General features: G+C 40.0%; 1 protein-coding gene across 1 annotated transcript; it reads left to right on the forward strand.

Moving 5' to 3' along the window:
• Window positions 1–39,106: 39,106 nt before the first annotated feature.
• LOC148814565 (tumor necrosis factor receptor superfamily member 16-like) lies at window positions 39,107–91,011 on the forward strand. Its single transcript, XM_088906481.1, has 6 exons — window positions 39,107–39,448; window positions 50,276–50,417; window positions 64,225–64,587; window positions 78,530–78,770; window positions 81,769–81,932; window positions 88,946–91,011. Exons 1-6 carry the CDS (start codon window positions 39,413–39,415, stop codon window positions 89,251–89,253), a joined length of 1,254 nt encoding a protein of 417 aa, XP_088762607.1. The 5' UTR covers window positions 39,107–39,412; the 3' UTR covers window positions 89,254–91,011.
• Window positions 91,012–144,179: the final 53,168 nt, after the last annotated feature.

Below are 144,179 nucleotides of genomic sequence, written 5' to 3' on the forward strand. Positions count from 1 at the left end.
GTCACGGAAAAGTATTATCTAGTTCTTGGTTTAAACTAATTTAATACTGTGGCACATCACCAAGCATAAAATGCAGCAGACACCAACACAACACAGTTCATGAGGCATTTCTAGCGAATTGAACCAGAGCCTCTGCAGAGGGCTGACATTTACACCACAGGCACTGAGGAACGGACCAGGAAAGTGTGGACAATCCCACTCCTTATTATTGGTCTAATTGGTAGTGTTTACTGATAATAAAAAGTATAAAGATACTCCGTTATCTACTGAGTGAAGATACAGGTGGGATTTCACATCTCACTTTGCATTCTGCACTCTTTACCTGCTTTTAGTAAATTTTAAATGTTGCTACACAGTAAAAGCAAGAGCATGAAGCTCTTCCTGACGTAATACAAATAGCACTAAGCGTCTAATTGATGAAAGACCGCTAGAGGGGGCTCTTGTGCTATCTGTGGAGAGCTCAGTCTGCACATTTAACCTCTGTGGTAGCTGAGTGGTGGATGAAATTCAAGTCTAAGTGAAGATGTGGAAAGAGCACCTCAGCCATCTTCCACTGATAGCCTGCTGTTCATCATCCATCACAAGACTGACAAGCAACATTTTCAGGAAGGAAAGAGCTACAATTATTGGGCTGTTCTACTGTGATTCCATCCTGTCCCTATACAGGATGTCATTATGAAGCATTAAAGAATGCAGAAGAAAACAAGCTATTTGAATGATGAAATGTAAACAGTGACAGGGCTGCCTTTTTACTTGGAAAATTGCATTGCATCTCAGCTACTGTTTACAAGCAGTTTGGTTCCATACACAGTCTGGGTCTGTTGTTTTGTTTCCTTCATCGAAAAGGATGACAGCTTTTCTGCTAAACATACAAGGTGTCAGCGATCAGTTTCAACTTTGTCCCACATTCTTGAGAAACATCTTGTGAACTCATCTCTGATTATCTCCTACAAATTTACTCGGTACAGCCTGAGCCCAGCTTACCTCTATCACGAAAATCAAAGTCATCTAAACATCCCTGCTGATTCACTTCTGATAAAGGCTTCTTCCTTGTGGCCCATAGAAGCCCACCACCATGAACTGGGTTTATACACTAATCCATGCCTTAGTAAAAGTTCTAGTAAAGACCATTTGAAATAGCATAACTGACCGATTTCCTCTTAGCATCTCAGAGCTTGTGGCCCAAGTTCCAAGATGCAGAAGAGTCTGCGTGCTTTGGTTTGTGCTCGGCTGAACAGAAACCACTCTTTTTTCCTTTTAAATCGGAAATCCACAAAGAAAATAAAGCTGTGCTCAGACCTTGACACCCTCTGCAGCACCTAAGAAATAACCCGACAAAACCGAGGAAATGAGAGCTTCAGTTAAGTGCCTCTGATTTCATGGAATATGGGACCAAGAATATCCCCACCCCCATTTCCAGTCCTGAAGCATTGCTGTGTGAATCCAGTGAAAAGGGATATTGTATGTTTTCAAAGGAGGAGGCAGTCTCTTTTGGAGTGCCGAGCTCTCTTGGAGGCTGGGCTCAGGGTACAGAGAGCAGCCTTGTGTGTGGAGAAGTGAAGTTGATGCTTTGTCTTTTCACACTTTTCACCCGGTCCTGTATCTTCTCCCGTCTCCATCTGTTTCTCCCTCTTTCTGTCTCAGTGTCCTGCTCTCTCCACACCCCCTGGCCTGCTTATCTTACTACAAGGCCCCATGAGACCAGAGCATGAATTTCATCCTCCTCCTGGGAAAGAAACCCCACACACACTTTGACAAGGGACAAGTGTACTTCCTATCTGGTGGGCTCTTCGGACAGAGATGAAGAACTATGCACGTGGCTGTGTAGAGAGTTATTTCTTACCCCCAGCTTGTCTGGGGAATTCTGCACTGTTTTGGTGCTATGAGCCAATCTGACTGCTGAATCTCTTTATCTGATTTTGGAACATTCTGGCTCAGCTGTGGTGTGACTTTCAAATTATCCAGTGCAAACATAATTGTCCTGTGGACAGTTGTCTTCATGCTGTATCGTAGAGCATCATGCAACACAAGGACAGTGTAAATCTATAGTATCTATCCAGCAACAAAACCTGCTGTGGCTAACTGCCACAAGTAGTTTCTCTAATGAGATTTGTAAGACTGAAAGGTGTGGTGATTCCTGCTGAAAATTAACTACTAGACCAGAATTCTGCTGAAAATTCTACTAAAATTCCCTACATTCCCACAACATAAACTTCTCCCACTCAAGAGACTGGGCAACATACTGTAGATCCGGCAAATTACAGCAAATAAATGCCAGATCTATGTTCAAATGAATGTTTTATAAGTTATTTTCTTTCTGGCGAACAACCCAGTCCATTTGTTAATGACTAGTCACAGGAGAAAATAGGCCCTTTAAGTGTAAAAGCTGTATACAGAATTTCGGTCATTGATTATTTTGATGAAAATTATTTTTGCTTTTATAGAATATTATCAGTTTCTCCAACCACTAACCTGAAAACATCTGTGCTAGAAAACATTTAGGAATCTGCATTTTAAAGCTTCAATTATCCTTGACCTGCAGAAAACTCACATTCCTTAAATGGTGGAATACTTGAGTCCCTGCAGAGATGTTATCACTTGAATGTGCTGGACAGTCAGTGCCTGTTAATAGCAGCAATCAGATAGTTTATCCATCAACTGCACTTAAGAATCTCAAACTAATTATTTGCGACTTATGTATTTGAAACTACCATGGGAAATCTTGGAATCAAACTTCCCTCCTCCGGAAGAAGAGGGAGACAATTCATAACATGAGAGGACCAGATATTTGGGAATGTCTGGGAGCCAAAAGAGGACTCTGTGTGCTCAGGGCTCCCTGGCGCAGAAAGAGGAGAGGGGGCTGCTATGGAAATCTTGGACAGATCAGAACTACCTTCCTCGGATGATTGTAGGGAACAACCTTCGGCACTCTGTCACCTGACCAGTCTGTGACAATTCAATAACAAAGTGTGGAGTCCATGTCTGCAGTCTTATTGAAGAGAACTGGGAACAACTGAATGACCAACTGAGCTTTGGGGAAGTGTGAGTGAACTTAGTTTTGTTTATGCTGGTAAACAGAGTAGCTCTCCATCTTTTTAGCTACTTTCCCTTGGAAATGTACTCCAGCCAGAAAATCTGGACAATTCCTGTTCTAATACTGTATATACAATAGCTACATCTGGAATAAACAACTGTTCTTGGGAATCAAGTGAATGGCCTGATTTTGGGATGGATGTGTGTATTAGGTCAAGTTGAATAGTAATTGGTTTTATTCAGTTGGAGGAGAAGGGAAATAAAAAGCTACGTTGAATCCATTTTAATTGGTTGCTCATTGGCACTATCCGAGGAAGCTACTGAGCCGTATTAGCCACCAGAATTCATTGATCAGTGACAATCAGGCTTAGTAAAACCAGCCAAGCTCTTTCAACCCCTTGCTGTTTAGTGCAAAGCTCCCTGGGTCAGGTTCAATGTGGTCAGCCTCTCGGAGACTGCAGACAAAGCGTATTCCTCACAGCACACAAGACTGGCCTTGCAGGAGTGACACTTGTTCAGATGAAGCCCATTGTGCCCCCTGATCTCAGAATGAAGCAAGCCAAGGAATGCTCCCCTGTTTACCCCTCCCCCCTGCCCCTTGAACTCTTGCTCTGCCAGTGCAGGTTTATCATGCCTGAGTCAGCAGGGCTGCCAAGGGGCCTGTGAAGTGAGCCTTTATATCCAGGACCCCTGCCCCTCACCGCAGTGTGCTTGTTTGGGACTGGCAGCCTTGCCAACACTGCCTGAGGGATGACATCTACGCTCTTGTCCTTTGTGAATCTGAGTTCATTACCCAGGGAATTTTTTTTCTTGCCTTTTGTGGTTGTCTGGCATCTGGCCCACACTGTACTGAGAAACTCACTGAAATTAAAGAAAGACAAAAACGGACATTCAGCTGATGCTGGGAGCTGAGTCTTCGGATCGACTCTCCTTGCATTCTGCATGTGATGTGGAAGCTGTGCTTCACGAGTAGGTGTTTGTGAAGAAGAGCCTTTTGTTGAGACAGCATATTCTTTGTTGTATGTGTAAAGTCAGTAGATATGAAGTTACGGCCAGCTGACACAGAAGTGCAATTACACATCCTCATAGGGTTTTGATTGTCATGCAGGATGTTGATTTTGGGGTTTGATGTAGTGGTAATTCCACATAGTAGCTCTTCCACAGTGGCTTAAACAGACTCAACTGTACTGTATGAACAGTACCAGTAACAGTAACACCTCTGGCCTCTTTGTTTATGTGTGATATGGTTTAGAGCTGGATAGACCACATAAGAGTCTCTGGAATCTGCACCTTAAAGCTGCAGGACACAATGGTTCTTCTTAAAGTCTTCCATTGGTTGTGAGATTTTCATTCTTTAAAAATTTCTTTATATTCAAGATGGAACAAGATGACAAGATGACAACAACCATAGTCTCCCTCCCCTCTGCTACTCTAGCTTTGTGGAGAAACTCAAAAAGCCGTAGTTATCCCCTCTTTCTATTTCTGCACACAGCCTCACCAAGCTTCATTTCTCGTTACTCCTTCTCTCTTCCCAACTCTCATTCTCATTTTTGTCTTTCCAGGGGGTGTCAAAGCCCTGTTAACTTTAATTCCTTTGGATGCAGAATCTTCTTGTTGTTTCCTCCATGTATACAGCTGTAGTGCTGCCCCACATGCTCCTGCTACATGCTCTCTGCTCCCAGTTTCTCCAAGTCAGCAAGCTCAACCTAAGCGACTATTCCCTGTGTTGCACAACCATTAATCACACCTTTTAATTAATCACAGAGGCAAAGTGAAATGACTAGCCCAGAAAGCTGACAAGGCTAATGGTTTTAAATTAATGCCCTCTGCCCCAGGCGCAACGATTTTATCTTATCACCTTCTTCTGCATTTGCAAATTGTACCACATTATCATTGTTGCTTTTTAGGGACTCCACTAAAAACAGAGAAACACTATCAATCGGGACACTCCAAATACTCACACTTTATGAACCCTTCGAGACAGCTCACCTGTGTCAGCAACTAATTTGCACTGAGCATATTTCTGGTTACTCACTCATATTTTCACTTTGCCAAATTTGAAAATATAAAGCCCCAAAGTTCTTCAAGAAAGGTGGTCACGTTTTTTATTGTATTGGAATGGTACATTGGTGGTCTGGGGTCCTGTTTGGGTCTTACTGGGGGTCCTGATTTCCTTCTCTTACAGCCAGGTGGTTAGCCCCAAGCTAAGGCTTTTTATTTCTAATTCCTCAACAAACATTCCTAAATATATTTTCTTATTGGGAGATGTTATTCCTAATGGACTGTCCACTGGATTGTGGAATTTGGACCAATGTGTCCTTAACTGCCCGTTAGAAGCCTACTGTAAGTATATGGACAAGTTTACATCAACAAACAAAAATTTATTGGCTCTCTTTGTCTATTCAATTCCATGCATATTTTTTCTGTTTTTGAACTTGTATCTACACATACAGGACAAACCTCATATTTTCTCTGTGCCTGGTGCAATTAGTCCCTTGTTAAATGCCGATGTGTCAACAGTCAATGGAGAGGATTGTTCACATTTTACGCCAATTAGTTCCTGAGACTGCAGTCATCCACAATGTGACAAGCAGTTTATTGTTCGGAAGCCAAAATCATAAAAATGACATTTCTATTGTAGTAAAATGACAGTATGTTTCTATTATTGATGACTGAACTTGGTCTTAAATCATATACTTCACGTCATTTTGCATTCCCCAGCGTTTTTATCATCTACGTTGGCGTGTTCCCGTTGCTAATTTAAAGGAACTGTGTTTGTAGGGTATACTCTAGGCATAAACAATTGGCAATTAATCATTCACATGTTGATGACGTTTTCTAGGATTTTCAGCTACAGTCATTCCATTTCATCTGCAATATAAACTACAGAAGCCAAATGGATCTGTGATGAAAGTTCAGTACTCCTTCAAATATTTCTTATGCACAAGTTGGAGCTGCTGAACAATAACATTTTGAAACTGCAGCTGTAAAAATAACAGGAAAAAGATCTAGGCTTGCAAGAACATTTCAAAGGGTTGTATACTAAAGAAATGCAGATTTCTTTCACTATAGCTTTGTAAATCTTTTCTGGATTTTATACAGTCCAATAGCCCTTGGCTGCCTCCCAAGCAAAGCTCATCTGATGTTCATATGCTTTTCCCAATTTCTCCTAAAAAGAGCTAACAAAGTTCAAGACCTGATCTGCTTTATCTCCTGTCCTGCACAGAGAAGTAAACAACAAACTGTACAGTGGGATGCACACTGAATGACACTTTTCATTTGAACCTTACCCTGGATCTACAAATCATGCTGTGGAACTAATGCAGTATCAGTCTTATCCTGAAACACAGTATAAAGCTCAGTCCAGCATTGTTTAGGTAATGTCAGAATCTAATCACCAATCACCAGTCACCATCTAGGTGACAGTCAGGGATTGCTAGTTTTTAGGTCATATTTATAACTCATAAACATGGAGCAAATTCTGTAGTGAATGCATTCAGTATTGTCTATTTGACGCACCACTGATAACTACAGCCTCACAGTGTATATGTTTTATTCACTGTACATATATGCATGACACATTTTATATCACATGACCTCCAGCAGCACCAGCCAACCACATGTTTTCAATGTTTCTGCCATATGAACTTGTATCGATGTGTTCCATATGTTAGCTATGTACAATACGTTAAATGTTAGGACTTATTTAAAAATACTTCACATTTTCATATTAGGTTGCAGCTGGGAAGTGTTTAGAAAAACTTGTGGGGTCAGTATTCCACAGTGTATTTTCTCAGTAATATGAAATCTTCTATAAGAAGGATCAAATTTCACAAAACTGCCCTTCAAAATTACTAATGATTCTCTTCATGTCACAGCCACCAAAGAACTTTCAAAGCAGCGGTTTCTAATTTGTGTGTTTCAAGAAGACTGGACGCTTAGGATTAATAAACAAAGCAAAACCCTGATTTACATTCTGAAGCTCTGATCTGAATCAGTCACATGTGGAGAAATTGCTTTTCTCGTGAGTCTTTAGAATAAAACGGTTTCCATGTGGGATTCTTAAATATGTGATGTTGCACAAGTGAATATGTTTGGTACTTCTATAAATCCAGCTTCTGAGGAACAATATCTGCAGTGATGGCATCATGGTCTGACTGTCAGTTAGATAAAGATCTTGTGGTTATCTATCTCCCATAATTGTATTAGAAAATTCAGAAACACTGAGAATTATACATTTTAGCATGGTAAAGTCGATCATTTAGATGTGGACAGCATACCATACCACCCAGAGACTGCCTACTGTACATACTGAGCAGATGAACAGGGAGGAAACTGGATAGGGATGCCACCATTAAGGCCAGTGGTGTCTTTGGAAGAGTTACAGATCTTAGTTGCTGAGGTGGGAGAACATGTTCATGACTAAACAAACAATATTCATTGTACTCTGCAGTCATTCTGCCAAGGCAGTCAGAGTGTTGCAGGGAATTTGCAACAAAATATTTAAGTGATGCTGAAACATTTAAGTGAAACATTTAAAACATGTTGCAAAAGGTTTTGTGGTTAGACAAAACTGGAACATTTTGGTTGAGCTGTGAAGTGTTACAGCAGGTGTAAACTCAACACAGTGTAACAACCAATCAATACCGTTCGTGTTGTGAAGCACGGTGGTGGCAGCATTATGTTATGGGACTGTTTCTCATTATCAGGGACAGGGAAGAATGGCAAGGCTAAGGGGAAAAAGAACAAAGTACTGGCAAATGTTGTCACCTAGAACAATCCACTCTTCCCTGGGAGAGAACCATAACCTCGGGTTTGAGGGTGCAGAACCTCATCCCGACCGCATCACACTCATCTCCGAATCTCTCCAGTGTGAGACTGAACTACTGAACAGATGATTAGACTTGTGCACCATGGGTGGTGGACAGATATGCTCTTTAAGTGGGACTCCCTTTTGTCCTTTACAGCAGCATGTTATTCCAGTACTCATTTCGATTTTCATTGTTTTGCACAATGCATGAATGAGCTCCATCTGGTCAGGGTAGGGTGACCCATCCTGAGGAGGAAAACAACCGGCATCTGGTGTTTAGGAGTCCAGAGCTGTGGGTCCCTGGTTTCTAAACATCCCTCCATTGTACTGAAAGGCATGGGCCTGCCAGGATCTTCAATGCGAATAAAAATGAGTTTCCATTTCAATGACAAAACAGTACCGTGGGCTTAATTGTATTAGGAAAAGGAGGCAGATCTCATGTGCTGGAAAGAGCTCATTCTGTGGCCTGCGTGTGGGATGAAGTGACTAACCTTTTAACAGGAGAGTGGGGGAGGAGGGTGATTCATGCTTTGCAGTGGTGATCTGTTTACTGTATTTACAAGAGAGGGAGACCCACATGGGTCAGGTTCACACCTTGGAGCAAAAGATGAACTCTGTACCATTAAACAAGGTGGCTCTAGGGATCTGAACACATGCGATTAAAATAAAAAACAGTTGGCAATTCTTGGTTCAAATGGTGGTGGGAGTATGGGGCTACACAGCCAAGTTGCTGAGGCTAATTCACTAGCTTCTTTCAAGAAGCAGATGAGATCCTCAGTCAATCAACTATCTAAAGGTCTAGGTGGGCCAAACTGACTCCTCTTATTTGTAACCTTTCTTGTGTTCTTAAAAAACCCACGTTAGCAACACTGGGCAGTACACGAGCTTTGTGTCACAATGATGCATTCATTCCATATAGCAGACTTTGTACCAACAGCAATTCCCTTAGCAACAACACAAGTACCTTAGAACTGTAAAAGCCCTTTATATATTCAGACAATTTACTGATTAACCCCAGGTAAGAATGTGGAACTAGCTAATAATTACATTATAGGTGATGAATAATTACCACCTGGTGTGTCTATTTATGAATAACAGGGGCCTTTAAACTGCTCCACAACAACTACAAAAAAAATGCACACATCTGGCTACAGCTCCACAGGTAACAGGTTTTATTTTCTTTTCTTTAATTTTTCAGAGTGGAATTAACCTTTGCTTGATCCTTTGCAACCTGAGTGCTGACATCGCTCCTCACTCCAACTGTCAAGAATATCAATACTTACATCATTTTGCATCACTTTGCTGTTATTTCCCTTGCTGATTTTTTGTAAAGCATTGAAAATGAGTTCTGATCAAGAACTGAAAATGGATATTGCCCTGCGCCTGATGCTTATCAGACTATTCTTCAGTTCTTCAGTTGCCCTGTGACACAGTTACAGTTTTCAGCAACAGCTACTGTTGACACGACTGTGGGCCTCACAGTGTGAAAAGAGGACTGACATGTACATTGAAGGGCATATCTCTCCATTGCTGGCACTAGCTTTATATTAGTATGTTTACATTTTGTTATTATTTGTTGCTTTTGAAAAGTAAAAGAAAAACTTAAATGATTAAGAGGTTTTTCACAGGATTAACAGATCAATATTTAAGCAACATTTAATATCTACAGGCATTACATATTTCAAACTAAGGAAGCATTGCTCCTAAATGGCACCAGCACCAGCTCCATGTTGCTAAGATCCATGAAATGAGAAGGATAGCACATTAATCATCCAAAGAACTAATTACAGCAATGACAGTGTCTAGCATTAATCCAGGATGGGATGCCAATCCATGGAAAGGGAAATACTCTCATGTCTTCACTCACACATGAAAACGGTGCACAGTTTTTAGATGTCAATTAACATGGACAGCATAAGTTGAACTGCAAGAGCAAACAGGAAAAACCAGAGAAACCCACGCAGAGACAGAGGATCATGCAAATGCCGAATGGTCGATCACATACACAAGAGCTGTAGGACAGTCACGCCACCACACTGCTCTTACATTGTCTACACATGCTAGCATCTAGGGCTGGAAGCAATTTAGTTATAAGGATAGGCTTGTATTGCTTGTCTCAGTTTCCAGTTTTAGCAACACTGGAATTCTGTTGTCACCATGAACATCTAAGCAGAGGAGAACTGAGACACTCTGTGCAGCAACAGTTTGACAATGGATGTCCAGCTACAAAATAAACAGTTATATCCTGATGTTTTTACAGTGTAAAATGTTCCACTAATATCACTGATGTATGTCTTTTACTCAAAGATGAACAGTAAGCAGAGAATAAGCAGTAAACTATGATTATTTTATCATTAGAAAAGATCTGCTCAAGATGCCCATCAGAAGATTTTGTGAAGCATTTTGCTACAGAACAAAAATCATCCCCATTAAAAGAAAGAATTGAAAGAAGCAAATTTCCTCTACCAAAATGCAGCAAAGGCATGGAAAAGTAACATTGAAACATTATTTACTTAGATACACTTTTGGGAAATTGTTTGGAATCAATCAGGAATTTAAAAAGGTCAACAAGTGTCATTCCAAAGTCAAATGCTTTTGAAAGTCCTTCTATAAATCACATATGAGGAGAGGCAGGTCATGCTCCAGCTGCAGAGATTAAGGTGTAAACTGTGCACAACTCAATTTGGAAATTGTGGAGTGTATAGACGGGTGTGTGCCAAATTGTCCTCTTCTGTGAGTGATTTATTGCTGCTTTTATTTAATCTGGAGAAATATGATGAGTTCTGAAAGCTCCTGGTAGAAGCTTCAGCCCAGGGTTACAGGGCTGTCCTTGGTGTGGGCCCTCCAGCCTGTCAGAAATGCTGGTTCCATCTGTCAGTGAAAGATGAGGAGAGCCTGTCTGTAATGTCCCAAATTGATTTGTTATCTAGGTTAATGGTTCCCAGGTGAAGCTGAATGCAGTCCCCTCTGCTCTCCTGTACGTTAATGGCTGTTCACACAAGCTGTGAATTCTCCAGAATGTTAGGAAAAGCATTTGGTAGGATGACCAAGATTCATCCATCCATTTTCTAATTCACTTAGCCAGATAAGCAAATCCCACCCTCATGTGCTTATCATACCATTACAGCCAGAGCCTAACCTGACCAGTAACAGGAGCAAGGATACACCCAGGACTGGACACCAGCCCACCAGTCCATCACAGGGCACACAGACACAGACAGAGACACACTTACTGTACACCAGGACTAATTTTAAAAACTGCATCTCTTTGGTCTGTAGGAGGAAACTGGAGCACGTGGAGAAACTCACACAAAGACAGGGATAAATACAAACTCCACACTCGTACTCTACCACCCCAGGAAATAAACCCAGAGTCCCAGAGCTGCAAGGCAGCAATGCACTGTACAACCACATCACATCAGTCCAAATTCAACAAGTTTGAATTTCTACATCTAACATGAGGTTAGATACATCTAAAATACTGTAGGTTTGGAATTCTGCTGTACTGTTTTTCTCAATTGATACTACTGCTTTATTGCAGAGGGCAAAATAAATATAAGTCCTACTTGAAATACAAACACAAAGCTCATTCTGCTTTATATTATAATATAAATGTACAGTACTTACTTTCAATTTAAAAGGAATTTGCTGTCAACCTCTCTTAATTCATATATCACCCTAGCTTGCACAGACATTTTCCTTGAAGTAATATTGTTATTAGTGTTACTATACCATCTGTGGAAGTTAGGTTTTTCTCCAGGGACTCTAATCCAAACCTTCTGAAAAATTATTTAAAGCTGCATTTAGACATATTATATATAGTCTATATTCTTCTATATTGTTTATTTTAATTTTTTCCTTGTTCTGATTTGAAGAGTTTTACCTTTTAACTGCTAAAACTAATTGATTATGTTGAAACTTGAATTTTAATTTAATTCGTTTCTGACACAGTGACAAATGTGCACAGTCATCACAGTAGTGACAGTAGTGAAAAACAGTAGTGACAGTGACACAGGACTTAGCCACATTGGTTGGTAAAATGAGAACAAACAGGATTGGATGAAAGATGAGCATCTGTCTCTCTGATTGTCTGCAACTAATGATGCATCACACACAAGACAAGACATGGGCTGAGTTGGCATCTGCTGTTTTTATTTTGGTGTTGTGTTGTAGTTGTATTACCACTGTGTGAAGTCTGCTTGTTTAAACACAGCTAAAATTTACACCCACAGATCTTCACGTGATTCCCTATTTTTTGACTTTGACGTCAATCCAGTTCCTTGAAACTGCACGGATTTGAAACTCAGCTGAAAGTGAAAGGGAAATAATGTCCTCTATTGGTGCCTTTTAGAACCAATTAAAGTTCTACATCTGTCTCCATTATTGGACACAGATTGGCCTTTGATTACCCTTGCATTAGCTGATCTGATTTCTCCCAGATTATTTTTGCAGGTGGCTGTCGGATGGAAAGCAGTCGATTTGAAATGAGATCAGACTCATGCTTCCTGCCTGATGAGTGTGGATTTCACAGGTGGGGTTGGGGTTATGACTCAGGGACATGGGGTTCACTCATCAAGCCAGGATTAGTACCAGTGTGAAAAATCGGTTTATATTAACATGGTGTGCGAGTCTCTGCCGCCAAACAGATCGTATGTCTTATCACATCATTACAGACACAGTGAACTTGAACATTAAATTACAGAAAATCCCAGAGCTTTTTCAAAACATTTTGCTTCACACAGTATCTATCAATAATAGACAGAATTGTATGGACAAGATAAATCCAATTACATCTGTGTTTTGTTCATTTCGATCAAGCCTTGCCAGTACTGGCCCATTGAGATGTGTTCCTTATTCCAGATTTAAAATATTTAAGATGAACTAATTCAAAAGTACACAAAACAACTTGTTTAATTGCATATTCAACACCAAGCTGAATCTGTTATCTGTTTGAAATTGCTTGAAGTAAGTTGAAACTGTAATAGGATGATGACTCTGCAAGACCAAAATCAGTCACTGGATTTGGAAACAAAGCACCAATTTTGCATTGCACAAAATATTTAAAGTGTCAATCAATTATTTTGGAAAAAAATGGTGTCCCTGTGCATCTGTGTGGTGTAATTAAATATATAAATATTTTACAACACAACATGGTGTGACATCAGTGATATCTTCTTATTTAAAAATGTAAATGCAGGATCAGAAATATTGAATGACTGCTTGTTCCAGAACTGAGTGTAACAAGTTTCATAAGCTTCAAATGTAATGGCTTCATAACAGTTTATTTTAATGTAATCATTAATTTCAATGTCAGGATCTTGCTTTCTGCACTTTGCTTTCTGCACTTCTTAATTTCCTGATGCCATCAAGCTACACTTTTTTTCTTCAGAAAGCTGTGTCAGGATGGTTGGCAATTGAAAATTAAAATCGATAGAATTGCAGATTGCATCTTAAAAGGAAGAGAGTGACTGGCCTACTAGCTGGTGGTGAAGTTCTGGGAAGGCATTTTAAGAAGGACCACTGGTGTCAGGTTGTATAATAGATCAACCGGAAACAGGGGGTGAGAGTACAATAAAAGGAGGTTGAATTTCTATTACTTCTGCTCCCGTTAGAAATTCTCAGGATAGAAAGTGAACATTTTATACAGAACAAGATGTTCTGCCAAACAGGCAATTATGATGGAATACAGTATGTGAACAGGGGAAATTCCATCTGCAGCACAGACTCAAGGCTCTGATAAATTGATCTAATTTCGTGAAGAGATGAGTTATGGAATGCAGGCTTCCAGCAAATGTCTCTATAGCAAGGGTTTTATTGGGGGACCAGTATTTGATAATAGAGAAGTGGATATTGTGATATGTTTCTTTTCATATGTACTATTTAGAGGAATGTACTATATTTCCTGTGATGGTTGTGTCATCCAATTCTAGATTTACACTTACGATAAATATCATAGCTGTATATTGAAACAGATGAGGATGCAATATCTCTTCTCTGCTATTATGTGCTGGTCCTTTTTTGGTGCAGTTGCAGAAGCTGATTTCAATCACGATACTGGATTCCATTCCAGAGAGTGCACTCACTGTCCACTGCCAAGACCTCCTAATAATTTGGATCAATTAGAGGTTGTGAGACCATATTTATTCGATCAGGGCTTCTGGACAAACTGTCTTGGAAAATCATAATTAATAATGAATTACTGCATTTGAATAATGCAGTTTACATCCCCCTTTATGGCGGTTTACAGCAGTGCTCTTGAACATCGAGGCTAATGTGCATACTGATACTAATCGTCATTAATGAGCTTGGACCAGGCTAAAAATGCTTGTCATTCTTGAGATTTTAAACTTCCTTCCATTAAAGGAAGCTCTTTAAACGTGTAACTGTAGCTCAACTGCTAAAGGTGCCTATCTGATTAATAGGTTGAGATCTGTGATCAGAAGTCAGAAGCTGGGTCATATCATTAGCTGACTGCCCCAGAGTGGCCAGAGCAGCAGTGCTGAAATGGGTAAGTAGTGTTCAGAGTAGGAGGGTTAGTTGGCCTGAGCTCTCTTGGTGTTCAGCAAACCTTGAGACCTCCTAGGTGTTTGCATCTGACCATGACGTTTTTCCACTTCTCAATAGACCATTGTCTGTGTTCTTTGCACCACGTTACTCACAAAAGTGCATTTCTAGGTGTAATAAGGGTGTTTATGCACTGCAGCACCACCATAATATCCCTGACTGTGAAGTTCATGATCGACTGTGAGGGAATTATTCTTTATTCAGGTATAAGTCTTTTATGTTTTAAACACTTGTATCTTGTAGCTTTACACTCCAATGGTTGTGAAAGTACTGTATGTAGTTCTGCTTTTGTCTATATATGCTGAATTCTCAACGTATGTTATGTTGCAAGGCATAACTGCCATACGTTCCTGGCAGAGTTACAAAAACAATGAGGAACTTGCTTGACTGCTCTTCACGTGCACGGCCAATGTCAAATCCCTTTTATGGACAAGTTTTACAGACCTTACTGTATAAAAAGACCACTCTTTGTAATACTTCTTTGATTCTGGCCTGCAAGAGCTAGACTCCCATATGCATATGTAATAAAGAAGACATCTGCAACACGGACACCCGCATTGCTGTCATTTGTTTGACACAACAACTTTGATTGATGAAACAGCCTGCTCATGCCTTAGATTGACATTTGCAGCCAAGTGATTCAAGAGTTGCCCGTCTGTTTTGCCGTGCATTTCTAACCAGTTTTCAAGGAGTATATGCTTTCAACCACAGTGGGCACTTCTTTATGCCTGGAGTCACAGTTTTCTTCAATACAATACAATGCCCAACCACATCGTTGAAGTTGATTTTTTTTAATCTTTCATGCCTGGGTGGTATTCTTAGATCAACATTCTTTCACAAGAATAACTAGCCTGATAGGCAAAGTGATCTCCTGCATTTTCAATTGTCAGAATATTTCCAGATTTCATGTGATATTATTAATACGTTGCTCTCTTGCAAATCAGTATTAATAGTATCATCAGATATTAAGAAGAGGTAGTTCATGTGTAATTTATATGTATTTATTAATGACACATCTTCAGCATTGATCTTCCTCTGTATGACATCAGGGGTGCAAGACTGTGATGAATCATATTCTGGAATGTGTGCTGCCAGATTGGAAATTTGTGTTGACTTTGCAAAATAGAACTGAGGGATCAGAGCTTTTGAAGTCTTCAGTTTCCCTTTGGAAAATAATTTATTTAAATATTTATATTTCCGTTGTCCTGGTTTAGGTTAGACATATAAGAAAAAAAGTTGTTAAACACAAAGTATTTGGGAATGTGATGCATCTTACATCTGGATAGCGCCTGTGCTCAAAAAACAGAATTGACACATCATAACCCAGATTTTCTCTGCGTTGATTTGTGTGTTTGGTAGGAGGGATGGAATCATTTACTGGGTTGGATTTGTTCAAAGCTGAGAAAAATGAAACCAAATGAGGAACCTGAGATGTAAGCATTGATATTACTATGATAAATTCATAATGATAAGCTTATGTAAGATTCAAGACTGAGGAGTTCTGTAATAGTTCTATAATAGAAGAAGCTGAAGAGGGAATGAACAATTCACTAAAAAGCTAGATCTAAAAAACTGACATGAGAAAACAGGTGGACAAGAGACATTTCAATTTACATCTTATTCTAATGCTTTAGTAGGCAGAATAGTGGGATTCAATCCTCTAGCAAAAGTGTCATGTTCATCTCTGGTGCTCTGGAGCTGGTGCTCTGCGGGACAGATAGTATTTAAATGGCAGCCAGGAATTCTTACACTCACTAATATAACAGGAGTCTTGTACCACCTGGAAGCAACTTACTATTGCGCCTGCCTCAGGTGGTTCAGGTTACTTAAACTGTAATCTGTTAGTGCTCAGGAACGGTAATTGAGTTTGCTATGTTTTTTGCTTTGCTCTGAGTTACTAGTTCTCGCTGTTTGTTTCCTGGATTTCTGACCCTCACTACATGCTGGCTACGTGTTTTGGATTCTTCTCTTGTGCTTTGTGTTGTGTCTCTTAATTTTATGGCCTCTGCCTGTTTCCCTCGGCTGTATCGCCTGCTCTTCCCTGCTTGCTGCACACACCTTGCTACCAGCTTACTCTATCTTGTTTGCTCTCGCAGAGTACTCTTCTGCCAACTCTTGGGTTTATCTTACGAAAACATACCACTGCTTATACTGCCTTAAGTATCAGACCATTACAAGCAGTAGAACATTTATCTACTATAGAACAGTAGAGTATGTAGAACATTGCAGATCAGATTATTGAAAGATTGACTGTAGCTCCTGTAAAGTAGATCCTTTAATCTTCACTTGAGAACATATTTCTTGTAGGATGGCTACTGCTTGGCTCCAAATGTTGAACAATTTGAGTGTCTTGTGTCTGTGGATTGAAGGAAATCATTTCCAAAACTCAATTCAACTACTTCCCCCAAAATAAAATTCCACACTGGGGATTTTGTCTTGTATTGTTTTCATTATGATGTTGATCTGATGATACGATGAAATCATTTTCATCTGCTTGATTGAGATAATGACTAAAAACAATAAAATTGCAGATTTAGTGAGCACAACCCTCACCACGGCCGCTGAACTCATTCAGCAAGTGAGTGACATCTGAACAAATCACAAGATATTAGCAAGGGCCTGCCATGGCACAGCTGCAGAACTGTGCAGGGACTAATGTTCCAGCTGGAGGTCAAGGTGCTGATGCTCCCCATTGTACAAAGTGCAAGGAACAAGACAGGCTATTAAATAGTGTCCTGGAATAAAACTGCTCTGCTTTCCTGTTTTCCTGTTTCATCCTATTCTGCCCCCTTTCATAATATGAAAGGTTTGAACCACTCATGTAGCAACACTAAAGAATAATATAAAGATTCCTATAAAGGTAAAGATTCAAGTATAATATGAAGATTAGATTCATATAAAAAATAAATAAGAGCAGCATAATTTAAAACAAGTGGTAACTAGAATGGTAACTAGAATATTTTTTAATGGCCTATTCTAGTGTTTGGATTTCTTGGATTTGTTTATACAAAAGTCAGACATTTTTTCCATAATCAATGCCCTTACAGTGATTATAATATTGTATAAAGCAGACTCGTGCATTTTATTTTATATTACCAAAGTCTTCCAAGCCATACTTAAAAAAAACAACTGTGCCTGTTAAAATAGATGTGGCTATTTCCTTCAAAAATATTTTCCCTTCACATTTGATGATCTGTCACTGGTGACATTGAAACCCATTTTTGTCACAGAAACAATGAATCAGCGAAGCACATCAGTCTGCATTTAAATGCTCTCCATCTTTTTCTGTAATTCTAATTCTAATTCTATTTAGAGGCTCTGGATAAGTTGTGCATTGCAAAAGCTCAGCAAACTGAGTTCACTTGTGAATGAACAGTAGATATGACCATTCAAAAGGGCTTCAGGTGCTGAACACTGAGGAAGGCCATTAAGCTTGCCTAGTGATAAGCACATTACCTGGTAATAAACCTTATCCAGTGTTTATGGGTTTATGGGCGCTCATCTGGTGATCAGCCCCTAAGTGATCAGCCCCTAAGCACAGCTAGTATTTGTTTGCTCCCGTCCCACTTTGCTAAGAGCCAGCCAGAGCCTGACCTGATGTGTTTGGTAAAGAATGAGATACACATACAAACTCAGAGAGCTGTGTACTGCATCAGTCCCAGCACTGCAGGCCGGTTGTCATAGCAGCTGTGAAAAAAAGAAAAGAGGCAATGATGCTCTCTCACTCTGTTCCAAATTAAATTAATTAGGAACCTTAGATAAACAGGAATTGAGACCTAGCCTGCAAAACACGTCTTTTCTTTATTGTTCCCAATGACGCCAGAAAATGATCGCCAGCTATACCAACACATTTTCATTATGTGGCAAAGCTCACCTCGAAGGCAACAGCAACATAATTGGACCCCTAATTTGGTTAGTCATCTCGGAGTAGGAAGACTCCGTATGGAGGAGGAAGTGGGGTCAGGACGCTCTCCTTTTTGAGCCTCACTGGGCTGCGAAAGAGATATACTATTATCCTGAAAAGTACGGTCAACTGTGCGGCTCTGACAGGTTTCTAAATCATCAAAAGGCAGACGATCAATCTGCTGCCTTTTCCTGCTGCTTTACTGCTTTCTATCATATCCTGCATTGTCTCACTTCCTGATTTGAAAGGTGTTTTTTTCAGTTTGTGCTCACTGTATCCTGTGATGCTTTTACTGCTACAGTTGAAACTATTACATGTAATAGAAATCAGGCTGACTGATATTTTGTAGTATATTAAAAAGAATAAATAGCTAATTCAATATTTTATACTGTACTACAGTTTTTTTTGTGAAAATCTAAAAGGTGTGAATAACACCATAGTAAAGCATACCAATTTCACTGCATACTGTATCATCCATTAGTATCCTTTTATGTTGCATTCTATACTATCCTATAGTGTTGCAGAGTGTAGAACTCTATACAACAACGCAATATGATGGACAGTAGGTAGCATACTGTACTTTTGTGTGAAAAGTTTTAGATTTCACAAAAACAATACTGTAGCAAGTCCTCTATAGACATACTGTACTATGGCAAATCCTCTTATGATTATTATATTACAATACATATTGACCTGGTTGATCTGTAATTTTCTGGTTCACAGTGTTGTCCCCTATCCTGAGGACAGGTATCATAATGTATTTTTGATGTCTGGCATGTTTCTGCCATCACTATTTTCAGAATTTTACCTTTGTCTCAGAGACATCAGTCTGATTTCTATCATTTCTGTAAATAAAATTGGAGGATCAGAAATATTCTTCACTGTTCTAAACTTTGATGTTTATTGCAGGTCACTCTAGGGTAATAAGCTTTGACATGAGATGATTTGCGTCTTCTTGAGTGAAAAATAATCAAGTGCATTTTATGGTGTCTTTCTCATTTCCTATAAATTAATTCTTTAATGTTTAGACATCTTGCATAATCATTTTACTACTTTGTCACTTAAAAAGTAATAAGAACATTAGCTGTAGACCATTTGGTTGCTAGTAGCTAAGTGATCTGAGAATTCCGGACTTTACAACATGATTTCTAAATTATTTAATTAATCAAATTAACTATTTGCATGCTAAAATGCTCACAGATTTTTGCAGGAAATTTACATACCTATGGGAGCTGCTGTATAATATTTCTGCCAGAAAATAAAGTGCGAATTTTTTTCAAGACCAGGATCACTTTCACAACGTGATGTGTTGGAGCACACTGCAAAGTTGTAGAAGTTCAGTACAGTATATAGCAACAGACAACGTGGGTATGGGACAGAGAATTAACATACTGTGTGTACTGTTTGCATATTAATGTCATTCTGGAAAAAAATAACCTGGAGTTTAGCTGGAATGCATAATGGAGTCATATGGAACTATTGTAGAAGGAAAATTTCTGTGCATTGAAAGCAATAAGCAGGTACACTATTCTCATTCTGAAAGACATTTTACAAGGATTTTTTATTTGGAGCTTGCTTTCTTTCAGGAAGCTTGCATACACATCAGGATCTGGACATGGTTCTGGGGTTATTTGAAGTGCCTCCTGGGAGCAGATGGCTGTTCAGTTGATTTACTTGCAGCACGAGGGACAGGCAGCAGGATTTACAGTGTGAGTGACCTGCGGAGACCCGGACCGCTTTGAAATCAAGAGCTCAGTGAGGCACTGTGATCAGCACACCCAGGTCACTTCAAGTACAGCTCCTGTATGCCTGGGACCAAAGGATGTCCGGAGAGGGACGATGGACACAGTCCAGCACAGGGAAAGGGTCTACGTTTTCCATCTGGGTTTCTAGGTCAGCATCTCTAAATTCCAGGCCTAAAAGGACCCCTGTCACCTAAAATCACCGAATCCTACCAGCTCACTATCCTTTATGAGGGTAAATCAAAATGTAGGGTAAAGTGTACCGCTACTAACTGTGCTTATGTGTAATCCAATTGTAGTATTTCTCATACTGAGGTGTGAGTTGACATTTGTGTCCGTTTGTGTCCTCCCGACATGGTGTTAATGTGTTGCAGAGATGACTGCCCTACTCCAAGAGTGCTGTTACTGAGACGTCTGTTCTCCTGCAAACTGTGTGCAAGGCAGCTGCCAATAAAAGGCTCACTGACAAACACAAAAAGGCAAGTTTGTGAATCTTTTCATCGTAGGTCAAGAGCATTAGAGAGCATTCTCCACACCACTGAAGACAGCGATATGCACAGCGAGCTGTGCACACACGCCTCTTGTGACATTCTGCATTACCTTGCAGTGTTTTGCCTTTTGTGTAATTGATTGCATTATACTGATAAATAAACCTTTTTACTCATGGTATTTTATACCATGCCACTTCTGCACTGTTGAGTTTTCACAGTTCAGTCATTGCTTTATCAGAGGACAGTGTATGTACATGCATTGATCTCCCTGATCTGAGTTGCATGATCAATGACCGATGATTCCAAAGGTTTGAAAGGTAAAAAACATCAGGACAATGAAAAGCTAAAAGTACAATAGCAGCAAAGATATGTAAAGAGGTGCAGTAACACATGGAAACTCATATTGATTCATGTGTTTCCTTAAAATATAATATGCTAATATATTTAAACATAAAAAGCTCACTTGCCTTAGCATCTGAAATACACGAGGGCATGTGTTTGTTTCTCATGAAGAGCAAAATTAATTATTATGTGCTTCATAAATTGGTCCAAAATCCAAAACTGGTTGGGTGCATTACTGTCCTACAACCTGAGGGGTGAATTTGCTAATCAAAAACAGGATAAGACCACACGTCCACCAGCTGACAAGATTGCTATCTGCTGGCATGGATTCAACCAGAGATACTAGATTATTTTAACAACCTCTCATCAGAGCCCATCTTGTAAGTGTATAATTACTTTCTAATTTAAAAAAAAGCATATTTTAACTGGTTTAAAAATATCTGAAATTAAAATGTAAATGCAATAGCCTTTGGTGCTGGAATGTTGAGTAAATTTCCAGAGGCTTGGAGAAGTGTAAGGAAACTGGGAAGGACTGGGTATTCTAGACATGGGCCTGTTTTGCCAGCTGCCACAGGAACCATAACAGATGGCATTGAGCTCCCTGCTACTCCACATATGCTCCATTGTGACCCACAAAGCCACTGCTTTTAACATCTCTGATCGAAGTAGAACTGTTAACTTTGCAAATCAGGGTCAAGGTTAAAGTACAAATACTGCATAAAATGCACCCAGCAGTCCCACAGTCACCAACGTTCAATAAATAATCAGACAGCAGTTCTAAAATGGAAACAGGCTCAATGCAAATTGAGATTTAAATTTGCACTTGACCACTTCTACAGTTCCAGAAGTAAGATGCATGAATAAATTAGATGTACTGTAAGATGAATATGTGTTTATTACAGATTTGTTAAATCACAAAACAGCAAAAATTTGAGTGATCTTTCAAAGCCTTTTTGCTCCAGCTTAAAGTCTACCCCCCATTTTGAAAGATAGTAAGAAAGAAGTATTCACTTCAAGAGTACCATTTCTTCCTTATCATGATGTGAAAAACCGAAGATTTCTTTATTATATGTTCTATTGTATGTTAATAGCTTCACGTCAGATGTCTTATGTTATCATATGACTAGTAACATAAATTCTGTCCCTCCTTTGTCTGAAAGCTGCCTATTCCTGGATGGACCGCAGAAACCCGGTAGGCAGAACAGGGCAATATTATACCCTGCATGGGATGCCTGTGCTTTGCATGACGCTCACAGACATAGTGACTAGTTAGACACACCAAGCGAACATTTTCTGACCACTTCATTCAACTCAGGGTCACCAAGGAGCCAGAGCCTATCTTGACAAGCAACAAGTGCAAGGTGGGATACACTCTGGAAGGGACGCCAGTGTGTCTCAGGGCACACACAGGCACAAACATACACACACCAAGCCCAATTTTCCCAGGAGCCAATTAACCTATCAGTATGTTCTTTTTTTACTGTGGGAGGACACTGGAGCACCTGGAGGAAACCCAGGGTCATAGTACTGCGAGACAGCAATGCTAACCACTGTACCACTGTGCCACCTCCAGTTAATGGAGCAAAAAACTAGAGCACCCATTAAAAACCCAGGCAGTCGCAGGAAGGGTTTGCAATATGTGTCCCAGGCTAGAAGCCAGTCCAGGACCCAAGAGACCTGTGCTAACTCCTGTGCTACTTAAAAATATTGCAAATAAACAACACGACAGCATGATCTGAAACGAATGGCCATTGCAAGTGAAATATAGGGTTATTCATTTCCATACTGTATTTAGCTGCATTTGTTATTTTATTGCTTTCACAATTACCAGTCCTTTCAGAAAAAGGAGAATAAATGTAACGCATGCTCTAATGGATCTGCATCTGAAAATTGAGCTGAATGATATAAATGACATGGAAGAAATTAAGGTCGGTATTGAAAAAGGGGAAGAAGGTTACATCTGGAATACATCTAGGATGGTGAATAGGTAACACTTCTTCACACTAAGAGTCGTGGGGCTCTGAAATACTGTAGCTATCTCAACAGAGTTTCTTTGCAGAGACGGCTGGACAGCTGGACAAGGTTTCAGATTGTTCAGCTGCTAAATGAGTAGATGAGCAAGACGGGCCAATAAGACTCCTCACATTTCTAACCTCATCTGAAATTCAGAGTTCTGGCAACTGCGTCAGCTCAGGGACCCCGATGCCAGAACCAGGGCCGATGCATCCACAACACTCCCTGCTGAGAGAGTCGTCTGGTGTGAAATACTTTCTGTGGCTTTGAGAGGGGATTTCCAGGGCATTGACTGCCAACCATGTGTGTCAAGTGGAGCACTGTCTCAACCTTCCTCTGCTCACCAGACGGAGAGGCCTTGATCCCTGTCAGTGAGCCATCAGCCCCTGACAGGCAGGGCAGCAGACAGGCTGTCATCCGTCCACAGGGCTCCTGAGTGCTAGAACACCCCTCGCCAGACAAACACAGACCCAGTGCAGTCATTCAGCCCAGCTCCTGGCTAGAGCTCTTTTTTCACAAAGCACGGTAGAGTAATATAAGGAATACAGGAGTACACTGACAATTGATAATGATGACACTGGTGGCTGTAATTGCATTGGTGAGTATTGTTTAAAAACAGAAGTTGTTTTATTGAAGAAAAAGTTAAGTCATTGTTTTCCTCTCCTCATCTGAAACAATACAGTATTTCATGTTTATCCCAATTCTTATTGGCAGAGTTGCATTTTTTATTAAGTACAAGATTCTCAGACTATACCAACAAATTCAACGTATGTATTAAGAGACTTCTATGTACTATTAGACTGCTAAATAAACTTAATACTTATTATCAGAAAATATATTACAGAATTCGCGGAAGTGTTTCTTATCTTCTGTTCTCTTTCGTCTATCATTTTCACTGTAGTAGTTTAAGGTTATTTCCTATTTGTCTAAGAAGTGATAGGTCATTCATGGCCTAAACTAAATTATCTCTCGGAAAAGCAGTAGTCTTCTGAAAGGGGATGAAATGACCATGATATCACAATTTTCTGAGCACTTCAATTCCTTCTGCAGTGACTTTTATTTGATTACTTTTCTCCAGCAAAATATAACCCCAATAAACCAAAGGATCTGCTATCTTTCTTCTTATTCCTAACAGTAGCACATTTGTTCAGAACAGCCTTTTATAAATTAATGGGCTCAATCTATTTGGAAAGAGCAGGAAAGGGCAGTGTGGTCTAGAGAAGAGAAACTGTGATGTGGTGTGGGCTACTGTAATAGATTAAAGAATGGAAGGGGAGCGGTCTGAGATCAGGAAACAGGAGGCAGAGGGTAATGATTACCGCTGTACTAGATTAATTAAGATCTGTCAGTCTGTGAAAAATTAGATGAAGGAAGCCAGTAAGAAACACTGTGATTGTGTTTTGGGGATTATTCTGTATTATGCAGAGTCTTGCCGTTTAAAAAAAGGCCTTGAACATTGGTGACACTGACATGGAGCAGACTCCAATCTAGATCTATATCTACTGTATATCTACAGTATATCACATTAATATGAAACTAGGACTTAGAAACTGAAAGGCAAGGCTACTTCTGCTGAGTGACCAAGAAATCAAATGAAGACTGAGTGCTAATCAATGCCATCACATGTGCTTTCACCGTCTTTGCCTTTAAGTTTCTCAATACCTATCAATACACATCATACTGCCTGCCTTCCTCTCCTTTGAGGCTAATTGCTACAGTCACGGCCCCTGTGACTGAAGAAGAAATTACAAGTCTGATGCCTTCTGTCACATGCAGTCTCACTTGCACATAGACCTGGAAGACACTGAGCAGTGCAGTTTAGTATTCAGCGCAATGATTATATGCTTGCCGAGTATTAGCAGAGATAACGACTTAGATTCTTGATTCAATTTCAGTGCAATTATAGACAAATTAGGGCTGAAACTCTTTAGCTGGAGAGCAGCCTGGTCTTGAGAAGACGTAAGTGGGATCCCCCTCTGAGCCCTTCCCCTGTGGAGATGGAGATGAGCAATGTGAGATCCCACATGTGTTACTGAGTCAGAGCAGAATGACTGATGAGTGATGGGTTTCCCCTTTTGCCTGAGATTTCTTTTTTCACAATAAAACTTTTTGTTAAACTGCTTAACATTCCAAACTTTCTAATTCTACACACTTCTTTCTTATGGTGGAGCGGCAGGGTGGGGCAGTGGTTGGCATTGCAGCCTTGTTGTGCAGGGGCCCTGCGCTCAATTCCAGACCTGGGCTGCTGTCTCTGTGGGGCTTGTATGATCTTGCCATGTTCGCATGGGTTTCTGATGGGTGCTCTGGGTTCCTCCTACACTCCAAAAGCATACTTTTAATTGGTTAATTGGCTTCTGGGAAAACTGGCCCTGGTGTGAGTGTCTATATATCCATTTTTTAACCACTTCTTCTAATTCAGGGTGGCAGTGAGCTGGAGCCTATCCTGTGAGCGACAGGTAAGACAATGCCAGCCCATCGCAGGGCACTCACAAACATGCACATACCCACACCAGGGCCAGTTTTCCCAGAATCCTGTGGACTGTGGGAGAAAACTGGAGCACCCGAAGGAAACCCACATAAACATGGGGTGAACATAAACACTCCACACAGACAGCGCCCCCAGATCTGGACTGGAACTCAATGCTGACCACTGCACCACTCTACCTCCTAGCACCACTCGTAAGACATAATAATAAAAATGATAACTGAGCAAATTATTAGTTTCCCGATCGTGAAGAGCCACAGTCTACTAGCTTCTCTGGGTCTACTACCTTCTCAATCAAAGCTTATTTATCAAATGCACAACAATACAACCTGCAGCAGTAGTTGCTGGCAATGAAATGCCTTTTCTGTGAGCTCACTGGTGGGGGGGGGGGGGGGAAATCACAAAATTTAAGTTACAAAATAAGGTTACATCACAATACACAATAGTGCAATAGAAATTGAATAAAATAAACTCAGACAGAGCTCAATATAAATAGAGCTGCGATGTGTCCAGGGTGTGTGCAGTACATGATGTCCAAGTAGCACAGTATGCCGAATACAATGAAAACTGTGTGTCCATGTAGCCATTATGGGTGATTTGCTGAAGGAACTGCAGCTTGGCTATTTAGCAGTCTTATTGCCTGGAGGTAGAAGCTGTTCCATAATCTGTTAGTCTTTGACTGAATGCTTCAATAACGTTTACTGGACCGGTCATCATAATCCTCAATGAGTAAAGACCCAGAAACAGTAATAAATTAGTAATTTGTTCATTTGGTGGCCTTCCAACATCAGTAATGAATATCACTGAATTCATATCAGGAAAATAAAAAAAAATGCACAGACAAGAAGGACACCTGTCCTACCCAATCTGGGTAGCTTTCAGTCATAGTATCTTGGCTATGTGGGACCCAAGATGGAGCTGGTTAGATTTCAGGCTCTGTGGGGTGATGTTTTTCCATCAGGGGTGCCAGTCCATATGGTTTTTTCAAGGGCATGCTGTGAGGCATAGTGGTAAACAGATACTGTATTTAGAAGTTTCTGTACATAAATTCTGATAACTGAGTCCCAATATTCTAGAAGGCTTTGCTCCCTGCTTATAACTTTTTTTGCAGGTAAATTCACTACTTTCCTAATTTATGGATAGCTATTTGAAAAAAGTATGAAATTGTGGTGGCACTGAAATTTGTGATGCAAGTAATTCTGAATTTGAAGCTTGGTCTCTTCAATTTTATAGCTACAAATACCAAATATTGTGTCCTCTTGTACGTCTTTGAGTAAACCAGACATGTCCTTTAATTACAGGCTTCACGATTTTTGAAATCCTGCCTGGGCAGGGGCTTTATATCTAATTGTGTGGGTCTACAAAACCAAAAAGTGTGTCCAGTTGTAACAGAGACAGTTCTGTGTTCAAGGGCTGTTTCCATCTTCAAAGCTTTTCCAAGAGCATGAAATCCATCAGATAGAGAGAATTATGGCCCTGTTTGTTTGGCTGAATCCCTTGCTGTCATTAGTGATGCCTCACAAACTCCAGACCCCTGCAGTCTACCACACACTTGTTTGTGTTCGTGTACTTTGCCCTCATTGGGGTTCAGGTAGCATGGACAAGGTTCAGGGGGTTAATACGAGTCTTTTCAGCAAGAAGGGAATCCCAGGGTGGGATGGATACATTGCCTGCTCTCACCCCCTGCTGACAAGGGCCTATAAAACTGCTCGTCATTTATAAGTTTTGTTTTGTCTCTCTCTGAGCAGCCTGGCCAACAACTACACTCACTAACCCTTTCCTCGTTTCACAACTGATCCTGGTTTGCTGAGCTGCTCAATGGACACAAAGTCTGCATTTGAAAAAAACAAACTTTAGGCCACTTGTAGCATTTCTGTGCTGCTCTTCCCATGATGCAATGCTGTTCTGAGGTGTTTGCAAAGGTGGACACTCTGAGCTACCAACAGGGAGAACCTTCTGAAATACCATCCTTAAAGCACAGAACATGGTGTGGCAGAAGCGTACCACTGACCTGGACAGATGGGGGCAGAACCCCTCTCTGACAGCTTTCATTTCCTCGTCTAGCATTTTCAACTTTTAAAATACCTCTGTAGTTATACTAAAGTACTGTAGTGGATCAGAATGGAGGGACAATATGTAAATCTTACAGGAATACATTGTATCCCTGTATATATATATTGACAAGATAAATACTACATTTTAAATATTGGTGACTGTGAAAATCAGAGTGAATGATAAGCACAATACAGTTTTTAGGGTTCTACAGTAGTTTGAAATAATATCATGGAAACCTTGGCATCTGTCAGCATATTATTCATTTATCCAATAACATTTATGTGAACTGTGAATCAACATTAAAATGCATTTTGTGTGTTACTTTTCGATTACTCTTTCTTATTATATTCACACAATATGATACTATGCTGTGAAACATCAGTCAGGTTTGTTTTTTGGGAGGAAGAAAGAAGAAAAGTAGAAACCACTGCCATTAAATTGTTAACGATGATCTAGCCACAATCAGCTGAACGCCGGAGAAGAAGAATTCACCTGGGCAGGCCTGTTGGAGTCGTGCTCCACCTCCAATTGCAGAGATTGGAGCAATCCTTGTGATGTGCCTAGTGGCTCACATTCCTTGCATTGTGTAGAGGACACAGCTGGGAAAGCATGTCAGCACTTGATAAAAAAGTATGTGAGGACCCTGCGCAAGCTCACATCATGCCCGATTGTTATCTGATCTCAGTGTCCTTCTCTCTGTTGCGCTCTGAAATGTGGCGCCTGACCCCCCAGGACTGCACTCGTCAGTGAGCTGCACAGTCAGCTTGCTCTACCTCTGCCTTCCCCTCTCCAGGACTGAGGATTCATTCATTTAGTCCAGGAGTGCCCAACTCTGGACCCTACACCTGAAGAAGGCTCCATGGCCAAAACGTTGTTTTTTTTCTTCTTTTTTCAGCATGGAATAAACCTATTACATGTTCCTAAACCAGATAGTTACTGGCTTAACCAGAGCACGAACAGCTTCTCCCAGCTGGACAGCTGCTGCTGCTTTAAAGAGACTTAGAAAACCTGCAGTTACAGCGCCCCCTCCAGGACCAGGATTGGACACCCCAGACTTTACATTTCAGGCTTTCCTGATCAGCTCTAGTTCAGTGTTCAGTCTAGCCATTTCAGTGATGTCTCTCCCCTGTTCGATTACCCAGGTGAAAAGCTGTAACAGTTACATTTACTTAAAAACGCAATTATCCCCCCCCCCCCCCCCCCCCCACTTCACGGTGGATTGGTGCTGTCAATTTGTAACTAAACATTGTTCTAAAGATGTTTTGTCATTGTTCTCCAGTGTTGTTTGGTATTGCATAAATATTTCCTGAACTGATTAACATACCTTGGATCTTTTAATGAAGACATTTTCATTCCTTAGTAATTGTTTAACCATGGATTTCTATTTATGGTAAAAGGCAGAACTTTTTGTAGAAAAAACTCCACCCTCACATTTTCAGTGATGACAGATCTGATCCTCTTCAAGCTGAATTCTCTTACCACCATCTTAAGTAACACCATTCGTCTTTTCATCTTAGAGAAACACTCATATATTGTTTCCTTATGAGCTGTGTTCCGAGGCCCTGGCTGAAGGTGGAACTTGTGTGACTGTGAAAGTCTCAAGCCAGGGATTTCAGAAGGAGCTGGACGTTGGTAAAGCACACGCTGAGATAATTGCCCATTCTTGTCTCGATTCATGTCTTCCAGATCAGGCCACTTTTCTGTGACGGCAAGACCTGCTGCCACAGCAGTGAACCTTCAGCTGTGCATTGCACTCTCAATGGAGGGTGAGAGAACTGGCTGGAGTGAATGTTGCTCTAATCCTACACGGATTATAGAGGAGAAAGGATGCTTCCGCAGTGATTGTAAGGGATCACTGAGTAGGGAATTCTGTTAAGGCAAATTTAGCTAAGCCCTTGTGAAAACAAGAAAGTCACAGAACTATGAGAGGAGTGAGCTGAAATGAAGTCAGGCAAGTCTGTTGTCAAGAAGGCCAAGAGCAATATTACAGGCTGTCTCTCACAGAGCCTGGCTTCTCTGGGCTAGCTGGAGGGAAAGCAAATGCTCTTGCAAGTGGAATAGGTTTGCGGTGCCTCTCTCCAATGACCACTTCTGATTGTACAGTTTTACAAAGAGATTTTCCTAAAGCAGCTGTGTAAGAGTAGTTTCTCTCATCAGGTGGTTAAATGTAAAAGAAAAACAGATGTCTTGAACTCAAAACCAAAACCTGAAGAAAGTTTGTGTTGTTTTGTTTCATGCTTTAAATGGTTGTTATTGTTGAAATAAGTCTGCCTACTGCTGCCTTATAAAACATGTCGGGTATGTGGATAAGCTTTTATGGATCAGCAGCTCTCCGGTAGCGTGGGCTGTTTGCTAATTACAGTCAGATGGGTCGCACAGCCCTGCACCAGCCTTGGCAATGCAATAAGCAACAGGTCACTGTGAACAAAAATCTCCTTTTACGCCATGAAGAAAAACACAATCATCCCCCCTTCTTCACTGTGCATAGTAGGTGCTGTCAATTAGTCAACTAATGATTTTTTAAAACAATAAATGAGTCATTAATTGATAACTTGAAGAAATGAAATTTTGGATCCCAAAGTGAAACTAGAATTTTCAGTACAAAAAAACCCTCAAAAATATAGTGTCACACGTTTTCAAAACCAGTCCAAGAGGTGCTCAAGGAATGCAGAAGATGGGAAAGATTAACTCAGAATTTTTTTAAGAGATATCTTTAAACAAAATTCCTGTCACTGCAGTGCAGCCTCCCTGTTGTATCATGCTGCATAAGCTTAACCATAGCAAACAATAATGTTAAGGGTATTAGAAAAATGTCAGCTGAGCTAGTTTTCTCTACTTCATGCGCTGGGATGCTGATGCCAACTTTATGCCCTCCCATGCCATCGGAAAAAGGCTGTCACCATGGCAAGCATGGCACATCTTCCTGCCCTAATGCTGAGAAAGGGGTAAAGCCTTCAGCAGCATCACAGTGGCGTTGCCCCACGTGAGCTTAGAGCTTAAAGAAGGGCACTTCTTCATACTTCCTGGACAGCTAACTCTTGGGGGAGATGTGCCCATATGTGCATGATAAATAATGGAATGGAAAGCCGTGCGCAAAGCAAGCAAAGCACAGTCTGCTAAAGCATAGAAAAGCCTTTTAACAGCTTTTTAATCAATTTATAGTAGTAATTCATGTTTCATGTTTTTGTTTCTGTGTTGCCACATACCTAGATGTTTTCAGAACTATTCCCAGTTCAAGTTTTTGCCATTATATCAGTTTACTCTTTTTTATACTTGTAAAGTACATCTACATTATTTCATTTTTACACATGTACTGTACAATGTTTCTTAGTATTTTATTTTGTCTTTACTGCGCTTTTACCTCACATCCCTTCATGATTAAATGAATCCTAACCTTACACACGACTCCCTTGGCAATTGCACACCGTGTTACTGTAGGGTACAGAGACAACATAGCAGATCTACAGGAGAGCAGGCAGGACAATGCAAAGGTGCAGAAGTACCATGCATATTTATCAGGATGCACTTTCATAATGGAGCTTATACTGGTATTTAAAAAGCTAAGCAAGAGTCACTTCTACAAAAGACTCCTTGTAGCTGAATAATGGCTGATAAAGACACAGTGACAGAGATCTGGGGATTCATTGGCTTAAGAGTTAGTGTTTTACAACAGAGCTTGAGATACCTTCAGGGTTAAATTATAAGTGCTCTGGCTGGAACCGGCCTGTGATTCAAGCCTGCCGTGTCTGACGTGTTCATTTTACAGGTCAAAAGCCAGGCCAGACGCCCTTGTTTTGGGGAAAGTATTTGCATTTGGCTGATTTTAGCAGAAACCAAGTCAAGTTCTAACTCATTAATTCAACCTGCCAAACTACAATCAACTGGTGTTTCAATAGTTTTTTTTAAAAAAAGGTAAAATAAGGCACACAACAACTATATAAAAGGCAGTTCTAGCAACTCCTCTCCATTTAAAAACTTAATACACATAAATCAGCAAATACTTTTGAAGTAGTAAGAGGTAATTTACCAGAGCAAATGTATTACATAGAATAATAAAAATATCATGTTAAGAGAAATTCTTATAATGAGCCATTAAGAGGCTGGAATTAAATACTTTAGAGCCTCTGTCTGGAAGGCTCTGTGGCCTAGCCTTGTTTTTGCCAGCTGCTTTGGATATAAGCACATGCTTAAATGACTAATTGTATTATAAGATGTTTGAGATCATTTTGCTTTTAGGATATTCACCACAACTGGCCTCTTAAGAGTCCCTAAAAGACCAACCATCATCAGCTACAGTGGAAAATGTGCGGTGAGAGGGAGCTGCATAAAAATCAACATCAACTCACAGCTACTCAAACTCAGAGTCTGTGTTTGCCAATCTTCATCCATGTTGCACACTCCTACTTTTAGAGACCATTGCAAAATTAAAATGATCTCAAACACCGCTGACTTGTTTAGCTTTACCCACGAAATGTCTGTCTGCCTGGGGCAAAAATATCCACTGTTCTTTTACATCTGACCCTACAGGATACAATGGAAGAAAACAGGAGATATTGCCGTGCATGCTCCATTTTGTGCCTGGTTACATAAAATCTGTGCTGAGCTGTCACAGCTAAGACCTGTCTGTCTGATGCACTTTACCGTTGGCTGAAATCATCTGCTGGACAGGATTTTGAAGTAGGTGATCCAGAACTGTCTCCATGCACCAACTGTCCAGGAAAGGTTGCAAAGCTTTTGCCAGTCTAGTGTGGTACAAGGCCAGCCATCTTTAAAACGAGATCTGCAGTTGTGTTCTCTAACAGGCTCATAATGAAGCAGATTATGGTATTACTGTGCCATAAGGATTCAAACCTGCCAGGGTAGTTTTAGACAGTGAGAAGTGTTTTATTTAGCTTATTGAAACAGCCTTAAAATAATAGAAATAACCATCATAAGAACCACCAAGAAAAATATTGTGGTAGAAAGTCTTTTGAACTACTCAGTGATGAGTTGTTGAACAGAGTTCAGAAAGTGTGTCTGTTTTATTTGGCATTTTACCATTACTCTCATTTGTGTACTGATTCCTCTTTCTTTCATTGTTCTGTTAAACAGCAGGAGAGAACAGTATTATTGTTTATCAAGGCTTTCACTGTGCTTCAATATGCCAGACCATGATAATATCACATTTTCTATTCCAATATATTTGATATTGTTTTTCTCGCTAACCCCATGGATGTGTAGTATGTTAAATCACATTATTTTCATTTTCTATTGGAGTAAAACCAGAATACAGCATAGTGATACATTAATAAACCGTTTGGGAAACACAAAAGGGGCAAAAATGCTGAAATTGTCTATTGTGATTCTCTGAACATATTCCATTCCTATTGAGAACTCAGACACTAGAGATGTCTAGTATAATATATAACACATACCTGGGTGCAGCTTTTCAAGTGCAAAAAGTGCTCAACACATTGATTTCATTAATACCCCTAAACCAGACATCCCTGCAATTGTAGGCTTCTCATCTTCAAAAAAGTCAAAACAATCTCAGACTTCACTCTTAGAAACGTAATGAAAGGAAATAGTATGTAAGCCAGCGTTCATAATGTTTAGGGTTTCGGAAAAGACTTTTAGAAAGATTCTTTAAAACGTCGCGGGCAAAGGCCTTTACCATCACATTTGCAGACAGTCACCAGGCCTCTAATGCCAGGACATGAAAATTACAGCAAGAGACAAAACAGTTTAAAGACAGATCTGCTGAGGAGATTTCGAAAATCTGAAGCCAAAATGTAGAGTGCACCTCCTGAACTTAATCCCTCTAAAGTGAAACAGAAAGCCCGAAGCCTGTTCTCCACACTACAGAAAATGAATCAAAGCTCAGGCACACTATACCTTGACAAATAGGAGAAATAATCTGATTTGCTTTCTGTCGGCCTCAGTGAGGTTTTGCACAGCAAGGTTATGGTGTCAATTTAAGGGTAACACGGTTAATGCTGGCCTGGAACGTGAGCCATGAGTATCGACTTGACTAGACCATTTAGGAAAGAGGTTTCTCTGAGTCTTTTGAAGCAGTGTGCGAATGGTGTGGCCCCACGGTTACACCGTGATGTAGGTTTCACAAAGTGAAGCAGCTCCCTTAGACACACACACTCTCCCACTCACTCGGTGAGCCAAACATTGCTTTTCCTAACACAAAACACATTTTAATAAACCTCTTCTCAAATTTCTGGAGTAACTGTAAAGAGTGCAAAAGAGACCATTGCTGCAGGCCAATAAAGTATTAATGCATTCACTTTTCACCTGACCTCCCATGCAGACGGCTCCTAGTTTTCTTACAAATTTCTCCAGATGAAAGGGGGGTGCAGCTTAACAGTTTATTGAACCCCTACTGTGGCCTATCAGAAGAGTGGTTCATAACTTGATGGTTACAGATTGCAGAATTTTAGCAGCCTCGGTGTAACCCTCATTAAAATTGTGTCAGTAAAATGCCCAGCTGTACAACTAGGTAGGGGCGTCATTGTCACGATTGTCATCCCTCCTCTAGGGGGCGCTCCGACCTTTTTGTATTTTAGTTGTATTATGTACACCTGTCCCTGGTTTTACCCTGTATTATTTAAACCCTGTGCCTCCGGAGCTCTGTGCACAGCACTGGGAGATGGATGGCCGGAAACCCGCCTGCCAGCGGGTCCAGGAGAGCTCCGACGGCATAGACTTCACCCCGGTGTCCTGACCGTCTGAGTACGGGGCTCAGAGGGCCTGGCTCCGTAATGAGTTTAACTTCTGTGTTCCTGGTTCCTAGTTCCCTGTTCCTCGTCTTTGTCTCGGATGGACCTCCCGGCTATTGGATTTTGGACTCTGCCCTGATTTCCCCTTTGGACACGTACGCCTTCGCCACGCTCCCCCGAGCACCAGATCTCTGCCGTCACTGCCCTCCTGCCTGTCATCCCATCCTATTCCAGCTGTGTTTTCCCTGTTGTCCTTCTCCTGTCACTTCCGGAATATACCGTCTGCACAGGGTCCGAAACAACGCTCTTTACGGGAGTCAGGACTGGCTCCCATGACAGTAATGGCTTAGCTTCCACTCTGGGCTTCCACACTCTGATCTCCCCAATGTTCCCCTTAATTCAACCGGTGTAAGAACACTGCTGCCCCTGACCTGCTGTGGGCTGCTGGTGCAGAATGGCTGGCACTAATCTCTCAGATGGGGGCTGCACTTCAGTGGGGAATGAAGTGGATCCCCTCCTATATGCAAAGCGCTGTGTGGGATCCCTAGGGATGAAAATACTAAGTTAATCAATTATCCACAGCAATGTCAGCACAAAGCAGAGCACTTGAGAGCAAGAAAGGAATCAGATTGCAATGCATTTCCATTTCTCAAGACATTTAAAAGGGTATTGGATAATTGGGTACTGGATAATTCTAACCATCTTTGGGGTAGATTTGCATCATTATTAAAGAAATTATTATTTTTATTATGAAAGACAATTTGTCCAATTTATCCCATACCTGGTAAAACCTTAAACTGATCCAACTGTTTTGCAGTAGGGATCTTCCCAGTTTTCCTGTGATAGGTCATAGTGAATTCATGTGATTAGGTTCAATGTAACTTCTGAAAATGCCAGTTTGTCTAATGCAGCAGGAGAGGCAGTCAATCAATATGACAGGTACAGTATGTGCTCAGCTACAGTTAGGAATGTGCAAGCCTGGGATTTTTGTCATCAGAGGCTCATCATCTCAGAGAGTTAGATTCCATTAACATTGATCTCTTTGAGGTAAAGTATAAATTTGTGCAGTAGGTGGGAAACCATACTGTACTTGCTGGCATTTGGACACCAGTCATTTCTCATTATTACTAAATCCTTAATATACTGAGCACAGCAGTGCCTCTGTGTCGTCAGGGCTAGACCATTACAGATTGCTTCATCATTGATCTGACAGCACATCGGCATGGAATTGAAAATTATATGTGGAAAACACTGGAGCTGAGCATTGGTTAATTAAAAGCAAATAATTACTCAGATCAAACTAATGATCATCATTAGTCATGTTGTATTATTGCTGTTTGAATTCAAACATCTAATTTAGTTACCCCATGCAAAAACCTGAGCAATCCAAGCCAGTACACTGTAAATGCTAAGCAAACTGCTTTTGTTCTTTGCACTCAGAACAGAAAACTTTCACTGTTCTAAGGTGGAAGATACAGGCAACAAGAGGGACATTTTCTGTGCAAAAGAAAATATTTAAGTTTTTTTTACTACTGTCGCAAAGGGATACTATGGTATCTCATGCTGAAACAACACTTTGAAATAATGAGACAAGTACGGCCAATTTGCAAAACAGGTGTCTTTTTTAGTATTTTTTATGGGAACCCCATCAAATATGTTAATAATTACTACGGGTTTCTTTATTGATTCATACCCTGTGTTGCATTTGCAAACTATTGCGTTCTGGAGGTGAAGGGTTAAAATGAATTATGAATTTTACTTCTTTTTTAGGTGTTGTACTGGCATGCTGGCTTGTACTTCTGCCTCACAACTCTTAAGATACAGACTGGGTTCTGGAATGGACTCCTTCTATCTGGAGTCCGAATGGGTTTTCATCAAGAGCTCCAATTTAGCCTGCCTTCCAAAGACATGCAGGCTGAGTGAATCACTTTCTCTGTATGGTCTGTGTCTGTCCTGTGATGGACTGGTGTTCCTGTTCTTACAGGATAGGCTCAGAGATTCTGTGTTCTTTACCTGGCAACATCAGTTTTCAATCATGGCTGGCTCTCATTTAGACACTCAAATTCTCACCTGCTGCTCTCAGTACTGAATGCAGCTCTTGAGCATGACACCACTTTTTAAATGACTCAGAACTGTGCTCTGGGATACAGTATTGTATAAACGTAAAAGGCAACAAGCCAAAAAAGAAACAAAAGCTCACCACTGCCATCTGTAATCTGATGCCCAGTTTACACCACAACCTGAGTTACAGTAACTTATAGTGACCCATGTAAGGAGGTCTTAGTCCTAGAGCGCTAACCCAATGTCTGTCGAAGTTTATGTGTAGAGAGTATTCACCGTTGTGACCTTTGGAGACATGCATGTTGCAAGTTTCATTCTTGTGTCTGAGAAGAGAGGCATTCTTTTGTGGGATAATGTGTCGCTGTGCTTAATTGTGTACATGCAGATTACATACATTTCTGTGTGAATGTAGACACAGCCTAACATACAAAATTTCATGTGTGCATGTGCACATGTAAAGGTAAAAACATTCCTGATATTCAGACTCATGCAAACAGCTGAAATGAATAGGTGACCTCTAATGACCTCTAATAGACCCTCATCAATTAAGGCCTTTAGCAGCTGTAGGATGTGGGCTCATCGACCCAGGCAGGAATCAATGGAATAACATTTTAGAAAACACGGTCGCCGGCCCCTGTAATCAGAGCTCTTGTGAAAAAGATCTCAGGTTGACTTCCTCAAAGCTAAAGGAGCTTTGTCATGTCTTTTCAAGTGAGGGGGTGTACCTGTATCTCTGCAGTGTGGCTGGAGAACAGTAGGGGGTGTGTGCTTCTGCTCTTTGTTTCTGATTGGTTGCAGCTAAAATCTTTTGCATACTTATTTTGATGTCACCCATTGTCCTTTATTGAGCTCTGCAGATGCATAGGACTATTCATCTATGAATCTTTTCCATGTATTTTATATGAAGGTAATTAGATACTAGAATGGTACTAATAACAAAGTCTGACATTCCTTGGAAGCATCTATAATACAGATTTTAGTCAAATCTAACCATCACAGGATTCCTGATCTTCCCATCAGTAAGTGCTTCCATTTCCAGTCCTGTACATTTTCACTTGGGACCCTTTATCCTTTTTCAGCTGTTAACTGCTGAAATTGAACATGAGCTGCATTCCTCAAGCCAGGGGTCTGCAGGTTATTCATTTCTCTTTAAAGCACCAGAATCCTGAAGAGATGGGACAAGCTGTTAAACTGGTCATATTAATCCAATAAAGAGCTGATTCTGTCTGCGGACATCCCAGCTGGACTGAAAGACAGTAGAAACAGCAGTCCTCTGGGACAAGGTTTGGGGAACCTTGATTCCCTGTCATTGCAAGGCTTTGCCCTTGCTAATCTTAAACAATCAAATTGACCTGCTCTGATCTGGGTTATTGAAGGATAAATTCAGTGTTTAAATTACTGGAGGGTACAAAGCAACGTAATGTCATCTCTCACAGCTTGTGCTCTTAACCTGAGTGATACAGCATGGCGAGTGGCTAGAGGGAATTGAATCCAGGTGCCCAGATTAAATACTGCTGCTCTCCTGCATTTTCCTCTCAACTGTCTCCTGCTTGCAGTGAGGCCAAAGTCACGCAAGTGTTTTCTAGGCAACAAAAACTGAAACTAGTAGCTCTGCGTTGAGCAATTTGATTGACAAGTTGCATCAACCTGTGTTTGTAAGTAGTGGTGACAGGCAGAGTTTCAATAGAAGTGCTGAACAAGGCGTTTTTATTTTTTATTTAGGAGCTCAACAAGTGGTAGAGGTGTGGTTAGGGATCTGGGCTTGTAACGAGAAGGTTGTGCGCTCACATCCCAGGTGGGACACTGCAATTGTCCCTTGAGCAAGGTGCTCAACCTGAAGTACAGGGTCCTGTATTGTGACACAGCTACACACACACACACGGACGCCAGTTAACCTGCCAGTATGTCTTTGGACTGTGGGAGGAAACTGGAGCAGCCGTAGGAAACACAGGGCTAACTGCACACAGACAGCACCCCTCAGATTGAACCTACAGTCCCAGTGCAGTGGGGCAGTAGTGCTGACCACTCCAAGCTGGAAAAATCGGTACAAAAGTAATATACTGTGGATAAAGTCGATAAATATATAAATTTATAACAAAATGGGAAGGGAGTGAATATATATAAATATACAGTACTGTATAAATTATATAAAATCCACGGGAGTACCAGGGAGGAATTATAGACAGTTTCGGGACATAATCAAAAGTGGAAATGAGAAGGGGGCTTGTTTAGAATAACAAACACTTCTTTGCTGCACTGTTTTTATCATCGTTCTTTCTGATCTTGCCGGCTTTTACGTAAATTGCGTTGAAACAACTGGACTGCAATGACAGCAAAGATCCACCTCTGAAACGCACGAGTGTTTTGCGTGTTTTGTCGCCCCCTTGTGATCCGTTTTATGGTGACACAACGTGCTCTCTCGCTCTAATGTAAATACCTCTTCGTGGTAAGGTGCGCTTCTGAATGTACCAGAGCATTACATTGTAGTCGTTACTTACGTGCATTTTGTAAACCAATGACTTCAAACTGATTCTCGGTGTGCTTCATAATTATATGTGTGTTGGAACAGTTTATATCTGAGTGATATTTTAAATTAGACTTAGCTGACATAGCTCAGATGAGACAGACCGTCAAAAATGCAATTTAAGAAAAACGACAAGGTCCAGACTAAGCAAAAACTAACAGAAAAGACAATTACTTTTGTACGGAGAAAGTGTCGTACTCCAGCATATTCTTGATAGTATTATTAACCAATCCATTACCGGGCTCTTTCCTGCGGCTGTGTAGGATGCTCGCTCTCGGAACAGAACGAAACAGAAGAGGAGACACTTGATTGTGTACTGGCAGAGCAAGCGAAAGGGGGAGTGACTCGCATTGGTCCCAACCACAACCCGTGAGAGGCGGCTCACCGCTATGAAAGCAAGAGCTCGGCCACGTCTCAGCCCAAACGCGCAGAGTCTCCTCTCCTACCTGCCAGCCTGTCGCTAGATTCCCAAAGGTCCGGCACTTGAGATGTGAAGGGAATCACCGAGGACTGCTAACGACCGACAAGCCGGGGAGAGGAGGACGCATAAACGGACAGCACGATAAAGAACACATTCCAGCGAATATATTCATAATAAACTTTTTTTTATCGTAAAAGGATACTGATATTTTATTGCTAATAAGATCCAAGTCCGCCGTTGAAGCCGTGCCGGGGAAGATCATGGGTAGCGCGATGTTGGTAGTTCTTCTGGGAGCGGTGAGTGCGCGTTTGCTTCTTCCTTGCAGTTTCTGAGCGGTTGTTGGCTCGCCAGGGAAGTGGCAAAGCCTCTTTAATGAGCGAAGGTACTGGGCCAGTGTGCTGTGCGCCGCGGCAGGAGGTGCCTGTCTGCCCAGTGACAGAGGCTGTTTTTGATACGGGCTCCAGTGCACTGACAGCGCAATGTCAAGAGGCAGGCACTAAGACTCGCTCTTTCTCGCACCAGGCACCCTGCGGGCTGACAGACCGCCCGGGGTGATGTTTCGCAATTATGCCCAGAATAATTTGACAGGCAGGTGTCTCAATGTTTTGAGTCAGCTCTCCCACACAACAGGTGAGAAAATGTTTAAATGGGCGTGCGAGTTTGTTATTTCCGTTTTTCGCTGTGTCCAGGCATGCTTTTATAAACGGGATGAATCGGTAAAACCTCAGCGCCCCGCGGCAGAATGAGGGACAGCTGTGTGAAGTGGGGAACATCTGTTAGGATGTTTTAGATGGGTACATCTCCAGTACGAGGATAACAATGCTAAAAATAATAACGAAGATTGTTTTGCGGTATCGTCTGAAGCAATATACTGTACAGCTGTGCAGCGCTGTTTCTGAGCGGAGCTGCTTCATGCACGTCTCTGAATTATTGAAATCGCATTAAACTGTAAGCAAAGTAACCAGCGTCTTTTAGGGCAGCTCTTTACAGCGCAGCGCTAATGTGTGGGGCTAACCTTAAGTGAAGCCTCCACTTAGAAACGAAATCATTTGGTTGGCTGCCTGCTACCAAAGACAATTAGTCTCCCTGAATAGACCACTAATGCAAACGCGCGGCGCTGCCTGCCTCCCTGGCCACGCTGCTTCGTGCTGAGCGCGTCGCTCGGAACCCGCGGTGGGGCTCAGCTTCAGCTCCGCCAGCCCTCGCACGGAGACCCTCTTTATGGCCTCAGTGAGCCCACTCGGCCTTTTCAGACAACTTGCAGCTTTTCTCCACGGTCAGAGCATCATTTAAGAGGCATCATTTATGAGCGGTGGTCAGAAAATGATGTGGCCTCATTAAAAGTGTGCTGAAAAACCGGATAGCTGGAAACCAAGCTTGTATTATAGTGAACTCTTAAAAACTATAAGACATTTGTCTCGTTTTGTAATCAATATTATAGCCCCAATGGCTTTGTACAATCCAGGACGCTCTGAGACGTGATGAGGTTTTAAGTTTTCTCTGAGATTAAAATAAACTGATAACGCATACTATCCATTGACTGTACCCACATGAATAAAGGTGTATATTTATTACAGGGCTGCAGAACTGATCGTAAACGTAAACCACAATATATTATCCTGCAGTAGTCGATTGTTTGTTCTGACACGACTTGTCAGAGGTCAACTAGAAAACGAGTTTGAGTCTTCCATCAGACAGGTAACTCATTTTAAAGTGAGGAAACATATTATTATCCAGTTCCAGGGCTTTAAAGGGCTGTAAGCAATCAAAACCAGTTCGGCCTGCAGAGACATACCGTATCATTTTCACAGAGTAAGTGCTAGGGACCAGATAATCTCTTTTTACTGCTGGATTTGAAAGAGCCGCCGTTAAGAACGGTCTCCTGTCGGAGGCAATATCGTTTTTGTTAATTGAAGCCAGCCGGTCACGTGTTCCGAGTGTGCGACAGTGCTCACTTACCTGCAGGAGAAACGCTGTACCTAGCTTCGTTAAATTTATTATTCAAGATGTAAATTTATGGGGAAAATGAACATTTTGTTTGTGTATGTGCTGAATAAATTTCTAACGCATATTGGTTAAATTTATATAGAATTAAACCATCAATTGAGAAGGTTATACTTTTGAAATCATGCTCCTGCTCTGTTACAGTATATACAGTATACAGGTATATCGATTTCAGTATCTTTCTGTATTTCGACGTCGCACTGTACATTTCTCGTAGAGGAAACGCTCATATGATCTCCTGCCCACACTGGATCAGATATGTCAAACCGTTGCTCAATATTTTTGGTAAATCTGTCACGAAAACACAGTTTCCACTGTGGCCTTTAGCGCAACACACTTGGCTGAGGGTGGCGTTGTTTAAAAAGGTCGCCGGTAGAGAGAAATTAATATTGCATTCTTCAGATTTGACTTCACGGAAGCCTGTTAATATTGGCGTCCTGGCTAAATCTAACAAACACAGTTTTCCAATCAGATGCAGTATATTACGGTAGGTCTAATTAGGTCGATAACGTCATTTATATTCATTCTTCTACCCCACCTCCACACACACACCCATGAAACGCTTAGGTTGCCCCACAGCAAAGGTAAGGTGTCTTCACCGCATAAAAGAAGGGGGAACGCGACTGCTTCGCACTTCTGAAAGAAGATGACAGCCAGGGGGATACAGGAGAGATTTCTGTAGATTACCAACAAGTACAGTAGCTCCCTTTTGTAAGGATTAAAGGATCAGTGTCATCGCTGGTGTGGTGTGTGCCAACTGCAGGCGTGATTGTGCCATTCCTTAAGTCTTCAGTTTGAACATTAGACATTTCCGACGTGTTGCGTATTATTTGCGAAACAAACAACCAATAAAGCAAATGTAATGATCTGATGGTGTCGGGAGAGAAAGTACCCTCCGGCTAACGAGGTCCGTTTGCAGTCTTAGAATATCATTCGAGACGAGATAAATCCGCAATTCGCAATTTCAATTAACCAAAATTAAATGGTCAAATGTGTCTTTTGTTAAATAAATGCAAAATGTATTCGGTTTCTACGAAGCTGCTTACATGCTCATGCTACATTTTCTTTCCTGATTTTGATTTTAACACATGCGAGACAACTCATTATATTTCAATTTATATATCGCAGTGCTTTATCAGCAGTATAGTAGAGGCTATCCTCATAACTACAAGAAATATATACCCAAATATTGAAACACAAGCAATAGCTTTTCAAGTTAATGATAAATTGAATAGGGTTGGGACATTTTAATTTAATTTAATGTAACTGAAATATAATACTATAAAAATACATGTGATGAGCTTGTGATTCAATTAGTTTGGTTGTATAGTAGGTAGCAGTTTGATTCCATCTTATCCAGTTGATTCTTGAAAGAAGCCAAGACATTTGCTTCAATAATGACTGGGTAGCTTGTTCCAGACTCCCATAGCCCTTTGGTAAAAATATCTCCTTTCCTAAGTTTTAAATACACTTCTCCAAAGCTTCCATGAGAGTCAGTTCACATCTGTTTCACTGCTGATTCAGCAGAAGACCATTAGGTGACTTGCCAAAGCCTTTAGAGGATTTTGAATACTTGGGTCTGGTCTGTCATAGTCTCTACAAGAGACCAGGGGTCTTTGATGTCACTGTGAGCTAAACGGCATAATTATGAAGCAGGGAACTGGAGGAGTTACCTGAGGAATCAAATTCAAGAACTAGATATGCTGTGTCCAGTGCCACAGTCACAATTGTACCTGCAGTACTGAGGGGTCCCGTAGGTGCATAACAGAAGAAAACAAATAATTCATAAAGACAACATTGGAGTAACTGAATTCAGAAGTGCAGGAGAACCTGTCTTGCAAACCCACACAAACGTGTAACTCTGGTATGGCCACGACACTCTGAATCTGCAGCTGAGTGTTGTAACCTGTCAATGAAGGTATTAAAGATAGGTGTGGATTGACAACACGCTATAGGACTGTATTTCAAGTCATGGACAGGTTCCAAGGATGAATTATGAAGCTGTGAGAGTCTGAGTAAGTTGCCGATAGAGACCAACCTTTTTTGTTTCGAGCTCTATGTAATCAACACTGTGCAGTTTTTTTTATATATATAAGCAATTAATGAGTCATGTCACTCTGTTGTTAGATGCTAAGGGCAGTAATAATTATTTTCTGTTGTTGAAAAGGTGATGATAATGGTAAGAGAAGGGCCAGATCAGATCATTAAAGAATTAGAAATCCACAAATTTGTCCACGTCAGTGCTTCAGTGAAATCTGTCTCTTTACATGGAGCCTTTGGTGATGTGTCATCTTTCACTATTCCATCTTCAGCCACTCTATTGAATTTATGCATACGAATACTGGATAAGTGCATGGTGTTAAGTTTCTGGTTTCTCTACTTGGTTAATCTTCGATCAATCTGTTTAATTGACAAGTCAAGTGGTGTCAGTTTCGTTTTAAGTGAGGCTATCCAATCAATTTGTCTTGAATCATGTGGCAGCACAAAAAAGGACATAAAACATTTTTAGATTTTTTCCTGTGTGTTGATTTGAAAAGAAGACGAAATGTGCAACTAACTTTTATTAGTAATAGACAAGACTAGATGCAGGTGTTTGTTTCCAATACATTTAAAGTTTCCTGTTGTGTTAGATACTACTGTACTTCTCTTCCATGGGTAGTGGGTTTACTGTGAAAGGAATCTGGACATACTCTGTCATTCACTGTGCTAACTGTGTACAAGTGTGTCACCCACAATGCTACTGATAGGGTAAAAAAAATGTTTCATCCATCTGATTCCTTCTACACAGCTTAGGAGGCTTTTTAGGAGACATTTCAGGAAAATCTAGAACAAAGTATTTGCAATTCATGCAGTAGTACTTGTAAAATGTGTCTGTGCTCATACATGCTTTTCTAAATAGATCCTGTTGTGTAAACTAAACTTTGGTCCTTGGGTTAGACTTTGATATTTCTTTAATGTACTGCAAAAATCCATTAAAATGTTTACTGGGACTGACAAAGATACACTAACACTGTAAACATTTGCAGATGGTATGTATGGTGCACATGGAGCTTTGTTTAAAACAAAGCAGATCTTTTTTTTTTTTCTCCCAACTGTTTCCCTTTCGGTTAACATGTGAGACCAGAGACAACTCATTTGGATTGGTGCAAAATTCAGTGCCAGGTGCTTTTCATTTTACTGGATCAAAGCTTTTCCCCTTTCCTTGCAAATCTGAAATTTGGATAATGAATTCAGTTTACTTAGGGCTATCGAATATGAACCAGAGAAGATCGATTGGTGAGCCCACAAAAGGGATCACTTGCTCACTGCTGAAATATAAGGAAAGTACTGTTTGTGTTCTTTAATCAATATAAAGCATAAGTCTATGCGGAATCTGTACTAGTTCACTGCAGAAATCATGGTTGTCTGTGTGAACAGCTCACCAAATGACATTTCAGTTCTCTTCTTCCTGATATTACAACATTAAAGTGATCAGCGAACCAAAATGAAGTGCTAGCCACAATGACACACACTGGGTTACAAACAAGCTGGGGGAAAACCCAGGATATCAAAGTCAGGCTACAGATTTAGCCTGAGACTACCATGGCTTTGGAATATAAAATCATTAGAATCTTAAAGACCCCTATTCACCCTTTAGCCTGAAGCAAGATCTAAAGCTCAATTTGTGAAGCACTTACAAGCACTCCACAGAGAGAGATGCTGCTGGGGGAGAGGGGTTGAGCGAGTGGGTGTGTTGTGCAGATGTGTCCATTATGTGATCTTCCGAAAGGTAAAAAAGGCCCATTAAGTGCTGATGATTTTCAGAGAGCCAAGCCATGGCTGACAGCTAGGGTCAGGAAGTTAAACATATTCGTTCCTTGAGAACACAGGGAAGACTTCAGAGATTGCAGACCCCAACAGAAATGGGTGGAGAAGCACATGCCTCTGGGTCCTGCTCAGATTGAAGATGTCCTCGGGGTTTGTGGGATCTTGACTCTTCTCTGCTATGGATCCGTAAATAAAATAGGAATCCATTTTAAGGTTCCCCCTCCCTGTCCCTTTAGACTTGGATGAACCCCATCAGCTCAGGCACGATGCATTCCCATCTCTGACCTTCTTCTCCCTGGTGATTTGGTTTGCTTAGTATTTCCTTAGCTGTGTTTGAGATGCTGGAGGTGAATGGTGGTGAATGTGGAGCAGCACCTCCTCCAAAAAGGGAACAGCAATTCATGAATGAAGCAGAATGAGGGGAAGGTGGTGAGTATGTGGGTGTGGGAGTGATCCTGAAGGAAAGCTCAGCCTTCAGAAGCAGACGGAGTTCGGTGTCGAGACAAGGCTAACAGCTGACAAGGCCAGAATTCCTCCTGTGGAAAAGGTAGCTCGGCTGACAGTGGGAGGGAAGGGGTTGAGCGTCTTGAGGTGGGTGAGGTGTGTGAGGCATAGCCAGCATCTGTGTTTTAATGGGCTTTACTGGCTATCCTACAACTCACACTGCTGCACAGGTACCGATACCGAATACTGCGCAGCCAAAGGTCGAGGTCCACAGCTCTCTGCACACCATCAGGCAACACTTTCATTTTCAAAGATCGTACCCTTTTACAGTATATGACAGCCTCATCCTAAACACACCTCAAATTAGTGTCTTTATATTTTGAAAAGAGCAGTAGAGCCTATTGTTTGCATTTTTTTCTATTACATTTTCTATTCTTAGTTTCTGCTTTCCAATAAGTTTTAATTGGACAGTGCAAGGTGAGTTTAGGTACAGTGATGTTTGCGTGATGGATACCAGTCCTTCTGCAATCTGATTAACAGCGGTGGAGCTTTCTTTAGTCACTGAACACTCACTTGGGCTAACGCAATCTGGACTCTGTAAGGCACGGAGCATTACATACAGTAGCAGTACCTTCGGAGGGCTCAAGAAAAGAAGGACAAAGGACACCATGTCCATTTTGATCATGCTGATCATTTTCTTTAACTTTGAAACCAAAAGGCAGAATTTAGAAACACACTGGATCATAGTCACAAAAGTTTGACACCAAATCCATACCTGATATTTCCCCTAATGAGAACAAGACACAAAAATTTGGCAAGTGTCACAAGTCTTTCAGATTGTTGAATTAATAAAGAATGTTGAATACTACGTGTGTGAATACAATTCTGTTTAGAAGTTTACTTTTTCCTTTTCAAGAATGGATGGAGAATGTTTGATGAATGTTTTTCTGACAGCTTAATGGTGTTCCAATATGTCTGAAAGAATACCAATATAAATAGTGAGATAGGTCTTCAATTCATGTGGTACAGTGTAATAAGAAAATAAATTAATTTATAAATTAATAATTTAGTACTTTTTGGCCTTCTGGACATATTTTAACTCAGCGTTCCCTAGTACTGCTGGCCATAGTGAAAAACCCATTTGAACTGTGTTGTTCTGAAATAACACAGATAAAAATATCTAACATTATGAATTAACTTTAACAGGAACCTTTAACCTGAGGCCAACCAGCATTGATAAAATAACATAAGGGAGAATAAGCAAAACCCAGAATAAAAGACTTGCTCTGAAATGGCGCCAAAGTGCTCTTTGCTTTATAGATAATATCTATATGATATATATAATATATATTATACTGTATATATATACAGATATATCTACATGCAGTGTGTGCTGATGTCTGAGCCATTTCAGGTGGTTTTTGGTGCCTTTTTCTAAATAAAAAGACCAAGCAGAAAGATGGCTGTAGTTTGTTGACGGAGAGAGAGCAGGGATGCAGATTTAATTTGGAAACGAACAGAAACACTGTAGTGTAGGCAGTGTGATAGAGCCTGATCTACACCATTAGCGGCTCCATTAGGGATGTGGAGCAGGGAGAATGGAGAGCGAGGGGGCTGTGGGTTTTCTCGGTGTGAGAAGCACAATAGTCTTTCTGCCTCCTCAGACCGCACTCCAGGCAGATTGCTAGATGAGAGGATTGAGTTACGCAGAGCCTGGAGGATTCTGCTGAAGGGCATGAGTCAGTCAACTCTGTTCTTTAGAACAGGGCTTAAAGGAAGCAGGACTGGCACATTCCAGAACTGGGCACCAGATTGGATTGCTGACCTTCTGCAAGCTCTAAGGCTGGTTCAAAGGACCAGAGATTTTCTTGTGTTCTGAAAAATCATGCAATGCAACTACAATACCTCCTGCACAGCATTTCTTGTACCCAGAATGCAGAAATCTGGCTAAAGTTTAGTTTCTTGGATGCAATAGCACTGTTTGCATTGGGAACTTAAATCCCAATACTGCTGTACAGTACATGTAATGGGTCTTGAATCTTTCCAATTGCTCCATGCTGCCCCCTAGCATTGAATAAGTTACATTTGTCACCAGTTTGAATTCTTTGGTGTCCTTAGAACTGCAGGTTATTGTCTCAGATAAAAGATATTCACCTGACATGCCAGTAGTTACATTACCACAATGTCCATTTGTTCTTGCTGTACAAAAATATATAACACTAACATAATTAAATACATTCTAAAAGGATTATAGGGCAATAATATATTTTACAAGTTAAAAAGGAACGAAAGTTTATTGCGTCAGTGCAAAATTAAGGTGAAGCAGTTTTTATACATTTCAAAGTTTGACAGCAGACGTGAAATAGAAGTATTGCTTCAAGGAGGAGTGCTTGAGGCTGTGCATGTGCTGAGCAGAGTTTCTCATAGGACTGAACAGATTCTGCAACTGAGCATTGGGAAATGTGCTTAAAGTAAATACTTTCACAATGTACCAACTGGGGACAAGAGTGACTCGATTTAGGTTTTTTTCCTATGGGGTCAGTCGAAGTGTCACCCAATCCTGATGGTGCCCAGAGAGTTTTGTGCCAAGAGGCACAGCCTAAAATCGAACCAGGGATCCAAATTCTTTTCCTGGTCCTGGGTTTGATTCCAGCCTTAAGGTACCTTCTGTGTGTATATTTTCCCCAAATCCATGTGATTATTTTCTGGGAGCTCCAGTTGCTTCCCATGCTGGCTGGCTGCTGGGGAATTTGTGTCTGTAAATTGTCCTTGTGTAACCTGTGGTTGATTGCCATTTGTTTGGGGCTGCAGTACCACGTATCCCTTCAGGGACAGGGTCTAGGTGGACCCTCACTAGGAATAAGCACCTTTCTTATAATGGATGAGTGAAGCTTTAAACCAAAGTCACACAGCAGGATCATCCAAAGATAGAGCAGAAGCAGACTCAGTTACTCAATCCAGGTAACACAGTGAATCTGACACACAGTTGCAACTTAAACCTGGAACATCCTGCTAGCACAACCCTTTATCTTAATCACCGAACAGCCTACATTTCTGAGAGAAGCCACTATGAGAAATCTATTGAGTCAAGAGAGTCTCCTGTAGCTCATTATTTCAGTCTGCACATGTCCTGATTCGTTGTCCTTTGACCTAGACTCTTTTCAAGCTGGAATCCAGATGCACATTCGAAATGATCAATACCTCGATCAATACATTTACAAACTCCAGGTGTATTTGTAGAATCTGTACGTCTAGAGTTTTACTCAAGCTACCCGGACCTTTGAAAAAAAAGCAGCAATGAGATTCCAGCTGTTACTCAGTTTTTATGGATCACATATGAACTGTATTCTTTTTACTGCAGATTGAACTTTGCAGTGCATGTAGGGACTCGGGGGTACCGGCTTCCTCAGATTTCTGTTTGTGAACTTCGCCAGCATTTTGGATTTTGACTTTGAATGACACATGCAGAATGTAGTGCACTCCAAATGAGTCTTGTAACTTGCTTTTAAACCAAAAGGGTTTTTCTATTATTAAAGTTTACTTTGGTACACTATAGTAAAAACAATGTAAAATAGCGTGCTCATGATAATAGTACAATAAAGTCTAGAGATTTGTAGTCTGGTGTTAAGCTTGATGGGAAAGGTATGAAAACACTACAGATTAACTGTGATAAGATGACATTAGGGAATACACATCACTTTCTATTTACAATACACTATTTTCATTATCATAACTTAGGCGGCAATAGTGACACCTGCCATCACCTACAGTTGCCGGCTTCTTTACAGGCTCTGTCCCTTAAAATCACATACAAACTTTTTTCACAGTTCACTGTATTAATGAGCTCTGCGCCATTGCAGCATTGTTTATAACAATAGCGACATCGTTACTGTAACAGCTCATTGACAATAGGATTTCTTTTTAGCTCGTTGTACATGTTGGTTCAATACCTCACCTCTCACGATCCTTACAGATTGAAAATCATGTGATCCAACCACCCAGCACCACCCCTCAGTTCTGCTGTTCTTGAGATGAAAGTGCTTTCTGGGGTCTCCTTTTAAGAAGGCTTAAGACAGAGATCAGAGACAATTCAAAAGTGAAGGTGTCAGATAGGAATGCATGTTATTTTAGTTCAGGGGCAGACTAACAAAGCAAGGATGCATTGTTATCCATGGTCTCTATGTTGACTGAATCCCCTTGGGGCAGGGGTGTCACAATGACTAGTGGAATTCCCTTCAGGGGTGTATTCGTGAGCATATGACAGGAGACTATTCCAGGCCATTTGGTAATGAAGACAAGAGAGGCAGAATCAGAGTGTAAATGTCTCTGACAGAGGCTGGTCAGCCATCAGGGCTGCCCTAAGGAGGCAGGGTGAACTAGTTGATAGCAGAAAGTCTGAGAAAGATATCTGAGGTGACAGTGCCTTTATTAAAATGTATTACTGTATGTGTTACGGTTAATTTATTTTTAAATTTAAATTTAAAAAATATTTATACCGTGGTTTGGCCACAGTGTTGCTGTGGTTCCCCTTTGTTTGACAATGAGTTGCTGTGTTAATCCATGGGAACACAATGACACACCACATGACAAGTAACGTGTATAGTATAGGTCACCAGTGTGCTCCAATACCCTGGCATTGTTAAGCTTTTTGCAAACACAAGAAATGTGCTTCAAACCTGTGAATGAAGATACCCTGCCCTGCTGAAAATCACAGAAGCATCCTTTTGGATTTAAAGATCACGATCACGATCACGATCACAGGACTTGAAGTGAAACCAGTAAGGAACAGTCTTCACAGGAGCGGTGCACTGTATGTCGTGCAACTGGACTTGCCGTTTTCCACTAAACGACCGCGTGTCTCTTTGCAGGTGGGCGCCCTGGCAGCCACAGAGCCGTGCCAGTCCGGGAAGTACACGGCCAGTGGGGAGTGCTGTGAAGAGTGCCAGCCGGGAGAGGGCGTGGTGCAGCCGTGTGGGGTCACCCAGACTGTGTGTGCCCCCTGTATAGACAGTGAGTGCCTCCGCCTGATTGTCTTCTCCTCAAGACAACCCTGCTCTCAGCTGTCAGTCTTACAGAAAAGCTGTAACATGTTTTGACCTGTCTTCCTTACTGATATGACAACCATGCAAGACAATAGGTTTGTCAGCCAGACAGCTGTACCATTTAAGCCACACATTCCTCGGTCCCCAGCCTGAAAGGTCACAGTGCTGCAAGCTTTAAGATAATTTAAAAACATCACTGTTGTTCTGTTTGAGTATTTTATTGTATTGCTCCTTTCCCAACTCCTCAGGTGGAGGGGCCAGCATTGAGGATCCCTTTTAACCTCTGAGAGTTACAGCTTTCACAGCCTAGTAGCTGATTTGGCATCCACCAGTAGTGCCAGAGCTATACTCCTTATAAAATCCTTGGATAATCAGCAGAGAATAGACCTGACCATGTAGGCAATGATAGAGCCACTGTTGTGTTTCGACTTGTGGTATCAGTACTATATTCAGCACAACAAATTATGGAAAATACAGTAATAACTTAAAAAGGTGTTTTTTCTATCTTTAGATAACAAGTGATGTGGGAGCTCTGTTAGTGAGTGTAATAAAATAGCTGTCTCTACCCGGGCACCATGCCTGACCCTTTGAGCTCTTTTTATGGCTAATAAGAGATACAAATAAATGCACTTTATATATTGAATATAATCCCAATTACTGTAATTGCAGCCCTGCAACGAATGCTTTAAAATATAATTGGGTTCATCTTGTGTTGTGCACAGATGCCTAATACTTCATGCTTTTGGCTCAGGTTTGTATTAGGGCTGTATGGTTAACTATCACTCTGCCTGGTCCTGTGCATTTGCAATTATTAGAACCTGCACATGCAGTGGAAAATTCCACAGTGAGCTTTTCTGAAAATAGTGGCTATCCTGAAGTCATTTAAGTGTTTGTATTAAAATGTATTTACAGCAGGTCACCATGGCTACAGGTGAACACACTGGAGAAATCTAATGACATCCCTTTATGAAAGGACATTGAACAAGAGTGTCTTCAAACAGCGCTATATCAGTAGAAAGAAAAAACAAATTCAGGGAAATAAAGACATACTGTATGTGGTTTAGTGCACTGAGAAGGACTGTGAGAAAAACAGTGAATTCTCGGGAGATCAGAACAGAAACATTAGTTCTTAAAAGCTGGCTAAGGTGTTGAAGTGTTTTTTTAAAGATTTACAGCCCTTTAAAGCCATGATGGGTTTAGCTAAGCTAGAATTTTAGTGCTGATGGGCAACATCTCCATCATAAATCAAGCTCAATCTTCTTCTAGACCAGTAGATAAGAAGTATTGGCTGAAAACTGCTGTCGCTTAAGAATTAACTGTGCAGCCATTACCCTCTATATTCAGGATAAGGCAAGAGTAGCATTTTGACACAGGTTTCCAAAAGCTTCAACTCATTTTTTTGCTATAAGGTTAAAGAATCATTATCCAGTGTGGCAAAGCTCAGTGTTAGTGTTGTGTAAGTGTCAAATCCTGATAAAAATACAATTTGCTTTGGAAATTTACACTCTTAGAAAGCTCATGCCCCTGCTCAGTTGACCACTAATTGAAGATTGAGTTGGCATTGGACTTGTGTTTAATTTGGTATTGGCTGTTGAGCTGGAGGTAAGTCTGAGTCACAAGGAGCAGTCATCTGTATTGCACTGATTGAAGTTGATTGTTGCTGCAAAGGTGATGGAACTCCTTTAATGTGCTTTAAATTAACCTTTCACCTTTAACCTCACCTGGTGGGGGACGTGCACTGCTGATGTCCTATTAAGAGGCTCCCCTTGAAAAAAGTTTATTGCCATCCCTGTAAATGGTACATTTGTGAAGAAAAAGGTTTGCAGCTTTGCAGTGCATTTGCTATGCTGTGTCATACTGTACCATAAGAAGCATTTATAACGGAAAAAGTGTTGTTGTCAGTTTCTAAAAATTATGAGATTTACACTGTAAGAAATTAGCTGTATGATTGGATAGTTTTACCGGGGAAACTCGTCAGAGGCTGACCCATGTTCATTGAGGTGAAACTGAGTACACTGTCCATTCCTGGGTGATAAACAGTTTGGATTGTTTTGCCAGGTGCACAGCAGGCTGCCGTACTTTCCATCTAAGATCTACTGGGGCTTTTAAGTAGCTTAACCAAAGGAAACATTACCTTCTGCACACAGTATCTGTTAAGCTGTAACATATAGGGTAGTACCAAGCTATAAGGCTTTTCACTTATAATGACAACCCAGTCTCTCAATGTCTCATTTAGCTTGTCATTTAAACATCCTAATTTATTGATTTGTGAAAGTAAGCTGTATTTTCACAGCTATGGTTTGTGCTATATACACAAGTATAGCTAGTATACCACAATATTTAATGAGTGATTGCAGATCAGAAAGGGTCAATGCCAAAAATCATGGAATTAAAAAGATACATGTTTTGATTTGATTATGTTTTCATTAATTTATGTGTTAGCTCCACACATTTCAGTTCCATGTCAAGAATGGTAGCTTAGAAGCCATTAGCGTACAGAAACAAAGCAATATCAGTTGATCAATTAATGGACCCATGTCTAGCGCTCTGAAATCAGGCCATACTAAAAATAGGCCATTGATACTGTCACTGTAGTTCTCTGTAACCTTGAAGGGAATGGACACACAGAGACACATATACTAAGAGCTGCACACCCTTTCCAGGTCAGTAAGTTGCTAATTGTACATGAACTTCAGTCTGTGTGGTACAAGGCCTTAAATATTAAACTGGACTACTTATACATATAAAGAACGACATCTTGTTTCATGCATATATCCATTGTCATGAGGGAGAGTAGCTCTGGATTTTGAATATACTTGTTTAAGTAACATTTATGTCGTTTGCATTTATCTGGAATTAAGACTAGCCTACATCTTTGGGGGCCTTTCATTAACATGTGGCAAAGAGATTGACACTTGATGCTTATTCCGGCCATGATGGCACTGAGATTCTCCTGCAATATGGAGTCACCATGCACATGTTGTAAAGGCTAATGATCAAGGCAGCTTGATTTAACTGTAGATTTTTTAATATTATTAGTGTTAGAGTATAAGAAATTGGAAAATATACAAATTAAACCCTCTATGTTACTAGTAGCTACCTAATGCATGGATTGAGTTATTGTTATTATCAGAGTATTTATTGGCATAGCACACAGTGCCTCCAGGGGTCCTTGAAATAAAACTGCACCTGGATCAGTGCAGTCCCAGACATTGTAGGCAATGAGGACAGTGATTCCTGGGGTCACAGTGGTCCTTGTGTACTGAGTTGTGCTCCTGTCTGTGCAGGGTGGTGTGCTTTCTTAAGGGCTCCTGAATAGGTCTCATGCCAAGAAAACAATTTGCTAACAGTGCTTGAGGGCAAGTGGAATGGCTTTCCCTGGCTCCTGTCCAGACTACATTAGACTAGGTTTCCCACACAGCGGCAAAACCTGTTTAGCAGAGCGTGGCTTAACCCTCACTGCCACAGTGGGCTGCAGTTTCCTTCATCAAATTTCTCTCGTAAATATGCATGAAAATGTCTCCTACAGTTATCTACAGTTATCATTATCTCCACCATATTTTTACTGTATTTTTATTGTTTTATTACACTCAACGATGATAATCATACATGATTTATGTTTTTTTTGTGCTAAATTAAAGTTCAGTAGAGTTCGGTTGAAAGCAAGGTGAATTGGTATAAAAGGTAGATATATACCATAGTGAAAAGACAAATATGCCCCTCCTATTTACCATGGAACCCTCCATCAGAGTGGAGCATGAGGCATTTCAAAGCCAGATATACCAAGGATTTGCAAAGGAATCACAAAACAGTCAGAAGTGTCATGTGACGTACTGAATAGAACAAAGTGATATTTGTGAGACTTCGAGGAATTATTTTCAGGAGGTGATTTGTCTCTTTGATTAAGGTCTTGGTGAATTCCAGGAGTTCCCATGAGAACTTCTGAGAATGGGATGGGGATTATGCAAAGATAAGGTAGGCCAAATGTTAAAATGGTAAGTACGAAAGCTGCCTGCGAGTGTGACACTTAAAACTGCACCCTGTTTGTTTGGAACTTCGGAAAGCTTGTCTTAAATTGTCGCAATCAGCGAAGCTTTAAAGGACAGCATGGGGAATACTGCCCCCAATGCCTGGCAGCTGTAATTGCAGGAAGAAGGGAGACAGTATTCAGACGCAACAAGTGAAAAAGGGATGAGACATGAAAAGGCCTTTTTTTCTTGTTTCGTTCCCCAATTAGGTGAAGATCAAACCAGAAGTGCTGGGTGAATCTAACCAGTCTTATGGTGAAACCAGAATTCTCTCCAATTGTTCCTGCCTCCAGCCTTTTCAAGTGACACTGTGGCAGCAGCGTTGTGTCATCTGTTATCACTTGTGCTTCATGAAGCTTCATTAAGACAAACTCATACATCCCAGCTTTCTCCTAAAATTAGGTTTGTCCTGCAAACCTTGCAAATTCTGTAAATCCCATGTGCGTTTCTGGTTTCTCCAAAACATAGGGAACATTAGACTGTACATTAAAACTGCAACTCATTCCAAGCATACAGTATATATGCAGTAGATATAGGATATGCACCTTGTTATTCTATTGAACATGCAGGTCGTATGTGACTCAAGTATTGTGATTCCAATCATCCTAATTAGAGGGTGTATAACAGGCTCTCCTCAAGTCACCTGCCATTATTTTTTTAGAAAAGTGTTACTGTACTTAGTGCATGTAATTCTTTGCTCATTAATATCTTTTGCAACATTTTCTAAGGAGCATTTTGCATTTCTTCTAAGTAATAGAATTTCTCACAGGATACAGTATGCAAGATTTACTCTGCAGATAATTAAAGTTAGACTAGAGTTGTGTTGCGATTACCTGGCTTAGCTTTATTAATAATAAAAATAATAATAATTGCTTACACTTATATAGCGCTTTTCTGGACACTACACTCAAAGCGCTTTACAGGTAATGGGAACTCCCCTCCACCAATGTGCAGCCCCACCTGGATGATGCGACGCCAGCCATAGTGCGCTACAACGCTCACCGCACATCAGCTATCAGTGGGGAGGAGAGCAGAGTAATGAAGCCAGTTCATAGATGAGGATTATTAGGAGGCCATGATTGGTAAGGGCCAATGGGAAATTTGGCCAGGACACCAGGGTTACACCCCTACTCTTTTCGAGAAACGCCTGGGATTTTTAATGACCATTGTTCAAGTCTATGAATGGAGTGTCTGGAATGGATTGGCTCTGTGCTATGAATAAGGGCAGAGAACGGAGTATATCGGTGTTATGAGTAAGGACTGAGTGTCTCAATGGTTTTAGTAAGGGCTGAGTGTCTTAGTGGTAGGAGGAAGGCTAGAGATCGGAGTATATGTATTATGAGTAAGGACTGAGTATCTAAGCACGGGGAATGGAGTGTCTCAGTTTTTGTAGTAAAATGGAAAATGTTGTTTTGATCAAGACTCCAAGGTGTTGCTATTTAATCTCATAATTAAGACCAGAGAAAACAGTATATTAGAGTCAATATTAAAGCAGACGTCACCTTCTAGCTTGATCTTTTATATTTTCTTTTATATGTCCTACATTTTTTTAAATACAAACCTTAACTTAGCCTTAGGAATCAGTCCAGCCAATGAAGTGCTATTTCAGAGCATTATAAATGATAAAATGAAGTTGCTGGAATGGTTCCATAGGTTTATGTTATTCTATAGCTCCAGACTGTGGGAAAACCAAACATTTGGAACAGATCAGAGATCTCTTCCCAGGATAACTATATGACCTCCTGTAGTCTACTATCACAGGGTTGTGGAAAAGTTAGTTTCTTCCTGCTTAACTGCAGTATCAGTCTTGGTGTAGTTGGTGATCTTGAGGAAAGGCAAGTCCTTTTAAAGTTTTTATTGAAAGAAGATCCTCATAGCATCAAAAATATCTTGTAGTAATGGGTCTAGTCTTCAGTAAAAGATGTGGGAAATTGTGTCGCTAATTCAGAAAATGCATCCTCTTCAAAAGGTACTCGGTTCTCAAAAACTAATTTAGACTTAAAGCCTAACTATCTTTCTTCAAGCCTCCATCACTCTCCAAGTCCCACAGGTCTATAAGCCAACAGACACTGACTGCCTTTTCCTCCTGGCTGCTTTTACACGTCTTCCCACTGACACAGGACAGTGGCCATTTCCACCTAGAGCCTGTCCAATGTGCTCTTCTCCCTCATGGAAAAAAATCTAACTCCCTCTGGGTGCCAGTTATTTAGTTAGCCCAGGTGTGTCTCATTTTGGCCTTTCTCCTTAATAGGCATCTTTTCCCCAGAGCCACCTCTTCCTTCCTCCCAAGCCAGTTCTTAAAAGGAGTCAAGGTATGAGCTTCAACACCTTGGCGATTTAACTTATTCCAGACTCCCACAGCCCTTTGTGCAAAACAAGTGCCTCCTGTTCTTAGTTTTAAATTAATTTCCTTTCAGTCCACAGGGTTGCTTATGTCAGTACATTTGAGGATTTTGAATCTTTTCATCTGGTCCCCTCGTAGTCTTCTGTGTTCAAGAGAAGGTAGAAAAGGTTCAGTCCTATTAGCCTGTCAGTGTGGGGTATCTAGACACTCTTCTCTGGACCTACAACAAAGTAGCCATATCTTTTTATTAATGTGATGATCCACATGGGGCACAACATTCTAAGTGAGGTCTTACTAATGATTTGTATAATTTTAGCACAAGAGCCCTTGATATTTACTGTACACTTAATTCATAACATAAACATGAGAAGAAAAACAAAAGAGCAAGGCCATTTGAACCACGTACATCGTTAGGTTGGCATTACTTAAGCAATCTGAGGATGTCTTCCAGCCATTTCATGAAAGAAGCAATGATTCTTGCTTCTAAAACAGGGCTGGGCAGCTGTGGACTCATCACAAACCTTCGCATAAGGTGAATTGGACTTGCTTCATCGCGACATTGGCCCCTCCTAGTTATTCTTTTGTACAGCAAATCTGTGGAAAAAGCCAAGTCTCAGTAGTCAAACCTACTGTACTAAATCTACAAAACAGGACGTCAATGACCATCACATACTGGTATCTGTGCCTGCTGTCACTTTTCACTGACTGGTGTGGTAGTAAAGCAGTTGCTTTAAGCTGCACTCCAGTTTGACTATTATTAACAATAATCACCTGAGACATAATGGAGCATTCTGTACTGTGTAATGCATTTCTTGTGGTGCACTAGTTTAAGCATGGACTAGGCTAGACATTCTCATTGAACACTTTATGTCAGATTTTATTACATATGTACATTTCATGGATTTGTTGGCATCAGTTCATGCATATTAGCACAAAAAAAACCCTACTTAGCAGCCTTTTGTATCCCTTTCCAGAAATACACTAATTCTTTGGCCAATGCAGTTAGTCTGAAGTGCCTCTTTTCAGCATTCTTGGAAACATTTAAAGAAATCAATCAACAAGGTGTGTCATGTTTAGATTGTATCCATTACTTAATACTATTGGCAGAACCTCTCCTTCAATGCAAGTGAATCAGCCTGAATGCAAGAGTGAAGCCTGACCTGAAAGTGACCCAACCATAAAGGTTTAAAATCCAGCATGATGTGAACTTTTATTGCTGTCACAAAAATACAATTACCCAAACCTGGGTTGTGAAACACAGACAAGGGGTCACAAGAGGAAACTTCATCTAGGACAGAAAACAGGAAGCACAGGAAACACTTTACACAAAGAGTTGTGGGTATCTGGATCAAGTTTTCCACTCTGGTGGCTGAGATCCAATCTCTGGTCTCCTTCAGGAAATGGTTTAAGTTTTTTATTCAGCTAACTGTTGAATTTTTTTAACATCACTTTATTGGCCATCTTTTCGCATACCCCAACTTGCTCTCCATGAGTCACACGGACAGGGAGAGAAGCTTGAGAATTTCTAAATGGATAGAATTAGCTTAAAGACCACCTCTTCTTTGTTTCCATTTCAAGTACTTATGTTCTTAATATGATCAATTCTGAGATATTTCTAGAAAGACAGTAACATTTAGTACAGAAGTTACTGCACAAGATACATCGATAGATCCATGTAATGTTCTATCGGCTCAATGTTCTCAAGTACATGAAAAGGTCAATCAACATTTAATTTTTGTAAGCCTGGATTTGCAGGAGATAACTTGTTTTGCTTATAAAGGGGGTTGATTATGAGGCTAAAAGAGGATCTTAGTGCTGAAATTGTTGCAGAACCAGTGCAGCACTGAAACACACCCAGGAAACAAACATGCCCTGATGGACTGAATGACCTTTGACAACTTTTCCTATGACCTTTAATGAATGTTACTGAAACATACCATTTCTTCCATTTCAAATCCCTGACCTTTAGCTCTGCGGACCACTTGGAAAAGTTCAATTACAGCCTTCTTCTAAAAGGAGCAATGAAGGCATTGTAGCTCACTCAGCAAACTTTTCCTGCTGAACACAGGATTGACAATGTCTGTTGTCAATTAACATTGCAGATTGTTTTTGAGTGACTGAGGTATGAACTCCTTCCAGGTCCCAGAGCTGCTGCTGCACAATGGAATAATCACTCGATTTCAACAGTAACATGTCTTGGCATGATTCCATTCCCATGTATACTAAGTTGTAATGCAAGCTGGTGACAAGCCAGCTCATGTCCAGTAGTTTCCCACACTATGGCCTGAGCCCAGACCACATTGCTGTCATTTTGGATTCTGTGGCTTTTTAGCATGAAAAGCGTAACTTGTTCCTTACTTTAACACTGAAAATAACCAAAGTAGCAACTGTTCTCATAAATGTCTGATTACCAGCCACCCATTTTTTATCATTACTTAACTCTCAGCTTCCTTGTTTGTCATCATGTTGGCATAAGGTTTTCCTTTGCAAAACAGTAGTATGTCACTGCTCCTAGTTCACAATTCCATTAAATATTTTAGTATTCTGCTCATTTTGTATTTTATCAGTTTTGGGGCAGTGGAGCTGCAGATAATTATGTGTCCCACCACATAATAACAGAGCAGCCTGGACAAAATTAAAGTGATTTAAACCACATTTGAATCGATAGATTGCAATTTGCATCATTTCCCTAAACGCTGCATTTCACCATACAGTTTAAAAAAAAGCAGCAACAGAAATCTGGAAATCTGTTGAACGGGAGTTTTCAGAGGGGAGAACTCACACAAATTCAATACTGAGATGTAACAGGCAGAGTTTCCTGGGAGTTAATTACCTCACACAAAGATTTTGTCAGTTTGCAAAAAAAATCTCCCAAGAAACTTATTAACGAGTAATCAAAAAGAAATGGTTATAAAGACATCAGACTTGAGATGATGTTAATCTTCCAAAAAATATCAGTTTAAATGAAATTGAACAGACCTTATTCAGCAGAGACAGACCTTTTATTCCTCTATAAACTGCAGAATATTGTATATAGCCTATAAAGAAATGTATATGCAAAGCTTTAAAGCACTTGCCATAATGTGCTGATCATAAGAGACAGTGCTCTGCCAGGAGTGTTCTTTATTAATGTATTGACTTGCATTATTGATGGGTGCATTATGGTAATGGCTGTAGGATGTGCTGCATATGAGAAAAGCTGAATGGGCACATTTAAACTGCACTGAACAGACTGGACCCATAGTTACCCCCCAGCAGAGGAAGCATGCTGCTAAAGTAAGGAGATGAATGGTGGCAGAGATAGCCTTAACGTTGTCCCCAGGGGCTGGCCTATCAGTTAGAGTCAGCTGGTTAGGACTGCACTGAGGTGGAGCGAAGGAGAATGTCCTCTGAATTTGGTCAATATTAATCACTGGGAAACAGGAAGACATGAGTAATGTAATGAAAACATGCTAAAAGATACGTTTGCTATATTATCCATCCATCCAATCATTTTCTAACTGCTTTGTTCAATACAGGGTCACGGGGAAGCCAAATTATATCCCAGCAAACAATGGCTGCAAGGCAGGGTACACCCTGGATGGGACACCAGTCCATCACAGGGCACAGACAAACATAAACATGAGCACGCTCACATGAGGGTCAATTAATCTATTGTACCATTACTGTATATCTCTGGACTATGGGAGGAAACTGGAGCACCATGAAGAAAACCCATGTGAACACAGGCTGAACAAGGAAACTCCATGTAGAGAGCACACTACTGTAGGAACTGAGCCCAGGGCCCCAGCGCTGCAAGGCAGCAATGCTGACCACTGCACCATCGTTCTGCCCAAGTTTGCTTTATTATTTACAGTACTTGATAATGTTTGTATGATTTTCCACAAGATCAGTGCAATGCAAACATTTTGAAATAATGCAATTTTTACTTTAATATAATCGGCCAATTTCCTCGATAAGTCAGGTATATATATAAATGCACCCAAAGCAGAAGACACAAATGCGTTTGGTAGCTTAGGCTCTACCATCACACAGACCCAGACGGTGACAGCTATGAAGAAAGGTGACATTCATACGTGGACTCTAGACTGTTGCAGATAGGCAACAACATCACTTTGTTTGGGTGTGCTCATTTTAATTTGAGGCCCTGAAGTTTTCACATATAGTTATGACTCACTTTCCTGTGTAATTTAAAAAGTATTTTAGGAATGTACAGAAAAGATGTGCACCTTTATTTTTCAAACACCCTGAGGGTGACAGTAATATGAAGGAATGAGGTTGTCCACTAACAGTTGTTTTCTTTTATTTGTCATTACAACTCTTTCACAGCTTTTCCAGCATCGGGACATGAACCCAAAAGGGCACAAATGAGCTTCTCTGGTAAATTGTAAGCAAGAATACAGACCTTGTGAGAGAAAGTACAACAGGGGTATGAGCAAGTACGGTACACCAATCTCCTCCGACTGGGGGATTGAAACTGCTGATCAATACAATCCCCAGCCCCAGTCATTGTGAGGAACCACCAGCCTTCTACTACATGCTTTGGTAGAGGTCATTTGACGTGGTGTCTGAGCAACTGCACATTTTATTTCCTTAAAAATGTGAGCAGTGCAGCTCAACACCATAGTTAAACAGAGTGAAGTTTACAGGCGAATCACTGGATGTGCAATGGAAAAGACAGAGGGCTGTAAATAGACTAAGCATCAGAAAACCACTGTTTTAGACGTTTAGACGTATTGTAAACTTTTAAACCAACAGGCACTGAAGATTAAGGAATTTCTGTAATATCATGAAAATTTGTTGAAGGCCCTGAAGCCTTTGGAGATAAGTTGGATACGAATCCGGTAGACAATGCTGGCCATTGGAATAACACAGAATGCACTCAGGCTGGTATTGAACACAAGACCCATGCAGCACCAATGTTAACTGCCAAGCCATACCTATAATAACATACTGTTTCTATTTTCTAAAGAGCTCTTAATGATGAGACACCACAAGGTGCTTCCTGATTTAAATAATTAAACAATATTAAACTTAACACACTTCCATTTTAAGCCTAGTTCTAAACTCATTCTCTGTCTCAGTCAATAATCTGCAATGTATAACCTGCTCAGCCTGATTTTGAAAGATGTCTTGATGTACAGCTTGTGTTAATACACTCCAGGGAAGCTGAGGCAGAGAATCAGCCTGATGCTCCACAGCAGGGCCAAAACCATTTGCAAAGATCATGCAGTCCATTACTCCCTGCAGTCAGGCAAGCTCGTAAAAACAAATGAGCAAACATAAAACATGTCACAACACAGCGGGAGCTTGATCGTCTTTTAAATTTGAAGTTAAAACCAAAGGGTTTTCAAATCAAGAGCCACAGGGACTGTGCCTTGTTCATGGCATCACAGTCTTCTACAGCTACTGCACATCTTCATTCTCTTTTCTTTCACATTTTCCACTGTAGAGCTCGTATGTTAAAGTGAACAGCTGCCACGAAGAGACAGTGCCACTGCATCAGAACACTAAGCACAAAATGGAGCAAACAACACCGCTTAGTTGGTTTGGCCTTGTGAATCTCAGAGTGCATCCTACTATCTGAATGGGGAGATTGGAAGTGCCCATCGCAGTGGTTAGCATTGCTATGTCGCAGCACAGGGGCTCTGGATTAATTTAAGATCTGGGTGCTGTCTGTGTGGTGCTTGTACTGTATGATCTTCTCGTGTTCACATGGGTTTTCTCCAGGTGCTCAGTTTTCCTCCCTCAGTCCAAAGAGTTAATTGGCTTCTGGGAAAATTGGCCATAGTATGTTTCTGTGTGCCCTGTCGTGGACTGACCTCACAGTCCAGGCTGTCCCCTGCCTTGTGCCTGTTGATTCCCAGGATAGGCTCCAGGTCCCCCACAAACCTGAACTGAATGAAATGGTTAAAAATGGTCTGTGTCCATTTTTTAAAGTTGGGTGGATGAAAATGTCAATTAAATGTTCATGAGAAGACAATAGCCATGGCCCTGTGTACATTATCCAGTCCATTTCAGCTGGTAAGGGACTTCATTATCTAGATGCGGAGACAAAACAGAGTATTTTGGAATACATGCTGTTAGGCTGTAAGAATGGATGAAGCATTATGTGAATACGTACATAAAAATGGGTTGTAAATTTACGGCTATGATAGTCTGTTTTTCTTGCTTATAATACACACTACAGAGCTGTGAAGAAGAGACACATCAATCCTCACAGTATTGCTCTGATGAGAATAAGCACATCCAGGATAAAAGTGATGTTTGAGGTGTAGGTAAAATAGCACTGTTATACTGTTTATCTGCAACACGATGACTCGGACTTCCCCAAGCACAAAACTTCCGGTCCATCTCTCAGTCACTGCTCACTCAAAATAACACAGGTACAGCTTTAACGAGGGTTGATATTCTGGAATCATATTCCTGCCAACTCTGCTATCTGAAACATTCCTCCCCAAGCTGCTTGCTGAAATGTGCCTGCTGCATAATTTAGCGTTTCCTATTATATCCGAACATAATTCCATAAGAACATGCAATATTGATGGCTGGATTTGTACAGCTTGGATCTCCATCCCAGAGAAACTGTAGCATGTATTATTCACAGCCTGGCCTCCCAAAAATCTTTTATGCCCTTTGTTCAGTAAAGGAAAAAACAACATTCATCTGGTTCTCAGAAAAAAAGCAGGAAATACATTTTTAAGTCTCCTTTTGCATAGCTGTTTGATACTTTTCACCTTGCAGGTTCTTGGGAAAACAATGCTGATCAAAAATGAGACCAAATATTAATTCAAATCCATTTCTCAATCTCTGAAAAATAAGATAAGATAATATGCTTGTCTTAAACACAAGACTCAGCATCTCATTCAAATGACTAATTGCATTGCTGTACAGTACAGGTTATATTTCAATTCCCCAAAGAGCAAGCAATTAAAATAACAGACTATTAAAAATTTAAATGAGTAAAATAAACACGATTTGCTAACAGACTGCAGATTAAGTCTGATATGTGCTGCAGCTAGTAGAATTTCTAAAGTGTACAATAAATATGCAGATCCTTTAATATAGTTTTATTCAAATGCATAACTTCTAATTCAGTTCGCTGATTAAGCAACTTTCCATATATTACACATTTATTAGTGAAAAGGTAGAAAGTATCTATTAAAGCCTTGTACTGTAGTACCATGGTTTAAGCTCTCTTTTGGCACAAATAACTAATGTTTTCTCATACAGAAATCAAGTCAGATGGCCAGGGAAAAGGCTGGAAACCATTAAAAATGACTAAATCTTTGCGCTTGGCAAATACATTGACTTTTTTCCTGGCAGACAAAGGCTCTTTGCTAATTACCTGCTCATGCCCAATATAAAGTGCTAATGGCTTTTCTTTTCATGTCTGCCCCCAGGCGAGACGTATTCGGAGACGTACAGCCTGACGGAGGCCTGCCTGCCCTGCACGCAGTGCACAGGCCTGCTTCGCATGCAGGCGCCCTGCACTGACACCAACGACGCCGTGTGCGTGTGCGGCTACGACTACTACCGGAACGAGCTGACGGGGCAGTGCCAGCGCTGCACTGTCTGCCCGCAGGGCCAGGGCGTGCTAGAGAAGTGCTCTTACCAGTCAGACACCTTGTGCGAAGAGTGCCCGGAGGACACCTTCTCCGACCAGGAGAGCAGCCTCGACCCCTGCATGCCCTGCACTATCTGCGAGGAGGACGTGGAGATCGAGCAGGAGGCCTGCACGTCCACCTCGGACACCGTCTGTCGTGGTAAGACCCTGCTCCAGCTCCCCAGCTACCCAGAGTCCTGCTGTGTGCATGCCAGCACAAGCTAGAACGGACACAAACACATCCTCATCTGCTAGCCTGTTCCTCTGCAACATTCACCCGTACAGACAGCAGACCTTTTCAGTTTCCCCGCAGTGGTGAGAATGTGGTGAGGCAGTCATGCAGTCAGCCTCCTGCGGGATTGCCTGTTCACATCAGAGCGGGCGTGAGGCTCTGCTGCCGGGCACAACTGTGTTGGTGTCTGCTCTGTTTTGTGCTTTGTGCTGCGGTGCAGAGGTTTTATTTCTGTGTCAGATCTTCCCATTTCCTGCTAAGGCAATGCTGTGAAAGGGGATGGATACAGTATGTCTGATCACATGGCATGCAATTAGGATGTGGCTGGAAAAGATTAACATGTTTGAGATGTGGCTGGAAAACATCGGAGAGACATATATTGAACCAAATTTTGCTTAAATTAATTTTTGGTTTACCGGAAATGTCCACATCCAAACTATGTACAATATATATGTTCATTTTTCACACACCATGGTAAAATTATGGTAATGCAATCTAGTGAAGCGTAGTTAAATCATAGTAAATCAGGAAGAGATGTAATAAAGCCTTGGAATAATAATATGAAAGCTCAATGGTAAGTGAAAACATGGGAAATCCCTGTGCAGATTCATGCTATTTACTGGTATTTCCAGCAGAGATCTGTAGTGTTTAGAGTTTTAGTGTTATTAACATGAAACTCCTGTTGAAAAAACTAATATATTATGCATCTGTAATGCTGTCTGTTCATATCTACTGTATATGACATTTACTTTATTCTAAAAGGTTGGAAAAACTTCGAGGCATATTTCCAAGCTCGGCTGTAGGCAGGAAAAGTTCAGAGAGCTTCATTATCATCATCCAGAGAACAGAGTTACAAACCAGAGCCAGCCATTCAGCCCATCTGACCATGCAGGAGGCTCATGGAGCTCATGGCCTGCACTGCTGTTCTCATCTGGAGAGTTAATCAGAATCTTTAGGGTCAAAACAAAAGATAACATTCCAACATATTTAGTCTCAGGAGAATTTTCACTTGTACTGTGCAGGCAGGCAATATTAATTAATGTTGTAAAAAATATTAATAGGTAGCGAGAGATTTGTTTGTAAAGTTTTGAGAGGGTAATGAAAAGTGCAAATCAGAATTTTAAAACTTAAAAATACTTAATACTGATGTGACCTTCTCTGAAGATGGCCACCTGATTCGATTTCAGAGGAAGCTCCCGATGACTGTGTGGGGTCGAAAGATCTTTGCAGACTGTCTTTTACTGAAATAGCCACTTGGCAGAGCAACAAGTGCAACAGAGTTTGTGCTCCTGATGGAAAGGCTTGGCATTGGAAGCATGCTTACAGCTCAAGAATGCCTCCCAAGAGGAGAGTGACCTCCATTTCCATGCCTGCCAAGGGAAGCCTAGCAGTTGAAAAACTGGGATTCGTTTAAATGCTGCTGCAATTTCACAGTAACCCAGATGCCATTGTTAGTGTGTGGGTGGTGCTGTCATTACACAGGCCATAAATGTAATTTCTTCAACAGGCCCAACAATGGCCTCAGAGCCTTCAGAGACAGAGAGAGATAGTAGCTAGTATAAAGCAAGCAGACATCTGATCAGAGGTGACAAAGGTCACATGTGTGTCAGGAAACGGCCTGTCATTGATCATTATTATGCCTGGGGGGAAGAGTTTTGTCTCACTAAAGAACAAGTGCCTGGTCTATGGCGACTGAATGAATAACACAAGAAAAATATTCTGTGCATCGATGAATCAGAGTATTCAGCTTAATGACATTGCATGGTGAAAGACAAGCGAGTTTTACAGAACAAGAATGTCACGTTGATCTGACAAGCAGTATCCATTTACATAGATATATGTATAAAGACAATTACTGCATAATAGATAGAAAAAACCCTTATCACACACGAACTAAAAATTTATGTATATACTGTATATATTACCAATTCCATAGGCATAGATTTTGGGCATCAATCTATGGTTAAGATTTCATTATAAATATAAAAATCTAGCTAAATTTAGAAAAGGCATTGAAATTTTATTTAAACAACTTTTATTCCATCTTGGATAATTTCCTGGAACTCATGCATAGTACCATAAAATTACTTACATTTAATACCTTAGCATGTGAACTTTGAAAATTGCTCTGTGAGAGATTATGTTTCAGCAGGGAGAGAGCAAACAAGAGCTCATCACCTCAGAACTGTGCAAGACCATCCCACAATCTGAAAAATCTGATTACTTACACTATATTATAAAAAACAGCATGTGTTCACAAGAATTGAAAAATTAAAAAAAAACAAATAACAGTTGCTATGATAAAGATCCTTCAGATGAAACATTAAACCTACTGTAGGTCCTGATTTAGTTGTCAAAGATCTTCATGGCACTGTTTGTAAGAGGGATTTGTCCTGGCTAAATTCTTCTATTGGTTTGTACAGTGTTAAAGTTTATTCTTTACTCAATTGGTGAAGGAATTTCTCCACCTGATCTGGTGTATATATAATCTACGAGAGCAGAATAGCTGCAGTGCATCACCCTGATAGGGGCTAAACTTCAGTGATGGAAGTCCTCTGGGATTCTCTGGGATGAAAACATCTGATGATTTGCTTTGGCAGTTTTCAGTCTTAACATGCTTAACCACTACATACTGTATGAAAAGTTCAGCTGACTGTCATCTGACAATACACTGAGTCATATCAAGGGCTGGGGTCAAAGGTGCTGGAGTTAAGATCAACTCTAACCAATTCTGGATGGTTTTGCTCATTGGATTCAGAGCTGAAGCTTGAGGAGTAACAAGAATAATTCTATATGTTGGCAGGCTCAAGCTATGTGCCTATTGTCAATATTTCACACTGCACTTAGAAGAACCACCAATATGCATGATCTGTCTTTTTAAAAGAGCAAATACAAATATTTTTTTTTCTGAGTTGCTTTATTTAGAATATTGTCCTTTGATGCCCCCTAAAAATTACTTACTTGAATTAATTAATTCTCAGGGTAGTTTTAGCGAAAGAGTTTATTACAGGAAAGTGTATTGGTCAGAATGCAAGTGGTCTCCCATTTCTGCATGACCATCATCTTGCTGGTTTTGATGTCAACAGTCCAGGCTATCAATCATGGTCATAGAATACTTTAGGGTAGCAAATTTCTATTAAATACCTGTTCTACCTCTGACTCACTGAACAAGATACTGAAATACTCATAGAGTTCCACCTTGCAATCACATGAGATGTTGTTTTCCTCAAAGCATCTAAACAACCAGAGCCGCAGCACATATTTTCAGAACACATGAATAAACCCTGAATGAGACTGGTTGTTCATGCATTCTCAGTTCTAAACACACTTCATCATGTTCATCACGAAACACACAGGGGCCATGTTTTCACAGGAGATCCAAACACCAGCTTGTAAAAAAGCAAAGGAGACCAGAACATGGAATCACCTTTTAGACAGAAGCAGATGTGGTATCGAGTATCTGAATCTTTTCATTACAGGATGTTGTGAGGTTAGCTGTGCTTCCAGCTGCGCCTGGTGTTTCTCAGGCTTGAGGTATTTCAGGTGCTCAAGAATATTAACTGAAAGCAGCCGCTCCCATCTCTGCACAGATGGAAGAAAGGTGTAGGGTAGACAGCAAGGCTAAATGAGCACAAACACGTACACAAACATGCGCACAGAAAAAGACAAACATGCATTCAGAAAACGGTGTACTCAAAGGGAAAGACTGAACACTGATCAGAAACATATACCACTCATTACCTCAACATGCAAGTCCTTAACGGCTTTTTATTATTTATGTTAAGAAGTGCACACTATACTATTTTTCATGCAGGTGTCTAAATATGTTATTTAAATGCTTTACCATGTCAAATCATGATTGAACTAATTGACCATGCCTTCTCAGCTGAGTTGAGTTTATATACCTTGGAGGCCAGACACTTGAATGAGAGAGCTTTTACGATGAGAGGAATCAATTGCCCACGGAAGATTACAACAAAAATGCAATTTACAGCCGTTTCAACAAAAGACTTTAAGTCTAATTTTGGACTGTTGTTCTTTTCAATGCCAGATAAAGGAAAAAAGCTGTGAACAGAAAGGAAGCAGAGACTATGTCAGTGTTTGGGTGTCTGTTGTTAGCGTATCAGAATTTTCAAGCTACCACATTCTGGCTATAAATCATAGAGGGGTCATTTGTTATGTGCCTTGACAATTCCCAAAGTTCCTACTTTTCTTAACCCAACTGACTGTACAGTATTTCCTTAGGATCATGCAGGATTTCAGAAAAGTTAACAGTGATGACAAGTGAGCTGGAGTATAAATTATTAACACGTTCCACACATCCATCAAAGCATCCATCCTTTGCCTCCAGCCTGTTTCACAGTTCCCAAATGTGTCCTTTGACTCCATGTGCTGCACTAAGTGTGAAGAACTGACCCGGGCAAGAACTGCCCAAAGGTCTTCAGACTCTTATTAGCGCTTCAACTTCAGAAGGATTGGTTTGCCTGAGCCGTGGGTACAAGGCATTGAATCTGAGGTTCAGCTCCAGGCCAGACTTAAACAGTGTCGACAGGAGCCCCGTGGGGGAGCAGAAGTGGGAGCAAAGAGTACAATACACACTCCCCCACAGTGCTGTGCCCCTCAGACCCTACTGCTGTGAACCCAGTCAGGCCAAGTTCAAAACTTTGCTCAGCTCCCTTATTGGGTGCACAAAAACATATATAAAATCCCAAAGCAAAAGTTAATATTAGACTAATTAAAAACTAAAATTGTATGTCAAGCCTGTTCAGAAATGTATATGGGACCAGTATCTTCTAAGCAGATGAGATTCTGTCTGTTAAGCGTTTTCCAATGTAATTGCACCGTGGTCTAAAACAGTGCTTCCTTTTTCATGATCCCTTCAATAAACGCCCCAGTGCTTACGGATATCTGCTTTTCCAGGATTTTGAATTAGGGGTTTGATTTCATGTTTATAAGGAATCAAAACTACAGAATAAATCGTGTGTTTCATTAACTTATACACTAATGTATTATATATACACACTGCATATTTCTGTTAACCTAATTTGTATTAACATATCCGTGTCAGTCATGACCTTCAGCTTTGTGACATGATTAGCTGTTCTCCTCTGAATGCTGCATTTTTGCAGTACAATGTCTGTTTTGTAGTCCCTTGCAGTGCAACATGCAAGCGAATGTTTGAAGTGATGGTTGCCATTTTTAATTGGTGCTGCTCACATATTCCTCAGCTGTCAATGAATGGTGTCCTCTGTGCCATGGGTTAGCACATCAGAGAATATAATCGTCTGGAATTCAGCAAGCAGCTGCACAGAATTCCTCCAGCATTGCTTCCTTACTGTATTGGACCAGGCAGGGCACAGGGACGGTAATACTTGTGCTTAGTCGACACTTCATCCATTCAAACCAATTTTCCGGTTGTAAAATTCTCCAGATTTTCTGTGGAAGGCGGTCACCATTACTCACTGGCCTGTTGCCTGATGCCCAGGGTATGGACAGGGTGCAGTCGATAGAATGAAAAGGCCAGGGTTCATTAGCAGTGCTTTGAAAACCCTCAACAAATATAAAACAGTGAACTTGATGTTCCAGCCCTGAGCATGCATTTCTCTGCGCAAATGGAGAGCTTCTTTACTCGTGGCTTCTGTGTTTACCATTTGCATCAAGTCAATGCCGCTATATTCACAGGTAGCTGTGTGATCTTAGTGTATCATATTATATACAATGTGCTCTTGGTTGCCTCGTAAGACGGTAGTAGACTGTCTGTCCATTCTGGCTGCTTCCAATGAGCCATTTCTTGTAGCAGGAATACGTTTAGATACTATATATGGTTTTTAATCTGTGTCAGGTCATCAAAGACATACTGTACAGGAGATACATATCGGTGAGCTCCAGCAGTGCTCCAAGTCAGATCTGCACAGTAATTGTAGCCAGGAGCATCAACGTCAGGCAGTCAGCCAACAGCCATCTATGAAGTCAGCATTAGTACCAGCCTAGAAATATGCATTAAGACTTTATAAGTATCCTAATAGGTTTACAATATTCTTCTTGTTTTTATTCTTGTTTTATCTACATCAATGTAGAAACCTACAGGGATGTCTACATTATCTGTATTTACTGTATAAATACAGATAATGTATTATACACATATACAGATTTACTGTATAAAACTATTAATAGGAATCAACATTGCATGTCTCTTGCAATGCAATTTTCTGAAGGTATCCATGCCTCCAGGAAGAGAGTTAATAACCTTACAGTTTTAGGCTAACATGGCAAAAGTGTGTAATTCATTAATTCATTAGGTTAAATGAAATACTTTGGTAAGCATTGTACAAACTGTGAGAAACTATGTAAAGGCAATGTACCAAAATATCCATAACAAAATAAAACTTACTTTAATAAGGGTGACACTATACAATACTGTATATTATCCTGTAATGTTTATCCATATAGTTGGATTTTATGGGTGTTAGCCCATTAGTGTTACCGCTTGTGAAATAAAGGGTATCTATGACATCAAAGCATCACTCGCAAATTGGAATAAATACTCGACACTCTAGGAACAACGAAGCCTTTCTAATGTATTAACAGTTAGCATGGAGGGATGCTTCAGCACTATAAGCCAGTACAGAAGAAAGAGGAAGATGTTATTGCGCAGCTCAGACCTGGGCTCTGATCAATAAATGCCATGGTTCTTATCCGCCCGATCGGGTTTCTCCTATTGACCTCCACAAAACAGATCATATTCTGCTGCAGGGTGCAATTCCATTGCTGAGCCCCCTCTGTCAACCCCTAAATACCGCCCCCCCCCCCCCCACTGCCCCTGCCCTCCCCGCCTCTCCTAGCGCAATGTGTGTGCTGCTAGACTTGCTTACGGTGTGGGGTTTTTATCTTAGCTGATCCTACTGATCAATCAGAGGTCTGTGCTGATTGTCCCTGCCAGCCTGAAATTACATATCATTACTTGATTCATAGTTCCCTCAATAGTTTTCTTTTTGTGCTCATTTCAAACAATACTGGGGGCCGACTTTTGAAGGTTTCCAAAATAAAGGTTAAGACATCCAAAGAAATGAGTGGGAAGATTTTTAGAGACAATACCCGGAAGTTGCTCTGGTGTTGCTTACCTAGAATAGGTTAATCACTCATGTGCAGCTATAAAGCTTTTATTTTTACTGTAATACAAAATTAACGCTGATTACAATAGTATTTTAATTTTTTTGGTGATCTCATTAAGATCAGACTGGCATCGGCATGAGACAACTGGACTACACAAGGGTTGTGACTTCTGTTCTCAACACACTTTTCTGCCTCAATACATTCTTCAGGCTGGATTAGTCTGTCAGTGCTGTGTGAGGACTGGCGACTTCAGACTTTGGGATAATAGGTTGTGGTGGCAGAAACATGCAATTGCAGAACAGAAGCAAGGCCAGGCAGGGATGCCCTCTTCATCTTCTTAATAATGAGCATTGTGAAAAAGCAAAAGATCTGCATGATCTCAGTGACATATGAATGAATCAGGAAAGTATAAAAAAGATAATTTGTTTATATATAAACATGAAGCAAAATCCTCCTCTGTACACTTAAGAAGTCAAATGTCTTTGTTGAGCTTCCCTTGTGTTTCTCTGTGATGTGGAAGAATAGTGATGATCCAACAGGCACACAGACACTTTGCTGCACAGTCTCATACAGTCCTAATGGCCCATTGATCTCTTTCAATGACACTAGCAAAAACAGTGGATCCATGTGTCTGCAATGAAAATAGACCTCACCTTGTTCTTGCTAGGTGTTCTGGGTTTCCTCAGCTGTCAGCTCAGTTATGAGCCTCATTCATGCCCTTACTGGGGTGTCTTTCTGTTAATCAGCACACTGCATTTGACCTGGAAATAATTTTACTGCTGTAGTGCTCTAGTGTTTGTCAGTTTAGTGAAGCAGAATGATTATGCCTTAAATCAAGAATCATTGAAAGACAGTGACAAGGGACAAGTGCTAGCTGAGGCCTAATAAACATAGTACTTGTTCTGGTGCTACAAACAAAGGTCAAAACAGCCAAAAACAGGAGACGGCCACTCATCCCACTTGATTGCTGAAAGAACGTTGTCCAGCCACTTCTTAAAGGATCATGACAATCACTTTGAAAAACACATTTTTTTGTTCCAGACATTTTTGTCTGAAAATATGTACAAATATCAATGTACTATTGTTTCGTTGTTGAGGTTATATTCGGACTGCAGCGTTAGTCTTTCAGAGTTTTGAATATTTAAAAAGAATGATGTTATAACCCCTGTATCACCCTCCCGAGTGAGTGATAGTTGTACAAGTGAGAGGTAGCGAGTGACCTTTTCTGTTCTGCAGTCTAGTACACAAGCTACGAATTACCTATTAACTGATGATGGATCTTAGATTGTAGTATGTTCAACTTATTTCACTGTGATCTGAAATACTGTAGATGTGAACTCAGGATTCCAGGGAGAGGAGGTGTTAATTTTTGGTGTTACCTCTTTTTGGATGACATATCTTTTCATAAGGGGGAGTCTAATTTTTTTCAGCTGCTATGATCTCAGGGAGTCAAAACCCCATGATTTAAAGAGGTATCTTATCAGTCAAAGAATAAAAAAAACTAAATGAAATCTATTTCAAAGGAAGTAAGTATTCTCAAGATCCTACAATTTACATGTGATTTCTGTTCTGATTCTCTGTGCAAGTCCATATCATGCTTTTAAATTATCAATGGGCAGCCTACTGTATAGCAAATTAATTAGATGGGCACTTTGCCCACAGTTTGTCTGCAGAGAAATTTAGGCTTTGTTTTGCATATTTGATATTTTTGTCCTAAATGAAAATAGAGTAGCCTGGGCAGTTCCCCCCTGTCCCCTGGGTTCACTCTGCCTTGCCCAATGCACAATGGAAGGGCTCCTTTTCTGCCCTCTGTGTGTCCTGTCAGTGGACACTGGCAGCACATACCATACCAACCCCTGCAAGGCATTGCATTCAGTAAGTGCACACAGATCATTATGGATCAATTAGTAGACTCTGATGAAAAAACATTGATCACACCTGACTTCTGTGCCAGTTTTATTTTTGTACACAGGAAAACTGCTAATCAGGTAATCATTACATAAAGACATAATTTTATCATGCTCACTTGAGACGCGAGGGGCATAATTAAAAGAAAAACATCACTGGGCTAAGCATGATCGTTTTCTCTTTTTTTAACAAGAAGCTCAGCCAACTCTAAAAACTTTCTTTGATTTTCTCTGGTTAGATGATCAATCATAAAGGGCTGTTTTCTTTCCAGTTCTTACAGCCCAACAGGCTGATTGACTTTCTGATGAAACACTGGCCTAAGTTGAGATTAGAAATGAAATCACACTTGCACGGTGCAGACTGGCACATGGGTTCTCTGAAATTAACTAAAATAATACTAATTAACACATCTACAGTATAGGAGAAACAATTTCCAGATTTTCTTACATGAAGCTGAGATTATTTAGATCATTATAAATATAATGTCAGTTCCTTTCACCAGCAAACAAGCTGGTACATTGAATGTATATTATTCATTCATTATTCAGTCTTTATTCATCCCCCCAATTCTTTCTCCAAAGGAAGTGAACAGCGGCTCATTGTGAATGGGCTCTTACTAATATGTAATTACTGCTTCCAAATCAGGCAATGTTTGAGTTTCTTCCATTCACTATATCTCTGGAGGAAAATGCCACCAGGCCTTACTTCAAAAGCCGCTTGGTCATGAGAGAGGGGGAGAGAGCATGTGAAAGCGTGGAAGAGGAGAGATAACAGCTGAAAGAGAGATGGAACGTTGCAGAGGGGAGGTAACAAAAGAGAAACCGAGATAGATATCGAGATAAAGAAAGAGAGCTTCAACAAAGAGTGACTGTGTTCGCCCAGCCTGCCTGCCTTAGTGTGGTTATTTGGGAGTTTCTTTGAAAGTAGGAGAAGTCATTGACCCCTGCTCCCAGCACACCACACTGTACATTGTAGAGGAAACGACGGTTGTGGATGAGTTTAGTTTCCGGGGGGCTAGAGACTGGGACTGTGGTTAACCAGGCGGGAGACAGCAGTCAGGCCAAGGATCAAAGCATAGCAGTGAAAGTCAATTGCTCACCGCGGGAGCTCAGTTAAAAAGCAGAGTGAAGGCCAATTTGCCACAATACTCAACTAAAGCATGGCAACAAAAACAAAATCATACGCCTGACAATCAATGAAAAGGACTATAAAGGCAGTCTGGGCTGTGCTGTTTATGCAGAGAACTGTTTTTTCACTGAAAGGCGAAAGAGTACAGGTGCTTTGCATTTTATATGCAAAGTGGAGGCGAGCCAAAGCCCATTTCGTTTTATTCCCCATTATTGTCCATTTTACTAGCATCAGGCCCCATTTATGATTCAAGTTCAAAAGCAACTGTTTCTAAAGGAATGTGGCCCCTCGGTGAGTTAAAAGCCACTGTGCAGATGCGAGGCAATGCTAATGCATGCACACATCAGTAGCATCAGTGTGTAAGGATTGTTTTCTGCAAGAGGAGAGGAAACAAAGGTAGCAGAAAGGTTTGGCCAACAACACCGAGATTCTGTGCCCTGTGTTGTGTGTAAAAGAAGGCTGTAGGGAAAAGAAGTTCAAGGTTATGCCCTTCAGGCCTCCAGTTAAGCTTTGAGGTTCAGATAAACAATAAAAGCTCCACCAATTAGTTCTCCATCTGCGTCATGAACCAAGCCAAGCCCTGCTTTAAACAGGCTGGCCTTAAGCAGTGGCACATCGAGCCTTACTTCTAAAGTATGTGAAAATTGAACGCAGCAGTAAATTCAGGCTCGAAAAGCTTCTAATTGAACTGAAGGGGCTCATAAAACTTTATTTTCAACAGCAATACCTGCCTGTACATCTGTTTGGTTGTTCCACCCCCCCCTTCCCAGAGATCTTAAAGAGCGGGACTCTGCCTCCCGGCCTAACAGTGCCTTTCACAGAGCCATTCTGGCTCTCTAATCATCAGCGGCGGCTGTCAGAACAAGTGCAGAGCGGTGATGTCAGCTGGGTTTCAGGAAGCGATGGGGTCAGTCAGCCACAGTGAATCACTGTAATGGGGCCTCAGGGCAGGAGCGCAGGCGGCTCTTGTAGAGCACTTTGTGAAAGATGAAGAACGCCAAGCGTGGAAAAGTCCAGGAGAGGAAGACAAAAGATCACCACAGAAAGAGAAGAAGTTAAAGCAGGCCGAATTGTTTGCATCTGAGGGCGTAAAATGTGAAGGGTTACATCAAGAAAAGTGAAATGAGTACTGGAAGGGCCAAGATAAACTTTGGGTGGCAGAGTGGAAGGCAGAGGGTTTGAATAGATCATCTGTACCAAAGTGGGGTTTTCTGACTGAATAGGAGATGTCAAGGGCACTTGACTCGTCTCTGGCTCATTTTAAACACAGCTGGAACAGAACAGCGGTCGACTTGTCTCTGCCAAGGCAGCTGTGCCAGCTCCTCCGCTCAGCCCAGGGCAGAGCGATCGCCGAGTCTCTTACAGCCCAGCCAGCTCCCGCCTTTGCCTCTGCTTTGCAAACAGCTCAGAAATGGGCTTAATAAGCCCCTGAGCGGTGGAACCTTATGAAAATATTAAAACCAAGAGTTTAATAATACATTAAAAGGTCGTTTGCAGACATTTCAAGCTGGTTGTTGGCAAGACTAAGCACAACGGCTTAAATGTGTGCTGTGAGAACAGGAGAACAAGCATGGGCTGAAGATCCTCCTCCACCCAGCCCTTATTTATTACACTCAACTGAACATGCTGCTTTGTGCTTAAAAGAATTTGGTTTGCTACTAATTCTATTTAATTTATATGCACATTTGAAATATAACATAACAAACATGAAGCATTACTGACAGAGGTACAGCACAGCTCACGCACAGGAAAGACCTTTGAACCACAGTGTCTAACTTTTGATGAATAAGAACTTCAATCCAGCCTCACAGTTTTATTATAGTTCATCCTGATAATATGCCACAGCTGGTTTTCACAGTCAGCACTGCAAAACTGGAGAACAGTAGTATGCACACTACTAATGCAATAGTGGTCATATAATGTTATCAAGTTATAAAACAGAAATCAGTTAATGTGAGTAAATGTTACAATGTTTTGTTTGTTCTCTGCTCTGATTCAGAGGAAACCACTTCCAGTAATAGACTCTGCCTTAATAGAAAATATTAAAAAATAAATTGAAAAACACTTGAACAAGGTGCAAAAAGAGAGTGCAGTGAATCATAGCCTATTGGTCTCTTGTCTTGATCCAGATGAGTGTATTTCCTTTCTTCAGGCCTGTTTCCATAGGCACCACTTTAGACAGAGGGACAGCCTCAGTGACAGTGATGCTTAATGTTTTATTCTTAAGCAATTTTTGGCAGTCGGAGATCTTTTGAAATCAGTGGAGCGGGAAATGTCCGTAGCCTTAGGGCAGCCTCTGCAAAACGGATTTGCTTTCCACTATTTAGTCTGTAGTCTCTCCAAGGGCAGTAAAAATGTATGTGGAAAGACAGAAAATTCTGTTGTTTCTTACACCAGGCTTATTCAATACAATGCAACCAAAGTCATCATAGACCATCCTTGAAATTCTTACCCTACCTTCACATGTGGGGATGAATAACTCTGGTTTCTAGAAGGCTGCTGGGTAATCTTTAAAAAAAGATACTAGTTAAGCACTGAAACATAACAAGTGGTCACAAAACAGCTGCAAGGTCTTTATTTATGGAACTGTGAAGTAACGCAGATTTCACAACACTAGAAAGCAGAACTGTCTAGACTTCTAATTCTGCTTCTTCGATAGCAAGCATCTACAAACCACTATTTCTCCCCTTTTAGGGCCCAGAAGTGATATACTGTATGTACTGTCTGACAAGGAAAACTCTCCAGGGTTATAGTGATGTTTTGGCAACTATATATACAATAATATCATGAATTTACAAAATAATGTTTACACATTTTTTACACTTATTATTTTAGGTATTTAGATCCATGGACTCAATCACCTTTGATTGAGAAGCAATTACAGTCACAAATCTTTTTGGCTTTGAATGTGTAGAGTAGGTTGTGTTTGTAAGAAATATTAATTTTTACTTTAAATTGTCATGACTGTAAGCTTAAAAGCAACAAAAGTTTTAAGCCGTACAAGGATCTGATTACTTTTGTAAGGTACTTACAAATGTATACAGATGTGTGTGTTATGGGCAGATGCTAAATTTGGGTACTTCATGAAATTCTCAGGCAACTATGGTCAGAAACTGAATTATCCTTGAATGTTACAGTACATCACCTCAGTTTCTGCCTGGGTACTTCAAAAAGTACCCACAAATCGGAAAAGAAACAAGTAGTGTTCTATCTGCACCAGCACATTTTGCTGGTCTGGAAGCAGTAAATAAAAACACACACTGTTTTTGAGAGAGACATATACTGTACTACTGGGACTGGCCTTAGTGCCCTCCCTTACTCTTTACATGTTGTGAATGAAGATCCTGACAACATTACACAGAAAGAGAAATGTATTTGGCAATAACAGTGCTATCAGAGCTTTTAAGAGGGCATGCGGTTCACATATTTTAAATTCCAATGGTATATTTCTTCACACTTGACAGTGAAACTTGTCCCAGTGGAACCATGAGGAAAAACGCAAAAGTAGTTCATTTAGAACAGGAGACATGTCTTTACTCAGATACAAGAGTCTGAAAGAAGCTACGTGTTAATGTTATTGAAAGTAATTCCTTCAATATCCAAAATAACTTTTCCTTTGTAACCAAACTCACGAAACTAGACTGAATGTACCTGTGGTCTTTGTAACGTTCTTTGACACCGTGGTTCTGTCTGCTGCAGTGACTGTGTTTCTTTCCCACAGAATTGAACCCTCGCTTCTCCAGCACCTTGTCCTCGTCCTCCCTGGGACCAACCCCCTACTCTGTGGAGGACATCACCTCCTCCATCGATGACGACCAGACCACCCCAGCCATGGATATTGTCACCACTGCCACCTCACCGCAGTTCATTGGCAAGGGACTGAACGAGAATCTCATCCCCATCTACTGTTCCATCCTGGCAGCCGTGGTTGTGGGGCTGGTGGCCTACATTGTCTTCAAGAGGTGAGACCCCCCTCTGGAGATTGCTGGGCAGGGCAGGACTACAATCTCTATCACAAAGATGGACACCAATTAATTGTAATTATTTTTTTAATTACAACACCTCTCTACATGAGTATATGCATCAGACTCTATAGGATGACCAGTCCAAACTATCACATGCTACAGGGGAGGAACAGATAAAGGTTTATTCCATGCTGAAAGGGAAAGAAAAGACAATGTTTTGTCTGTGGAGCCCTCTTCAGGTATGACACCTTTACCTGTTCCTTTGCAGCCTACATATAGTACACTGAGGCAGCTATCCACTTGAACATACTGCAGTGTTTGTACAGTATATTCTCTGTTTTGAGCTTGGTGTTGTGCTCAGTGTCACGGTGCTACCTCAGTTTCTTATTGCAGTACAAAGAGAAGTTCATTGTGGGAGCATTTTGGTTGAACCTTTTGGATGAAAGGTGGCTGGTCAGCTGGCTTGCTCTCTAGTCCTTCCAACACACTAGGCTGATTTTACCAACCTCGAAGTCTCAATTACTAAACTGATCCACTTTCTTGATCATTTGAAAAAATATACCTCTGTCCATCCATTTTTGACCACTTTATCTAATTCAGGGTCATGGGGAGTCAGAGCGTATCCCGGCAAGCAATGTGCGCAAGACAAGATACTGTACATCTCGAACTGGATGCTAATCTAGTACATGGCACACACTGACACACACACTCACACCAGGGCCAGTTTTCCCAGCAGCTTCCTACCAGTTTATGTTTGCGCTGTGGGATGAAACCCATGTAAATACAGAGAGAACATACAAACTCCATGCTGTTGGTACCCCAGGAACAGAACCCAGGGCCCCAGCACTGCGAGGCAGCAATGCTAAACACTGCCCCATCTTGTTTACTTATTGAATATACATTTGATTCACTATGCAGACATTCTAAGATTTGGAGAAAGGTTCCCCTTAATTACAGCTGTCATATAGAAAAACTAACACTTCAGCCCACCAATGACTAACAGGCTGTTTTAAAAAGTCCATCTACAAATCAGTGCTGTTAATACAGCTTCAAAATCCCTTGCCAGCATAACTGTAATATCGAACTAGCTTGTTTCAATTTATGGTTTGAGCACTCTGCATGACTTCAGCTTTTCATTAGCAGATAGCTAGATCTTTAACTATGAAATAGATGGCTTCATGACCTTCTATTAAAGCTTTAAAAGCATACAAAGGAGAAAGAGATGTACTGTACATGGAAAGCCATGATGTCTGTTAATGGTGATCAGTATTAAATACATCCCTGACTTCCTGATGACAGGGATGCACTTCCAGCGATTGCACTTCCAAGACTCTGAAAGTCAAGCAGCAGGTACAGCCAAACACAGAGCACAGGGATGATAAAACCCTGTGTTTGGGGGTCCTTTTTGGTCGATATTTGACATTTTGTTGATATTTTGAAATTTATTTTAATATTATTTGGATGGCATCTTCATTCACATTGACCTGTGAGGGTTAAATAATGAAACATGGTAGCTTTAAGAATGAAGTTGTCTGTATAGCGGCCCATGCACTGAGGGAGTCTGCCCTTAATCCTGAGCTCTGTCTAGGAGCCACATTATAAAATATTCAGGCACAATGATGCAGGGTGTGATACTGGCCCACTTAAGGCACAAGAACTAAAGTACAGGCGAAAGAAAGGCAATGAAAAGCCCCATGTAAGGCTCTAAACAGATTTTGTCATGTATAATATAAATAAATATAAATATATTTTTTTGTCAAGTGTGTGGTTTGTGCACAGGACCAAATGGTAATTTACACTTTAAAGAAATGGTTGAATCCATTGTAGTTGAGGAAGCTTCACTGCATTGCTTAACAGCGGAGTTCATCATGGAGCAATAGAAATTGCAATATAAAATTAAACTAGTAATATACAAAAATAATTAGGGATAACATAGTACCGCAAATGTAAATCAGAAAAGGTATTTCACATCTGTAGCTGTAATTTAAAATAGTACTGTATATACAGTATTTCTTTTTCATTTGCAAACTGTTTCTGGATAGATTCTGGTTTGGTTTTCCTCTTTCTATATACAGTATATAGTATACTATAATGCAATCCTGTAGCCTGAAGTCAGAAACCTGTTTTTCAAGCAGTAGAAAAGCAAAGAAAGAAACATTTCTGAAATACATATTCATTCATACAGTAATAATAGGAATTAACTTCAGTTCTCGAGACATTTTGTAATTGAGTATACAGTAGTTTAAGATATGGATGGACAGCAAGAAACAGATATGGGCATTACTGCTTTAAGATTATACTTGAATCAGGCACAGAAGAATGGGCAGGCACAGTATGATCTGAGCTAGGACTTCATTTACGTCAGTGGGTCCCTGGAGGTCCTGGAGGAACACTGTCTGCTGTTATTTTAATTCTAGCCGAGCTCTAAACCTCCAGTGCTAATTTATGATTTAAATGATCTGATGTTTGTTTAGACATTTATTTAATGTCAGTCAGTAGAGAGTGTGAAAAATACCCCAGGGGTACTGTTTGCAACATCTTCAGCATACACACAACTGTATGCAGCCTGTGTTTGCTTGGTTTTATTTCTGACTAAACCACTCTTACTAGTTCGACTGATGTTGAAGAGATGTTTGGGAATGACTCACCTGAATGAGGGTGCTCTTGAAACTTACTCTAACACTCTGAAACCCATTTGACCTTTAAGAGCTGAAAGCAAAATTGCAAATGTGCCTCTAACAAAAACCTGAAATCAATTAGTCTGTGATTAAGAACTAATTTATCATGAGTATTTAATGTGATTAAGAAAAAGCAGCTGACACAGTGTTCTTCCAGGACCAGGACTGGAAACCACTGTTCCACTGATTAGGCTGAACTGCTTCATTCATTGTTCCCTTTGGCGCTTCTGCATAGTGGATCAGCTCAGAGTGAGCTGGGTTAAAACATGCTGAGGAACTCAAGCCCCATCCTTCCCTGCCCCCCCCACCCCGTACAGGTGGAACAGCTGCAAGCAGAACAAGCAGGGAAACAACAACCGCACGGTCAACCAGACGCCCTCCCCCGAGGGAGAGAAGCTGCACAGCGACAGTGGGATCTCAGTGGACAGCCAGAGTCTGCAAGAGCAGCAGCAACAGCAGCAGAGCCAGTCCCAGACACAAGGTGGGCATCACCGATCACGCATGGCCACGGATAGGTGCCATTTGGGAAAGCGTCTGTACGAAAACTAAAGCTCTGCAGAAAGAACAGTAATGAGGAAGTGTAGTCCAACACTATTTTAAGATAAGATCACTTTATTGGCCATATACAACTTCTTGCATTAGGAGTTTGTCTCTTCACATACCCCAGCTTGCTCTCCATGAGACACACAGACAGGGAGAGATGCTTGGGGTCAGAGTGCAGGATCAGACATTCTCAGGGGCTCAACAGAATAGGATTCCTCTGCCAGCCATGGGATTTGAACCAGCAACCTTCCAGTTACAGGTGCAGATCCTTAGCCACAGAGCTATGGCTCCATCATGAGTTTTTTTTTGCCATGTAGAAGGGAACAAAATAAAGCAAGAAACAGCATGCATATATAAACAGAGAAAAACTGAAATTTAATACATAAGAAAGGTTTGCAAGTCTTTCTGAAAATGGTGCTCACAAGCTTAGCTGCAATAAATCTTAATATGAGAGGCGTAACAGTAAGAAACCTGTGCTAAATGTAAATTGCATTGATGGAGACAGAACAGAATATGTGATTGTATTAAAATGCATCTTTAATTAGCATTAAAAGTGGCATGTGGAACTGTGCCCCATGTCAGGTGCTCTTTATGCATCGATGTGTAGTGTTCCCAGCATAAATGTTATGGTCTTCCCAATATGAATGCTGTCACTCAAAGAAGAGTGCTTTAATACGACCGAAAAGCTGAACCAGTGTTGTGTAAGGGCATAGCAGTCAGCTGTAATTGTACAGGAAAAAATCCCTGAGGCATAAAAAATGTGAAATATGAAAGGCGAAATATGAAAAAATGTGAAATGTGGAATAAAATGGGGGTCTAGTCCTGGATGTTGTGATCTGGTGTATAAACCTCCCACAGGGCTTGTTAAAGAGTCCCTGCACAACCCGGACAGCTGAAAGAGATCAGATTCACATAATCACAGGGGGTCCCACTCCCAGCGCCAGGCAGGCTGATCTCCACAACCTGAGCTGTTTTACTGCAGTACAGCTTGACCCAGTGTCTACCGGGGACAGAAATGATTTTGAGTTTGCTTATGGATGAATGGCTCATGATTGCTCATATTTCCAATATTTCCTTCCCTTCCTTATTTAGCAGCAGCAGGGAAGCAAATATAACAATTTTATGGCTATTTTGGGAAATAGGTAAGACACCCAATTCCTTGCAATTTGATCCACTTCAGTTTTCATTCTGAAAAGAAAAGTGCAGGATGTCTTCAGTCCGAGAAGAATCTCAATAGTTGTTCTTTTTTTCCCTATAGTTGTATTATTTTTCCTACTCCCATTCACAAGCCTATGATACTATCTGTGTTCCCAGGTGTGAATGTCAAATAAATTGGATGTACTGTAGGGTTACAGAGACATGACAAAACTCCATATCTGTCCTTTATTATGGAACAGACATTGGACTATTCTGCTGTCCTCAAGTCTTAGAGCAACTACTTCTTGTTGACTAATTTTGCATCCTGGTTCTGTGGTCCAAGTTATAGGAGAGATAATCAAGATCCGCAAGTCTCTTTCCCTTCAGCAAAGCCAGAGCAACAAGCGCAAGAGAGGATACACTCTGAACAGAATGCCAGCCCATCACAAGGCAGACGCACAGACACAAATACAGACAAGCAAACACCAGTTCCAATCTTCCCAGAAGTCAGTTTACCTACTGTAACAATATGTTTTTGGGAGGGAACAGGAGCACCCAGAATGTCCAAACACTTTCAGAGCCACAGCTTAATTCTGGAAAGTGAAAAGTTGCTGAGATACTGTAGCTTAGCAGTCACCATTGCCTGCAGACGTGCAACTTTGGCATTCTAGCAGTTACAGAGCACTGTTACCAAATTTCACGTGAAACACACTATTAAAGCAAAGAGGAAATGCATCACCATCAAGCGTGAAGAAACCTTGCTGTATTAAAAAATATATTGCAGTCAGCCTGCGATTCAGTAATGCTGCCCATTCAGAAGCCCTGGATTCTTATTCATGGGTACTTAAAGTCTATGCACCAAGGCAGCCACAGCTCCAGCTGCTAATCCTGGCCATGAAGCAGTGGTGAGCTGTGGAGATCCTGTGTGTGAGAGCCGCTCACAGGCCTGCTCATTACCAGGTGTGTTCTGACACTGCACAGGCCTGTCTGCTCCCAGCAGTTCGGCAGTCCTGCCTTGTTATTCAGAACAGGCCAGGACTTGGGGTGTCTGGGTGTTTAATAGGTGCTAATAAGTGGTTGTGGTGCCTCCACAGCCACAGCTCTCCACAGAGTAAAGTGTTAAAAATCCCTGGATTTCCTCTTAAAGCCTACAGCTGCTTAATGCAGCCCAACAACATTAATAGAAAATCATGTCAATAATAACTGATAAAGATTAGATCCCGCTTAGTGATATCAAACCATCATCCTTCATCTGGATTTGCACGTCCACCCCATACATCCATTTTCTAACTGCTTTATCCAGTACTGGGCCCCAGGGGAGCCGGAGCCTGTCCGGGCATTCAAGATGGGATGCACACTGGATGGGACTCCAGTTGCAAACAGACACACACAACAAAAGTGTCACTTTTTCCAAGTCATTTAACCCTAAGGAAACCCATGCAAACACAGAGAGATCATACAAATTCTCCATAGGTAGCACCCCAGGAATTGAACCCAGGATGCAAGCTCTGTGAGGCAGTAGTGCTCACCGCTGTAACACCACACCGCCTATTTGCAAGTATCTTTTTTTAAAAAAAAACAAAACTTATATCATCTTATACATTATTTCTACATATTTCTGTGTTCAGCAATTTTCAATCAATCCAGACTTCTTCTACAAACAGCCTTTGTATTGGTGCAAGTAATTTCATCATCATGCTTGAACGAAAGATGGCTCATGTGTGGAGCTATAGAGCACTTCATATGGGTGTCAGGATTAATGGAGGAATGATGGCCCTTTTTCTGGTATCGCAAGCTCCCAGGGACCCAGGATGTATCAGGGCTCTTCTGAAATCCCTTTCCACCCATTCAGCCCAGTGCCGCACAGCTGGTTCTGCACCACAGCTTTTGGAATCCTGTTTTACTAATGACATGAGCCCAAACATGAAAACAGCAATAACTGAAATACAGTTAACTCAAATAACTCAATTTACAATGTACATGTGGTCTTTCTTGGAAGTATCCATTTTAAAGCCATTTGAAAGCTGTGCTAATGATCAGACTGCTCCGAATTATTCATTCTAAAGCATTAAAATTTGACCACAAATACTAATTTCCTGTGGTGCCCAAGATAGGTTTGAAATCTCAGTCATTCTGCATGCTGAGAAAGAAGTTTTGCACAATCCTTTAAATAGCAACAAAAGTCTTTTATCTACCTGCCAATTCTATACTTCTGGAAAGGTGCCAATTTGTATCTCTGACGTTTAACCATAGGGGTGCAGCCAACTCAGGCTCATATCCAGGAGTCACTCAGCCTTTCAGGTACAGCTCCCTTCTCAACACAGAGCCATTCCCCTCCCTGTCAATCTGCTGTGCCCTCCTCTGTTTGCTGTGCTGATATTACAACCCCGAATTATCAGGGTTACAGGATATGCCTTTTGACTCAAAGGAGCTCCAGTCCTGATCTTACAAACTGATCCCTTTGAACAAACAGAGGCTTTGGTATATGATCCCTGTCAGTGAAAAGTAGTCCAGAAAACTCAAGGAGGGGTGTGTAATGTTTTTGCAAACAGCTCCAGGGCTCTTTCAGAAAGGCATGCAATCCCTCTGATGTCAGCCTAATGATTCTGCATGCTGGACGTGTTCCACGGTGTTCAAAATTGCACAAAAAATAAAAAGACAACATTCACTACACGCTACCATGGATGAACTATTTTGAAACAATTTTGAGCATGCCTTGAAGAACCTGTTTTACACTGTCAAAATGAAATGCTTTGCTAGGTCTTAAATTCTATGTAAAATTTACTCTCAGTTCAGCTGGGTACAATTTATGGAAGCCCATCTGTGGCTCAAAACCTCATTAATTTATTACGCAGTTCAATAGTTGATTAATTTGCCAATTTGTGATTAAATTCTTAAATCAATGCTAATTGCTGTACTGGTCCATCCAGCAATTCGTTAATTTATTAATCGGTTCAGCAATTCCTCTCTTTATTTCTTCTAAATCACTTACTGTATGCATTTTTTCACCAGCTAACATTTTCTTCATGTATAACTTGATTAGTTCAATGATTCATGCAACTGTTTATAAATTTGCTTTTACTTTGGGTTCCAAGGTGAACCCCTGGCTCTGCGATTGACAGATTAACACAGGGACATCAGTCAATGCCACGCCATAATGAAAGCGCACCAGAACTAGTCTTGAAAAGAAATGCTCCAGCCCTGTACAGAAGATTTTCTGTAAATGCTTAATTTCCCGTGCAGTGAGCAATGACCGGACGGACCTTTGTGCAGTGACAGAGGCGGTAAAGTGGGCTCGGCAGCTGGAAGTCCCAGACCTTTACAGGTCTCTGCCAGTGTTGGAAAAATAAAGTAATGGTACCTACCTTCCCCCAGCCTAAAAAAGACTTAATGTTAGTGAATATTTGATAGATACCAGTCTGTTTATTGTGCAGCACAGTGTTAGCATCACTGCTTTGTAGTGCTGGAGCCCTGGGTTCAACTACTAGTGCAGTATCTACATCATGTTTTCTCCACATGTTTGTGTGGGTTTCCTCCAGGTGCTCTGGTTTCCTCCCACAGTCCAAAGGTGTGCTGGTGGAAGACTGGTTCAGGTGTGAGCGTGTGCTTGTGTCTGCGTGTGCCCTGTGATGGACTGTCGTCCCGTACAGGGTGTACCCTGCCTTGCCCCCCCTTGCTTGCCCTGTTAGGCTCCGACTCCCCTGTGACCCTAAATTAGATACATGGAGTAGAAAATGGATGGATGTCTGTCTAATAATATTAAAATAATATGTCTGCGAATCCCCATCTATGGCGACAGACAGAGTATGGTAATTGTTTTTTTCCCCACTTCATAAAGATAAATCCAGAAGAATCGAGGCAAATTTCTGTCTTTGTAGTCAAAGAAGAGCTCGAAATTTGTCTCAGGAAAGTCAAAATGATTGAATGGAAAACAAGCTAAAGAATTCTTTATTACCTTAACTCAAGGTATTAACTAACACCTTAAAAAGCATGCCCAATTATAGTCTTCATTATTACAGATTATAATCATAATCTAACGATTAAAAATGCAAACAGTAGAGTTATTAATTATGGAAACAAAAAGTGTGTAATTTCAGTAATACTATTGGACATCTCAGCTAGAAATGTAAACGTCCTTTATTTCCGTTTTGAGAACTGCAGCTTGGGTCAAAAACCAACAGCCTGACACTATGTCTCAGACCTGACTAAAGCTTGTCTAGTGTTAAGAGTAGGTGAATCCTCTGTGAATCCTACCGGTACATAGAGGGATGATGATTAATTGGCTTAAAGTTAAAAAGATTACTAAAATATTTTTCCTAAAAGGGAAAATCTTTCAATGGACTCTCACTGCAGTTAAATTTATCTCTTTAGAAGGATGAGTGAGAGAGGAGAACTCTCAGGGGAGGTCTTTTCTAAACTGAATTCCTATATTTCAGCTGTATATTCACCTTATAAATAATCCAACCTCAGTCCTAGTTACATTTTAATTGCCCTGCTCAAGTACAATTTCTCTTCATCCCGCTATCAGACTTGTAACTGTACTCTTGACTACTCTCACTATGAACCTACTATAGAAAATCATCTCTAGATTTTTTTTCAACCTTAGTTTCAGATCTGTCCATCTCCTTTAAATATTTTTAAAAACAGTGATCAGATACCTGGATCAATAGAGCCCCCAGTGGTACATTTCATCATTACAGTTCCCAGTTCATCATTACAGGGAAATAAATTCATGTGGGCTATTCTGTTGTTGTTGATTAAGTGGCATACCAAATTTTAATATCCTAACCTCAAAATTCTCATTTCCCCTGTCTTTTACATTCTTCTTAAATTCCAATAAATTCCTGTGGCTTTTTAAAAATTAATGCCATGGAGGGATTTTATCAAAACCAGAAAAGGCTAAAGAAGAAAGTCTAGCAGAGTCTTTCAAACCTGCAGAAATTCAACCTACTCATTTCAATGCCCACAATATAAAGGTTAGCTTTCATTGGATCAAGCTAAAAAATGCCAGGGCACCAGACACTGCTTTGTTTATGCAGCAAAAATACAGTTTTGCTTTATTTTTCCATGTCAGAGCTGGCCAACATATTTTTGAATGTGTGGGGTCTATGTCAAGCAGACCTTTATATAATTAGGTTTTCAAACTAACTGTAGTTTTATAATTATAATAATAATAATAATAATAATTTATTAATGTTGTTCATTTGTATCATAGTGTCATTTTTCCAGAAAAGTAAGTGTGATCAGTGTGTCCCAGATTCAGTGAACTGTGGCAGATGCTATCAGATGTGTTGGATCTCAGTCCCAAGCCAGCTTGCATTTTAATATCTGTTAAATCATGAACATGAATCGCCAGATCTGTAGAATTCGATAGGATTCTGCTGCAATATGATCAGATTTCTGATGTGAAAGCTTTTCTTTGAAGTTATGGGCATCGGGAAAATGTCTGACTGTACATTCAGAATAAGGAAGCACAATTTTTATTTTTGTTTAACAGGGATGTAAAATGGATGTTTTGTACATTGGGAACTTTTGATCCTGCTCCATCTCAATAGCTCCTCAGTGACAGTTCTTTTGCACAGGTGCTTCTGTAGAACAGGTTACAGGCTGTAAGGATGGGGCACTTTGCTCCTAGGAGCTTGATCTAAGGATCTAAGGATCTCATTCAGCTGCTTCTTGAAGACCCAAGGGAACAGGCCTGGGAAGACATGTGCGGGAAGCTTGTTTTAGGAACCCACGATCCCTTGATAGTGGGTTCCTAAACCCACTACAGCTTGATCTCAGGGGGCTAATTTTCTCACCCTCTCTCCCTAGTAGTGAAGACTGATGGAGGGTCCTACCCCAGCCTGCCACCCCACAAGCAGGAGGAAGTGGAGAAGTTGCTGAACGTGGGCGCCCAGGAGGAGACGGACTGGTGCAGCCTGGCGGGGCTGCTGGGATACGAGGAGGAGCACATCAACACCTTCCGGCAGGAGGAGCATCCCGTGCGGGCTCTGCTGTCTGACTGGGCCAGCAAGGACTGTGCCACCTTGGATGCCCTCTGCACTGCCTTGCGCAAGATGAAGAGGGAGGACATCGCCGAGAGCCTGCGGCCTGAGCCCACGGCCACCTCGATGGTCTGAGCGCGGAGCAGCGTGTTATCCAGCAGGGCCCAGGAAGGAGGGATTGTGGGAAGGAAGGGGGTGGGCAACTAATTCCCTTCGATGGTTGATTTGGGAGGGTGGTGGTGTTTTCATGAAGGATCTAGTAGATGGCCTTGCCCTCACAGTCCACACCTCCCTCTCATTCCTCAGTCTGGAATCCCCTCTTTTAACCCATCCCACGCAACCCTCCTATCCTATACCCTGCCACTGCTTTATAAAGACTTGAGTGCACTGAGGCATCCATTTTCAGTATTGTCCTGCTTTCCTTGTCCCTTAGACATGACTCCCCTGGCCCTACAGGAAACATCCAGATATCCAGAGCTCACCACACTGTGACTTATCGCATCCTACAGTCATCATGTTCATGTTTATAGCCATAGCTAACCATAACCATCATAAGCATAGTCTTAGGCCTCTTTTATGAGTCTTTTTAGGACTCGATCATCTACACTACCGCCCCTGAAACATTTCCCTCCCGTTGTGTTTTCCATGACACAGGAAGAATTAGGGGGTCTGTTCTACCCCTCTACCCCTGTATTTCGTTAGTCTTGTGAATAACAACCTACCACCATATCTGTATAACCTAACCTGTGGTTGCAACCAGGCTGTTTCTGAGCCCCTTCCTCCATGTGCTCTTTCCCCTTCACTGTCATTTTCAGGGAGGTTGGGGTCTCCCCCATCCACTCAATCTAACAGATTCTGGTTCTTGGCTTTTTTTAACCCCATTCGGAAATGTGGAATCAAAGCCTGCAAGTGAGTGTGAAACAATCAAAGCCATTCCCTCCCCCACTCTGCCATCTTTGTTATTTTTTTAGAAGTATACTTTAGTGCTCACTTTAGACATATACTAATCCCATTAACTTGTATATTTTGTAAAATAAACTATGCCATTTTATGAGACTAGACACAAGTGGCCAATGTCCAGCATTTGATAGTGGGAAAGGAGCTCCCCCTCCAGGACTAGATGTCTGTCATATTGGCACTCATATTGAATACATGCCATGGCTGAATCTCCAGTGTGCTAGACGATGGACATATAACTGGCAGTGTGGCAGGACTGTAAGCATCGTGACAATGCAAGGATGATTGAGAAGAGAATGCCAGCTAGCCCATGCCAGATTGTGCAGGATCTAGCTCAGATTCTACTGCCTTGACTTGAGAATCCCGAGGACCATACACAGTTGTTCCACGTTTCTTTCTGTTTTTTTTTTTATTTTATTTTTTTGATTTACAAGTTATTGGGGGCTCTGTAGCTTGAATATGCAACTGGTAGAATATCGCAGTTAATCTGAATCAGAGTTTCTCCCCTGCCTCTCCAAGGCAGCAAGTTATGGGACTAATTCTCAAGCAGCCCACAGTGGCAGGTGCTTGAGTGCAATACAAACCCAGACAATCTGTTTTCTTACGTTTTGCTATTAAAACGGCAACACAGAGGTTCAGACAGAAAACACAGATTGTGTGCCTGTGTCATGCAGAAATCGGTGGTGCAGTTGAGACTGCTGATGAAAGATGAGCAAGGGGAACCCTCTTGCCCCCCCTGGCAATTCTTAGTTTTATTTGTTGATCCTAATGGAATATAATAACAGGCACCTGACTGCATAATTAGTAGAACCTGACAATTAAGACAGGGGAAAATCAATGAGCTGTCTCCCCAGCCTGCCATTTTCATAGACTCCATTAAAAAGATCAAACGCCTATTTAATGCAGCTCTGGTATGAGCACTAAAAAAAAAAAAATTAAAAAGGAATTAATGCTAGTTCATAAATAATCTGCATGTGGGTGGGAAATGTCAAAATGAAACCATGCCATACAGGTTATGAATACATTTCAGAATGCTCCACAGTAAGAGACTCCTAATATTTGCCATATGGTCTGTGTTGAAAAGTACGGAATAGATTATAGAAGCAGTTTTAACAAGCATGTGTGTAGTGTGGCGGTTTTGTCCTGCTCAGGCAAAAAGCTGTAAAGGCAACATACACGTGTAGCAAAACTGTAGGTGGGGTGTGGTTACAGTGTATAGGAGGCACCTGAATTCTGAAGTGTGTCCTGCAGACTTTAGGCTTTCTGCCTAAAGTTGGAAATGTTGTGTTACACATTGATTAAGACTGGCTTCTCTCTGATCCTGTGTGCTGCCTGCAGTCAGTATGACACCAGGCAAACTGTAAATGTACAATATAATATACACACATTGCCTCAATAACAGCTTGAAAGTTAAATTCAGGGGTGTGTACTTCTCAGGGTTCAATTTCTTTGTGCAAAGACCTCATTCATAACTAGGTTTCCAAAAGCAATTGCTGGGAAATGGAAAACAAAATAGAAAATAAAGAAAAAAACAGTTATCTGTGGTCAAAAATATATCCACAGATATAAAATAAAATAGCAACAGATAAGGTTTTATACCTTGTTACTCATGTTTCCCAATTTGAGGTCTGCAGTTCACTAGGCCAAAAGTGCTAAAGGTTTCAGTAAGGTTAAATAAGGATCAGTTTAGCCCTTTAACATAGGAAGCCTTAAAAGATTTAGTTTAACAACACCCAGAAAACCTGCTGGATTGTGGCCTTTAATTTTCTTAAAAACCATAGCAAAGCTTTCCTAGCAAAAGATGATTCATTTAAATGTGCACAGCTTTGTGTGATGTTTACTTGACAGGTTTTTCATACTGGCCTTGCTGTAAGAGATCACACAGCATCTTACACATGAAAGTTGTTTGCTTTCTGTTAACAAATAGTATTCAAGGCAGAACAATCCAGCAAAGAACCAAAGAACAGTACAGAACTCTCCCAAAAAAACATACCCTTGTATTTGACTTTTAATACTAATCTGCTTTTCTTCTACAAGATCAGGGAACATTAACTTAACCTAACACACTGTGGCCTGGCCTGTAAGGATAGAAGTGCTCAGTTCAGAAGCAGAAGGCCTTGTGTCTCAGCTACAGGAAATGTCAAGTTTCATCTGAGGCTCAGTTAATTGGAATGAATCACTAAAGTGCATTTTTGCTTTGGTGAGAAAAGCTTTTGTTAAGTAAAAAATAATAAGCCATTAATGATAACACAGTACAAGCAGGAATAGTTCAACTAACGTATGGGGACCCTGCCTTATTAAAATGAACAGATGATCTGTAGTGACACAACGCCAAGCTCAAAGATGAGCAGACATAAACACGGAGGTATCGGGTAACTTGTCGGTGTTGTGGGTTTCTCAGGACCAATGCACACATTCATCCAGGAGGTTAATGCAATTTCTAATTTAATAATCATTTGGATACCTTGAAAAGAAAAGCACTGACCAAAGGTTGGCCAGATCCTGTATGTAGATCCAATGTGCTCTTCAATGCCTGTTTCAGTAAAAGCCACTCTCCACAATGCTGGCTGAGTATCCCATGGCCTGGGGTTTAATGACCAGACCCAGGCTGCTTCACTCAGCTGCTGCTTCTCTTGTCCATTCTCTTAGCTCTGTAACCACAGGCTCTGTATGCATAACTGGAAGGTGCATAGGAGCTACGATTCTTTCTTGATTTGTCACAAACTCTGCATTTCCTATTGCTAACATAAAACTGTATCTGAATAACAGATTGACTTGTTGACTTGGTCCTAATTGGGTTACAGACAAGGGAAAGTAAATGCCTGTCCTTTATGCTACCAGTTTGGTTTTCAGTTTTCTCTAGATTGCCTGAGCAAGAGTTTATAGGTTCCAGCCTGGCCCAATAATTCCAAAGACTGTTTTCAGAACATTGCTTTTGACTTTTTTAAAATCAGGATTAATTCTCCATCAGGCTATACTGTTAAACTGGAACGTGTTTTGTCTTTATTATGCCATGTCAGCAATAGATAGCACACACTACAGTTGACTCTCTACATCCTTTAAGTAAATGGGAAAGGGAATAAATAAAAACCTATTAAAAAGGGCAGACACCAGTATTATTCACATTTATTATCTGATTATGCAAGACTATAGTCTTCTTTGGTGATAAATTTTACTTTAAAAAATCAATAAGTTCTTAAATCTGACATTAGTGATTGGGTCATAACTGTGACAATCATTATACAGTAGGTTTGAGGTGACTTAACAAACATGACCCACATTATTCCTCACCACAAGTGACAGGGCCATACTAGAACCCAAACTGTCACCCATGTAAAGCAATAGAAAACTTTCTGTGGGGTTGTCCATTGCTGTTGGTAGTCTCAGTGGACATCTCTTTAGGCATTCCAATACAAAGGGGAGTGCCAAGAGATTGAGAACTCTCATTCTGTGAACCGGAACTACAGATGACAAACAGGTCAAGAGAGAGGTGTCTACAGAGCTGTTACCACTTCCAGGGGACATTCAGGGATTGAACATATACTGAGACCTGACCAGCTGATTTGAACATGCAACATATTTAAAAAAAATAGGCGCCAAGAGTCAAGGCATACTGTGATAGAAGCTTTTGTTTCTTATTCTTATCAAGCCTGATCTCATTATACCGTTGTTGAGATCAAGAGAGCAGGCCTCACTGTGTGAATATCCCCCTCTGTGTTCCAGCTACAGCTGCAAAAACATCTGGATATCATAGGGTGTCCCAGTGGAAGACACGGGTGTAAGTTTAGGTTCACTTGAGGCTTCCTTGTGCACTGCCATTTATGCTTGAAACAGACCGATAGTGTAAGAAGTCAAGCCAAGACACTTTTTATTCCTTGCTTCCCAATATTATCACAAATTAACCTATTATGCAGAATACCTAGGATATTATTAATAGAGTCTGCAAATAATTGATGCAGTCCTATAAAAAGTACTGGCTCAATTTAAATTGTATGCTACTTATGTGGTCCTTCATCTGTTCCTGAAGAGTCTTTAACCTTTCAATGCATTGCTTAATTAATATCCATTTTTTTGGATTATTAAACACAATAAGATCCTTCTGCATGAATTACAGTACAAGTACATAATTAAGAACAGCATGTAATTCTCTCTGGAGGTCTTTGAGTAAATCTCCTCCTAATTTAACAGCTACTGCACCTGGAGAGGGAATTTAATTTAATAATACTTTAATAGCTGATATTTGTATTTTAAATCTTATACTTTCCACAGCCATGAAAATGACCTGTGTTACTTCACCCGGATTTGACAAGATTCTAAAACATATCACAGATAAGGAAGAGCGCATTCACATTTACAAGCAAGAAGTGGCAGTTCAATTCATCTTACAGTTTTATAGTACGTGCTGGTAACTTAATGACCTCAGGATTTCATACAGCCATTTCTTGAAAGGTCCCAAGGAACCTGTGTCAAAAGCCTAAAGTAGAGATGTTCTTCCGAATCTCAGTCTTGAATGAGCTTCCTCCTCTTGTCCGAGAGTGTCCTTGGGTCCTTGTTTCACTTTTGATCCTTTGGATTAACTTTAATTTAAATTTAATCTACCTTCATCATGGTCCTAATCTTCCTGTAGAACTCTGAAGACTTGTATTAAAATCCTCCTGTGATCACCTGTATTTGAAACTGAAGAGATTGCCATCAGCTTAGTCACATTTAAAGCTTAAGCTTGATAACCACTACCCGCATTACAGACTGATCTCAGGTTGAAATTCAGATGCAAAATGTCTGTCAAATGCTTATTTTTCTGTAGGGTTTACTGAAATGTGATTCAGAGATGGGATTTAGGGTCTGATTGATAATTGTTTGCAGTATTTCTCTTTTTCCGGTCTCTTTTTTAAATAGTGCAACTTCCCATTACGTTTCCTTAAATCCTTAAGAAAAAGCCTGTAACAGCTCTGTAGATGCATTCCATAAATCCGGTCCCCATGTTTACAGCTGTATGTGTGAGACAGCATCCACAGACCAAACTAATCCAGTTTGCAACACTGGAACACAGAATGGACTGGATTTAGAATGATTATGCATAAGTATTTTAGTAAAACAAGAACAAAAATCCATTGCTAATTTACTATGTCTGTTCTTGTCAGTGTTACTGTGGGTATTATAAATAATAGTTACAGCTCAGTTTACAGATGTATTTACTGCCATAACTGATAGTGCTGTGTACAACATTATTATAGTTCTTGTGTGAAGGTAGATAATCTGGTCTTGGAAAGGCATTTGACTGTGAAGCTTATTTAAACTGTTCTACAAGTTTAGGAATCTGCTAATGACAAGTCCATTAAACCATTGACAAAAAAAGATCAACTGGGAATAAAACTTTCCCAGATTACACTCCATCACTCCAGACAAGATACTCAAACACGTACCTGACAATCTGTTGTTTTATTTGACTATTTGAAGGTTTTCTCAATGTTTTATTCTTATATATGAGTTGTCAGTTCCTGGAAACGTTAAAATAATTTTGATATATACGGTGTGTATATATCATGTAAATAATATGAATGAAGGCAATTTTTTTCCCAACTGTAAAAAAAATATTTTGTATGTTTTTTTTATAAAACAAGGATTATTTTGTCCTTATTTGATTTTGTAATTCTACAATACTGGTTTTGTAGCACTTATAGTGTAAATATGTATTACAAAACTTATTGTATCACAAGTGCCTGGGTTTTTTGTCAGGTCTGTGTTCTGTTTATTGATTGAATGTGATTTTTTTTAGTCGATGCCACAGATTGTAACCTTTGTAAAAGCCTGAGATGTGGCCTTGGCGATTTGCAGTGGCCTCTCTGGATTAACCCCCCTCTGTTCTTGAAAAGAGACACTCAACGCCCCAGCACCCGACAGAGGTTCTGTCTCTCATGGGTCAACTGATCTCTTCCTGATTTGATTCAGCTCTACCATTGACAAACCAGGGCCACATCACTGACATTGCTGGGCCTCCTTTATTCTACAGCCTGTAAACCTGTTAAAGAACCTGTTATATCTGTTAATATACAGCTCACTCTCTGGTCTGTTCTTTTTTACCTTTGGATTAGACCATCTACCCAAAGACTATCTTAGTGAGTGTAACTTAATAAAATGGGAGCACATTTTTCCCAGGAGCAAAAGTTTTTAGTTTGCTTCTGTGAAGTTTTAATTTGACTTACTGTATATTTTAATGGTCTGTTAAAGATTTTCGTGGTAAATTGCATTTAACAATGGCAAACTGTATTTTCAGTTTCAAGTGGCACACAAAGCTATCTAAAGAGTCAAATATACTGCTGGTTAAATTCTGAATGGGTTGTTGCAAATAGATACACTGTATAGGTGTCTGCTGTGGGCTAGATGGGAAACTGAAAGTATTGTTAGTTTCTAGTTTGCCTTGATTTCTCACCACTATACTTAGAATTTTCTTTTGCTCCCAGAAACAATTTAGTAATCTGTGGCTTTCTTCCAAAATTTGTAATTTTACAGCTTCATTTTTTGCTTAATTCCCATATTCAGGGAAGGGAAATGTGTTGAGTGATCATGTTTTCCCAGGACAGATGCTTGCAATCTCCCAGCCAAAATATTTTGGAAGTAGTGATGTGGTGAAAAATCTGGATAAACTCAGTTTTGTAAAACTGTATCAGTGGTTCTCAGTCCTGGTCCTGGAGGATTACTGTTTTCGTTCCAGCAAATCACTTCATCTTTAGTGGTAATTGATGTGCTTTCTGTTATTTAACTTGTTTCTTCAGGCAGTTCTAAGTGTAAAAAATACCCAACTTCAAGGATAATGCTTCCAATGTCTTCAGCATGCAGAACTTTACAGAGCCTGTTCGCAACTTGCTTCCTAGTATTTCTGACTGAACAGCTCCTAAGATTTGATCAATTGATCTTGAACAGACCCAAGTGGGAATGACTCTGTATCAGACACTCCCCTTTTCCTTCTGCAGATGCCTAATTGCTTGCATTTCTGGCAGTCCTGTTGATGCCAATTACAAATAGTGTTTCACCTTTTAAGAGCTGATTTACAAATTTGTGGTTAAGAACCAGAAAACAGTGTTCCTTCAGAACCAGGGGTGGCAACCACTGAACTATATTGTAATGCAAACGGTAAGGATGCCATTTAGTTTACAACAACCTACACCAACAAACACCACTGAATATTTAAAGCACTACAGATATTTATCACAAAGATCTCCTTTAAGGACACATACAGTATAGCATGGGATGATTTCTACCTATGCCGCAGAGTAATTGGGACCTGCAATATCTGTTGTCATGAGTGAGTAGCTGTCCATCCTCAAGGTCTGATGAAGGCCAAAATGAAATGGATATGCTGGGGTAATAGAGCCTGAGATCTGTATACTGTGTGTCGAAGCAGTTGAACCGGCTGGCTTGTAGTCAGTTGCAGAGGAAGAGTGATGATTCTCAATTTAAAACTCGATATACATCAGTATAATGCGGTAGCCTTACTCTTTTTACCACTTTGAATGCTGAGACCTTTGAGTTTCTGAAAATCAGTTTACCTGAATGAACAAATATATTTTATCCTGACCGGATTCCTTTCAGTTACATTTGGATCTGTCTGCATTTTCTGCAGATTAGTATGCCCACCATTAAACTTCTGCCTTTTTCCTACAGTATAATGACAGGGGCAACCTTGTCATAATTTGGCACGCAAAGTCCAAATAAACATATGAGCATTGTTCTTCTATGTAGAAAAGGCAGAAGGGAGCGAATGGTATTGAAATGTATTGTGTTGCAGAAAGTCGGTAATCATGAGTGCCTGTGAGACTTTCTGACACTACACACACACCGACAGCCATGCAGCTCACCCTAGATTATAATCACCATGCCGCAGTCCACGAACAGGCAGTGAAGGTGATAGAAGTCACTGAAATACTCAGATTGCTTTGGAAGGATTAAATTGGGTACATCAGTATTTTAAGGAGGACTGTGAATTGAAGACTTCAAATAACCTTCAATATTTCTTTTAGACACTCTAAAAGTACAGTATGTGTCTGGTGTGGCGCTTTACACATGCAATATGCTCTCTAGTTCACAAAGTGTTGATGTGCCTGGATATTTATGCTAAGTGCCATCTTCTTGTTAACACTGGGGTGAGTCACCTACCAGTGCTCACAGAGAGGCAAACAGACTGGTAGGGCTCCCCGAGGTGCTGGGGTCCGAAACAGAGTCTGAATCTGAAAGTTCCTGGAAGAAACTTGGAGCTGAATGTTCTCTGTACTTACTAATAATGTACACTGTATAATGTAAATGTGAATTTATTAGACTTCAATAAATAAACATTAAGAACAAACAAAACTATCTGGAGTCAATAGTCTACTTCACAATATTATATTGCCTGATCATTGGTAAGAAAACTTCAAAAGCATTTTTGCCCTAACACAATTTGTTGTGCTTTCTGTAAGGCAAAAATCTTGCTAGGATTAAATTTGAAAATATTTGTCTAATTTATATACTCCACTGCTCCTGTCTCAGCATGAGTAAAACATACAGATTGTTACAGACAGGACAAAATTAGATTTGATGATTTTAGTATGTCCATGAGTTGATATATTGATATATTACATTGACAAAATCACAGTCAGAATTCCTAAATATTCATGTATTCATGGGTTTGAAGCCTGTGAGTACAGAGGAGGACGTAATGTATGCTTTTCCTTTAAACGAGAGGCTTACACCATGTACTTTAAGTGCTTAGGAAATGTTGCTTTAGTGCTTAATTCGATCCAAACATGAACTGCTTAAACCCTTGTGGCATTTTAATTATATTTTATTTACTTATTTTGTAGCATGCAGTGATCAATCATTTTTTTATAAAGCCCACTCCAGCCCACATTTCAAAGCAGAGCTGCAAAAAAAGCTGCAGAATGAAGGAATGTATTGAATGACAAGGTAATTATCTGCAATTAGACAATGACATAGCCGAGGTCTGCTCGGCTACTCAAACTTCACAGGAGAAATCTTATTCTTCTCCCAAAGAGCGTGCAAAAGGATTCATAGGAAACTGTTGCTCGATGAAAGATGTTTTATTGATTTAGCTACTGAATGAGTACGTTCTTCAGGAGAGCAGTTTGTTTCTACTGTCACAGGCTTTCGACATCTTATGTAACCTAACTCACAAAGTGTCCTGTCCTGCAAAAGATGAAAATAAAAAGAAATATGAAAGAATAACTCGTACAAAAAATATCAAAGGTAGAAACCATCAGATTGCTCAAGAGAAACATACTGCTTTGCTTTTAAAAAAGTACAAATCAAATACTTGCCCCCCCCCCCCCCATACGTATGGCATTTTACCCCAGCTTTCAGAAAATGATACTGTATGTGAATGTTGCTTTTGACTGTCAGAGTAGGTGGAGGAAAAGAAGCAGAAATCATTGGTAAAAAATGTGCGATACAGGTTCCTTAAGAGAATACCCTGCAAATCTGGGTCACCATTCTTAAAAATTGGAAAGATGAGATTTAGACAACGAGCGTTTTGCTGAGGGAATGACCAGCAATGTAACTGCAAATCAGAAAAATTGTTTGGAAAGAGAGGACACAGGAATAAAATATATCCATCACTATCTCAGATTGCCCTGACAAGGGCAGACACACATGTAATGTAGCAGCTGGAGCAGCTGAGAATGGAGGGGGCCTAAAGCAATATTCTCAATTAAGCAGCTGCTGACTCATTTCAGTACAATAGATGGCCAAATCTGCAGCAGCACCCCCCTTTCTAAAATAACTGAGTTTCACATTGGGCCCTTGGAGAAACAAACAATCAGCTTGATAAGCTAACTATCAAAATAAGGGGTTTGTTTTTTGTTCTGTTGTTTTTACACAACTTTATCCCCAGAGCCTGTGCAGGATTCAGATGAACAAGTTGTAAGCTTTTCTGACTGAAACCTCGATACTAAACGAGACACTGGGGAACGATTTTAGCAAAAGACAATCTGTAAAATTCTGAGCTGTTTCAGTGCTGCAGAGAATCAGTGGAGACATCACTGCTCGTTCTACCATTCCTCTCTCAAGTGCTCTGCAGAGACAGCCCTGGCCGCAGAGTGCTCAGATTGCTCTGAGATTTTGCAGAAGTGGAGAGCAGAATTTATCGTGAGATTTTTCCCAGAATTCTCTCCTCCCTATATTCACAAGTCAAATCCCAAGAGCCATATGAAGTGCATTCATTTATTCCCAGCTTGGACACAAAAAATATGGACTTCACACAGAAATGCCTCCATTGGCAACTGCATTTAAATCATTAAAAACATCTCCAATATGAGCACTCAGAAAGATATAATATTGAAGGGTCATTGGAGACACACAGGTTAAAGAAAAACTGTTGTAATTCACTGATTAGGTTAAATCACTAATCAGTGCAGTTGAAACATACAACTTTATATTGTGGTTAATTGTTCAGTCATTGGCCAGTTTTCCTAAAGTACTTTCAGCTTTTGTAAGACTGTCCACATCAGACCCTGCAAACAACACAAGCCCAAACTAAACAAATACTCCTCTGTTTGGGTCGTATCCACTTTATACTTGAAATTTTGTCAATGCATTCCATAAGTATATAGTCTATTCACCATTCTATGGTGTTTTGTGCATTTCATATTTCCATGTAAGCAAAACTGCCTCTTTATTACAGGCTTGTTTCACTAATTATTTATTAAGAAAATGAAGTTGATCACAATGTGGCACTTCAACAAAAATGCATGTGTAGCCTTGTTCCACCTTCTTTTCGGAGAGATTACACCCATAAATACAGATTTGTATCGTCTACCCCAAAAACATGATGCTCATGGAAGGACACTGCAGGGCAGCCAGATGAAAGTACTGTATACAGAGTCACCATGAAAAATATTCTGAAATAGCAAGACTAGTTTAATTCTCTCCCCAAGCTGCAAAAAACAGATTTAAAAGAGATTAAAATTTTTCATGTATAAATCCATTACTGCAGTTCAGATAAAAGATGAAGAATTAAACTTTTCCATTGGTACCCCTCAGCAACAAACTAACTCCCCAAAAAACAGCCATGTGGAAAGTATTTCTACAACATAAAGAGGGTGAACAGAGTGAACCTGAGCAGAGGTCTCTTACAGATGCATTAACATTGTGTATGCTGTCCCCATAATGAGAGGCTTACGTTAAGTCCTCATCTGTTCTCACAGGCTACATCATCAATCAAAAGGCACTTGCTCAGAGATGAACAAGCCTGCTCCCATGACCTCCTCTTGTTTGTATTCAAATCAGATTAAAAATATTTAGAAGAGGCCTTGATCTGGCCATTTGCTCCTTTCTGCATAGATGAACAATGCTCATACAGTATGTTCATTTGGACTTTACATGCAAAATGATGACTAGGTTGGCCCAGTCATTATAATGCAGGAAAAAGGCTTCTACATTATGACACTCCGTCTTAAGAAAAGTTTTCAGAGCGTGTCCCCTTTAAGACAAGCACAGGACCGCTTTGGCTTGGTGAGACCAGGAGAGCAGGTCGATCCAGAAGGGCTGCCGATTTGAGATCACAAGAGACAGCAATCTCCTGCCCACACTTGCTGCACAGAGCTCTATGCTCATTCTACTAATAGGTTAGGATTCTACACTTTAATTAGCCTCAGGCTTTCTTCAAGGCAAAATGCGTGCAGGTCACAATGTGAAAGAGGGAATGATAATTATACTTGCTAAAAGTAATGGATACATTAGGTCTGCTACCAGCAAGCTATTAGCAACAGGTTTTCTTCATAGGCTGGGCACCATCGTGTACCATACTAGAAATTAAAAAAGGGTTGCCCCAAAAGTAGCAATGTACCTTATAAATTAAATTCATCAATCATTTCTCAGTGCATTTTAAAGAATGCCATTATGACAAGCCTCTACACACACCACCCTAAGTCTATCACTGTCCATGTTATCTTTTTATTTATTTTTTTAAAACGGTCTTCTTCCAAATCTGCTCCATAATCCCAGTTGCCCCACAAGTGAAACCCTCTCAGGGAAATAAAAAGAAAAAAGTTCTCAGTTCTGTATCTTGGGCACAAGAACATTCAACCCAGCTGATGGTCACTAAATTCTTAATGTTCACTCATCACATTAGCACAACCAGGCATTAAAATATTCATTTAGACCCTCTTCGTGTCAACCAATCACATTCACTAAATTCCCTTAAATACAAATCTTCACTCTTCTTCATCAAGCACCAGATCGTTACCAATAACGTTCCAGGCTGATGCTGTTTGGTCAGTGTTAATGCTGTGCTCAATATTTGTACAGTACTCCTGATACAGTAGATGCTTGTTCATTTTTAGTTTCACATCTGTGTGGATCTTAAGGCCCACTCCCAAGGTACTTGGAGTAATTGGCACAAACTACAGTATATTCCTCTCCTGTAGCTGTGGGGAGAAGGTAGACTGCTACCTTGTCAGCAAATAACACCTGGAAGACTATTGCAATATTCCCAGTCAGTATTGGCTCAACTGACCAACCTCATTGAACCTTAAACTAACACACAGCCTACATCTCCAGTAACTGTGATAACAGCTTAAGTTTAATTTTTGCAAGCATCACTAGCTCACTAAATCCCACAGGCCCGTAAGCACCCAATCCAATACTAATAAGACCTGTTCTTTCCTTCCCTCTAAAGCTTTCACCCTCCCTTCCAGGCTGGAGCCTAGACACAAAATCAAGCCACCTGCTTTAAGAAACCTCTTAAGTAGCCCAGAGGAGTGACTAATTCCACGCAGAGCCTATCACAAAAGCTCATTTCCCTCATGTGGAATTCCAATCTCTCTGAGTGCTGATTATTCAATCAAAACAGCTGGGTTGCAAGTTTTCCATTTTTTTCCCAACAAAAAAATGAATTTTTGGAGCAGTTTTGTTTAGAATTTGCCACTAATGAATGTATCTTTTGCAATTTTGTTGTAATTTTCATAAATATGGTGAGTTTATTGATTGACAGAGGGGAGACTAGTGAGTCATAATACAAAATGAGGTGAGATTTTGCAGTAATGATGGAATTATTTGGATTCCTAAAGAAAGACTAAATAAAGTTCCTAGATCAATTTGTTCCTGAGATGTTAATGCTGGCTGGTTCACCTGAAATTTAAAAATTAGCTTCTCTCTGTGCACTTGTGTGGCCATTGTGACATTTCTAGGTTGCTTTTCAATTTAGAAATTGATGTAGAATTAGGCCATGTGACTTCTAGCTGCAAATGCATAAAAATATGGTTACTGAAGAGACATCATACCAGAGGTCACTAGAGATGCACAGATTGAATGATTTAAAAGTATATTTTTAAAGATTTTGTATGATAAATTATGGTATTGTTTCTAAACAATTAAATGCATGGTTTAATCTGTACTATCCTCAGAAATGATTATACATTGATCCTCAAAAGGAAATTATCACTCTATTTATGCTCATATGTTCTAAAAAAAAAATAAAGTAGATTACATTGATTTAATGGAAGTTTGAGCATGACACTAAGATAGAATGATTTCTTGCAAACTAGTGAAAAAGAAATATGGAGAAATCCACTACACCTATTATTATGTCAGGAAATATGACATCAGAACCATAAGAAATTAATGACACTTTCAAATCATTATATACTAACTTGGAAAAACCTGAACATGAAAGCAAATGTAATGATATAAAACATTTTCTTCACAATATGGAGCTTCCCAAATTACCCAGACCCCAGGTGGATACAATACAAGCTCCTTTCTCTCGTTTTGGAGTTTATAGCTTCTTGGATGATTATTAAAGCATTTTGGGAATGGTATTGATCATGTTTTTGAAAAATGACTAAAAGTATCATTGCTTCTGATAATATACCTCAAACAATAAACAACACTCTCAATTTAGGAAAATTAAAAGAAAACAATTTTCTTACTATGATCTAACTATCGCCCTGTATATCTTTTAATTGTAGATTTAAAAATAACCTATAAAGCTTTAGCAATACATAGGGTCAGTTGTTCCATTAATTGATCTTCTGGGCTAAACTGACTCCATTAAGGGCATTCATTGGATACAATGTGTCTCTTCAATTTGATTCATGTTTCAAAAAACATCAACTTTGCCTCAATGTTTTTTTTTCTTTAGAAAAAGTAGAAAAACTTTCTCTAGAGAAAGTGTTTGATGGAGGTGAACTCGCCATTCTAATTTACTCTTTATATTATTATATTTTGGAACTAGTAAAACATTTGTTATCTGGAGTAAATTCCTACTGTATATAGCACTGTTTCAAGCTTGCTTCAGCCAGAAACTGTATAGCCCTTCAGTTTATATCCTTGATCCTTTATCTCCTTTTCTGTTTTCAGTTGTCATAAAACTATAGACTGCTATAATTTTTCAAACTTCTAACATAATAAGCATTAAAACTGGTTCTAAATAAAATAAAAGAGTTTATATGCTGTTGTATCTACAACTGTATCTACAAAAAACAAGTATCACAAGTAATCCAGCTCATCGATAAATATAGCAACATGTCAGGATCAAACATCAACTAGTCCAAATTGGATGTTTTGGCCCTGAACCAATTTAACTGGTAAGCTATTGCACAGAATCTTCCTTTTAGATGGATTCCAAAGTTTTGAGGCATTTGGGAATCAACATATCAACAAACTGGAAAAATGTGTATTCCCTGAACCTTGCTTACTGAAGATCTGCACACATGGAGTAGTCCCCCTGTGTCTTTACCAGGACTTATCCCTGTGGTTCAAACAATCATTCTCCCAAAACTAAACTCTTTATTTTCCATGATACCTACAGTATATTTCCACTCCAAAAAAGAAAACTCTGCTGAGGATTTGCAGCACCAAATTTCCTCACTTACCAGTTGCACTCTTTTTTCAGATGGAAACAGAGCAATGGTAAAACTCATCATGGTTTGACATAGAGACCACAGTTTGTACCCCCATTTCACTCAACTCATTTCCACATGTGGGAGAGGGGATTAAACGCTAATTGTTTTAGTAACCAATGTGGAGTTTGAAATCTCCCATATGACACAACCCAGACTTCACAGTTGCAGGGAATCCATTTCTGTTTAAAACATGGCTATAGAAGTATATTCCCCATTATTGACACATCTTTGATGAAGCAAGACTACTCTCATTTGAAAACCTGAACAAAATAAATTTGATACCAGCTGAGGGAAATGCACCAGTCAGGTTATGTTATCAACAAAGTACAGTATATCTAGTACAGATACACTTTGAATGCCAAAAATCAATCTCTAGTCTGCTCCTTTGCTCCCAACTGCATTAGTGTAGAAACTCTTTGAATATTCCACACAAGAATTCCATACTGAAAATATAAAAACATATTGCCAGTGCAGATTAAATGTATTTTCCTTAAGACAGACGGAACTGAGATTTCGATGAACCAACAAACATTCGCTATTGATGCAATAGCTACAACTTAAAACAATTTGAATCCTTACATAGCATCTATTACACTGGAGAGAACTCTTTTTATACTGTATACTGTAATTGCATTGAGTAAAGAACATGTGCCAACACTGCTCAGGAAATATGGCTAACAGTTATATCCATGTATTTTAGTTCTGCCCACTGTGGCACCAAGGGGGTAGTGTCCGCCACTGTGGACACGAAGAGGCATGTCCATCACTCTGGACACGCCCCTCACAGACTGCTGGGGAACGTTTTGCATGTTTTCTTTCTTTACACACACTCTCCTCCAAGAATAGTGCTGTACTCGGCTCCCCTCATATGGGCAAACAGGACACAGAGCACATATACTGTACATGGAGATCTCTGACTGATCCTCGTCAGTTTCCTCTATGATCTCCTCCGAGATCATTTATCAGGAATCCTGTGTCACTGAGCCCTTTGCTCACAGATTTCCAAGTTGGAAGAATTTCACACACAACCTTCACTCTCGCTCTCTGGCTCGTCCTTTCAGGGCGTAGGAACGGAAGGCCCTCAAATAGGTCGATCCTGTTTGGCCAGACCCCCTCAGTTACCTTCTCTACCTTACCGGCGGGTCAAACAAGCCTGCTACACTTCAAGGCCTTCCCTGCACCTCAATGGCACTCTCCCTCTTTAAGCTGCTACTCAAGGAGTACAGACGTTCTTTGCTATTGCCATTTCCAGAAGTACCTCTCAACTGCTGCTATGTCAACTTCAGTCTGGCGTTCTCCTGACCAGGCTTTAGCATCTGTGGACATGGGAGACCTGATGTTGTGTTTAGTAAAATATATAAGAAAAAATAAATGGTCACAATCGTCATCCCTCCTCTTAAGGGCGCTCCGACCCTTTCGTATTTTAGTTGATCATGTGCACCTGCCCCCTGTTTTGTGTCTCATTATTTAAGCCCGGCGTTCCCGCTATTCCTGGCTCAGCACTGGGAGATGGAGGCCTGGAAGCCAGGAGAGGCCCAACGGCACAGGTTTCATAACTGCGTCGTGACCATCTGAGTCCAGGGCTCGGAGCGCTTGGCCTCGTTACCCTGGTTTTATTCCCTGTTCCTGTTCTGGATCCCATTCCGGATTTTAACCTTGTTTGGATGTCTCTTCTTGGATGGGTCCCCTGGTTCCTGGACTCTGGACTGCGGTCCTGATTTCTCCCTTGGACTGTCTGGATCAGTTTGCCTTTGCCACGCCCCCCGAGCACTGGATCACCACCGTCACGCCCCCCTGTCTGTCAACCTGTCCTGATCCTCTACGTCTCTTCCCTGTTGTCCTTCTCTACTTACTTCCGGATTATACCATCTGCATAGGATCCTGAACTACGCTTCACGGGAGACTAGACCGGCCTCCGTTACATTTATTAGTGTTTGCAATTCATCAGACAATGTATTTTTACATACTGTATGTGTCACCATTCAGTAAATAAATTTAAGGATAAGTTTAAGGATTAGATATACCATTATAATTGTTTACCATACTGAATTTATTATGATATTGCTTTATTTTTTACTGTTGTTTCCATGGTTTTGACAGTATCTACACTGCTTTACGGCACTGGATAATGGGCAGAGCAATATTTTCTGCGGTGCATTATTGTACAAAACAGAAGCACCGTCATAAATTTATCGTGGTAAGCTTTCACTGCCAGAATTAATAACCTCTCTAGCTGGAACAACTAATTTGAACAATTTTGTGTTAAGGTATAGAAATAATCAAGTGACTATGAAATGGAGGAGCAATTAAGCTGTCAATAGGGAGCAATTTTGAAACTTGATTTTAATGCTCCCAGACCCAAAAAGTCAGATTTACATCCAGTAACATCTTAAATTTGCCAAGAAAAGTTTTTATCGGGGATGCATAGGCTTAAGCACGCCCGTATCCTTTTAAGTTGTACTAAATTATTATTTCTAGATTATTTTTGTTATAAAATTGCATTTCTAAGAAGAAACAGTGTAGCCACGATACCTATTATTGTCTAAAACCATGTCCACAGTAACAGATTAAAATAAGATTATTTGTGAATAAAAATGATTCCTCATGAAAATTCTTAGCCTTAGCCCTTCTGCTAATCATTTAATTATTATTAAACATTTAGGAAGCAATCATTAAAATTGTCCATAGGACGAATTGTCCATAATTACCTTTATTGTTTCTTGAAACCAAAATCTCATTAATAATAATCTGAATGATCATTTTCGGTTCCAAGGGAAATTCATTTTTGAAAGCTTGTTCTTGGCTTTGGACACACCCCTAGTATTTTCAAAATAAAAAGCACAAAAGCTTGAAAACTGTAAACAGATTATCAGGGCCCTCTCCAAAACCTCTAACAAACCCTGCAGTATTTAACTTGAGTCCTTATATTCAAACAGTTTTAAAACCCTTTTGAAAGCAAATGGCACCTGAGAGTTTTGAATCTAACATCCATCTGTTTTAAATATTACAGAATGTGACAGATCTGAAGTACTGTGCAAATTAATTGAAACTTTGGAATTTTGTGTCATTTACTGAGTTTTATGAACAACAATGCATTGATTTACTTAGGAAACTTGTGCCCTTTCATAGGTCTGTGTTTGTAGCCAAAACTAAAAACAGCTCAGAAGTTCTTGAAAACATACGTTTGGAATGTTGAACCTCATTCTCAGTGCACTCAGATTCTTCCCAGAATAAAATGTATAATGGATTAAAATACCATACTACTTACATACAGTAAGAAGGTCTATGTTTCCACCTCTTTTGAGACAAACAGTATTTCTGAAACTATCCATGTTTTTTTAATAATGTCTCTGTGTGCCATTTTCATCTTGTTTTAAATTGATAGCATGTGTTGCAAAATAAAGCCATCAGCAGAATCAGAAAATTAATTATGTGCTAATCTGACAGCTTTCCAGAATTTTGTAGTTACAGTGGTTTGAATTAATCTCCACAGCAAATCAGAATCGCAGAAGCAGTAGGGTGCTCTAATAAATGTACAGAGAACTGTAGAACATCAATCGGAATGGGGAATAAATGGCACTCCTACTCTGTTCTCACATTCGACGTGCTGGTTGGTGGCACACATCCATAACAGTTTGCGAAACATAAGGAACAGGAACTGACTTCCTATGCAAGCTATAAGCATGACATTGTTTTCTTCTATTAAGCCACAAACACACGATCATGTTTCTCATTTGATGGAAGTATGTAGTTCACAATTCTGGAAAAAAACAAGACGTGGTCAATAGAAATTCAGGGGAAAAAAACATCTGCGTGGAATGAGTGTCCAGTTAGTACACACAACGTTTTCCATGATATGAACGCTAGTTGAACATTCAATACTTGAGTTAACTGTAATCATGAAGATTAGAGAGGTATTATATTATCTCCACTATGTACCAATAAGTCAGTTTCATTTACTGTTTTATTTTGTTATATGTTGTATTTAATGTGTTTTGAATTTCAGCAACCTTTACTAATGTAAAAATACAAACATACACAACATACAGTATAAACATAATTTTGCTTAAGTGCATAACAGAATTTTGCTCTCATGTAAATACATGAGTATTAACGTTATTTTTTGTTGTTTGCAGTTATGATTGTATGCTTGTGTTGGCTATTTTTGCTTGCCCAGGTTTTACCTAACGCAACAGCTCACAGCTACTTTTGAGTACAGTATATCCTGCATAGATTTTAAGGATTATACAACAGTCTTCTTAAATGTATAAATAAATAATTAGCTCAGTTGGGATCAGATGACAATACTTTTGGGATATATGGATTTTGATTTTGTGTGTTCAAGGTTTTTGGCTCTGACAGGATGCTCTTAATCAGTTTCAAACGCACTAATCAAATACGTCTGGGAAGGGAAACTTTAACCTGGGGGGCTTAAGTACCAGTGACAAACTCAGAATAAAAACCCCTAAATCCTTAAAAGCTGATAACAGTGAAAAGTTGTAATTAAGCAAGTGATTGGTTCGATTTAGTATTTGTAATGGCCATCTCAGAACGGAAGGCTACAGAAATTTACTGTAACTTCTAAAGCTTCTTAAGCATTTGAGCAGCATCATGAGAGACTGTGTCTGACTGTGAAAGTTACAAATGTATTTGCTTGTTTGTTCTTTTTTAGATTCCAGTCAAGTTTTCACCTTTTAGGTCCTACACATTTGTTTTGTTTGTGTTAAAATGTTTGTGGTATGCATTTACAGTTCTGTCTGATTGCATTTGATTGATACTCTGATTGGCACTGAAGCATGTTTATATATACAGTATGCAAAGCCTCAGTCAAACTAAAGTTCACAAATTAAATGCATATGGAAGTGCTTTGTGTCACGTTTTGCACACAGGCAGAGTGTGCGATAAAAACTGGGTTTGACTTTCATGTCAACAAATGCAAATGCTTTGGAGTGTGATGCCACAGGATAAAGAAATTAATGTTTTAATGCCTCTGTTCTCAATTTGCAAGCCCACTAGCATATTGATTCATACATCAACAGAAGAACAAGTCTTTAACTGTGCTTTAGCAAGAGCAGTAAAATCATAATGAATTATTGCTGACTGAAAGAATAGAAATGAAAAAGATTTATTCTTTTTCAAAAGCTGCTGATTGTAAATACAACAAACAACTGACACACTGTCCTTCCAGAGAACTAGCTGAGAATCCCTGTTGATCATTTTCAGGCTTTAGGAGAACTGTTTTTTTAAGAAGTCAAAACCATACTCTCCTAAGTTTGCTTGGCAAATGTGAACATACTGTACAGACCTTTGGACACACTTGGCATGAGGTTCCATCAATTCATCTTTGTACTCATTAGGTTGCAGCACTTTAATGTGAGATCTATATACAGCCACACAACTGATGCAATTGGTACATTTTAAGGTCTCTTATACAAAGTGTTTATCTTAATTCCATAGGCTGTTTGTGCTGGCATTTGCTGGTATTTGATTTTGGTACTTGAATCAGTTGCATGCAGTATTATGGATATTGGAGCTTGTTATTGTTTATCTCTTCCTGCCTGCTTTTATCCCTTCCAAAAAACTCATGAACTCATTCACAATTATTAAAACATAGTAAAAACTAAATAAGAACAGTACTTAGTAAAGCACTTACTAAAAACAGAATTATGCTGACCCCAATGGAGATAAATAACAAAGAGACAACAATTCACAAGATAAAATCTCACATAAACAAATTAATTGACATAAGATGATAGCACAACAATACCTGCATTCAATTGTACATATTCATTCATGTACACATAGCCTGTTAAGTTTATTGATGCCCCACTTCTCTCTGGAGCACAGGACAGAAAGAGACAAAATATAAAGTGTTTTTGATTCATTCATTGCTACAGACTTGTCCAGCAACCAAAATCTCTCTCTTTGCCCTTTTGCACCTTGGTGAATACTAATCTGCACACCATATGTTAGCAGACATCCCTGTGAAAACAATAATGAAAACGGATTTTGGTGGGAATTCCAGTGTAGAGCAGAAAAGACTGTTCTCTCTGTCCATGTCAGGCAGGGTAATCCCTAGCAGAGTGATTAATCTAGCTCAGCTACAGGCCCTGACAGCTCTCTGATTGGGTTGGAAGGCAGCAAAGGAGGGGTTCTTCAGAGTAGGGACATTGTTGCAACAGGGGAGAAAGGTTTTCTAGTACATCTCCACGCACAATGCCAGTTTCAATTTCTATCTGCAGCAATGCTGTGGGGGAACTGACATTGTTTACAGTGAAAACACTTTAAAAAAGTATCATTATATGGGTTGTTGCCCCATCTGTCAGAATCAGTATTGGCTACCATCCATTTAAATCTTCTTCATGGCTCCTGATTTTCCAAATAACACCTACTGCTAAAAAAAACTAAAAATCCCATACAGGATATTAGATCTCCCTTGTTAAGTAACTCATGCAACTTGAGTCAGTTCCCACTGCCGGCCTCTATTACAGCCAGATGCTGTAATGCTAATCCATAACATCAAAAACTCAATCCCAATGTCTACAGAACCCTAAAGTAAATTTAGCTGATGAAGCGCACAAGGATGTGGTAGTAGAAATAAGGGTTGTTGAATTATTAAAATTGAAATGAAATTACAACAGATAATCACACACATACTGTATATGGTATACTGTGCTGTAGCTATGGGTTTGCACTAGGTTAAGGTTCAGAATTTTGTTAAAGAATTAATGCAACCTTCTACTCATTGAAGAGTGTAAGCCAATTTATCTAGGCTGAGGACTGTCACAGATACTAACTGATTCCTTGGGTCACTACATGTGATAATCCCAAAGACTTACAACACAGTGAAGATCCATGTGCACCTTGAAAAACTATTGAAGCACTGTATATGACATAGAATAGGAGTTTCCATCCTTTATTAAGCAGTACAAATAAGAAAAAACTGAAAGGAAAGATTGTAACACAATAGTCTACTTTGACAGTCTTACAAAGAGATGAAGAATTGAGAATTTTATATCTTCTGTATATGATCTTCAGTGGATCATTAGCATGGTGAAGTCATCCATTTCAGCCATAAATTTGGCAGTAACTCAGAATATTCTCGCGCTCATCTATTATGGGCTCTCTAGCTTCATTGTTTAAAATGAAGGCTGCGCAAGAAAAGAACCTTACTCACACCCTTCCTTTGCAGACAATGGCTCCTATTATTGCCCGGTAATTGAAATCCCAAGATCTCAGTTAATACGAGCTCCAGAAATATGTCCAGTCAACCTTTTTACGAGTTTGTTGCTCATTTTGTTTGCATCCCACACGAAAGCAGGACCCAACTGAGGGCTGCTTTCAATTAGGGAGCCTTTGTAATGGTACAATGCGCCCAGCATGTTCAGCAAACAGGCCCTTTGATTTATATAGTGTTTGGCCACAATTCAAACAACACAGAGAGAACCTTCATTAGGCCTAACAAGGTTCAATTGCTGGCATGGGGCATGACAGTCATAATCACAAAAGGAGGTGGGGTTTTCATTTAAAGCTCATTATAAAAATGAATGGATAAATAAGCTAATACACAGTTGTCTGTTAAGAATCCTATGCTTGTTGCAATCTAAAAACCTGGCTCTTTCCTGTAAGACCTATTTTAATACTGGGTATTATGAAATCACAGAATGAAAGCAATAAGCAATAAGTATAGAAGGCCTACTACCATACTGTGTGCCTAGCAATCACTGTTGCATTTTGACTTTGGTCAATGCTCTACAATCAGTTTAGAAAAATGAATGGATAAACTGATTTCTTTCAAAAAACAATACCTGTGATATCCTTGGATTAGTTAGCCATTAGAATGCCCTCCTCTTATTAGTAACTGTTCTTATGGGACTCTGGATGAGTTTCTACATAATAAGAAAGCCAGGTCTTTGTCATGAATATGATGCATTTCAAAAAGAAGAGTAGTACAAAAATATGCTAAAATAAAAGGAGAAAAAACTCATAAAAACTCAAAGCAGAGAGTTTTTTTCTAAAGTTTTTCCATTCTCTACAAACCATAATAATCCTTCATTTCTCAGCCCTAAGCTCAGGCCTCTGAGCAGCTCATTCACTGGTTTCCCAAACCAGTGAAACCAGCCAATGAAGCCAACCCCCAGGTCTCATGACCTAATTAAGGTCCCCAGTTTCACAGATTTTAAATAAAATAACAAGCAGAGTCAGACAGGGTTTCTTGCACTTGTGACTCAACACCAACTCCAGTGGCTAGAGAGCTTGTGACAGATGAGTGATCCCTTCAATCAATGCACTTCTGTGATCTCTGCGGGATTTGACCCATGAAAAATAGCAAAATATCTTGCTTGAAAGCGCACATCCAAAATAGACAATTTGTCCCATGCTAATGTATGTTTTGCTGTGGTGATCAGAGCTAATTAGCAGTTAATATTCCCTACCTGATCTTTCTTCAATGCCCTGGCTCAATTGTGGGACAGTGTCCCTTTGTATCAAGAAAAAGCACATGGCTTGCTGGTGCTGGAGAAAGCTTGAACTAACAGACAAAATGAACTGCTGATCCTAATTGTTACTTTTTAAATCACAGTTCACACAAAGTAATTTTTCCTAAATAACTTTTAAAACATTTCAAAACATAAATCAATCTAATGTCCACTGACAAAGTACTATACTGTAAACCAAAGACTGTTTAAGATACATTAGAATGCAGTAAATGAAGACAGAGAAACCAACACACCATTTTTAATACGTAATGCCACCCATAAGGACAGGAAATCTCAGAAAAGTTATTAATTAAAATCACTTTTGTTGCCACAATATGTTAATATTATATTACAATATGTCAGGTTAATGTAAAACATGCCTTTATATGCACACAGAGTTTCTGTTTTTCAAAATATAAAAAAAGAAAATGTGTCTGGGATCAGAAATGATGAACTGGAAAAAAAGCATTATTTTTCTTATTCTTACTCTTACCAAGTATTGGCTTTATACTTGGTTTTATTGGCCTTTTCTTATGTATTTGTACAAATATGGGTAGATCCTATACTGAATTAAAAAAATCCACTTGCACATTTTCAGAAACTGACAAGTAGGACTGTGCATTTGCATTGTAACTAAATATTTCAAGAGGACAGGTCTGTATATGAGTCCAATCAGATTCAGTAATCCCGTTAGCATTGGTTTATATTCTACAATCCCACTTTGTTGAACAGGACATGCCATTCATTTGTATTGTTTGGATTTGGAAATCCGCCTTAATAACCCAAGGGGTCACTAATCGAACAATACAATGTACATGTATATACTACAGAAAAAAATCAAGTAGCTCAAGGTGTTAGAGAGCTATTCAGTGAATTCCAGGCTAGTCTCCACTCATCTTAATCATAAGGCATTCACATGTACAGTACGTGCAGACAGCTATTCAAGCACTATTATGGGCCATTCATTGATGTACAATCAGCCCATTCCCACCAAATCCACAGTATGAGTTTAGACCTCGTCAGGCTAGGATTGTTTTAGACTCCCACAAAACTATTTTTGCAAAGATGCTGATCATTCACAAGTACATATTGTGCTCTTGTTCAAGGCAGCTCCAGTTTCAAAGAAAAACCTTGACAGAAATATAGTTAAATCACAGAGGAAACGTTTTTCTTTGTAGTGGCTGCAGGGTTTTCTTATTCCAGATATTCCCACTTATTTTAAGGATTTTCGGAGAAACCTGACCAGGACCTGGAACTGCAGTTCAAGTTCATTGAATTTCCTCAAATTGGAAATTAAGAGATGATGCGGGGTTTTCTTTTTCTGAAGCTGGTAATCAAGATTTGCCAACATCTGATCCACTTGCTGTGCTCTTCCTGAGTCACTTCCCCCGTCGGGTCTGGTCGCGATCTCAGGGTGTCCTTCGGGAGCTGTGTCTCTGAGGTTCATTAGCCCCTCAATTAGCTTCCAACCACTGGTTTACTAGACGCGTTTCCGCTACCATGGGAGCTGGTGAACCTTGTAAAGCAGTACAGGGACCCACCCTGCTGAGACGACCAGACAGGCACAGCTATAATTCCTGCAGTCACGAATCTGCTGGGTCGTGTTTCGAGCTCTCCGCATCCTAAATCAATGAGTGACAGTTATATTGAAATCAGCTCTTCTGTAAGACAAGTACTGCTGGCCCCCACCATCACGTGGGGTACGGAGTGAGCCTGTGTGCTCGTACTGAATCCAGTATGATCGCTGGGTATTAACTGACTGTTCCCATTTCCCATGCAGACATGCACAGCTATGTGTATAATCCGCAAGGCCATGCGGACATCAGCTTATCACATGTGGCAGACAGCAGCAAAGCTTTCTTCTATAGGGACAGATGGACACATCCAAATATCACCTGAAAATGGCAAGATAACAAATGTACAGGCTCAAGGTTCAGGTTCATGTGTCTGAAATGCATCTGAAGTCTGTTTGCTGTAAATGAAAGATCATACAGTGTATGTGCAGCAAAGCTCTTTGTGTTCTTTTGCAACAGTCATCCAGTTGTAACTCATCACACTCGTTTGTGGAAGAAATTCATCTGGGCTTAGATTGTCATCATTAATAAGTGCTGTCAAGACGATTTTTACAAAATATGATACTTTTACCAGATGTGCCAAATAATATAAGTCAGTTGAATTTTTTAAACATCTAAAGTTTTTACATATTAACAAATTGTGACTTTTCTTTTTCTGGAACACTTGTGAAACTCAAGCAGAGCTTGATGTGGTGCTTGATTCAGTACACCAATGATGTCAGGTGAAATGATTTATGCAAAGGAGTTGTGTAGCACAACTACGTTGTGACATATATTTACGCAAATATATATCTAAAGAGGTCATTCAGAGGCCAAAATATTAGAAAGAATTAGAAACACTGACTAATGTGTTGGGCCTCTGCAGGAACAGGATGTGGAATATATTCCACTAGGCTTTGAAATATTTGTAACCCAACCAAGAACTGCATTCAGCTGTGAGTTTGAAGAGGGTAATCGTGTGTGAGATTCAATAGAATGGTCCCTCAATTCTCCTGCTCCTCATTTCTCGCCACTGAGAAAATCTATTTATTTAACTGTTGATGTGCGCATTTGATTGGACTGTGAGCATTTCTGTATCTGTCTTTAACTTGATCATTCTTTGGTCCATTTAAAGAACTGTCCTATTCCCACTGACCAATTTTAAAATCAACCACTGACCAACAGGTGTTATGAAAAGGAACAAGTAATAGGTTTATTCCATGCTGAAAAAGAAGAAAGAGAACACAACGTTTCGGCTGTGAGGCCTTCTTCAGGTGTGTCTTATGTAACACACAGGTGTGTGTTATGAAAAGGTGTGTGCACATACTGTATATGTATCAAAGTATAAAACAACTTCTAGGGTCTTTTAGAGCCAGATGACACTATGAACTATGGGAGTGAATATTAATTTGTTTTGGTGATTTGATGAGTAGGTAGATCAAGTATAAACAGACATCTAATTCAGCTTTTACACACTGTGTATAACCTAAGGTGCCTGATCCAGACAGTTGGCTTACCATTAACACAGCTCATCTGACCAGAATATACTGTATATGTAAATAAATTGGTTAGTATTATTGAACATTTATCGCATTTATTGCTAAAAAGCAATATTAATTTGTAAAATGCAACTGATAACAACATTGCTGATTTATATAGCGTTTACTGGGTGATGTGCATTGAAAGGTGATGGAAACATCATTAATGTTTTTTACACTTCGAGCACTGGAATTCTAACTTGTTCCCTAATCATTTTGTGTAAAAATCCTCATTTCCACACTCTTTCCATCTTCATCAATCTTACATTTCAAAATACCCTCTTGTCTTACTGACAGACACTCAAGGGCTGCACTCTCTCAAACTCTCCCCGAATTGTACTAGGGAGCATTGGAGTTGCAAACAGGGAATGGCAGAGAGATCTTTCCAAACAGCTCTACATCTCGGTTCTGAGAAACCAGAGGTTTCTGTCAGTTATAAAAGACGCAGTGTGAGTGTGAGTGTATAATGATCATTTATGAAAAAGCATGCAGTATCCTGTAAAACTCTCCATCATATGGAGTGGTTGTTCAGAGTGAGCTCTGTTTTATATCTTTCAGGAACCCATTTATTAGAATGCATTCTTTGTTTTTATATTTCAAGTACTTCTTGAAATTCAGCCCATAATTTTAATAGTACTGTCATTTTTTTTAAGCATTCATCATAATTCCTTAGGCCAAAACATCCAGTCTGTCTGCCTCACACAATTGATTATGTGAATACTGAGCTCTTACTAAAAACTCTATGTTTTGCAGCACACTTATACTGTATATTAGTGGGACCCATTTCTACAAAACCTAATTTTCATGGATGCAATTTCAAGTTGTATGATATTTCTATGTCTGTTTTGTGTTAATCAGAATGTTATTTTCTGCAAGAGCTTTTTAAATTATTACCACTATGTGTAAAGGTAATGCAAACACAGAGCCTCCATATTATAATGAACACTCCCCAAAACAATGGCATGGTCAGTTTTCTCAGTTTGTTAAATGAATAGCACAAATCACAGCTCTCTACATAGTCACCCATGTAATTTAACATACAGATGTGTTGGTGTCTGCTAACTTTTGTGTCTGTGTTTTATTTCAAATAGGGGTGGGAAGAAAAATCATTGTGTTTTTGTACTAATATAAATAAAAGAACAAGGGTGGTACTGTGGTGCAGTGGTTAGCATTACTGTCTCACAGCTCTGTGGCTCTGGGCTAACTGGTGTGCTATCTGTACAGAGTTTGTATTTTCTCCTTCTGTTTGCGTGGGTTTCCTCTGGGTGCTCCAGTTTCCTCCCACAATCCAAAGACTTACTCGTAGGTTAATTTGCTTCTGGGAAAACTGTCCCTGGTGAGAGTATGTGCGTGTCTGTATTTGTTTCTGTGTGAGCCCTGTGATGGACTAACTTCCCATCCAGGGTGTATCCTACGACGCTGTGTTGGAGAAAGTGATTGGAAAAAGGATAGATAAATGTACAAGTGGTTGTTATTTACTCATGCACTGTATGTACAGTATGCATTTATTTATTATTCACAACATGAAATATGAAATAGGCTGTTCTTTTTTCTTTATTGGGTCAGCTCTGAATCTGGATTCACATCACAGTGAATTTGGGCAAGTAGCTTGATATAAAAATGACAGGGTTTCTTTAGGTGTCCCTGGACTCACAACATTGTTCAAGCACTAATGCTGGAAGGATGCATTTTAATCTTGAAAAATGCATTTATTTTTTGTGAGGTAATTCATCTTGTGTGAGGTCCACTGAATAAAAAACAGGAAGACAACTCAGCATGCATTCCAATACATAATAATTTAATAATTCAAATTAAATATACTGCATATACATATGATCTTTATTTCCAGAGGTGGAGCAGCTTTAACTGGAAGCTATGGTCACTGCACACAGCCAATCCACTGGATGTTTGGACAGAAGACACATAACCCACCTGCTGGCTGACAGTAAAAACCTAAAACCACCACTTTGACGTGCTTGTGGAATAAAAGTTTAGAACAGGAGAAGGCTTGGTTTTCAATTCCACAGAGAATGTGTGAGAAACTTCAAAAGACAGTGAATCCTGCATCTCTGAAAGATGTTCACCAATCCAACAGTAAAAAAGATCATTAATAAAAAATATTTTTGTTTTTTTAAAGGATAGTTTTGACGTCTCTTCCTTAACTTCCATCGCCATCAAAAATCTCTCAGATTGCAATGCCACTGAGGTAGGCCATCTCTGAAGCACAGAAATGTGGGATAAAGAATGGAAAACAGATGCTGTAAAACACAGAAGGTGAGTCATGAATCTGCCGATGTACCACAGGAATTTTTCCTGAGAGTGTTGAGGGGAAGCTCTTCTTCAGATCAGACTCCAAGTCTCAGTTTTTCACAGATTTTAATCAGCCAATATGTTCAAGCATTTGGACACTTTCTTACACCAAGGACAAATAAACTCATCTTCTTGCTAGAAGTATACAGTTGTGATACATTTCTAAAGATTTTGATATAAAATGCATTTTCACTTTACAGTATATTGGAGCCAAATGAGTCCCTGCAAGTTTCTTAGAGATAGCTGTATGTCCTTTGTCATTCAGCAATTTAGTGGAGGTAGTCAGGTGAGAGAATGGATACAGGTAGCTTTGATGGGATTTACAAGCTGATCATTAAAACATCAGCCACCAGAATTGTCTACAGCTGCTTAAGAATCAACTATATGTTTCATTCCTTAATTAAACCAGATAAGTAAATGGAAAACAAATTTTAATTTGCAAGAGAGAGCACCCATTTATACTAAGGAATTCAAGGGAGCTATTTGAATGGAAATGTGCTTTCAGAACAATGTGAATTATCAGTAACATCATCAATATTTTAAATTGTGTGAGCAGATTTCTGAAGAAGTCTTTTAGGGTGGCATTATTCATTACACTGGTAAATTATGATTTTTTTAAATGATTAAAAAGTTTTAAATTGTGAACTGTAGCAACATTAAATCATTATACTCCTCCTCTTTGTCCTCCTATTATTAGTGTATAAGCACATCATTTTGAATTATTTCTGCATCGACAGTATACTCAGCTCCTCAAGCACTGCATGCAAGCATTTTAATTCAGTTTTCTAATGAGAGAGGATAATTAATTCAAAATGTGAAGTACTTTGGGACACTTAGCTGGTCAACAGTTAATTTCTATGGAGTGCTGTTCAATAGGAAAATACAACAGCCTTCCAACAGCACATAGGAGTTCCTGGGGATGCTCTAAGCTCCTGAAAAGAACACTTAACCCTGTGATCCTGAAGACCCGAGTGCTGATTTACTGTTTGTTCAGGTCAATTACAAAGGTGTCAGCAGAAGCACCTTCTGTGACATTTTAAGCAGTTTCATTAGGAGGGGATAAAGCTGTCCTCTCCTAGTTGAAGTGTCAGATTTACAGTGCTGTTGGACCCCGGTATGAAGTTGACTCTCCAGGGAATAGGAAGAGTCTGGACAGAAGGCTGGGAATGATCAGTTTACCACCAGTAAATACGCCAACACCTGTTCTTTCCATCTTTGAAGCCATTCGGCTAAAATGAAATAATCTCATCCCTCCCAATGCGATTGTCACATTTATGGTGTGAATTTTCAGATTTCAGGTCTGACGGTTCCTTTCTGTACACACCGTGATCTTGCAATTACACAGTAGGGTGGTCTGGTGTCTCGTGGTGCTGACCTTTCTCTGTAGCACTCCTGGCACTCAGCTTGGCTTGGGTAGTCGGCGGGACCCCTTGAGCCTCATTTGTTCAAATTTCAATTTCTTCAGAAAGCTGGATCAGGCCAGGACTAGAAGACCTCTGAGAATTACGCAGTGCCCCACTCAGGCAGTGCATTTATTGTCCAACTTCCTCTGCTCCCTCACTTTCTGTGAAGAGGTGTTGACTAATGAATTAGCTGCACTGCTAATCCTACTTTTTAAAAAAAACATATTACTTTTTATTTTCCTGTGCTCCCATCCACCCCATTGCAAGCTCACAGGCCTAAAGTAAGCTTCTGGTTCTGGGCTCATTGTTGTGTGGTGGGTTGGTACCGTGGCTCACAAAACCCCTCTAAACTTCTAGGTTGATCCAGTATTGTTCTACTTCTTCTGCAAATGTGATCTCACGCCTTTGATGACATACAGTAAAACAGACTGGAACCAGAGGCTCCCAGAAAAAGGCATAATGGAACCCCACTATTGAAAGAACTGACAGATCTGTAACACAGATATGTACTTGAATTTTAATTTGAGCTTCTTTACGGTGTAGAGTTAATTTTGGTTAATTAGTACTGTAATATTAATGGTGTGATGGCTAATGATTGACTCACTTTTGAACACAAGATCCAAAGTGAACTCTTATTGGAGCCAACAGCGAAGATCAAGAGCTGTCTCACAGATGAGATATTTTTTTGTTAGGCAGTGTACCCTGAGTACATCAAAATAAACACGTCTGGCCGTTCACTTTTCCTTCTGTGATAATCAGATCAATCCTGTTTTCCTTTTGAAAGCGATCAGCCGTCCAAGGTGCAGCTTCCTGCCCAAGGGGTTCCACCACTGACAGCTCGTCGTCAGAGGACTGTGTGATCATATGATATTTTTCTGTGAAGCACTTCGTTGGTGAATTAAATTGCTAGTTGTGGAAAGGAGCAACACACTCTTGCAGCAACATTGGACTCTTGGACTTACTAGCATAAGAGTCTGATGTCAGACTAGAGGTACTAAAATTGAAAGCTGCATTAATTCGCTCTAAAATGCTTGTGGAGGTTTTCTAGGAACATAAATACATTTTATATCATATGCTTCTCAATAAGTGCCTGTCTGATTGTATATTCTCCAACTAATAATAATGAATAATTCCTTTAAATCCTTGTATTTACAGTTTATACAGCTTCGGTAAGATACCTAAGTGCTTTATAATTCATTCACCACTGACGTCCAGGACCCACCTGGCTGCCATTCTGCACCAGCAGACCCCTAGACAGAAATCAAGTGGAGCAGTGAGAAATGTGAGATTTGCCAGTGAAATTGAGTGGGATTAAGGGTTTTTTATCACTAGGAAAAAATCCAGAGCAGAATTTAGCCCTGAAGGACAGCACTCCTGTAATGAAAGTGTTCTGTTACCATACCAAGATATTAGCTTCGAGCGATCCAATCCAGGAGGACTTACTGGTCCTCCAAGACACTTGCAGTAGAGCTTGGTATTTCTTAGTGGTCTCCCATCCCATTCCTGATCAGACACACACTTGAGTAGCCTCTGAAATCTGCCTATAAGGTGCTAAAGCTGTGGTCAACTATACATCTTGAGCGTGCAACTTTGCTACATCTGCACAGAATTAGTCTGATTCTAACCAGAGCAAGACAGCGAAGGGTTGCGTCTCTAGCTTTGTGAGTACCGCAGGGCTAGAGGTCTGGCCCTCAGCTTGGTGGTCTCAGATTTAGTCCCCTGTTAACATTAATCAACAGCATAAAATGCTACAGCTGCTACAGTTAAGGTGTTAAAACAAATGAAACAAATTGATTCAGTGATTTTGTCATAATATACAGTACAATTGCTAGAACATACTACTGTACATTTGCAGCTACATTCATGATTTTGAAATACATTTTTATCTAAAAATTTCTACGATCACTCCCTCATTTAAGACAAGGGAGCTTTCCTAATTAGTGTTTGGAAAAATATGAAAAAAGTTACACAGTATAAAACGTTTACTGTTTATGATACATACAGACCTAGAAAGCAAAATGTACAAGAATGTGCCTGGATATCACCTGTATGTTTCCCAAAATTATATTTTAATGTTAATTCTTTAATAATAATGATGATTATTAAACTGCATTTAAAAATGTGCTTCAGCAAGAGCAGCAATTGTCAGGACAGGCTCAAATTGTAGCTGACAGGCCTTACCTTTCATAGAAGAAATGAAGGAAATAACACCCTAATTCATCCTTCCTCTTAGAAAATAGTGTGGAATGGAAGTTGGCAGCCTAAAGATTTCTAAACAATTTCTATAAAGAATTATTACTCCAGATAAAATTCAACTCATTTTAAGCATTATATTTAAGTAGAAATTCTTGTTTTGTCCATGTGAAATGTATCTCTTGCCAGATTTGCATCTTTAAAGTTTGGGACTGAAAAAACTGAGAAAGTTCTTTTGGTACAAAAATAAACCAAACAGGACATGCAATCACCGAGAATGATTAAAAAGGATTATTTTTAAAAGATCTGTTATAACAAATGCTTTGACTTTAGCTTGCACAAGGTTACCAGCCCAGCATGGGCCCTGCTTGGGGAACAACCTGCAGACAATGTGGGACTGACAGGGTGTTTTAACTGTCAGTGCAAATAGAGTAGAGGCCCAGACTAGCATCCGGTCCATTCATGCAGAGCTGGCCTTGGGGACCAGGTCTCCTGGTGGAGAGGAGATGGCAGCACTGGAGAGATCACAAAATGTGAGTCCTGGAGCTCTCTGATGCTCAAAGCCTTGAGGACAGATGCCAGATGCTTGCTTTAAAGTCTCTCTTCCTGAGTTCTCCTTCTACCACAATAGATGACCTTATAATAGGATTCTGAATGTGGAAGAAAGGGGCAGATTGGATCTGTGATTGGCTGGATACCACTTAAGTAATTTAAAGCTTTCATTCAAGATAATGATGTCATAATTTAAATGGTAATGTACTGTAGCTTTAAAATCTTTTGCTTCTGTCACATTGCTTCCTGGTCACCATTTCCTTTGAATGTTCATCAATGGGAATTAATACGTTAACGTAAGGTTATCATCTAAAGCATTCTGCTGTAAACTGTATTATTGTAGTGCAGGGCAAGCAAAGCACTGAGAAGGACAAAACAGTTTGAAATGCAAAGGAATATAAGGGTTCTTTTGTATCAAATCAATTGTGACCTTCTTCCACCTCTACCGAAGAGCAGTCATTTGCAGTGCCCAGGTTCAAAGTCAGATGCATTGGAAAAACCTTGCACAACATTTATGTTATATTATTCCTAGCAAATAATGGTATTGTCTCTATTTAATAGGGGTTATGAGACAGATATGAAAATGCCTGGAGTAATGTACTGCACGCCTTCAAACATTTAAAACCTCTTTGTGTTTTGCTCACAGCTGCAAAATATTACTAGAAATCCTTCTCTGTGGACCAGAACAAATGGTTTTTGTGTTATCTTCGTCATGCAAGCAGGTCCATCTGTAACTCTCTGATAACTAGGCCAACATCTTCTAATTCTGGAATATGAAATGGCAATGAAAGCAGTGAGTCAGCAGTGCAGGGCATCTGGAGAACCCTGATTAGAACTGACACACTGACAGCGCCTCACTCCTCCTCACTAAATCCACCAGCAGTGAGGCAAACCTGAGCTACCTTATTCATCTTTCATCTAGGAGCCTTCATGCTTGCAAGGACTCGTTATCTCCCACAGTCCAAAAATATATTGGGAGATTAATTGGGCTCTGGGAAACCTGGCAGAGATGTGAGAGTGTGTTTGTGTCTGTGTGTTTCTACCCTGCCATTGCCCATTGCTGGCCACTGCTCTCCTGCAACAAGTGTCTGTACTGTGTCTCACTCCGTAATGTGCTTCGTTCCCTGAAGCTGCTGATAGAAAAGGTCTGCAGGAGGGGATTGACTCACTGCAATCAGTTTCTCCATGTTTTTTTTTTTCACTGCAAAGCAAGTTGTCTTGTAGTTTTGTACTTTTGTAACTATGTTTAACCAAGAATTCTGTTCCCAGGCAGAATATGTAATCCTGCCTTGTGTAGTGATGTCATAAGTGTTTGTGAAAGCTGTAATCCCCTGAGCCTGCCTGTAGGAACTTCCCAAAATCACTCTCCTCCATATGAATTAAGAATCATTATTCCTGAACACCGAGGCTTTGTGAGGATTTTCAGCACTAAACCCATCATGTTTTGAAAAATCGGTAATGCTGATAAATTATCACGTGGCTGCATTAAAAAAAATTACGTTATATGAAACACAAATGACCATCTTAAGTATTTGCCTTTCGTAATGCTTTGTGATTTTGCCTTACTTTTACAAAACACAGCAATATTGTAAAAAAACAGCAATATTGATGAGGCCGCATGTCCACTAAGCTGCACCTTTTAGCTCAGTGTCCTTCAGCTTTGTTCATCACAAACTGGCATTAAATGCCAGTAAAAAGTAATTCTGATATCAAATACGGGGTTGTTGTTTTTGTTAAAATCGATTTTAGTAAAACAGGACTCGCTTTAAGACAACTGCACAGTAAATAATGTGCCAGTCTCCAGTGGTTTCCACGCGTGTCTGTTTCCCATCGTCAGTGCAATCTGTTCTGAGACTCCCCCCTTTCTCCGGCCCCCCTTGTAAATGAGATGTGTTTCCTAAGAGGCACAGCTCTGCTAAAGCAATACTATATATTAAACTAATGACTGCTCTCTCGGGATCCTGCACCCAGTTATTAATGCTATGAAAACATCAAGGTCCTCAAAGCCACATGTTGCCTATAACATCCCTAGATTAATGATCTTGTGAAAGAGCTTTGTAGCAGCTTTGATTACTACCCCATTAATGTTATTACAACTACCATAGATTGTAATCATTATTGGCAGTATAATTTTATAGATCCAAACTTAATTTTCATCCATGAAAGGGCCAGAGCTACACTGTCATAAATTAGGGAACCAGACTGTTCTTAGTCTGTGGGCTACAAATATTTCATCACTCGTGTAGTAATGATACATTTTTTAACTATGAAAAGTTAAACATGTGTCCTTAGTCAGTTTGTTTTTGTTTTTCATATCCCCCCCACCTAGAGTGTGAGTCACTGGGATATTGTTGATTCATGGACATCTTCTGCTATCTCAGTCACTGGAATCTGACATGGATATTCAGTGACTTTGAAAATTATCATACCTTCTCCTGAACTGTGCCTACTACAAATGTATCCCTGAATCTTGAATCTTTAAATTGGCGACCCGATGGAAGGACTTCACAGAGGCAGGTGCATGTACTGTATTGTATGCTGAAATCAAGTGAAGCGCTCTTATTGTACACAGATTCCATCAGTCTATTTGTGTGCAAACATTTGTGCATCTGGTCTAATTTTGATACTTGGTTTTTCTCCACGTTGTTTTAGGTTTTGATGAAAAAAATACTCATACATTATTTGTAATTGTTATATTGTAGATATTGTTGTAAGAAAACAAATACTTTTGTATGGCATTGTGTGTTAGTATTAAGATGGACATCACCCTGATAAAGAACAGTAGTGCCAGATAAACTGACCTGGTAGGACCCAACACAGCAGTTGGATTTACAGTACCATGTTATTTGTTTTGAGCTGTATTCAGCTAGAGTGCCTTTATTAAAGTTGTGTTTTTGGGGTCATGCTTGCCCATTCCTCTAACAGAATCTGGGCTTTTTACAACAGGAGAGTAAGAACTTTGACAATTCTCCCCTATCTTTCGTGAAAGCAGCCCAGGTCTGATACAATTAAGAGCTGAGTGATGAGATTATATCCCAGGCATCAGCAAATGGAATGGGAAAGAGAAAAACGAGGGCAGGAACAGTCCATTCTCACTCCCTTGGGACATGGCTAGATTCTATTAGACCCAGGCCAACTCATAATGAGTGCATTTTTTTGCATCTCTCTTTCAATAATGCAGTCAATATGATACTATTGTGGGGGGGGTATATTTTTGAGGGCTAAGCATTTATTCACTGACAGAGAAGGTGTTATTAGCAATGCAGTATCATCTGTAGGGGTAAGTAAGGTAAAAAGCCATCAATCTTCATAGTCACAGAAGGAAGATCGAGAAAGAAGTGTACTAACGAGGTGAGGGTCACACTGGGTAGGTGCTACATGATTCTAGGGACATCCTTCAAGGGCAGAACACAGTTATGTACAATCTGAAAGTAATATAACTGAAAATATAAAGGTGCTTCAGCCTTTTTTGTAAGTCTTGTTTACAATTTGTATAAATTGCTCATTTTATATGGCTTTGTCTATAAAGTGAAGACCAGACCTACATCATGTACAGTATTACAGATGTGATGTAACTAGAGCTTTGTACAGTTCCAGTATAAACTCACTTGATACTGTATATAATCTGTACTCTGATACAGTATGTATCCAAGTATCAGCTTTTTATATCACTTTTTATAGTGCTTCAGTACATAAAATAGATACTCTGAGTATAATGCATAAACCACAACTGATATATTTTTTCTATTATTCACTTTTCATTTGTCTGCCATTATGGTATAATTATGCCTCACACTTTTCATACCTACAGTACGTCTAAAACGTTACGTATTCATTTTAAATTTTAGCTGCAGTTTGGGGTTTTTAAACATTTACCACTTTGTTCACAATTCTTGGGCTCCTTAAGAAATTCCTGACACCATCATGGTCAGTTGCTCTTCCACAGAGTTTTTTTAAGTTACACAACTTAAGACAAAAGCAGTAAATCAGGTACAGTAGGTAACATAATATGAAATTTCATTTAATAGAGTGTTTGATCTTCTAACTGTAGCATGCCTGACGATTTTATGGAATCTTGCTGGCAAGCATCCACTACCACAAAGGAAAGTTGCAAACTGCAGAATCACAGCAAGAGAGACAAGAAAAAGACAAAATCAGCTAAGGCCTTAGTTAAAATGACAAGACCTGTTACAAGCTTTGTTTGTGGGTTGGAGACATTTGTTACATCCCAGGTTTTAAATGGTACACATGTAGCCTGTCTGTGTTGTGCCAAGCTACGACCTGTGTCAGGTAAGTCTCCCAGAGCAACTATAAAGAAGCCCAGAAGGGCACAGAATAAAACAGTGCCTTTTGTCTTGAGCAGAAAAAGCCATTGTGGCACTACAGCACTTGACATTTGCTTTTCTTAGCTTTCAAAGAAGGAGCTCTGGCACACCTGTCATTCTGAGGATGGTTTATTTGATGTGAGGCACACAGGTAGGCTCTGACATTGTATCTGCAGTTAAAAGCCCAGTGAATGAGCTCTGCACAATAAAGGCTGGCTATTGCCTCTTGCTTGCCTATAAGCATTCTCACAGCAGCTGGTGCAGAAGGATATTCAGTTTCCCAGAGGAGATCCGAGACAAGGGGACAAGATCCTGTTCTTTATTCCCTAGCTGAAAGAGATATCCCTTCTGTCAGAACAGAGAGGGAAAAGACACTCGTTCCTCACAAAAAAAGCGAGGCAGTGAGGTCAGGAAGATTCTTATTTTCATCTTTTTTATCAAGCAGTCTCCTGAGGGAGTGATTTGGTGAAAGCATAAGGCAGGACTACTGCAGCCTGCAGCTCATGGATCTCAACCCTGCTTGTTCTACTGAATCCACACTGGGCAGGGGGGCCAACAGTGGTATCACAACCCTGATTGGACTGCACCAGTTCAAAAAAAGGCAGGCCTAAAAACCAACTTGCTTGGTTTCTGCATGTATCCTGCATTATCCAATAAGAGGTAAAGGATCAGATTGTACAGCTGAAAAAAGAGAGATGATTGGGGCACATGAATCACTGTTTTGTGCCTATACTGTACATTATTGTCCTAGTCAGTGCAATAGTGCAGCCACAAGTTAACCTTTTTCTTCAAGATTAGCATCTACTGTAAATAAACAGACAAGAAATGCGTATGTAGAGAACCTAGTCCATATCTGAATGAACAACTGTTGTAATACTGCAGAGACATCCCTACAGCTACACAGCACCAAGCACAAAATGTACAGTAACAAAAATGTACTTGGTCTTGCACCACAGGAGATGCAAACTGACCTTTTCACTTAAGAACAAAGAAATGGCTACAAATGAGTGGAGGTAATTGATCAAAGGATCACATCCAGCCATTTGTATGCTAGGATACTGGATCAATGACACAATCCTTTGGATAAAGAAGTGCCTCCTGTCCTTTGTACTTGAAGATACAGAAGAAAGAAGCTACTTGTTGAAGTAGAAAATTAACAATAATGCTGTAATTGAAATATTATATTGCTTAATTACTAAAAAGACATAACATCATATAATACTCTTATAATAACCTTGGACACTATAATTAAACTTAAACATGAGCTTAAAATTATACAAGATGATTACGTGTCTATAGCCTTAAACAGAGTTTCTCAAAATGTAGTCTTTCTAGTGCTCCACTACAATGTAACAAGCTTCTTGGTTCAATAATCTGTAATTAACAGGCTCAACATAACAATTACAGTGCTGACAGCATTAAAGTAGTCCAATGGAGTGTGCTGGATGAATGGGATGTACAGTATGATTTCAGAAAGCCACAATCATGTACAATATAAAGCACAGAATGCAGTGGTAAAGATGCATCTGCATCACATAGATCATAACAATGAGATGTGATAAGTATGGTAGTCCTAAAGACACAGCCTAAGCCCTCATAACAGCAAATCCAACCCACCCATTCACAGACTCAGATGCATGTGTACAGGGTGCGTGTGTAGGCTTTTAGCTGAGGACTCAAGATGACACCGCATGATAAATAGTGCTGTTGATGGGTTTTTAATTCCTAGCTGTTAGATCGCAGCTGGAAAGAGAACTCCAACAGGAAGCTCTTTGAAAGAGAAAATAAACTTGACAATCTGCCACTTTCAATGCTAGTCTGTGAGGACACAGGGCTACACCCCTGTAGAAGAAAAGCAGGGTTTTTGTGAAAAGGGCTGAGGCTGGACTGGTCAATGTTGCCATGAGGGCTTCTGAAGAAGTTCTGAGTCAAACTAACCACAGACAGCTGTGGACAAAAACACCACAAGTTTTTTCTTCTGCAGTTACAGTTGTGAGAGACTTGATTAAAATACCCTGTTCTGTCTGAGACACATGCATTACAAACAGTAAGAAGCATTCTTAGTTGCTTGTTGGTTTTTATAACAAGTGTTTTCTTTCTGAACTAATTCATCTGTCCCTGTTTATGCCAGCCCCTTTACAAAGCCACACTTTGCTTATTGCTTGTTCCACTACCTAGTCAAGACTTGCTGGCATGCAACTGGAGGGTTGCAATCAAATGTCTCAGCTAAATAACAACAGTACCTTAGTCCATTATGCTTCATGCAGAGTACAAAATAGTACTTCTTCTGTAGTAGGAAAAAATCTAAAAACATTTATCTAAAGCCATACTATTCTGTTTTAATGTGCAATTTGTGCATAAGGTCAAGTCACAAAACAAACAGAGGCCACTCAAATAATTGTGTGAGTTGTTAAATTGTGTGGACCTGAAATAATTTACGTTTCAATAGTTAACTACTAAGTTCTAAACTCTAATGCAACAAGACAAAGGAGTTTATAAGGATAGCATATTTAAAATCAGGGTAATTCGCCTATCTGAGGAAATGGGAGCTCAATCATAAGTGGAGAGGTCTTCACTGACTAAATGGTTGATCCAGTCAGTTCAGATATAGGGGTGGTTGCTTTGGAGAAACCCCGGCCTGTGGTTTAATGATTGAGATATGGGAATTTATGATGGGATTGCAGAAAATGCTGTACTGACCCAGAAAGAGCTTGTCTTTCATTGTCCAGATGCGAAGATGAGTAGACATGAGGTGTGAGTATTAAGACTAAGAGAAAGAGAAATGCATAAGGCTAATAGCAGAACTGAGATTAAAGTACTAAATGTAAGGAGTAAGTGTCCTGTCCTGACCGGTCCATTGGGAACGTCTCAATGAATGAAGATGAGTTCTAGCCAGAATCCCTTAAGATGGTGGCTAAAGAGATGGCTTTTGAGGGTAAATAGGAGATTGGCATGCAGGAAAGGCTGTGCGTCTGGAGGAAGAGCTTGTCACGCAAAGACAGCTAACACTTGGTTGGATCACTTTGATGTCAGCAAGGGGGCAGGAAAGGCAAAGCAACGCAGCACGTCCACTGCCCACATTGACACCACTGGTGTTGAGGACTGTGAACGAGGAGCCAGAACCTGGAGTAACCTGATGCTGCAGGCTCACACCTGCTGGGCAAAGTGAGCATCAGCACCCAAGAGGACTCCTACAGGGACAGCAGGAAGCAGGACTGGGAAAGGGAGACAGACAAAACATGACAGATAGGCACCGTTCTCACCATACCTTCAGACTCCATACCTTCAGTTCTCACCATACCTTCAGTCTGATGATGAAGGGGGAGAAAGGGAGGGAGAGAGCAGCAGGGACTGTGGAAAGGGGGATGGTGGGAGCAGGAAGTGGACACAGTGCCGGAGCTCTGGGGAGGAGTGAGGATTTCGAAAGGAGTTGAAAGAGAAGTAGAAACATTGCGGCAACTGCAGCAAGCTGGTGGTTGTCCGCGAAATGTAGAGAGGTAGATGTCAAACAGCTGCTTGTTCGAGGTGAGTGTGACTGTCCCTGCTTGGAGACATACTGTGGTTGGATCACTGGGTCCAACTACACTAAAGAGCCTGCAAGTCCAGGAAGGTGACAGGCTGGGAGCCGAGCACCAAGTGTGAGCGATGTGTGAGAGCAGCAAAGAATAAAAGTCAGAGATAAAGTCTGTCACTGGAAAGAGAAAATGTCAAATGCAAGAAAGATGCACAAAAGGTGCTTGGCAGAAGAAGTACATTTAGGTGCAGAAAAGTGGAAAACGGCAAAAAAAAATATACTTATGCAATCAACATATTGTAGATTTTGATTTTCTTTCTTTTAACCAGTAATAGTGTTGAAACTGTTTAAGTCCATTTAAGTTTTCAAAGCACTTTAAATCCAAACCCTAGTCTTGTAGAGGACATTTCTTCAAGGTTGGTTATCTGTGATTTTAGAAATAAAAATGATTTGTTCTAACCATACTTTGAAAGACAGGTAGAGCAATCAAAACTGTTCCGTGAACATTGAAAGGCATAGATTATTAAGGGGCACTTGTATTTATATTTGTTTAAAGAAAATGAAAAATGTCTTGTCACCCAATTAACAAAAAAAACGTTTACTATCCGTAATAGTAAAATGCGTTCCAAATGTGATAGTTTTTCCAATGCAGGAAACCGACAGAAGGCGGCTTCCTTTCAGCTGTCAGCAATTATCAACAATTTCTGATAGTCCCCCAATTAATTTAGGTCCAGTTAAGACTGGTCTGCACTCAAGTCTTCAGATGCCTTCACTTCACTGACTTGTGCTTAATTACTTGATTGATTGCTGCTTGTCTCAATGATACAAATTGGTCAATAAATATTTTAAAGCCTGGATCTATACCTTGTCTCACCGCATTTTAACTTATCAATTCATTAAAAACTGGCAATCTTAAATGCAATAACTCATTTTCCTGAATGTCCATTTGATAGATGCAAAGATACAGAATTCAGATATATAACATTTTTGGGATAAAATGACCTGCTCTTAAAACTAGGCTCTTCAAGATTTGCAGTGGGTCCTATGGTACCTAAACAACTACCTCATCTAACTTCCCAATGTAAGTTTCTTTCTATACCCCTGGGATCTTGGAAAATATTTATTGAAGCATTTAGACTGGGCAAACCTTTACAGAACCTAATATGTAATGTAGTGGAAGATATTTCAATGTTCACATCTACAGAGAAACATGTCAGTGCTATGTCCTTGTCATCTCTGGGTACAACCATATCTGTTTTTCCAGATAAAATGCAGTGATGAGTAAATAAAAATTTCAACCAGATGCAACAGATGAAACAGTTTATTCTTGTTATTTGTAATTAATAATGTGCAACTGACAGTGGAATAACACAGCTTTGAGATAAGAGAGATAGCAATTTGTTACAGACCTGCCCCTCTTGAACTCCACCAGATAAATGATGTGACACCATGCAGTTTAGCAAATGAGAAGAAAATTTATGGTAACACTTTTGAAATGGAATCAATGCATGATAGTTTTAGTGTGGCTGAGGTATGGTCCAGATTAATTGACCATGAAGGCACATCACTGAAAGAGTGGTGGGGCATCTCTTCCAGGTCACAGATCTGGCTGCCTTTTGAAGTGTTACACAATCTATTGTACCAATAGCTGTTAAGCAACACAGTGCAGGCACCAAAATAATTTATTTCTTTAGAGACTGTTTTTGGAAAAAAAGTGATGTACCGTATAATTACTTTATTACTTTATTATTATGGGTTTATTACTCAAATCTTACAAAATGTGACATGGAACTTTGCGACTAGTTCTTTACGTCTTTTCCCCCCATTTCTAAGATTTTTTAAAAAAACTTAAAACTCATTTTTGTTCTTTAGAAACAATATGTTAAAAGCCTTTTTGTGCTCTATTGCATTTAAGATCTAATTGTTTTTCATTTATACTGTATGGCTACTGTTTTCAGAATTATACTCATTTCCATTATTAGAGACTATTGTCACGTGAAATGAAAAGGCTTGTTCCCAAAGTATGAGCCTCTATATCAGGTTCCACTGTGTTTGTGTCTGCTCTCTCTTGTGCTTTGGCTGGTCTCATCCTCAACTTTACCTCCATATCATGTGAGGCACTCAGGATGACACGGCAAGGCTTTGTTTGATGAGCAATGACTTGTAGTTTTTAAATAAAAACACCTGCAGAAGGGAAAAGCATCATTAAGGTGATGGATTTGAGGAGAGGAGCTGGAATGTAGAACCATTGTCATGATCTTGTAAACTATCAAAGACAAACGACTATCTTATCTTAAAATAGCCGCTCTTTCATTGTTGCAATGCAGAAGTTCTTTTAGAGTAAGGAGTTATTAACCCTGGATCAGTAGCTATAGTACGTATGTTTGGATAAACTTCTTATTGTTTATTGGTCCTTATCGTTTTTAGCCTATAAGAATAGTTACTAAAGATGCCATTTGACCCATTTTGTCCATTGGCAGTTAGTAGCTAATTGATACCTCGATCTTATGTAGCCATCTGTAGACAGAAGCCAGGGTTTGAACTTCAACAATGTGGCTCAGTAGCGTGCACCATATTCCCACCAGAAGTTAAGACTGTTGATCCTGAGTAACATTTACTGCTTACCCAGGAACCCGGTAACACAAGCGGATGACCACACAGCCAAAGCTGAGGCCCATAAGTGCAACAAGGCCAAAGAGGACTGATTTCTATGAATGTGGCCTGAGGTAAAATCAAGACCATCCCAGAATAATTAACTGCATTTATAATCCTGGACAAAAAAATGATCAAAGGAATAGATTTGTAATTAATTTAATGCAACATTGTTTCCTTCTATACTTGAGCATCCCTGTGCCATTAAAGGGAAGAAAACAGTCCCATTTGGGACTGCATACTGTAACTAAAGAAGGTCTGTAACACTGGCAGTGCAGGAATTTCCATTTTGTGATAAGGGCATATTTGCTTTACCCAATTACACACAGCCATCAGGAGTCACGCTTGGCCTATCACCACTCAATTACTTGCTGAAAGATTCATGAGTACTAACGGCTGGGGAACACCAACAGGTGACATCCTGTGATTCGAAAAGTTATGTAAATAAACAGTGTTGACCTACAAGATATTTTTTTAGCCACCATCACCACTGCTTTCTATAAACTACATCCCCATACTTCAGTAATTTATTAAATCAGTGATTCTTCCTTTTGTTAATTCATAATCATCAGTATCTCCTTTGTCATCAGAACAGGGCATTGCCAAAGGATTTTATCTCCATAAATGTCTCCAGCGGAAAGACTGCTGCAGTACCTTCATTAAAAGAAAACTGCACAGCTAAGCACTTGACATTTAAAATACAAAATATTTTCTTTATTATTACAGTATATGGGATTAGAGGTACTGTAGACTGAAAGGTCTCGATAAGCACCTAGAATTCAATTTCTTGAATAGGTGGGTACACACAAATGAGTAAGAGATCATTTTTCCCTTTCAGATTAAACTCACTGACATTGAAAAGCCGCCCTTCGCTTAACAAAATGCATTCAGGTCCTTTTGTCAGGGTCCATTAAGACAATTCGGTTTTCTTCTGTGTTGTTCTTTGTGTTTCATAGGACAGCATTAATTGAACACAGTCACACCTGTTAGCGCATGTTTCACATTTACAAAACATTTATAATGTTGCAAAAGTGTCTGATACACAATCCCCAGACAGTTTTTGAGAACATTACATGATCTGTTACTAAATACTGTCAGATAAATTTGCCTTCCGTTTCCCTTCATTTTGGCACCACGATAAAATCAGTACTTCACAGGAACCTGAACATGAATTAGAGAAAGAAAGCTGAAGATCTTGCTATCATCTGGCAATGATGACATTTAACTTTCCCAAAAACATTAACTGATTTCCACAGCAATCATATGCTAACAGAACAAGACGCCTAGAAAATCCATTTTTAGCTTATGTATTTCATTGTAAGGTTATTTTGGATTATTTTCATTAGGATATTTGATCTCACACAAACTCCTTTCAGTTTGCTTCCTTACAATTTGAACTCTCACGACAGCTGGCTTTTCATTTTCCCCTAAATCTCCTCAGCTTCCAAAATTGGAAAAGAGGGCCATTTTGTCCACAGAAACTGAGAGAGTTCCATTATTACTTAAGTTAATAAAGGCTTCCTTGGGACCATGTGTTGTTCATTCTTTCTGCGTCCTTTGAAATTGAACACATGGCACTGAGGTCACTTTAAGTGGCCTGTTCCTCTAGCCATAGATCAAGGATTCACTTAAACAGGACTGACTGTAATCTTGTGGATGGACTATTAGCCTGAGATAGATGGAATGTGTTCCTTGGTCTGACACTTACAGCTCCTTTCTGTGCCTCAGGCCATGGAGACACTGCTGTCCCTCCAATCCTCCTGTCTTTTCAAATCCATGAAGGTTTTATGGCCCATTTTCAGGGATGAGAGAGCAGATAGACAAGCTCATAAAACTAATGGCAATGCTTACGAAGGCTGGGCTTGCTAAATTACAGCTGGCAGGTTATTAATAATTTGCCTTCTTAAGGATGAAACATTCCGAGTCTTGCCAAAGGTGCAGGAAATCACATGGGACAGCTGCTTTATTTCTCTACTTCAGGAATACTGACTTCTTTGTGGTCTGGACAGATACAGTATAATCAGAATGCTTCTGTCTCTTTTTGGTAAGGAACTTTGTGAACCTTGTTCATTTTTACCTAGAATACCGAAACAACTTTAAAACCTACAGAACAGAACATCAAGATTTTAGCCTAAACTGCAGCCACCTTCAAATAGAAATGTCTTATCTAGGTGGTCTGAGTGGAAAATGGACTTTTATCCTTGGGTTATAGAAAGGAGGCTCCAGATTGCACTGTATCCATAGGTTGGGCCCTATTGCCCTAAGATCACTGATTTTATACCAGGATATGTCATCACCTATCAGCAAAAAGAATTCCTAAAGCAATGTCACAAATGACCTACAGTACATTTAGCTGGGATTGGAAGGATTTATACCAGCCAGTGTTTCCTAAGCTCTGTGCCTGAAAGAGACAGCTGTGGTTTGCCAGGCACCTGTGTACTAACACTGCCCTCCTCCAGACTGGCTAGATCCACAGTTTCCACAGATCCACAGAAAATGACATTCTTTGTTCCCTGACTTTGTGTTTTCAAAATGACCACATATTTCGGTGTGACAGAGGTAAGAGGATTTGGTGGACTGCTGGGAGGAGTGTGATAAAGCATTTCATTTCCAGTCCAACGCTATTGTCAAAAGAAAGGATTCTGTTAAATGAATTACAATTCCACAAAAACAGGGCAGCAGTTAAATAGCATTGTCTCTTCTGTTTCACCATGTTCAATGTATCTATTTTACATTTCTTTGTATTTCATTATATTACTTCTAGGAATAGAGTTCTAAAAACAAATTCTTAAATAAAACTACAATTATGATTATCATAAATCCTGAAAAACAGATTGGTTTTTGATAAGTTAGAAACTTCTCTACTGTGATGAACTCCAGAGTCCTACTACTCTATTTATGATGGTGCTGGGGACTCACAGTAAAATCTTTCTCTCATGGCCTGGAAACTTTATTTTTCTCATTTCCTCTCAAGGTTCACTCGGCTTTTTATTAGGGCGCTTTTAAGTCAGAGAAATTTTATACACAAAAATTGACTGATAACATAACATTTTGCACTGCTGATTTCCCTGAAGTTATGCCCTTGCTTGTCATTTTTGAGTTGTTGATAAACTGAAGCAAATGAAATAAAATGATCTAAGGCATTTAAAAGTCTGCCCTATAATCATTAACTTAATTTCCGATTAGTTATCATTGCTATTTTCTTTAAAAGTCTGCAGTAGCACCCTTCAGTGATAAAAACTCCTCCTTAACTCCTCCAGAAACAGAGTTTATCTTTGTTACTTGGATCTGCCAAGTCTCTTGTCTTTTTATCCCACCATTGATCTTAATACTTAATGGAGCTCATTATTTGTTTAGTTAGACCACATTAAATTACCTTTTCCTCAGGATTTAAGATGCTGATGATTTAAAGAACACAATAAAAACAGCTGGGCTACAGTTCCTCTACATGGATTGCAGTTAGGAACCTGTGCTTTAGAGAAATTCCCATACCAAACATTTTCCACAGGTCAAGCACCAGGACATGTACCTAATTTTAGAGGTTAGGCCTAATTCCTGCTCTGGCCATAAGTGAGCACTAAGGTCTAGAAATTAGGCCTAACATCCATAATTAAGTTCTTGCTCTGACTGCTTGACCTGTGTTTAAAACACCAGGCTCCCACACCCAATAAAATAACACAGGATGACAAATCAGATGATAAATCACTGAAAATAATCACATTCTGCTTTTTAAATCAATTCAGTCATTTTTTGTTTCTCCTTTATGTGTGTAAAATTGGCCATCACACAGAATCTGATTTCCATACTTGGCAGTGTGGAATTTTGTCTTGTGGCCCCCCACATACACTGAGAAGCTAAAAGAGATAGTTTGGGATTCATCTTCTATAAACCAATGAGCCCATCAGCCACAGTTTACTTAGAGAAGAGCTGCAAATCTGAAGAGTTCAGAACTGTTTACTCAAGCCTCTTCACCTGGAGTGTGCTTGGCTGCTCCATTTTTTTTAGATGAAATTTTACACCAGTCCTAATTCATCCCAGCAGGACACTGACACCCAGACACTGCCAGATTTCTGCTTATCACCAGCAGCGCCATGGTTCAAGGCTGTGTTTGTAAAACGTAGGCCTTAAATTTAGTAAGGAAAATAAACAGCACTCAAGTACCAGGAGTATCAAGTACCCCAACTTTACTTTGTATTCTGCAGTGTTCAGGTGGGAATATGCTGGTTGCGTGGCCTCCAAAAAAGGACATCAGAAACAACCTGCACTCAACATCTTGAGGCCTGAGCAAGATGAATTACAGGGAGTTAGAACTCAGAAAAATAAGAGAGCTTTAACAATGGGTGCACTTATAACCAAGCATGGACTTTCTTTTCTCCCTTTACTTTTGTTCAACAAGAAAACTGGGGTTAACAATTGCTTTATCTCTTATATACTGTGGCTGGTCTGTAAGAGTCATGATGAACAGCCAACCTGCCACTGGAGTGCATTAAAGCCACTATAAATAGGCACACTGGGTGCTAATTAGTTAATTTAATGGGATCGTTTTGGGTGTCCACATTCTCACATAGGGTGTAATTAGGAATGCTGGGGATGTAAATGGATGTAAATGGGGATATAAATGGCTTTCACAGTGTTAGTAGTGGTTCGATTTTGATAGCAGTTGGGGGGAGGGGGTGATAAGGACTGTTTTGTTTGTGAAAAGGAGCTCTCTGCTATAAAGCTGCTTTCACTGCCTTCTTAAGCCCTTGTGAGATTTAGAATATGTTTAGAATGCCTATAATCTTGTTTTAAGGATTATTTGTAAGGGTCATGCAACCTAGAACAGGCTGGAATTGAAAATAAGATACAAAATCTTATAGATAACCAATCAACATTTGAATTGCACGACAAGCAATTTATCAGAAAGTAAAGATTAGGAAAATCTTAAGTCTTGTACAATATTTATCTAAATATGGAAAATATTTATCATGTACAAGATGTATCTAAAAGGTATCTAAGGACTTTCAGTGAAATCATTGTTCCTTGAGGTGTGTTAAAGTTCAGATTTAGTTTCTTTTGAAATTGAATAAAAATAAAAATTGCAATACAGTACATTCATGTCATGACCCAATTACAACCTAAACTAAATACAGGTGGACTCTTTTCCCATTTCTTATTAAATCTACATAAACCTGTCTGGAGGGAGCTGCAGTGATTTGTCTGCTGCTCTGTCAAGGAACCCAGCTTCCTTAACAAACTTGTAGACATGAACCTTGACCCTGACAAACATGGCCTTTATAATGGAGGCCGTTGCCATTTCAATCTGTTGAAGATATGGAAGTGAAAAGGGAAAATTACAGCTCTTAGGCAAAACTAGATGTGTTCCATATGCAAGGATCCCTGCTTCTCCATAAAAACACCCCCTCCCACAATACACACACAAATACAACATCTACCAGGGCCATTCAAGATCCAGTGACTACTGGCTATGAAGCTACTACCATTCCTTCCCCTAACCTGCATGGACTCATTGTTCATCCCTGCAGAGAGCCACCTAGGGGTATCTCTCTTTGGCTTCAAACACACAAACTCTGAATGTCTCAGCCAAAGATTATGTCTTTTTTTGTTGTTAAAGACGAAAACCCAGGAAAATGGAAATTATATATTCTCCTCATATTAACGTGGATTTCCTCTGGGTGCTCTGGTTTCCTCCCACATTCCCAAGACATGCTAGTAGGTTAATTAGCTTCTGGAGAAATAGGCCCAAGGTGTCTATCACTGGCTGGGATAGGCTGCAGCTCCACTGTGACTTTGAATAGAATTACACGGTTAGAAAATGGATGGATGAAACCACAGTAACTGGGTGTAGATCATGCTTTCCAGTGCCTTCATATTAACTTTTTAAGTCTCCAGCATTGGTCAACTCAGAGAAGTTTATTGGGAGAAAAAAATCTCTGGCAATCCATGCTATTGAACCTTCACCTATGCTACTTAGCTAGAGGTTGTATAGTGGAAACAGAGAAGGTTTTATCCTATTCTGACATACAGTCTCTATGATAGGTCCTATGGTTTATCAGACATTATTCATGATAGTTAATTGTACCAGCAAAAAAGGCACTTTAAAGCTGTTCTTAAAAGCTTATTCCTTGTACAGCTTCACACAGACAGTGTTTTCAGGACGTGAATTGGGTGGTGCTTGTTCAATCATTTCATTGAGAAATGCTTTAATGAGCTTAATCTGCATGAGTAAAAGAAAAAGAGAAGAGTAAATAGGACTTCAAAAGGCAGAATAGTGCAAGAAGAGAGACATTTAATTATTAAAAAGTACAGATTACACACAGATCTCCACTTCATTGACCACTGGGCAGTGGGCTTGATCTTGGAAGAGGGTAAGAACTATCGTTCTGTCTCCATCCCTCACTGTGGCTGAGCTTGAAGAGCTCTTACATCAGTTCCTTTGGTTTCCCCCGATCAGATGGTTATCAGATGAGATTTGTTCTACCATTCAAGGCTTTATCAATCCCTGTTAGGATTCATAAGGAATCACAATTAGGTTAAGGCGCAATCACCTAAACCAAGAACTGAGTTTCTGGGTAGGGGGGTCTGGCTTTACTAGTCTTTGAAATGAGTTTCATGAGCTGATGTGCCGTGCAAAAAGAGTGTAAGAGCCGATGCAAAAGAAAATAGGCTGTTGTGTTCACAGCCAGACACTCTGCGTTCTGTTCTTTACCAAATTGAAAGGGATAAAGAAATAGGAATACAGACATCTGTGCCTTTATCTTTAGAATGCATCTAGCTCTGTTCCATATAAGCCATCAGTGATTTATGTAAAAAATTGAGGCATTCATATTCCTGTCATCACCTGCATTGATCATTCTTTATAACATAATGTCCTTCGTTGAAGACATGCTTCCTGGAGCAGAACTGCTCCAGTTTAAACAAAACCAAGACAACAACATGTACTTCATTCAACTCAAATGTTTGCTCTCTATAACCGTAGGGCGAGGGTCACAAAAGCACAACAGCATTTTTTTTCTGAGCATTTGTCCTTAAAAAGTAAAACATTAAAAATAAACTGTTTCCTTTCGCTGTAGATGTAATGAGGTTGCTGTATCAAAACATTTTTCTACAGTGTGTTTGATTTAAGTCACCTGTTACACCAGCAAAAACTGCTATTTTTTTGGTCCAAGGGTGTGGAGCTTACTTAATGAGCAAACCTTGATTTAATAAGCACTAGTTTTCTATTCACATATTTTTATATCAAAACTACAACTATCTTATCTGTTTTTTAGTCAGATGAGTGGTGTTGAGATACAATGTTAAATTAATAGATTTTAATGGGGATGATCCAATCTCAATTTAATATATTCAGAATGTAATTAGCTGGAGTCTTTAGAGATCTGCTTCTAGCATTTATCAGATCAAAAAACTGTAAAATATGTAGAATAGCAATAATAGAAATAATATACACATGCATGGTACCAGCCAAGAAGAAGAAAAGCCTGGAACTGTAATGAAGAATGTACACATAACAGGAGATACACTGGAGTTCCAGCGGAGGTTTTGAGGTTAGGTCGAATTTAAAAATATTTTTAAAAACTGCAAAAAATCCAATGTTACAGTGGGCTAGGATGTACTCCGAATGTACTCCTTCCCTGATGCTCAGAGCATTATCAGAGAGACCAAATCTTTATACACGCATTAAGTTGAGTAGAGTGAATGTATTACTGCAAGCATTGAAAACATTTAAATTGATTTTAAAAAATGTGTTATCAGGTCAGGAGGGGCCTGTGTAATAAGTGCCAATCATTGAAAAATAATAAAATACATAGGCCAAAAGTCATCAAATGCAAGCAAATAACAAGAAATAACAAAACGTAAAATTCTTGCAACTAGCAGAACTGCATTCTTTTCTATTAAAAGCTACTGTACGCCTTATGCAGCATAGCAATCATAAGATACAAACAGGTTACCCAGTCACACCCTCAGTGTCAGGGTGCCCCACACAGTGCACTAAAGCAATGAGATCTGCAGAGCACAGCCTTGTTACTCTTCTCTGGGCAAAGAAGAGACCCTGTGTTACACTGTGCCCCTCTATCAGTGTTTCTCAGGGAGTTTGTGGATTTGTTAGCAGTTGTAGGCATAGGGCTATGGCCCAAGGAAGGCATTCGCTTTGGAAATTACAGTGCCTTCAGAATGGATTCCCCACCACTGAACAACTGCAAATATTTTTGCGTTACCAGCATTTTTAATGCACTCAAATGCACACCACATGTGCAACAACTTAACAGGACCAATTTTTTTTTTTTATCGTGTAACAAAAGTTTAGGAAAAACAAAAGTTGGCGCAGCGGTTATTGCTGTTGGCTCGCAGTGCTCGGGCTCTGGGTTCAATACCTGGGGTCCTATCTGCACTCAGGGGGGCAAATACTTCAGTAAACAACATTTTTCCATTTTTGAATATATCCATCCATTTTCTAACTGCTTTATCCAATAAAGTCTATTGCAGCAAACAACAGGCGCAAGGCAGGATACAGCCTGGAGGGGACACCAGTCCATCACAAGGACACACACAGGCAAATAATTGCCTGCATTTCTGTATTGGATCATTTTCTTCTTAAAGGATCCCAAAGCTCTACACATACAGTATGAGGAGACCTCTTTAATTTACCACTCAGCTTCTGCAACCATTTGAGTTACAGTATGTAAGGCAGCCATTATTAGACCACAAGCCTACATACTTTCTACATACTGGAACGTCTATCCATTATCATAAAACGGTTTATTCCTGCTAAGGGTAGCAGAGTCTATCCCAAAAAGCAACAGGAGCAAGCCAGGATACACCCTGGATGGGACACAAGTCCATCACAGAACACACATGCTGTAAACACACTAACACTCAGATCTGGGCCGATTTTGCCAGGAGCCAGTTAACATACCGGTGTGATTTTGGACCTTAAGAAGTAACCGGTACACCGGAAGAAACTCATGCAAACACAAAGAGAACATACAAACTCCTGTAACCAAGGATCCCCAGAGCTGCAAGGCATCAATGCCAACCACTGCACCACCATGCTGCCCCAATTTAATCATGTTTAACCATATTATCTGCAAAATGTCACATGCCACAGATTTTGGATCTGATAGCATACTCTCCTGGGGTATTTGCCATCGCTAATAACTGTTTCGATCTATTTTCCGTGGACAAGGCAAAGGTCAAGTGTGGGGTCAGGGTGCACTCTTCACCAGCACCGATTAAGCATCTATGTCTACACCAGCCTTTCCTGTTTTGTCTTTTCTGTATGCTACTTCTACCTTTTTTAGCCAGAATGTATTGACTGAACTGAACCAAACCCTGGATTTATTGGAGCTCTGTGGCTATCTGTTAACACAGACATTGAACTGTGTCATAAAACTACCTTGGATGTATGAGTTTCATAGTAATATAATCTCAAGCTTGCACTGGTCCAATAAAGAATATTCACATGGGTTTAACTACTTTTTTAGCAGACAGTAAATAATTTATTTGATGATAATTTAGTCGGAAGTGTGGGTGAGGGGATACAGGCCGCACCTGCTGGAGTAGATCTTGAAATGAACCCTGCAGGGAGGGAGCTGAAAGAACAGAGAGCAGCAATAAGGCACCAAGGAATAATAAAATGAAAATGTAGACCAGCCCAATAATGGGAGCACCCCAGATAAGTACTTCTGCTAGATTGGAAAGCTTTTAGAAGGGATTGTTTATGAGCTTTTATCAGCTCTGCCGTTCCAGTTGGTGTGGTTATTATTTCGTATTATTGTTTGGCATCATTAATCTTCCCTTATTCCCCCGTTTCTCAATCCTTCCAACAATGAGCAATGAATTAGCAGTGCTGAATTAGGAATCTAGGAATAGTTTTTTTTATATACAGTAGTTTGTCATTGTTTCAGAACTACAGTACTTTGTGAGCGGGTTCAAATATCAGACAAGCTACAATTTTGATTTCAGCTTCTCGTGCACATTTCTTTATATTTCTTTCCTGTAATAAGGTTTTTATTTTCAGATGTGCTCTACCAGATGTGACCTCTAAGCCCTGCCTTCTGACTAAATTAGCTCCAATGGATTAATAGCATACAGAGAGTAACATTTACTAAAGATCCTTCAGCTCTTAATATATTTTTATTAACAATAAAAAACTTAAATGAAAAATGAGAACAAAATAAAACTGCCCCCCACCCCCCGCTGCAATCCTCCCTATGATGGAAACACTAAAAGGAAAAGACAAGTAAAACAACACACTCAAAAAACCCTCTGGCTACAACAGTGATAGGAACATTTTAAACTTATTCTGCATCTGAAATATCTGCAGTTTATAAAACAAACCAAAACAGAGACTGAACTGAGATAATTTCAGAGTCCCATGATTTAATTGTCTGTATTTTAGCACCACTGTGGAAAGTCCTAAAAACAGTGAAGCTGCCTGATGCCAAGGGAGAGCACCAGAGGTCAGGCAGCTCCCACAGCGCTTCCATTTTTTAGAAGTGTTGGTACCTACTAACCATTTCCTTTCTTGCAATACGGACAGTTTCAAAGATAAATCATCGTTCGGTAAAAGTAACAGTATTGAACAGGGCTTATCTCCCTGTAGTGTCTCATGAACACACTTCCTTTAGAAAAAGCTCTCCGGATATTTCCAAACCTGAATTCCAATAACACAGTGAATAGTTATTAAAAA

The sequence above is a fragment of the Atractosteus spatula genome, chromosome 26, assembly GCF_055471065.1.
Source record: "Atractosteus spatula isolate fAtrSpa1 chromosome 26, fAtrSpa1.hap1, whole genome shotgun sequence".
Taxonomy (NCBI): Eukaryota; Metazoa; Chordata; class Actinopteri; order Semionotiformes; family Lepisosteidae; genus Atractosteus; species Atractosteus spatula.

What these genes read in the sequence shown, in the direction of transcription:
- LOC148814565 (XM_088906481.1), top strand. Translation starts at nt 39,413, where the DNA reads ATGGGTAGCGCGATGTTGGTAGTTCTTCTGGGAGCG. An exon ending in CTCGGACACCGTCTGTCGTG is followed by an intron (nt 64,588 to 78,529) that starts GTAAGACCCTGC and finishes TCTTTCCCACAG; the next exon opens with AATTGAACCCTCGCTTCTCC. An exon ending in GCCTACATTGTCTTCAAGAG is followed by an intron (nt 78,771 to 81,768) that starts GTGAGACCCCCC and finishes CACCCCGTACAG; the next exon opens with GTGGAACAGCTGCAAGCAGA.